The sequence below is a fragment of the Cricetulus griseus genome, chromosome 2 (assembly GCF_003668045.3).
Source record: "Cricetulus griseus strain 17A/GY chromosome 2, alternate assembly CriGri-PICRH-1.0, whole genome shotgun sequence".
Lineage (NCBI taxonomy): Eukaryota > Metazoa > Chordata > Mammalia > Rodentia > Cricetidae > Cricetulus > Cricetulus griseus.
In genome coordinates this window covers 265,022,627-265,164,957 of record NC_048595.1, presented here as the reverse complement: position 1 = coordinate 265,164,957, position 142,331 = coordinate 265,022,627, and the positions used below count along the sequence as shown (strand labels likewise).

The window sequence follows — 142,331 nt, the reverse complement described above, 5'->3', positions numbered from 1 at the left end:
CTCCAGGCTCCAGGCTCCAGGCTCCAGGCTCCAGGCTCCAGGCTCAGGCTCCAGACTCCAGGCTATATCCAAGCTCCAGGCTCCAGGCTCTATTCAGGCTCCAGGCTCTCTTCAGGCTCCAGGCTCCAAGCTCAGGCTCTGGGGACGGGATTCACAGGCAGAAATGCAACCACCTGACAAAGAGCCTGGACTCCCAAGCTTGGCATACTGGCAACTGGCCTGCACCTTTCATAGACAGAAATGTCCTAAGGAAGGAAGTTTGTCTTGCCGGGTGCCGCGTAGGGCAATTATTCTTGCAAAGAACGTTGTGTGCTCCTGAGATTGCTGGGCATGGAAGTGCCCAAGGATCTCTTGGCTCCCTGTGTGACGCTGGGGACCTAACTTGGAAGTCTTTGAAAATGACTTCCAGCAGCTGAAGGAGCTAGTGAGCAGGCTCGCTCCAGCCTGGGGACTCTGTGGTTGGTGAATAAGCAGCCTGATTTGGGGCAGGACACATCAGTATCTGCTCATGGGCCTTCTGAGTGACCCAGTGACCCCAAGTAGCAGGAATAAGCGCAGAGACTGGAATATAGATCCCCAGTGCCCACCAAAAAGCTAGTTCCAGGGCCCAGGTCTGCGAAGGCAGAGGCGGCAGGTTGCTAGAGCTCACTGAACAGCCAACCTAGGAAAATGATGAGTTTCAGGCTCAGTGGGAGACCCTATGTAAGGTGGAGAGTGTGCAGGAAGACATCCAACACTGTCCTCTGGCCTCCACATGGACACACACTCACACATGCAGGCACAGGTACACATACCCAGAGGAGCATATACACAGATGTGTGCACATACATATAAGTGTGTATATGCTAAATAGTGCTGAGTCCTCGGGAAGAGTAGAAACATGGTGGTGAGAATGCTCTGGGCTAAGAGAGCCCTGATTACAATCAGAGTATTCGAGAAAGGTTCCTGAAGTGTGAAGGTGGTTGTGGCCCAAAGGCCACAGGGGAGGGAGTGCCCTGAGCCCCAGTGGCAGCTGGCTGTAATGCAAAGCAGAAATGGCCGACCCCATACCACATCCTGGCAGAAGGTGCTTGGGCAAGTCCCACCCAGCCTCTCTCTGGGCCCATCAGAATGAAGGTAGTCAAATGAACGTGGAGATTTGAGGAATGAAATTCTTTGGTCCCCTCTGTGATTCTTGTGAGGCCATCAGAGAAGCATCACCCACTTCTCTCTGCTTTATCCTCAGTCACCATATCCCTGCAGTCACCCACTGTGTCACACAACACAAGACAAGGAGAAGGGTCACCTTCCCGACCCACCACAGTCATTGACAGCGTTACAAGCTTCTAAGAGGACAAGCCTCTGTCCCTTTTCCCTTTTAAACTGGTCTCCTATAAATCAGTCACCTTTCTCACTGGAGACCCCACAGCTGTGGGGAGCAGCAAGAGAAATCCTTTTCACCTCTGCTCAGAGGCCATGCTGCCTGGGTTCAAGTCCTGACTTTGATATATACTTGGTCAGTGACAGCAACCTGGGTCTTTGGTCCCCATTTGTGAAGGTGTGGGCATGTGTGTGCTCTGGATTATATGCACAAGCAGATTCGTTGTGTGGGTTATATGCAGAAATGTGTGCTGAGTGTGCTGAGACAAATCATGGCACAATAAGTCTGAGTTTGAAACTCATCAATAAATATTTTGAGACGTTTATGGTATCTAGTTTTCACAGAGGTTCTGAGTAGAGAGAATTCTCACTCACAGCTCTGACGGTTCCTCTGTACATATCCATATGCGCTTGCCCATTTACAAAGAGACAAAGAGCCTCCTGATGGCAGACAGAATTCGACTTTCCAGTGTCTCTTGAGAGATCAGCCATCCAAAATTCAAAAGTGAATCTGGAATCGGCTTTGCTGAACTTAGAACAATCTACTTGGCAGCAGGCTTCAAACTCTAAGCGTGTGCCTCGGGCCACCAGTTAGTCCACAGTATAGGGAATGTCTAGTTCAGGAGCATGATGGTGCATGCTTACAATGTTAGCACTCAGGAGGCTGGAGCAGGAGGAGGAGAAGAAAAAGAAGGAGTAGGAAAAGGAGGGGGAGAAGGAGAAGAGGGAGGAGAAGCCAAGAAACCAGGCTTGCATACACAAGAGCTCTTCTGTCACTAACTAATCTTTTTAACAAGGGTTTTAATGTGTATTTGTGTGCCTGGATGAGCTTACATGCATCTTAGTTAGGGTCTCTATTGCTATGATGAAACACCCTGAGCAAAAAAGCAAGTTGAAGAGGAAAAGGTTTATTTGGTTTACATTTCCATATTAAAGTCCATCATGAAGAAAGTTAAGACAGGATCTCAAGGCTGATTCTTGGAGGCTGGAACGGATACAGAGGCCATGGAGGAGTGCTGCTTACTGGCTTGCTCTTCAGTGCTTGCTCAGCCTGCTTTTTTATTTACCCCCAGGACCATTTACCAAGAGGGTGGCACCATCTGTGATGGGCTGGGCCCTCATATGTCAATCACTAAGAGAAAATTCAATACATCTTATTGAAAGCATTTTCTCAATTGAGGGATCTCTTCCCAAATAACCCTAGTTTGTGTCAAGTTGGCCTAAAACTAGCTGGGGCATGTACCATAGGCATTCTGGAGCCTTCAGGTCAGAATGGGGGGAGAGGGGTCAAATCACCAGGAGTTGGAGTTATGACAGCGAGTTGTGAACCACCTGATGTAACTGCTAGAAGCTGAACCCCAAGTCCGCACAAGAGCAGTAAGTGTCCATAACTGCTGAGCTTTCTCTCTAGTTCTCTACTCTGTGCCCACGTACTGCCAGTGAGTTCTGTGCTGTGCTGACTACAGACCCTAGGGAAAGGTTGTCGAGGGGCTGTACACTCAGTATACTCAGCGTTGGGAGGAGAATGAACAAGTTTCCAAATGGGTATCAAATGAAAATAATCCAGTAATAACATCAATGTCCAATAACATCCCGAACAGGATGGTGGGGGCAAACACCAGGACTCACAGAGTTAGTATGTCCCCAGTAGGGAGTACCAGGTTCAAAGCCACAGCTGCTGGAAAGGCCGTCTGGTCTAGCCTCGGTCACCACACACTCCTAGAGAGAAGATAAAACCATGGAGACAGGGCTTTAAAAGACAGAAAAAACAAAACAAAACAAAACAAGATGGCACACCAAGTAGGGAAATTGTCCATAATTCCATAAAAGATGAAGACAGTATATGTTTGTTAAAGAAATCTCCATGTGAAATGGTTGAGTGAAACAGAATCTCAGAAGAAAATGTCAACAGGCCTGAGGTGATTAGATCCTGGGGTGCAGAGTTGAAAGGGTGGAGATGGTGAGGCGAAGGGAAGAAAGCTCAGTGGAGACGCAGAAGGAGGGTGTTGAGGAAGGAAGGGAGAGTGTGTTGGTGCCATTTTTAGCACCAATGCTCTCCTGTGCCAGTAACCCAGTTGGCAGAGTGCTTGCCAAGCATGTAAGATGCCTTGGGTTTGATCTCGGCACAGTATAAACGGCCTCGTAGCTCCAGTCTTTGATTCCAGCACTACAGAGGTAGAGGCAGGAGGATCAGAATTCAAGGCCATCCTTGGCTACATAGTAAGTTCAAGGCTAGCCTGGAATAAATAAGACCCTGTCTAAAACATTAAATTTAAATTATCTTCCATCCCTCTCTTTATCTACCTTCTCCTTCCTTGAGAAAGAGTCTCACTATGTAGGCCAGGTGAGCCTAGAGCCCTCCATGCTCCTGCCTACACTTCTCAAATAATGGGTTGTACCAAGCTTTTGGCCAGGGTTACAAACCACCTCACAAATCAAGAAATGGCCTAGTCAGGCTCGTTTCTGGCTAGCTCTTTTTACTTAAATTAACCTGCTTCTCGTTATCTACCTTTTGCTTCAGGCTTTTTATCTTTTTTTTTTTTTTTTTTTTCCTGTATGTCTTACTTTCCTGCTGTCTCTGTGTCTGGCTGGCTGGTGGCTGCCTGGCTTCTGGTCCTGGGCATGCCCCTCTCTTTCTTCATTCTCTTCATTTTTGTTTCTCACTCCTTGAGCCTAGATTTCTCCTCCTATTTATTCTTTCTGCCCACCAGCCTCACCTATCCCTTTTCTGTCCCTTCAGGCTTCTGGCCTCAGATCAAGTGCTGGCACTGTGGTGGTTGAATAAGAATGAGCCCCATAGGCTCATATATTTGAATGTTTGGTCACTAGGGAGTAGAACTCTTTGAAAAGACTAGAAGGATTAGGAGGTGTGGCTTTGTTGAAGGAAGTGTGTCACTAGGGATGGGCTTTGAGGTTTTAAGTCCATAGTTTTGAAACCCAGTCTCTCTCTCTCTCTCTCTCTCTCTCTCTCTGTGTGTGTGTGTGTGTGTGTGTGTGTGTGTGTGTGTGTGTGTCTGTCTGTCTGTCTGTCTGTCTGTCTGTCTTTGTCTCTCTGTCTCTTTCTCCGTCTCCCCCCTCCCCTCTCCCTTTCTCCCTCTCTTATCCTTGTGGATCAGGACGTAGCTCTCCATGACTGTTCCAGCACTGTGTGCACCACCATGTTCCCTGCCATGATGATATTGGACTAAGCCTCTGAAATGGAAAGCAAGTCACAATTAAATTCTTTCCTTTATAAGAGTTGCCTTGGTCATGATGTCTCTTCAGAGCAATACAACAGTGACTAAGATAGGCACTGTCTTAGTTATAGTTTCTATTGCTGTGATAAAAGACCATAACTAAAAGCACCTTGGGGAGGAAAGGGTTTCTTTGCCTTACATATCCAGGGCCAAAGCCTACTGAAGGAAGTCAGGCAGAAATTCAGTGTAGAAACTGGAGGTGGAAACTGAAGTAGAGGCCATGGAGGAGGAACACTGCTTACTGGCTTGCTCAGTCTGCTTTCTTAAACAACTCAGGACCACCTGTCGGGGTGGCACCATTTCCTGTTGGCCAGGTCCACTCACATCCATCATTCATCAGGAAAATGCCCCACAGGCTTGCCTGCAGGCAATCTGATGGAGGTATCTCTCAACCGAGATTCCTCTTCCCAGATAACTCTAGCTTGTGTCAAGTTAACCAAACTAAGCAGGACAGTTGGGCCCCTTGTCAACCTGACTCACAGACACATTACTATTAAACCATAATCTTTCTTTCTTCTTGTCCCCAAGATTCCATGTTAACATTACCATGACAATATAAAACTTCCCAGTTTTTAAAAGTCACAATCTGGTGACAGATTCTCAGAGGATGCCTGGAGAGCTGCTGACCTTCAGTGTATGCGGGGATCCCAGAGAAGTTAGCGGTAATCCAGGCAAAGGCATGCCTCTGCACAGTGAAAGCCAGGACAAGCAGTCAAAAATCAAGAGCTTCCCTTTTCCATGTTCACCAGAAGATATGGCTTAGGGTGTGGCTCTGTTTCCAAGTAATCTGAGAAAGAAAATTCCTCACAGACATGCCCATCAGCTTGGGTTTTACTTGATTCTAGATGTAGTCAAGTTGATTTCGGAGATGAACCATTAGAGGCACCCAACAGTGACACTACTTCTCTTTATAGGCCATTGCATTTGCAGTTCTAGGCATGTCCTGACCACACACACACACACACACACACATACACACACACACACACACACACACACACACACACACACACACACACACACAGCGTGGGCGCGTGCACTGACATTGCTTGGACTCCACAGAATCAGCTCTGAGCACTGTCAACTAGCTGGTCACTCGTGAGGGTTTCCCTGGTGTCACCGGCCTTCGACAAGATATGTTAGGATCCTAAACCCTAGTATTTAACGATGCACCCTGTGAAGACCTAGGTGAGTTGGAGTGAGGTCTTCAGGGTGGGCCCTAAGCCCATAGGACAGGTACCCCGTGAAAGGAAGAGATTTGGATATGGGATGTGAAGGGCAGAAGATGGTAAGATGAGACAGGGCAAGATGGCTGTCTAAAGTCCAAGGAGGGCCACCTGACCCAGATCCTTCCCTCAAAGCCAGGGAGGCAGCCAGTCTCCCCGTGCTTTGCTCTAAGACACACCTTCCAGAGACACTGAGTGTCTGCTGTTTACGATTCGCTCTTTGAGAGACTGTTACAGCAGCCCAGTGTACTAGTGTGCCCAGCTTCTCCTGCCCATGTCCAGGTAAGGTGTCACAGTTAGGGTTTCTGTTGTGAGAAAACATCATGGCTACAAACAACTTGAGGGAAGGGTTTATTTCAGTTTATAGTTCCACATCACAGTCCATCACTGAGGGAGGTCAGGGCAGGAACTCACACAGGGCAGGAACCTGGAGGCAGGAGCTGATGCAGAGGCCATGGAGGGGTGCTGTTTACTGGCTTGCTCCTCATGGTTTGCTCAACCTGCTATTTAATAGCACTCAGGACAACCAGCCTAGGGAAGGTGCCATCCATAGTGAGCTGGACTCTCCCACACAAACCATCAAGAAAAGGAGCCACAGGCTTGCCCACAAGCCAATCGGGGGAACTTTCTCAGCTGAAAGTCCCTCTTGCAGAATTCCAATCTATTTATTTATTTATTTATTTATTTATTTATTTATTTATTTATTTATTTATTTGGTTTTTCGAGACAGGGTTTCTCTGTGGCTTTGGAGCCTATCCTGGAACTAGCTCTTGCAGACCAGGCTGGTCTCCAACTCACAGAGATCCATCTGCCTCTGCCTCCCGAGTGCTGGGATTAAAGGTGTGCACCACCAACACCCGGCTCAGAATTCCAATCTTTGTTAATGTGAAGTTGATATGAAACTAGCCAGCACAGAGGTCAGGACCAAGGAAGCATCTAGAACAGACCCAGGCACATCTCAGATGGAATCCTATAGCAGGGTGAGAGAAATGAGCTCCACTCAGGACAAGCGGTATTACTGGGAACATTTGAAGGGACTGACCCATTACACTGGGTTGAGTCTGTTCCAAACGCTAAATGTAATGGAAACATATTTTTGTATGCCACCCACTGGGTGGGAACTAAGTATCCAGATGTGAAGTCCCCAGAAGGCTCTTGGCTCGGAGTTGGTAGAGGTGAAATGAGGATGTCCATATTTTTACCCAATCAGACAGTTCTTGTTTGGCTTGGGACCTAGTCCAGAAGCAAATGTTCTTCTAAAATAGCAAAATACAGACTTATATATAAAAAGTTATTATAAAATCACTAAGGTCCTCAGAAGGAAACAGACATCAAGAACCACAATTTTTGCTGAATGAAATGATTAATACAGGGTCTTAGCCCAACCACAGAAGACTGAGCTGGGTCCCAGGAAGGGTAAGAGCACTATTCCCCAGCCTCCTACAATCAGATGACAATCAGATGCAGCAGGGAGTCTAGTCAAGCAGGAACTCATTTATTGCCCCACAGTAAGCATCTTTTAAAACAACAACAACAACAACAAACCCGCAGGGGTGGGGCAGCCAGTCAATGGTTTTAAAAGCCTAAGCACCCTATGAACCTAGTGAATGAGAGCCGTTCATACAGTGTCCTCATCTGGCTCCATCTTGACAACCAATCACAATTTTTTGTAAGCATCTCAGGACTTGCCCTCCTGACTTCCCCTCAGCGACATCTTTAACTGGCTCATGTTCTCTTCAAGTAAAATGGTTAGTTTCTTCTGTTTTAAAAATCTGTGAGAAACTGATGATTTGAGAGAAGAAAGTGCCACAGTCAAGGCTGTACTCCAGCTTCCTGTAACCCAGAAGGGTTTTAAGTGAACATAAGAGGTTTCATGCCTACTTTTATTTGCCCCAGCCGAAACCATTCCCTGCCTGCCTCCACCTAAACTTACTCTTGGCTAGGAAAAAAAAAAAGATTCCAAGAGTCTCAGTCAAATTTGCTTATCAGAAAAATAAGGAACTTTTTTTAAAAAAGATTTTTTAAATTTATTTATTATGTGTGTAACATTCTGCTTTCACATATGCCTGCATGCCAGAAGGGGGCACCAGATCTCGTTATGGATGGTTGTGAGCCACCATGTGGTTGCTGGGAATTAAACTCAGGACCTCTGGAAGAGCAGTCAGTGCTCTTAACCTCTGAGCCATCTCTCCAGTCCGGGAACTTTTAACGTATATGTCTCAAATACTTCTTGGGACACATTTATATGGCCAAAAAGTAGTTTGTTGTTTGTCTGAAATTCACATTTAATAGAGTATGCTTTCATGAACCTTTATTTGGTTCCAAAACTGCAGGCAGATATATTGTGGAACATCTGTAAGAATGGAATTTCCACCACTAGCAGGTGGCCTTTGATCCCTGCTCCAGGGCCCCGGAGGCCTTGCTCCTCTGAAGTCATGAAAGTTGCTGTCCACTGCCTCCTTAGCTATCCACCTAAGACAAAAAGAGAAGGAGCCGCTAGCGATGGCCGCCTGCACCCAGGGGGCTTTGGAGAAGCAGCTGGGTGATCTAGAATGCGAAATCGTCAGGATCCACCCTGTAAAACAGATGACCCAGGTCACCCTGAACTTGGGAGGGGCTGTGGCGGGTACATGGTTGAGATCTCGGAAATACATGAGGGATAGCAAGTTCTCACTGTGGGACTCAGGGTAGGGGCTTGGTACCCTCCATTCAGAGCACGGAGCAGCCATCCTCCGCCGCCTCCCGCCCACGGGTGGCCACAGCTAGTCAAGACACTTACTCATTCCTGGCTCTGCTGCTACCTGGATACCAAAATCGAGGGAAAGGGGTCCCTTGGGGTGCAGTGCTTCCTCAGTGACCACTGACCTTGTCCCGCGCACGCTCTGTATTTCTCGCCAGCAAGAAATCATACGCAGGACACTCGGATCCTTCTGCAGACAAGCTTTAATGCATCTTGAGAGTGAAAGAGCATAAGCTTCCCAGAGCGGAGACTGAGCGGAGACACTAAACCAAGAAAACCATCCCTTATAAAGGCTGGCCAGCCGCCTGGGACGTGTTACCCTATGAATGGCTTTAGCTCCTCAGGCCAAAATGAGCCACGGGATAAATTACCCAGCGCCTGTGAAGTAATTTACATCTTGGTGTCTTCAGGCACCTATTATTGTAATGGATAATGCAGGAACCGGCTTCCTACATGACCTGAAGCATCACTTTCAGTGTCTCTATGGATACAGTGATTAACACTGCAAATTGCTCACAGCATCTACCCTGTTGTCAGTCTACCTACAGAACGGAGGAGCTTCATGTTGTATGTCCCAGGAGAGAGCACGACCTCGTCTTAGGGCATCTTTTCCCACTGAAGTCTGTGCTAGTGAGCTCAAGAAGCAGCTGGGTGTCTTACAGACCCACCACGTGACCCCTAGAAGGACGAGGTGGATTCCATCTTTTCAAATAGAAGGCTTCAGTGTGGGGATGTAGCTCATGGTAGATCAAGTCCATATTCAGCATGCCTGAGCTCTCTGTGCCCAACATCTGAAATATAATGTTTGTAAAAGGTGAAAACAGGCCAGGCGGTGGTGGCGCACGCCTTTAGTCCCAGCACTCGGGAGGCAGAGGCAGGAGGATCTCTGTGAGTTGGAGACCAGCCTGGTCTACAAGAGCTAATTCCAGGACAGCCTCCAAAGTCACAGAGAAACCCTAGAAAAAACTAGAGAGAGAGAGAGAGAGAGAGACAGACAGACAGACAGAGAGAGACAGAGAGAGACAGAGACAGAGAGAGAGAGACAGAGACAGAGAGAGAGAGAGAGAGAGAGAGACAGAGAGAGAGAGAGAGAGAGAGAGAGAGAGAGAGAGAGAGCTAGTTCCAGGATATGCTCCAAAGCTACACAGAGAAAACCTGTCTCGAAAAACAAAAACAAAACAAAACAAATAAACAACAAAAACAAAACGGTGCAAACAGGAGTGGAGAGATAGCTCAGCAGTTAAGAATACTTACTGCTCTCGCAGAGGAGCGGGGTTTACTTCCCAGCACCCACACCAGGCCCCTCGCCACTGTCCTTAACTCCAATTCCAGGGGATCCAGCGCCTCCTTCTGGTCCCCGTGGGCACTGCACCCACATGGTTCACTGACTCGCTGGCAAAACAAACACATAAAATGGAAAAAAAGAATTAAGGTGCAAGTAGAAGACTGTACAGTGCAGACGGCTTCCTCGTGCCTCTGAGCACAGTATTTCCAGCCTCTACTTGCTGACTCAAAACAAAAGACTGAAGTCTCTGCTCTCAGTTTGCATCTTTTCCATGGCGATTTCCGCCTCCCTGCCTTTCCACGAACCCTGGGATGTTCTCCAGACCAAGCAGCCCTCCAGTAGGTGTTCTGAGTGGAAGCCAGAGTTGCCCTCTTCCACCTCTTCCCAAGGCTGTTAAAGGGCGGAGACAGTCAACACTGCATTTAGGACAGCCTGGTCTCCAGATCAAATTCCAGGACAGCCAGGGCTACACAGAAACCCTATTCGGGGAAGAAAGCACACCTCAATCCCATTTCTCTTCTTCCCCTTGACTTTTCAATGAATTGGGGGTTTTTTGGTAATAAAACTCCTATGTAGAGCTGTTTACAACCAATAGCTTTTATCCCCCTGTGTGTGCATGTGTGTAATAGAAAGGGGGTTAAAAGGAATGTAGAGCATGAAATTTCTTCAAAGTACTCCAGCAATTCCGTCAGTGTCCTCTCTAAATCCCCACTGTCCTCTCTGAAAGGCCGCCTGCTGACTCATGGTGGTCACTCTCTCCATTTATTTTGGTTTGCCCTCTAGCCAAGCAATCCCTTGGATTACAACTTTAGTAATGGAGTGATAAACGCAAGTCTACAGCTTCTTTCACTCGGTGTTGTGTTGGCAAAATTTACTCCTGTTGACAGTTGTAACTGCATTTCATTCGCACCCACCACTTTATAGAATCCCATTGCATGGGTAATCTATTGCTACATAAGGAATCACCCAGCAGGGAGCTGCTAAGACCAGCATTTATTTTGTCACATCTGTTCTGAGTCAGGACTCTGAGAATGACTTAGCCAGGCTACAGCTGCAGTCCCTCTGTTGTTGCCATCAAGCTATCCCCTAGGCTGTGCTCGCCAAGGATTTAGCTGGGCCTGGAGAAGCCCCTTTAGAACTGGAGCCCATGGCTGTTCAGAGGGAACTTTGCTTAATGTGTGCCTCGGCATAGGACATAGGAATCTGCCCGTGACAGATTCCTCAGTGCTGATAAACCAAGTCACCTGTGAGACGGTAGGCTCCCAAGATGGAAGCTGTGGTGTCACCTATAACCAACCCAATCCTTAGAGTGGCACCCCATCACTGATGTCCATATACTACTGACCACAGAGCCTAGACCACATAATGATATGAGTGCCAGGAGGCAGGGGGATACTGGGGACTGTCTTGGAGGCTGTTCACCACAACCTTCTTCCATAGAACAACACAATTATCTAGTGTTATTGCTAGCTATTTGAGTTGCTTCTAGTTTGGGGCTGTCGCTCAAAGCACTTCTGCAAACATTCTTTCGAGTGTCTATGGGACCTATGTGCATGTATTTCCATCAGATAAAGACTTAGCAGTGTAACTGCAACTTAGTGGCCGACGGCAATCTGTTTACAGCAGGATTTACAGGTTTAGCTTCTATCAGGATAGCAAGTTCCAGCTGTTACAGCCCTCAAACCCCTGCATCCAATTAGCTTCGTCAATTCCAGCCATTCTAATAAGTTCAGAGTGGTATTTTGTTGTTTTTAATTTGCCTTTCCCCGATAGACAAAGAGCCTCAGTTGCTTTGCAGGGTGCAATGGCCATGAAGATGTTGGTTTTTCTGAAGTGTGGTAGACATGAAAAGGGGATCGGATCAAGGAAGGCCTTGCTCTCCGTCTGCAGAGCACATGGTCAGCTGCACAGCTGCAGCCATCGAGCAGCTCTTTGGAATCTGCCTTCACCACACAGAACTACTTTTAAAGGGTTTTGATTTTAATAATGTGTACATATATAAGGAGGGTATGTACACGTGAGTGCAATGCTTGTGGAGACCAGAAGAGGACATCAGATCCCCCAAAACGGAAGTTGCATAGAGTTGTGGGCTACCTAATATGAGTACTGGGAAGCAAACCCTGGTCCTCTGTAAGATAAGAGCAGAAAAGTGTTTTTAACTGCTCAGCCATCTCTCCAGCCATGCAGAACCTTTTGCCCAAGGTCACCTCTGGGTCTCACAGCTTTGACCTGTTGAGAGGGGTACAGACACAGCCCTATGGCAGTACAGGGCAGTGTCCACACATGAGCTTCCTGCCAGGTAGGCCCAGGCTTGGCCAGGTCCACATTGGGTCCAACTTCTTTCCCCCTGCCCAGATGCTCCCCCGTCCCCCAATTTTGTTCAGTCTTGATTCCTTAGAAGCATCTTAGGGAAAAAAGAGAGAAAAAGAGATGTCCTGTACCTCAAACCCCTTGGGGTCTGCCCCTGAAAACTGGGGAGACCCTTTTCAATTCAGTAGCCTATTTTCCTTGAGTCCTGCTCCCCAAATTTGTCATGGTTTTTGTCTGTCACTTATATGTGTGGCAAATACCTTCCCCTCTCTGTGGCTCACTTTAATGCTCCTCCATTGTCCTTTGAAAAGCAAGGGGACCCTCGTTCAAATACAATTCAGTTTCTCAATTTGGTATTTCCTTAGGGGAATGTTCATAACATCCTGTTTAAAAATTCTTTCCCTTAAATGTATCCTATATTATATTCTAAAAGACCCCATTGCTGTGCCTTTCAAAGTTAGAATTAGATGTCACCTGAGTTTAGTTGTTATGTAAGGCATGAGAGGAGGTCATTCTTTTCCCCTAAATGGATACACTGTCTCAATACTGTACTCTGAAAATGCCTTTCATCTCTCTCTCTCTCTCTCTCTCTCTCTCACACACACACACACACACACACACACACACACACACACTGTCCTACAGTACCAGCTCAGCATCTACATCACACGTGCCAGCCACAGGTGTGGATCTGCTTGGGGATCCCCTTCTCTATTGTTGGCCTACTTGTAGGCTCCTGTCCCAGTACCAAACTAGATCTCTTCTCCCCCTCTCCCTTTTGCTTTATTGTGGTAAAGTACACAGCAGTTACCAAACTAGCCATCTGTATGGATCCTCCCGTGGTACTTAATACACTCAGCTTGAGCAACCATCATTGCCAGGCATCTCCAGAGAACTTTCCATCTGCACTGGAGTGCTGTGCCTCCTGAACACTAACTCCCCCTCTTCCCTCCCTCCAGTCCCAGAAACTACTGTTTTACTTTCCACCCCTCAGAGCTGGACAACACAAGAGTGCCTCAAATATGCAGAGTCACATAGCACTTACCTTTTGTGATTTTTATTTCTCATAGCACAATTCTACAAGTGATGACAAGGTTCATATGGCAGAATCTAGTTCCTTCTTAAGGCAGAATAGTGAGTTTATTTTGTCTGTTCATTCAACAGTAGGTATTTGAGTTGTTTCCACTTTTTAGCTATTTGCAGCAGTGAACTTAGTGTACCAACATCTATTGTCATTTCTTTCAGGCACACAACAGAGGCAGCACTCCCAGGTCAACTGACAAGTCTATTGCCTTTTTGAGGAGTTGCTGTGGAGGTAACATTTGAGGATCCCTCCAACAGTGCACAAGAGTACAAGCTTCTTTGTCTCCTTGCCAACACTTGTTACTTTCTTCTCTTTATAGTAGTCAGTTTACTGACATCCACACTTCTGTAGTTGTCAGTGTAGTTGAGCAATCTCTCATACGTTTACTTGCTTTTTGAAACCTCTTTAAGAAGTGCTATCAGAAAACAAAACAAAACAAAATAAAATTTCCGGGTATTGGTGGAGCACGCCTTTAATCCCAGCACTGGGGGGAGGGGGGGCAGAGGCAGATGGATCTCTGTGAGTTTGAGGTCAGCCTGGTCTACAGAGCAAGTTCCAGGACAGCCTCCAAAGCCACAGAGAAACCCTGTCTCGAAAAATAAAAAAAAAAAAAAAGGAAGTGCTATTTGAGCACTTATTATTGCCTCTTTGAGAAGTATCTGCCCAGTCTTTTGGTGCATTTATAACTTTCTATATACTTAAGATACCAATTTCTTATCAGATATGATTTAAAAATAGTTTCCTATTTTGTACCTTTTCTCTATGTCAGCCTCTCCCATCTTTTTAAAAAAGATTTTTTCCGTATAGCCCAGGCTGCCAGGAAATTTTGATCCTCCCAACAGGTATTTAATTTTTCATTAAATCTACTTTTTAAAAAAAATTTTGTTGTGCATGCCTTTGGTGTCTTATCCAAGTGATAATTGCTGAATCTAAGAGCAAGACGATTTCCTCTTTTTAAAGAGTTTTTATAGCTTTAGGTCTTTGGTTCTTTGTGAGTTAATTTTTTGTATATGATATAAATAAGTAAAGTTTCAAGTTCATTTCTTTTTCTTTTTTTTTCTTTTTTGGTTTTTCGAGACAGGGTTTCTCTGTGGCTTTGGAGGCTGTCCTGGAACTAGCTCTTGTAGACCAGGCTGACCTCAAACTCACAGAGATCCACCTGCCTCTGCCTCCCAAGTGCTGGGATTAAAGGCGTGTGCCACCAACGCCCGGCCTTTTTTTTCTTTTTCTTTTTTGTTTTTCAAGTTCATTTCTTTACATATGCATATCCAGTTTTTTTTCCAGTACCATTTTTTGAAAACACTATCTTTCACCAAAGACTGAACTTGACCTTTGTTAAAAATTACTTGACCACAATGGATATGGTAATGCATAACTTTAATCCTAGCACTCCTTAGGCAGAGGCAGGCAGATCTCTTCTGAGTTCAAGGCCAGCCTGGTCTTCAGGGAGAGTTCCAGAATAGCCAGGACTATAGAGAGAGACCTTGTCTCAAAAACAAACAAAAAACAACAAAAATCTATTTGACCAAAATGCAAGGGCTTATTTCTGGGTTCTCTATTCCACTTCATTAGTCTGTGTGTAAGTTTTTATGTCAGTAGCATGCTGTTCTGATTACTGTAGTGTAGCAAGTGTTAAAAAGGAGGGTAAGTGGCTTCTTTAGCTTTGTTCTTTTTTCAAGAACTCCCTTGAATTCCATATGGAGTTTAAGACAGTTTTTCTATGCCTTTAAAACAAAAAAAAAAATAAAAAATCTAAATAGAAACTCTAGGGCTCGTATGGACTCTGTAGATGACTTGGAGCAGTGCTGGTGTCTCACCAGCCATCTTTCCAATCATGAACCTGGGATCTATTTATTTATGTCTTCTTTCATTTCCTTCAGCAATATTTTATAGTTTTCATCACCTTGGTTGAGTTCCAAGACTTTTCATTCCTTTTGATGCTACTGTGAATGGTATTTTTTCTGAACCCCTTCTCAGACTGTTCATTGATACAGAAATGCAACTGACTTTTATGTGATTTGGTATTCTTGGACTTTGGAAGAATTCATTTGTGAGTTCTAACAGGTTTCTCTACATACACAATCATAGCATGTGAACAGACATAATCTCACTTTTTTTTCTTTCCAATTTTGACGTCTTTTCTCTTCCTTGCCTAATGGCTCAGGCTTGAAATTCCAGCTCATATTGAAAAGATGTGTTGAAAATGGGCACCCTTGCCTTGTTCCTGATCTTCGAGGGGACATCATGCATTATATGTCCACTGTGGGTTGTTCATGTGGCTTTAATTCTTCTGCTCTTTTATTCTCACATGCGCTGTGCAAGTGAGAAGTGCGAGTTGGAACTGCTCATGTGAACACCGATACCACATCCTCTGTCCAACAAGTCAATTCCCACCCTCATTTGCTCATCTACATTCTGGTAAGTAGGTAAGTAGCCCAATAAAACTCAGTTCACCAAGTTGGATTTTTGGTGGTATCCGTACTTTGATCTGTCATTGCCAGTTCCCTATCTAGGGTCCACATCTCCCCAAGAACTGTGTCTTCTAACAAGCAGCAGTTCAAGACCATACTTAGCTGTGTAACAAGTTTGAAGCCAGCCTTGGGCACATGAAACCCTTGTCTCAAAAACAACCAACATTACTTGTCTCTTACATGTACTAGACACCCATAACACACCTTTTAGAACATGACAAACATCTTTGCTTTTTCATGTTTTGTTCTTTGTATCCATGCAGCTATTTGTAACTGCTATTGTTGGCTTTATCTTCTGGCCCTGAAGCCCGTGAAGAGTCCTGGTGACTAAGCTTGTTGTAGGCCTGCTGCAGGAACCAGGTACACAAAGTAAATTTGGGGTTAAGCATTGGGGGGGGGGATGGGGGGCTGGAGGGTGTGTGTGTGTGTGTGTTCCATTCCAGCCCAGTAGCAAAGAGCACAATCCCCTGCCTGTGTCACTTACCTTCTGCATCTGTGTTTCCTGATTGACAGGATAATGGTCACATCTGATCTAATCTACTTCTGGGCAGACTGAACAATGTGTTTGAAATGCTTTGCCAAGTAGTTAGGCATTAACAAGCTGTCTTCAGGCGGGGTGTTGGTGGAGCATGCCTTTAATCCTAGCACTCGGGAGGCAGAGGCAGGCGGAGCTCTGTGAGTTCGAGGCCAGCCTGGTCTCCAGAACGAGTGCCAGGATAGGCTCCAAAGCTACACAAAGTAACCTTGTCTCGAAAAACAAAAACAAAAACAAAAACAAAAACAAAAACAAAAAAAAGTGGCATTTTCTTTTGTTGTTCCCTTTGCCTATGAGATCAGTAATTTTGGGGCTCTGTTCAGTCAATATTCAGAAATTACCTCATTCCTGAAGATTGGTTTTGTTTTTTGTTGTTTTGGCTTTGTTTTGTTTTTTCCAGACAGGGTTTTTCTGTAGATTTTGAGACTGTCCTGGAACTTGCTCTGTAGACCAGGCTGGCCTCGAACCCACAGAGATCTGCCTGTCTCTGCCTCCCAAGTATTGGAATTAAAGGTGTGCACCACCACCTGGCCCTTAAGAATCGTTTTAAAAGGACATCTAGAGAAAACTGGAATGCTCTGTTATTGGTGAGCAAGGGTCTAACTAATGAGTGTTAATGTCAGGCTGACCTTTCTGCAATAAGTGGTATCAAAGTCCAGCTAGGGTGTGTCTATGGCCTCACACCGATTGTATCTGAGAAAGCAGAGCACAGCTGTTCTTTCTCTGACAACTGTGGAATCTGCTGAACAGTCTGGAGGCTGTCCTCCACTGTCTCTCAGGCTCTTCCTAGTCCCTATTCCTCCCTCTACATCTTCCTGGGTGACTTATAAAAGCAGGTTAGAGACCTCCCTGAAGTCAGAAGCTCATGGGGCAGTCTTGTCCATACAATCTGGCATACTGCCTCAAGGTGGCTAGGCAGCCATGCTGTTGCTTTCAAGCAGAAAAGTCCCTTGCTCCTCAGTAAGCATTCCTCTTCAGGAGTGACATCTGAGAAGCGACTGTGATGAGTTCCCTGCCCGACTCTTCCACAGTGGCTGCCCATGTAAACAAACGGAAGATGCTCAGTCTGCATGGCAAACAGGAGTCTTACTCTCAAATATTTAAGGACAACACTCACATTACAGTTCAATAGTGTGCCGTGCAGTTACTTTCTAAGTCTCAGCCTATGAAGGGAACTCAAGCATGTTATAACCCACCTGGGGGAACCTTTGTGTCTCTTATTTTATTGTGAACATATTGCTAGGGTGAATTTTTGTAACTAGGTGCCAACAAAAAGAATTGACAGGAGACTTTAGGGGCTTGAATTTAACCCTGGAACAGCACTCTTCAAGAGATCAGCATGCTCAGTTTTGCTTTCATCTTTAGTCTTCTGCCTTCATATCAATGTCAAGGAAATTCTCCAAGTCAGGCCTGTACTCCCAGCAGGAGGATCGAAACTGCATGGCCAGCCTTGACAATTTACTAAAACAGTTGACTGAATTCATAAAAAAGTTTATGGTGTGTGTGGGGGTTTGCTGGGAGTGTAGCTCAGTGGAAGAGCACTTATTACTTAGGATGCCCAAGGTCCTAGAATCTATCTGGTGAGGGGGTCCTCTAAGAAATGAAAACAATTTGACCAGGTAAGAGGGATGTCTTGAGCAGATCCTTATAATGCTTTGGGTTGAGGCAAAAGTGAAGGCTATTAGGCCAGCTCTGGAGAAAAAAGAATGAGTCGGGGGCCATTCTGAGCCTTTGTGCCCCTCTCTTGGGCTCCTAAAACTATATTCAAGACTGGGGGAGAGAGAACATACCATTTCTCTCTAGACAGATATGCAACATTAACACTTGAGTCTTTGCCTTGAGAGGGATTTTAAAAATATAGTTTCATGCTTTCAGCTAACACGGTTCAACCAACCTGGAATTTCACAAAGCTGAGTCTCGAATCTTGTGTAACTCCAGGCCCACTGTCTGCAACACTCGTGGCTGAGGCAGGTTAGCGAGGCTTACACCCTAGATGAGATTCCTACAGTTTTCACTTCCATGCATGCATTGGAAAGACAGATGAGAATTTGGGGATGTACACAGGGATGCCTGGGTTCTGTAGTTCTCCAAATGTGACAAATCCCTTCTCTTCCCTGGCTTGTTCTCATGTTCCTCCTTCACATCATGTATGACCCTCAGAGGGGCAAGAGAGATGCCTGTAGCTTCTGAGCAAAGCTGAAGAGATGCTCTGAGCACTTCACTCCTGCAGAGGGGAGGGAGTGTCAAGCCTAACCCCCAAGGGCTGTTTCCCTGTGAAGCTTTGCTTTGGAGGGGTTTAGGCCAACTGGTTGCTAAGCACCAAATGCAACGACAGCGCTAGGAAGCAGGAGGTAAACCAAGGGCTTTTTGAAGATTTCATACTCTGAAAACCTGTTCCTTGTAACACACCAAAATATTAAAATTCTTCTCAAACTTTAGTAGTATTGTCAAACTTAAATTCCATGTGAAACATGCCTCTCCTTAGGTGTCACTCCTGACATTTGGTGAGATACCATGTCATTAAGTCAGCAGACTTGAAAGACACAGGGGCTTGCCAGAGTGCCAAGAAATGCTGCAGTGATCATAACACTATAGTCTCACCCCCTTCTCAAAAGCTTCTTAGATAACCACATTAATCCTTGTAATTTCCATCATAATAGACTCAGACTTTCGGGCAGGGGTGGGTAGGTGGGGCTAGAGCTCCTAGGGTTGGTGGGAAAACAACCAATTTCTGAAGCTCAGCCACAGAGGCTGCCTTGCAGCTGGTCACATGGACACCTCTCCTGCCCCCCCACACTCCGGCTTCTCCTTGCCACTGCCCTGTGTTTAATGTGTTGTCTAGAGGAGCTGTAAGTTTTCAAGGAAGTGACTGGAGACCCAAGAACGTGGTAGAGACCAAGAAATTAAGAAGCTGGAGAAACTGTGGACTTGATTATGAAGTAGGATGGCTTAACAAGACAGGGCCAAAGGGTAGTAGCGCACATAAATGAAGGAACCCTCTTTCACAGTCACAGCCCCCTGGGAATTTTCCAACCTGCTTCAAAGTCCAGAAATTTTCATCCTTCATTCAATTTGTCACATGCATTTTTTTCCTAATCTAAATGCTCATTGGCAAATTGGTCCCCCTCCCTCTTCCTCTGTGTTATCTCCAGGGTCTCTAATCTGCCCTCACTGGACAACGAGAACTAGTGATGCTGATCAGAACAGGGTTTCAACCGAACAGCAACCTGGCAGGGTGCTATGGAAGGGTAAAGACAGCAATGATCAAAAGCATCTACAGCTCCGATTTACAACAGATACAGAGCTCACTTTTCAGACACCCCTTTCCAACTGTAATAGACTGAATTCAATTTAGAAAGTTCTGGATATTTTTATCAGTTGCGTGTAAGTGAACTATCTTCAAATTGAAACAAAACCATCTTTGGTAGTTAAGAAAAAACATTTGCAAGAGGCTTAAATGTACATTATTCTCAAGTGAGAGGTCTTATTTTTTTGGTTGTGAGCCTAGCCTTTAACAGCTGAGCCATCTCTCCAGCCAGAGAGGTCTAATTTTTTGTTTTGTTTTTGGAGACAGGTTTCTCTGTGTAGCTTTGGAGCCTGTCCTAGAACTCACTCTGTAAAACAGGCTGGCCTTGAACTCACATAGATCCACCTGTCTCTGCCTCCTGAGTGCTGATATTAAAGGCGTGCACACCAATGCCTGGCTCTATTTTTTTTTTTTTTAAGAACTTATTCCCCTGAAAGTGTAATATTTTCTGTGCATACAAAATTCCAAGTGCTGGAAAGCCACTGCCCATGTTTCTTACCTTTCCATACACACATGCTTCAGTTCCATACTGCCTTCTCAGATATGTGTCCAGACAACAGCCATGTAAGACAGGCATCCTTTCCCTCATGCAGAGGGCATGTTTGTTGTTACAACAGTGAGGAGTGAACAGGTATGTCACACACTCTTTTAAAGGTCTAGATTCCCAAGCTGAAAGTTCCTCTGTTGACATGCACATGTACCTGAGCCACTTGGCATCGCCCATGTGAAATTTGGAGGACAGGAGCAGTGTGGGTGACACAAAACTCACGCTGTACATGACAGGGGACTTGGAGCTAACAGCCCAGACGTGCCAGATTAGCTTGTACAAACAGAAAAACTTCATAGCTGAAACCATGAACTTTATAAAGAACACCATGTTACCAGACTGCCCCACTTCTCTCAAGAAGTGTATTGTAGTTCTAGCACAATGCAGTCACAGCATACTGTCTCTCAGTTTGCTACAAATGGGTTTACCTTGCAAACAGATGCACAATTAATTTAAGGTACACAGGTAAGGAGTCAAGGGTTGGTGTGAGTAGGTACAGAGTTCAAAGGGAAAGGACGTTATTCTAGGCGGTGCAGATAGTCCAGGAAACATTTCTTAGCTGGGCATGGTGGCACCGGCCTATAGTTGAAGCTGTTCAAGAAATTTAAAGAGGATTATGAGTCCAGGAATTTCAGGGATGGTTCAGAACATGTAATAGCTCATCTCAAATAAAAATTTCTTTATTCATTTTTGAGGTTTTGGTTTAGTCCCACCAAACATTGTTTAAAGAAAATTAATTATGGTCCTGTCGCCCTCTACTGGAACCAGGCTGGAAAATACCGGGAAGCTGTGTCCTTTAAAATCTGCTTACATGGAAGTGGTGGCCACAGTTACCATTATGCATGGTTTTGCCCTGGAGGGATGGTCCTTCCCACACCAGCCTTTATTATGTAGCAGCCACTGACAGCCCAGCTCTTAGCAGCATCAGCGTCCCCGCCTTTCATGGTTCCACTGCAAGAAGCATCCACCAGCTTCGCTCTTGGGGGCAGCAGTGGATCTGGACACAGCAAAGGCAACCTTGCCTCCTGGTATCAGAGTATGCCACTGTCATGTCAAAGGGCAGAGTGCCAAAAGCCCCAACCTTCAGGGAGATGAAATGTCACCCTATCTGTATCACAGAACAGTAGTATCCAGATGTTTTCATCATGCACCCAAAATCAGAAAAAGATATATAATGCACCAATAAATGTATTATTTATTTATAAATTATATAAGTGTACAACTGTACAATATATTATGTACATTATAAAACACACAAAAATAGAAATTTAAAAGATGAGATTAAATACAAAGAATCATTATTTTAACATTTTCTCAATGGACTTATTATCTGCATACCCCTGGGATGTACACACCTGCCTGAAACCAGTCCTAAAGCATGCCCATGAACGCTATTTGGATTTTTAGCTCAGTTACAGGAAAACGTACAAGATCATGTTTGTTTTGTTTCTGAAGGTCTGTAAATAGCCCTAGTGTCAAGTTTAAGAGTATGATGATGCTAACATCTTGGGACACATTTGAACTAATCACTGCACTGATAAAATGTCATGCTCCAGTTCACAGATAGCTGTTTCACTTTAAGGCAGACTAAATAGGGGAATCATAGAGTTGAGAAAATGCTTCAAAAAAGAAGCATTTAAAAACAAAGGACGAGTCTTGCTTTATCCAAAGAGGATAAGGGGGTGGACAAAGGCCAACTAACTCAATAGCTAGTTCCTAAAATAATAATAATTCCTCTGCCTAGTGAAAAGATAAGGGAGGCGTTCTAAATATTAGCCACCGTGCCAAAGGAAAAATATTAAAATGAATGCCCACCCATGTGCTGACCCAAGCCAAGTTAAGTTCTTAAACAAAGAGGATCCACATAGCTACAGTGCCTAAGTCACAGAGCCTGGACATGGGAACTTAGTAAATACATGATAAACAATCCCTCAAAAATATGTAGGGTACCGAAGTGCATTTGAAATACAAATTATTACTAAACAACACTCCAGTGTATGGTAGGAGCTAGCTGGAGCAGATACCTGAATAAATGTAGTAAATGTGTTCAACACCAGGTGTGGTGGCTCTTGCCTGTAATCCTATCACTCACTCAAGAGGCTGAGACTGGAGGATCACAAGGTCCACGACCTGGGCTACACTGTTGAGTTCAAGGCCAGCCTAGGCTATATAGTGAGGCTCTGTCTCAAAAACACAAAAATAAAACCAGAACATGCTAAGAAAGTCTCAATACATTCATAACATGCAACTCCCTAGTTCCACATGGGGGTTGGCATCCTACTCCTACACCTCCTATAGGGCCCGAGATTCCCAGCAAACAGTAGAGTGGTACTATGCCACAGCCTGTCCTTCTCCACCCTTCAGTGTATGCTGGGAAAGGCAGAGTAGAGAACAAGAGATTGCTCCAAGTGCAGAATCTCATCCAACGTGCTGGATTCTCTTCAAAATACCACAAAATTCTGGAGAACATAAACATCTGAATAATTTTGAGTCTGAAGCCTCAGTCGGGTCTTAACAATGCTAACTTTGGCACCTGCCACACTTTCAACTGGTGGAAAGTCTCCTTGTGGAAGGCTGTATTTTGATGGGTACTTTGCAAATTTAGATAAAAAATATTACACAATGTAAATAACTTAATTTCATATGTAATCAATTTCACTCTGTATGTGCATACTATGTTTTCACCTATATATTCATTTATTCTATTGACAGAATGTCAGAGTTTTGAATAGGAGTAAAAACAAAACAACACTCAAAACGTTCCTTTCAACTAAAATGCAAACCAGGACAAGTCATTAATCCCATTGTGGAGAAAAAAGGGATGTGGAGTTTGGTGACTGAGTAGAGATGAAACCCCAGCTGAGGTTGTTCACCTTAAGTCCCTGGTTCAAGGAAAATGTTCTTTAGGTTGGGATTTCCAACGATGGAAGACATGCTGTTTTTGTAAGCATGGTGCTTTTACCAGGCTGTAAAATGCTCACCAGAGAATAAGCCAGTTGTTTGAATGAGCCCTGTATACCCTTTTAGAGGGAAAACAGCCACCAGAGGAGAGTTTTCTTGAGCTATCAGAAAAGCTATGAAATGCAAATACTACAATTCTACTTCTTCAGTTTCCTCTGGCCTCTCTCCTTCACCTGACACAAGCTGGTTCACTCCGTCACACTTAAATGTCTAGCAGCTGCAACCAACACTGAAGCTTCCCAGTAATATCTGATTTGAAAGGCAAAGTCACACACTTACATTTAAACAAAACAAATGAATCAGACCCTCAGTAGCATAGGAAGGGAGGGTCTCATTCAACCAATGAGCAAGGGTCTAGTAAATCTTCAATTGTTAAGTATTACACCTTAAATTTAAAACAACAACAAAAAATTCATATTTTTGGTAATCTTCAAATTTTATTTCCAACTACTATAGTAACAAAATACCAGTGATAATTCTGCACGGAAGAGTAGCAACCTTTTAAATAAACAAGGTTGTAAGTTAGTATTGCAACAGTACTTTGGCCTATGGAGAGTTTGATAGGATTATTGCAATCAGTCTTATAGAATTGTAGACTTGTGTGTCCTCCATATCTAGTAATAAAAATACTCTCACCTCAGTGACTCATCACATACACATTTACTCTATGTTGAGCACTACCCTTGAGGTTGTACTAAATGAGAGAAAAATAGCTCTTCCTCCTGGGTTGTCCAAGAGTACACAGAGATAGCAGTCACTTCCACAGTGAGGTACAATATTAAACTTTTAGTTGAAAAATAAAAGATTACCCTATTTATGCCCTTTCTCTAGGAGTAAAAAGACAAACACAATTACATAAAATGAATCAAACTTCTATTTTATTAACAGGAGTCAAAAATGAATACAAAAAATGCCTCCTTTGTATGCTGTATTTATTTCTTTAGAAGGCTTCTGATAGTCAGGTAGATTAAAAGCTAAGAATGTTGTCCAGCTTCTATAGTGACCCTTTTCAAAAGACTGAATAACATGACTCAGGCATCAGAGAACACATGGTCCCACAATCACTTTCCGCCCTGAGCTTATCAGAAGAATGAGATCTGGCGATGAGACACCAACAGAGGCTTTAAGAGGCCTTAGGCCATTGAAAGCCACTTTTGTAATGTTTGCTGACTCTGGGCAATTAAGAACGGAAAATTCCAAAATGTAGCCCTCTGTATTGTGTGGAATGTGTGAGAATGCTAAGTTATGGCCAAGATAGATGAAGGTTTGAACTTATGTGTGGAACTGTTACAACTTTACCATTTGTAAAATATTGATAAATGAACAACAGAGCTTATTAACAGATTAAAAACTTGAGCAGATGTTACTTAAAACATATTTGTGATGTTTATCATATTTTAATGTTTACTAAAACTAAAGCTGAACAAAGAAGATTGTTTTTCATGTACCTTGACTCTGACTGAGACCATAAACTGATCAGGTAATGCACAGCCCACACTTCTGGACAGTTGTTAACAACAAAGGATTTATTATCATTTGCAGATGATATAAACGCACCACCCCATACCTGAAAGGCTTTAAATAACCCCTTTTCAGACTGTACCATGGCACCACCAACTGCCTATTTTATGTATCCATTTCTAGTAAAGATGCCAACATTTCCTTCCCTCCACATCAGTTCTCCACTGCTTCTGTTTTGTTACAATTTACAAAGCAGCAGATGTTTGCAGATATGTGCAAACGCTGTGGTCCACACATACACTGGTTAGTCATCACCTTCCTCTTCCTCCTCTTCTTCCTCAAAGCTATCTTCAAACCCCTCACTGTCTTCCTGGTCTTCATCACCTTCTATTGCTGTATCCCACTGTGGGTGGTTTTCTGGCACAGGCTTGGCCTCATGAACTTCCAACTATAAAGAAGAATTAAATGCACATCAGAAATTTGGAAAGGAATGATGGAAGAAATACCTGGTAAGTCACAAAGAAATGGATTCTGTGGCTGACTCTAAATTCAGCACATTCATTAAAAAGATACTCCATTCTACAAATGAAAATACTAAACCTACTTACACAGAAATGGAGACGAATCTCTACTGTAATTTGGTATTTTGACCCTGTAGAAGTTGAACCATTTAAGAATATACTTCTATAGCACAAAGTACTAACAGCCCTGTTTCCTGTCCAAGTGGTATCTTATTAGAAGTCTTTGGCTGAGGAAGAAAAATTCAAGCATGTTTTCCAAAGATTAGCTGGGAGGTGAATTCCATGGCTGGTGCAGCTCTTTCCTCTAACAGTGGAACAATGATTTTGCTCAATCTCACTAATGTAATAGAATGCCTTGTACGAAAAGCTCAAGGGAAATGAAGACTAACTGTGCTTCAAGCCATACATAAAGTTTATGCTCTAAGATGATTAAAACCAAAACAAAAAAATCCTTCATTTCAGAAATCAATAAATACTCCAATAAAGCCAGTGGTAAAAATCTGAGTCCTGCTCCTCCCCACCCCCTCCAACCTTTTAAAGAAAACAGAACATATCTGGGAAAGCCCTGCAATGTGCCACATAACACATTAAAACATCCACGAAAGTAACTCAGAGTTGAGGTCCAAAGCTTCTTAAAGAACTATTACTAAGAAAGCAGGAGATGACCGCTTTTTCCTCCCATCATTCTACATCCTAAAACTGTACTGCTTCCCACACCTCCTCGGGCATTTGTTCAAGGGGTACCAGACTCACATCTCCAGTAACTAGTCATTTGTTTTACATCACTATTCTTACCTTCAGTGGTTTAATCTGATCCAAACCCATATAGGAATCTGATCTCAGGAACACTGTATACTGATAATTTCCAGGTTTGCCTGGCGCAGGAAACTTCAGTTCTACCTAAGAAGATAAAATCAATCCTTAAAAGTCTGTATTATGCAAAAGCAGCAGCAGAATGTCATTAAACTTCCTACGTTAGAGTACTTAGGAGCCTGGTGGTCCATCAGATGACTTACAGAAACTCTCCCAATTAACAAACAAAATGAGTGAGCTCTACTGTATCTACTATAAACACTAAACAAAAAGGAAGCCAAGTTAAGCAGAACTACTGGGGTTCATTTCTATGTTCACAATTCAAGAAGGCCTCGAAACTCAAAAAAAAAAAGGAAAAGGAGCAAAGAATGACACTATGACTAAATGAAATGTTGAATTAAACAATAGACTTGGCTAGATTAAAAAATAATTCTTGACAAATTCTCTTATTTCCAGGATAAATTATCTATGCCTTTAAAAATCAAAAAGACCCTCCAAGGCTCTGAGAAGATGGGGCAGAAAGAATAAAAGAGCCAGAGTGGGGAGATATGCTGCAAAAATAACTCTTGAGGATATGACTAGAGCCACTGGACTCTCAGCTCTTCACAAGAGTAGACTTCAACAAGGCCCCACAACCCAAGGGACTGTTAATAGTTCCTGGGGGACAAGGGTGTCATTTTTTCAGTGGTTAAAGTTGCTTACACTCCAGTAAATAGCCTTCCACCCATGCTCATATAAGCATCCTAATTAAACTTGGTGGGAACACGAACACATGAGAACACACACACACACACACACACACACACACACACACACACACACACACACACACACACACACACACACACACACACACACACGTATGTACATACATTGGGAAAGGGGTTTCAGAGGGCAAGGGAAAGAATCAGAGGGGACAATGCAGAGATAAAAACAAGTAAAATTCATTATATTTACATATGAAAACCCAAACTATAAAAACAAATTTTAAAAGAATTACATATTTCCACTCAATTATATTTCAGAAAATAATTTATTAGTTTTAATGAGGCCCTTTACCACCTAATACCTAACCACTGCAGAAAAATAAAATATAAATTATAGGAAACTACACAAAAGTCCAAAACAGTATTTTTATTTCTCATTAAATCATAAACATACATACAAATAAGTATCATAACATAGACTTAGAGACTTCAATTCTTTATGAGCATAAGAATACATTATTTAAAATGACATTTTCATGTGTACTAGCACATGAAATCTGCCTCTTATCTCCAAATTTCAGATTTTTGTAGCCAATGTTATATATTAATAAAGGCCATTAAAAAAAAAGCTGGCCATTGTAATGCAAATCTATAATACCAGAACTTGGAAAACTGAGACAAGAAACAAACTAGAAAGAAGTATTTGTTGTTGTCTTTTCTCCCCTAAGACAGGGTTTTTCTGTGTTAACCGCCCTAGTTGTCCTGGAATTCACTCTGTAGAGCAGGCTGGCCCCAAACTCACAGAGATCCGCCTGCCTCTGCCTACCCAGTGCTGGGATTAAAGGCGTTCACCACTACTGCCCAGCTTTTTTTAAAGACTGATTTCTTCATAGTAAGAGGGAAAAAATCCAAACTAATTTAAACAATCAAATAAAAATGAATAATGGTAACAACCATACATACAAAAATAAGTCCTGACCACACTGGTGGTGTCCAGTTTCACTCTTAAACTGAAACTATACTGAACAAACAACATACTAAAAATTGATTTAAATAAAAACCATTGCTGTGTACTAAACATTTGGTAAAAATCTTTGGAGAAAAGTATAATGCTGAAAATAACACACCACAGAGAAGATTCCCCAACCACCCTAGAAATATGAAAACCTTACTGCTACAAATAGGAAGCAAACAAATACAATGGGTAAAACATGACACATATGACTAGTAAGAAATATAATGAGTAAGCAATGAAACAAATTACACTGTGTTCTAACAAAACGCCTTGCTAGGATTTTGAAAAAGAAAACAGAGTGGCTGGAAGTATAACTCTAGTCAAGCCCATGTTTGGCTGACATCCAGAGTAAAAAGGATCTAAAAACAAAAAACAAGTGTAATCCTCCATTAGATTTTGAACTGGAAGTATTATGGCAGACCTGTGTGGAAAATGAGCATGAACTATGACACTGCACTACATCAGTATTGATTCCTGGCTAACAACTGCATCGTGCTTATGGAGGAAAAGATTATGTGTAACTCTGGAGATCCATATCCAAATTTTATTGTTAGAAGAAAAAAGAAAGGAAAGGTTGTGAAGAATGGTATTTGCTGATTTTTGTGTAAAATCTGGGGAGGGAGAATAACCCTTATTATTATTTGCATGAAATGCCACGAGGAAAATACATTAAAAATTGGTTGTTGGCTGTTAGGCAGTGGCGGTGATGTACCCCTTTTATACTAGGGCTCAGGAGACACAGACAGACAGATCTCTGAGAGTTCAAGGCCAGCCTGATCTACAGAGCTAGTTCCAGGACAGCCAGGGTCACACAAAGAAGCCCTGTCTTGAGAAAACAAAAAATAAAATTGGTACCATGAACTGTCTACAGGTAGAGGACAAGGCAAGCAGGGTACCTGAAGGGCTGCAGACTGGTTGTGGAACCAGGCCAAAAGAGATAAACACACTGAAAGGAGTTAGAGACTTGAAGAGCGTTTCACAACAGACATGGAGATGCAGAATTTAGAGTTTGCCCTTCTGGTTTTCAGTCTTGAGGTGGTCCAATATTTCTTTACTATGTTCCCCTTCTTTTCTTTTGAAATGGCAATGCACATTCTGTGCCATTGTATATTGGAAGTATGTGATTTACTTTTTGATTTTTATTTTACAGGGGATTACAGTTAAGGAGACTGCCATGAGTCTCAGAAGAGGCTTTGAATTCTTAAACAATACTGAGACTATGACAAAGTACAGGCATTTTTGAAGTTGTACTGAATGAATTTTTCTATTGTGATATGGCTATAAACCTACAGGGGACAGGGAGTCAAGTGTGGTGGTTTGGTAAAGAATAAACCCCATGGACTCACATATTTATTTGAATGCTTAGGCACCAGGGAATGGCATTATTTTGAGGAAGATTAGGAAGTGTGGGCTTGTTAGAGAAAGTGTGTCACTGGGTGTGGGCACTGAGGTTTCAAAATCCCAGTGGGATTTTGGACTTACAGATCAGGATGTAGCTTTTAGCTACCGCTCCAGCACCATGTGTGCTGCCATGCTCCCTGCCATTATGATAATGTACTAAGCCTCTGAAATCGCAACTCAATTAAATGCTTTTCTATGGTCATGGTGTCTCTTTACAACAACAGAACAGTAACTAAAACACTCACTTTAAATCTGGATCATTGAAGGCCAGAAGACCCACCCTAAATCTGGATCACACCTTCTGGTAATAGCCTATAGAAAGGACATGGAAGAAAGCATCTTTTGCTTTTTATCTGCTTGTCCTCATTCTCATTGGCAAGTTTACATATTTTGTTGCTGAGGAATGCCTTCACTGGCATTAGAGCCTATTTCTTCTTCTTTTTTTTTGGTGGTGGGGGGGGTTTCGAGACAGGGTTTCTCTGGCTTTGGAGGCTGCCCTGGAACTAACTCTTGTAAACCAGGCTGGTCTTGAACTCGAAGAGATCCGCCTGCCTCTGCCTCTGCCTCCCAAGTGCTGGGATTAAAGGCATGTACCATCACCACCACCCCGCCCTACAGCCTACTTCTTTGGGATTCCAATATATACTGAAGACCATCTTGAGACATACAGCTTTGTGGACTGAACAACTACTGGATTCTTGGACTTTCTGTCAGGTCACAGGCACTGTTGGACCAGCTGGACTACAGCCTGTAAGCTCCCCCCATTCATCCTACCGGTTCTCTCCTCTAGACCTCTAGAGAACCTCGACTAACACACTAAGTCCAGGCTGACAGAGAGAGCTTTCTCCCTTAAAAAGGATCACACACAGCAAGATAGAGTACAACAGAATACAGTTCCTGAGAGTAAACATAAAACATAGTGAATGAGCAACTCTGCATCCAATAATGATGCAATTATTGGAAGGTGATGGGCTACAGGAGGTGGGCCTTAGCTAGAGGAAGTAGGTCACAGGAAGGGTGTGCCTATGAAGACAACATCTGGCCCTGGGCCCTTCCCTATCCTCTCTACTTCTTGGCTACCCTTAGATGAACAAGTTTATTTCCATGTCTTTACCTTGTCATGGAACTAAAAGTAACTGACTATTTGCCAAACATGGATGAACCTTCTAAAATTAATCCTCCCTCCCTTAAAAAGAATTATTTTCATTCTGAATTGATGTGTGTGTATTGTACATACACAAGTGCAGGTACTTGGAGAGGCCACCAGATACCCTGGAACTAAAGTTACAGGCTAGCAGGAGCCATCTTAAGTGAGTGCTGGGAATCAAACCAGGATTCTCTGAGAGCAGTATTTACTCTTAACCACTGACATCTTCTCTAGTCCTCCCTTCTTTAATTCTTTCTCTCAGGTACTGGTCACAGAGACAGACAAACAAAAAATAAAAACAGGGAGAGCAGAATAACTAAATAAAAAAAAAAAATTCCAACCTAAAACAGTAAATTACCAGTTCTTTGGTTTTTCAAGGCAAAGTATAGTCTACTTAGCAGTAATCCAACAAGAACAAAATTTTAACCCTGTGTGAGGGTGTCAGGTCCCCTGGAACTGGAGTTACAGACAACTGTGAGTTGTCATATGGGTTCTGGGAATTGAACTTGGGTCTCTGGAAGAGTAGTCAGTGCTCTTAACTGCTGAGCCATCTCTCCAGGCCATGATTTTTAACTTTTTAAGTAAAATATCATTAGAGTCTAGAGAGTAGACATAAAGGCTTGCAGACAGTGTTTGCAGACAGTGATGGGGAAAATTGCCTCAAAACAAGTTTTGTTTTCAGCACACTGACCAAGTTGCCCACCTTCTACAATTCTTTAGGAATTTCCAATGAGTCAGCCTAAAATATGAGATAACAATTTTAAAATTTCTTACATCAAACAATATGTAAGTTGCTGTGGAATAATCCTTCTGTATACTGTGAACAAAATTACTCTCATTGGTTAATGAGAGTACTGACTGGCCAGTAGCCAGGCACTAAGTATAGGTTGGACAGTTAAACTGAGAATGCTGTGAGAAAGAAAGGAGAAGTCAGTGAGCTCACCAGGAGACACAGAGGGGCAAGGCATGCTGGAGGACAGGTAACCCCCTGAGCCATATGTCAACATATAGTTTAACAGAAATGGGTTAATTTAAGTTCTAAGAGCTAGTTGGTAATAGGCCTGAGTTATCAACTGAGCATTTATAATTAATATTGAGTCTCCATGTCAGTTATTTGGGAGTTGATGGCTGGGACAGAAACCTACTGCTACAATAAGTTGCCTGGTATGGTAATGCAAGTCTGTAATCCCAAAACTTGGGAAATAGAGGCAGAAGGATCAGGAGTTCAAAGCCAGTAGGGAGCCTGAAGCTAACCCCAACAAAAACGAACAAATAAATGCAATGAGAAAATCACAATAAATTGAATTAATAAAAACGTAATGAAGCCGGGTGGTAGTGGCACATGCCTTTGATCTCAGCACTTGGGAGGCAGAGGCAGGTGGATCTCTGTGAGTTTAAGGCCAGCTTGATCTACAAAGAGAGTTCCAGGACAACCAGGACTATTACACAGAGAGAAACCCTGTCTCCAAAAACCAAAACAACAACAAAAAATTTTAATGAAGCATAATGAAGTTTAAGATATTAAAACAGAAATATTGTTGGCTAATTACCTCTTCTGTATCCTTCAGTGTACATACATGATATGGCATGGATATTAATGTTTGTTCTTTCCTATCTGCAATATAAAGCCACCACCACTCTTGTTTTTCCTGCAAAGAAAAAAAAAAAAGAGCAAGAATTGTCAGAAAGGACTAGAGAAACAGCTTTAACTGTTTTATTTTAAGGGTGCTATCCTTGTCCTTTTAAGTGCTACATCTTCAGCACGGATACAGTGCCTAGCAGATAAACAAACTGTACTAAACCACTGCAAAATACATGCACTATGCCCCAAATAATTCTATGCGTAACTTTCGGAGTTTCAACAAATCCATTAAACCTGCTAATGGATCTCAATATTAAAAATCCATGATTCAAATGTTAAAAGATAGAAAGATAGTCTAAAAAGGAAAACTATTATATCATACAAAAATCAGTTATTTGACCTAGTGATAAGCAAAAACCAATGTATGAGTAGAAGAGACTTGGGCAGCCCAATAAAAATACCAATGCATTAAACGCTTTACACTTAAAGCTTGTATCTATCTTTCATTGCACACTACTAATTTAATAAGCTCAGCATTTCTAGGTGAACTTCCAAAAGATCAGAACAACAAAATGCTCATTAGGAAACCACCACTAGAATGCACAATGAGAGCTAGGAATTAGAAATGATAGAACAAAAGGCAAAAAAAAAAAAAAAAAAAAAAAAAAAAAAAAAAAAAAAAAAAAAAAACCGAAACAAAAAAAAAAACCGAAACAAAAAAAAAAACCAGATTTTACTCATGAACCCAAGGCCAAGCAGTCTGCATGCACCACGCCTCAGTGCCTCAGTGTACCCATCGCCATCACTGGGCTACATTTCCTATTAGTAAATCACTGCTAGACCTGTGCTTGGTATTACTTGTTTTAAGCACTGAGTAGGGAAGATACCGGTTTTAAAGAAAAATGCTGGGTGCTAAAAATAAACTCTAAGATGTACCAAAATATGACACTATCATATCCTAAACACTCAATTTTCTAACACTTAAAAAAAATTCTATTGATAGGAACAAAGATATCCTGTTTTAAAAAGGAAAAAAAAAACTGAAATAATTTCTCTGGGAAATATTTCTATTTTTAAACCCCAATCTTTTCCATTTTTTTTTTTTTTACCCTTTAAGGTGACTTACTAACATTTTTTGCTTACTTGGTTATCTTTTTCTTTTTTAAATGCTTACTTTTTTTTTATGTTTGTATGTATGTTGGTGTATGTATGTTATGATGCATATGTGGCAATCAGAGGGAAACCAGTGGAAGCAATCCTCTCTGTTAGTTACATGTGGATCCCAGGTCAGTGGGGCTAGCAACAGGTACATGTACTTGCTGATCCACCTCACTGGCCCTTCTGTCTTTCCATTATTACTTGTATATATTTTTTAACAATGTTATTTTATTTTTTAACAGTTTCTTTTTTAATATTTTATTTATTATGTATACAACATTCTGCTTCCATGTATATCTGCACACTAGAAAAGGGTACCAGATCTCATAACGGATGTTTGTGAGCCACCATGTGGTTGCTGGGAATTGAACTCAGGACCTCTGGAAGAGCAGTCAGTGCTCTTAACTTCTGAGCCATCTCTCCAGCCCCAACAATGTTACTTTAAATGCAACTAAAAGCTCTTCTGTTAAGTGCCATGGGCCACAAAACATCATGATTAAGGCTAGTAAGTAAATCACAAATGTGCAATGATGAGAGCAGCTCCTAATAAAAAAAGTTAAGTTCCGCTTGAGGATTGATGAGGCTGCAGGAGGATTACTGGGTGTGTGTGTGTGTGTGTGTGTGTGTGTGTGTGTGTGTGTGTGTGTGTGTGTGTGTGTGTGTGTGTGTGTGTGTGTGTGTGTGTGTGTGTGGTGTGTGTGTGTGTGTGTGTGTGTGTGTGTTCATACATATATAAAGTTTATACAAACCTAACAATCCCAACATGCAGTATTGGAGAATTTTATACTGTTTTATGCTGTTGCAGTATGAAAAGAATGAATAAAGTTGTGCTCAGGTAATTTTGTTCATAATGTAATATCAAGTGCAAAAGCAAGCAGACTGCAGGCACAGGCCTTTATTCTCAGCACTAGGGAGGCAGATGCAGGTGAACCTCTGTAAGTTCAAAACTAGCCAGGGCCACATGGTTTAGGCGATAAGAGGGGAGGCCATCAAACTTGGCTTGCACATTCAAACTTTAGACATTGTGAAACAACATTATCCTCTACAAAGCTCACACTACAAAAAATAAATAAATTACAATAACCCTTCAATGTTTTAAATTTACAATTCTGTGTTAAGCTACATTCAGTGGTATTCACTATAGGCCACATATAACTCACTGGTCATGAGTTTCCAAATGTTGACTGAGAGGTAAAGACTATACTAGGATAAAGCATTTTTGAGGATAAAATACTTCAAGGGAGTCAATGCTTATTAACAAAGCACAATCTGAATGATACTGTAGGTTCCATGGGAAACCATCATGTAGGGTGAGTGCTTACCTCATCCCACACTTTTTTTTTTCCCGATTTTTAAAACCAATTAACAAGCAGAATTTATTTGCTTGATTCCACAATGCCTGGTGTTGGCAGGTTATCTCTACAATGGGCAAAATGCCCCTAACAGATGGGTTAAAACCCAAGACATGTCAGAAGATCAGCACATATATTAAGATGAAACCCCAGGCTGACTTTGCTCCAAGTCCAAACAAGAGTCTGTGCAAAGCCACTTACTTATTAGCTTGGAAAGCCAGGTCATTTAGGACTTCTATTTAGAAGGCCCCAGAATCTTTGTACTGATAGTCTCAAAAAGAAAGCAGACTGTATACATTAACCCACTGGCCAAGCATGAGGAGAGAGGATGCTGTGTGGCAAAGTTGTGGATCAATTTCCATGAACTGGAGGAACCAGCACTTGATCTCAGCTCCACAGACAGAATCATCTTCAAAAGCAAATGTCAAAGGAATTCCAAAGTCATTTCCATACCAACAAAAGAGAGAGCAAGGACATTAAAGGTGAGCAGGCGTAATGACAAAGTAAACAAGAACAATGGCACTGTGATACTTGGTCCTCAGTGTGGGACTCCGGTATTGCTCAGTTTAGCTGAACATTGTTCAGAGCCCAAAGACGCTGGTCCCGTGTAACTACCACCCATGGGCTCATGTATTCCTACAAACAAGGACAGTTACTGGGGTCAAATGCAAGTTTGGTGGTGCCAAGGAGGTGGTAAAGAATTCTCAGAGAGAAGAATTTCTTTCATCCTACTTAAAACTGCAAAGGGGTGAACTACCTGAACAGCCAAGTCACCAAAGACAAAATATTACATTCATCTTAATAAAGCATCCTTTCACTACTGAATGCAAATAGCCATTGGGCACAGTACTCAGTAATTGGAGCAGAGATGACAGAAGCACAGGAAATCATAAAAAGTTAGAAAGTTAATACCCCTGTAAACAACATATTCACATAAAGCTTTTCAATTATAGTATTTATTATGAGGGTGATTGTGGCACTTTGAACAGATATGATCCCTACAGACTAATGTGTTTGGATACTTGGCCTACAGGGAGCGCCACTGTTCGAAGGTATAGTCTTGTTGGAATAGATGTGGCCTTGTTGGAGGAAGTGTGTCACTGTGGGGGCAGGCTTTAAAGTCTCAGGAGCTCAAGCCTATTTACTTCCTACTGCCTGCTGGTCCAGATGTAGAACTCTGAGCTCCTTCTCTAGCACCATGTCTGTCTGTATGCTGCCATGCTTCCTGCCATGAGGATAATGGACTAAAGCTCCAAACTGTAAGCCAGCCCCAATTAAATGTTTTCCTTTATAAGAGTTGCTGTGGTCATGGTGTGTCTTCATAGCAATAAAACCCCAAGACAGTGACCTATCAAAAATAAACCAGTTATTACACTTAGGAGCAATAAACATACCACAGAGCAGTACAAATCCAATGGGAAATATAAGGAAAGAAGAAATCGAATAATGGAAATACTAGGCTGAGTGCAACTCACCTCAGGAAAGTAAAGACTATACACAGGGTGTGTTATCTTTGACTTGGTTTCCAAAAGAGCTCTCTCTTTTCTCTGTATGCTTTGTTGTAATTCTTGCCACTCCTAGGAGGGAAAAAAAAAAATAAGAGTACTTGAAATCTGGTATCTTGCAGAGACCATTTAGCAGGATTATAAATTCATTTCCACAAATCTTATCATCTGTCAGGCACAACTGTACCTATGCCCACAGCATGCTGACGTTCCAGACCTGACCCTGAGCCCACACCCTAGCTTTCTTCCCTGTCCTTTTTACTCGTCATCAGAACTATCTGCACTTCTCTGAAGTTACTAAATCATTGTACTCGCCCAGAACCATGGGTGGGTTTCTGGTCACATTGTCAGTCTTGTAAGCTCCTACTCTTAATTCTTTCAATAGAGTGAAATACTACTGCTATCAACTCCCAAGAAAAGCCTACCAACAAGAATGTTCCACTGCCTTACAACTTAGCTATCACACTGTTATGCCATTACTACAGTTTGTATAACATGTATTAATTCTTGTACATACCATAACATTTATTTTAAGTCTGCTGGTCCTGACAGCCAGAATGCTCAAAGGCAAAAGCTATTTTGTATTTCTCTTGGACTCTATGGACTAAATCATGCTTAGGATGAAATAGATTATGAATCTGTTGGTTAACTGCTTATCTTTGGTCATCTAAAGAAACTCATCTGTAGCTGGACATAGTGGTGGATGCCTTTAATCCCAGCACCAAGGCAGAGGCAGGCAAATCTCTGTGAGTTCTAGGCCAGCCTGGTCTACACAATGAGTTCTAGGACAGCCAGAAACACATAGTGAGAATCTGTCTCAAAAAAAAAAAAAAAAAAAAAAAGGAAAAAGGAAAAAAGGTAAAAGGCTATCTATAGAACCTTGATACTAGCTACATGACAAGTCTTTCTTAAGAGTGGAGCTGAGGAATTCTCCAAGTCTAAAAGCACTCAAGACCCAGCAACTAATGAAAAGTCATCTTTATCTGCTTTTACTCCCAAGGACAGGTAGGTCCATTAGCTCTCTGTACCTTTGTATTCCACTCCCCACCTATTCCAAGACTCTCAGAGACTATTCAGGGGACCACATTTTCTCTCAAATCACAAGATCACTTTTAGAGCAAGTGAACAGAGATCAGTATATACTTCATTTGCAATGAGCCTCCAGATATTCTTTTCTGTATCATTTCCAAAAATCAAGTGAAATTTGATGCACATACAGTGGACCTCACCATCTTAATAAACTCTTAATTACATTACGAAAACAAGGTGACATTCTAAAAGCTTTCCTTTCAACTGACTCTCCACCATCAGGTTCACAGTGATGTTTCTTCTCAGCAGGATCTGGAACCCATGGAAGAACCTTCCAAGGACTGCTCCTGTCTCACTCCCATCTCCCCTTACTCCTATTTCCACAGACATCTTCCATCACTGAAAATTTCCTTAAGAGATCAAACTAGTCTCACTCAAACACAGAACCTGCTCCACTTCATAATTTCAACAAATTTGAGAAAACTGGGATTTCCAATCCTTGTTTGAAATGATTTTCCTTTATAATCACTGACAGAAATTTCTTAAAAACGAATGAAATCGTCAAGTAATAAAATTCTGAAATGGATGAGTTTTTAAAGCAAGTAAACAAACAAAGGAATTTAAACTATCGAGTCTGGAGCTTGATGTACGCACTGGGCTCTATCTTCAGCAAAACGGGGGCGGGGGGGGGGGGCACGGGACCAAGGGCCATCAGGTCTTACTGCTTCATCGTCTTTGTTTTGTTTTTCATCTTGTTCTCTATCAGATTCTCTGTCACTACCATCATCTTTTTCACTCTGCGAATCTCTATTGGTTTCTTCCTCTTCAGAATCACTGCCTTTGTCAGAAATGTCATCTTCTTCCTCCTTTACTGCAGTTTCCTACAAGACAAAAGCAAAAACAAAAATTCTGAACAGTTCAGTCAGTATATATAGTTCCGAGCCTCTGAAGCTAATTCAACTGTCAACATAACTGAACTGGCTCAAGATTAGAATTTCACTATTCACAACCAAAGTTCTCACTAAGCAAAGAAAGGAAAAGGAAGAAATGGAAATGGAGGGCATAAAAAGCTTAAAAGAAAAAAAAAAAAAACTTGTAAATAAAACTGTCTTTACTCACAAAGGCCACAATTGCTTATGTGGAAGATCTTTATTGAAACACCTACAAATGTTGAAATCAAGTCAAGTCACTAAGACTTCTTGATACAAGGTTAATTCTTTATGATATAGCTACTATGTTCCTACAAAGCAGTAATAGCCACTGAAAATGAAAATAAAAATAAATGTCATTTTAAATAATACCAATAAAAGTTGTCAAGTACATAAGCAGTACAAATGTACCATACCTGTCATTTACTGCTTGGAAAATTTAAAGAAGCTCTAAATTTATAAAGACAGGCAATAAATGTAAACAAAGACTACGCAAAAATGCTATATTAATTCCCCCTATCAAACCATAGATTCAATTAATGCTAATCTAAATCCAGCAATGATTTTTTTAGTGAAAATTATCACTCAATCTAAATGTTTAGTTGGATGAAAAATAGTTAATAAGTAAAATTACAAGCTCGGGAATTTACACTATAAGTGTGTAAAAACTGAGATCTACAGTTAAGCTAGTATGACTGCCAAAATAAGCAGATGCAATGGACCATAGCATCTGGACTGACACATTACAAGCAATATGGGCACTTGTTTAAAACAAAACGGCTCTGCAACTCCTAAGGAAAGAATTGTATTTTCAATAAATACTGAAATAAACATTCCATATTTACATTATCAATGAAAAGTCATTCAAAATAGATCACACAGCTGAAGGTAATATTAAAATAAATTCACAGCAGCTGTGATTGCCTATATAAGATCAAACTATTTAGCATTACAGAATGATGGTTTGAGTGGAAGGAAAGTCAGTTAAGGGTATGACCCCTGGCAGGTTGACCATACTCTGTTGATGGTCCCACACACAGCACAGTTTTTAAACAGATTAGTGTTTAAAATTTCGAGATAAAGTCTGGGTATGTAGCTGTGGCTGGCCTGGATCTTAGTATGTAGCCAGCGGGAACTCGGTATGTAGCCATTAAACTGAGAGATACACCTGCCTCTGCTATCAAGTGCTGTGAAATTAAATAAAGGTGTGCATCACCACACCCAGCTATAAAAAGGTATTTATAAAAATAAAACTAAAATAGATTTCATTAAAATAATAACCACCAAAAGCTACCTTCTGTGAGGAGGAAAGAAACTCATATTCACAATACATAGAGTTCTATCAAATCCATAAAACAAACCTATGAGCAAGATTAACAAAATGGCCAGTAAACAACAACAACAAAAACACTCAAATCATTAGGTAAATATAATTGAAAACCAAAGTATTATCACCACAGATCACCCAAATGGTTAAAGCAAAAGAAGGGAAACCAAGTAGAGGCTAGAGCACAGAAACTGGACTCTCACCCTCAGTTGGGATGATTTTAAATGGCAGAATTTGGAAACTGGTTCTACTGATGAGTTTAACACAACTAACTACCTATGACTTGGCCCCATTGCTGTATAGAAAATGACCATAACAACCATGCACAGAGAGTATATTATATAAGAACCTTAGTTAGATTAGATTAAAATGGCAAACCCAAATAGAACATAGTGTATTTATATAATGAAATAGCATTGGAATACATGCATACACAGTCTCTCTCCAACTGGACTATCCCTACAACTAATATAAAAGTAAATCTTGAGTCAGGGTCAGAAAGAGAGTTCAGTGGGTAAAGGTGTTTGCCACCAAGCCTAATGACCTGAGTTTAATCCCTGGGACCCACATGATAGAAAGAACCTATAAGTTGTCCTCTGATCTCTATCCATGTCACAAACATGCAGGCACAATCAATCAATCAATCAATCAATCAATCAATCAATCAATCAATAATTTAAAACACCCACAAAGTGGCTCACAAATGTCTGTAACTCCAGTTCCAGGGAATCCAACACCTTCTGGTTTCACAAGCACCAGGCACACATGTACGGCACATACATACACATATGCAAAAGGTCCTTACACATAATATGACAACTAGGGGCTGGAGAGATGGTGTGAGGGTTAAGAGCAAGTACTGATCTTCTTGAGGACCTGAGTTCAGTTCTATATCAGCAGGCTCATGACAACCTGTTAATGGCAGCTCAAGGAGATATGGTGCCCTTTTCTAGCCTCCAGGCACTCGACACAAATGCCATACATTCACACAGACTAATAGATAATTCTTTTTTGTTTTCTGAAGGTTTTCCTCTGTGTAGCCCTGGCTGTCCTAGAACTTGCTCTGTAAACCAGGGTAGTCTCCAAATGAAAAGAGATCCGTCCACCCGCCCCTACCTCACTGTGCCTGTCATTAAAAAAGAAGGAAAAAAATAGTCGGCAGCATTATAACACACATCTTTAATCCCAGCACCCAGGAAGCAGAGGCAGGTATATCTCTGTACATTTGAGGCCATTCTGGTTTACATAGTAAGTTCCAGGCCAGCCAGGGCTACATAGTGAGATCCTGTCTCAAAAACTGAAAGAAGGGAGGGAGGTGGACAGGATAGGAGAGTGGGGGGAAAGAATGTCAGGGCTAGAGAGAAGGCAGAGTAGTTAAGAGAGCCGGCTGGTTTTCTAAAGAACCCATGCTGCAGCTAACAACATCTGCAATTCCAGTTCCGGCTGCATCTAGCTCTCCAGGGAACTGCACATACATGATGCAAAGACATTTATACAGACCTTCAAGCACATAAAATAAATCTTAGTTTATTAATAAGTAAAATTATAGTGACTACAGTCACAATCGTGAGTAGAGATGAAGTACTCAATGGAAAAAATCATTGACTATGAAGGACATACAGGAGCTCTCCTGACTGCTAGTAAGGCTTAAAATATGTATTTATTTTTATGTATAAGCCTGTATCTATATGTGGTATGTGATTAAGTATAGCTGCCTGCAGAGATGAATGGTGACTGATCCCCTGGAAATGAACTTATAGGGAGTTGTGAGCCACCTGACACAGGTGCTAGGAATGGAATTCAGGTAGACACTCTTAACTGCTGAACCCTCTCTTAAGCACAGAGCTTTTAAATCTTGATTTGAGCTGGGCACATAGCTCAGTGGTAGTGTACTTTCCTAGTGTGCATGAAGTCCTGGGTTCAATTTCCAGCATTTGGAAGGGAGGAGTAAGGAAGGGAGGGCAAATCTTGACTTGGGTTTAATGTACACATTCACACGTGAACTTTAGAAGCTGTATACATATCTGAACAGTTTAATATATACAGTTTACACCTCAGTAATAACAGAAACAATGACAACAGACTTACACTCCCAACAACTCCGTTTGCCTGCTTCTGCTTCTGTTGTTTTGCCTGAGGTAAGGGCACAGCAGTGGGCTTTTTTTTTAAAGGCTTCTTTTTCTTGGACTTGGGCATTTTCTTGGGACCTTTGCTCTTCTGTTGCCATCCTCCTTTTGTCTTGTTCTTGTTGGCATCACTCTGCTGCAAACCATATGCAACTATTAAGTCTTAACAGTCATTTTTAGAAGGAACTGATGAAAATGTGTGTTTTCATAAACTGTACTATATGCCCCGCAGTAATATAAGTCAACCAAAGAAGTACATAGAACATCTCTTCATTAAGAAGGTAAGAAAACTCGAGTTGTTACCCCATCTTCCACAGGCTGTTCCTCAGCAGCGCAGATGGACTGTTCCTTTTCAAATACTTCCTAGAGGCAATAAGAACAAACAGTATCAGTCCATGTTTGTCTTTCAGATAAAACACAGACTCTTTCAAAATGTCTATCCATAAAGGTTTTGTTAATTAGTTGTAATTGAGAGGGTGAATAGGCTTGGCAGTTGTAGGTCTGTACATATGCAGGGAGCAACAGTCTGAAGTACCTAATACTGTCAAAAATAGACTTTGAAAAGTACAGTCTACTAAATTAACAAATTCAATGACTTAATATAGGCAAATTCATTATAAAGTCAAAAATATTTAATTTAAAAGTTCATTTTATTCTAATAGCAATCAAGCAAGAATATTTTAATGAGAATTTGAATACATCATATTATTCTAATTTTCACCTTCAAGGGACCACTGTAAGTTTATTATTATCAGTGGATTACCAAGAAAATCCATACATATATCTTAAAAACATATCTACTAACCATACAATTTAATCAGAACCAACACAAAGACTATGAATTTACAATTTAAAGTTCAATTAGAACCTAGTAAGATGCATACTGGAAACTGACAAGTGGTACAGGTTGTGCTTAAGAAATGTCTTGGAATTACTACATCCAATAAATGAAAACCAGCCAGCTCTACGAGAGACAGGCTGGCCTAGGAGGTCAATAAGCTGGCATCATCACTGTATTTGGTTTCATGGTTTTGACAGGGTCTCATCATGTAATCCAGTTGCCTTGTATTCACAATCCCCCTGCCTCAGCTTACTTAAATGTCTGCTGCTTTAAATACTTCGTCCAAAATAATTGAAAAAGCAGCCAGGCGTTGGTGGCACATGCCTTTGATTCCCAGCACTCAGGAGGCAGAGGCAGAGGCAGAGGCAGAGGCAGGCGGATATCTGTGAGTTCAAGGCCAGCCTGGTCTACAGAGTGAGTGCCAGGATAGGCTCCAAAGCTACAGAGAAACCCCGTCTCTAACACCCCCCCCCCCCAAAAAGCATATTTTGTAGTTCTACGTCTTAAACCAATTATGGCACTGGTCTAGAGTGCCTAAGAGGCACCTTTTTTTTTTATCTTGAGTCAAAAATTACACAAATACTTCCTTACCACTTAATATCAGGAAGCTGAGCCAAAAGCAACAGACAGTGTAGACTACATAACAAGACCCTGTCTCAAACATAAAACAAAGCAAAAATTGAGCCAGGAGGGTGGTCCAGTCAGGGAAGTACTAGCCACACAAGCATAAGGACCTGAGTGTGATCCCCTGGAACCCATGTTTAAAAGGTAGGGGTGGGGGCCTAGGAAGGTATCTCAGTAGTTTAGAGTACTTGTTGCTCTCGAAAGAACCTGGGTTCAATAACAAGCACCCATACTGTAGCTCGCAACCATCCATAAGTACAGTTCCAGGGCATCCAATGCCCTCTTCTCACTCACATGGTGGATATGTATACCGACAGGCAAAACATTCGTATATACAAAATGACTGAATTTAAAAAAAAAATAAAAAATAAAGGTAGGCATCCTGGACAGCATGTGCTTATAATTCCAGTACTATGGAGATAGAGACAAGTGGATTTCTGGAACTAGCTGGCCAGGAAGCCTCACTAAATTGGCAAACACAAGGCTAATGGGAGACACCATCTCAAAAAAACAGCACCGCACCATCAGATTTTGACTTAAAGCCTCTACACACATGAATATGCACTCAAATATGCAAACACAAGTGCATTCACACAAACCAACAAATAGACAAATAAACCTCCAAAATAATAAATATATGTAACTAAATAATACAAATAAGCTACTTACAGCCATTGTCTGCCTCGTCAATTTAACCAAGACCGTAACTAGGGATCCTACTGTGATGTTGTTGCTGTCCTCATCATCCAATACTGTAAGACAGGAGGAACAGAGCAAAATATAAAAAAACAAGTCTCAAGTCAATGCAAACAGCAATATGTAACGTGCCCAAAACAATTTGGTACTGTAGTATTTGGAAAGTATTATGTTTTAAGCTTATTAAAAGTTACTTATTGATTATCCTGTAAAACCCTCTACATGCCTTCAACAACTGCTTCATTTAAGCCTTAAAATACTTTTATGATGTATTTTCCACTTTAAGAAACCAAGGTTCATTCACACCTGTAGCGGCCCTGCCAAATTTCAAAACCAACTCTGCAGACACTAATTTTACTTCTCTGACCAATGTCTGACTGTGAGACTAAAATAATGAAAACTAATGTCCCAAATGACCTTAAACATCTAAAAAGACAATGTTCAAAGCAGTAACTTCAACATATTTTCTTTGCAGTAAAAAGCTTTTTTTTAAGTGTTAGCTTTGGAAAGACATATTAAACTGGAACAACAGACAGAAGATTAGTGTTGCCTGTGTGCAAGGATGACATGCAAACTCATGTAGAGTTCCATATTTTTAAGAGAGACTACTTACTGCTCAGCATGTGCTGTGGTTTGAAAGAAGATGGTCCCCACAGGTTCATATTTGAATGTTTGGTCCCCAGTTGGTAGAACTGTTTTAAGAAGGAATAGGAGGTGTGGCATTGTTGGAAGAGGTGTGTCACTGGAAGTGTGCTTTGAGGTTTCAAAAGCCCACATGAGGTCCAGTCTTGCATGCTCTCTCTGTACCTCCAACTCACAGATCAGGATGTAATCTTTCAACTACTGCTCTACTGCCATGCCCGCCTGCCTGCCTGCCTGCTGTCAGGCTCCTTGCCATGATGGCCACGGACTCACCATCTGTAACTAAGTCCCAATTAAATGCTTTCTTTTCTAAGTTGTCCTGGTCCTGGTCTCTTCACAGCAATAGAAAAGTAACTAAGAAAGCAGAAAAGTCGGTAAAGTGCTTGCTCTGAACTTGAACTGTCAGCACCCATAGGAAAAGCCAGGCATGTAAAGTAGGGGTAATACCAGCATTGCAGGGTGGAGACCAGTGGAATATGAGAGCTAGCTGGCTGCCCAGTCTAGCTCAGTGAGAGAGCCTACTTCAATGCAACAGGGAAAAGAGCAATAGAGAAAGCCACTGAACACCCCGCTGTAGTCTCTGCATGCTTACACATCCATATTATATGCATGCAACACACACACATACACCTTCCTCTACACACAAAAATACTGCTGCCAATAACACTAAAGCTTTATAATAGGTATTAAATTAATAAATACCAATTGTTCGTGGCTATACATATTTATTATGTACAAAATATATAGTATGCAGTAAGACTATTGTGGAAACACTTATTTTTATAATGTACCTCTAAATTTGAAATTATTTCAAAACAGAAAGTTGTGGGAATTTTCTTTGGTAGGCCAGGTATGGTGATCAATCCTGTAAACCCAGCATAAAAGAGAAAGAGGCAGAACGATTGCTGAGGGTTTAGGGCTATCATGAACTACAAAATAAGATCCGATCTCAAAACCAACCACCAAATAAAAAACAAGAACAGAAAAAAGAGTATTTCTTTTGTAATAGATATTACTAAACAGAGTTGCACGTGCAGTCATTTAATTTTGCCATAGAGCCCCATACACTACAATATAATAAAAACTAAAACTTCTCAAGAACACTGTAGTGGTAACTTGACAGGGGAAGAGTTAACTAAGGTGGGAAGGTTGGTGCTCAGTGTGGATAGCTCACTCCTCTCTGGGCCAGGGTAATGGTCTGCACTGACTAAGGAGAAAGATAGCTGGGCAGTAGCATTCATTTCTCTGCTCCCTGACTGCAGATGCAATGTGTCCTGCTGCCTTGTGTTCCTGCCACCAAGACTTCCAGCAAGATGGACTGTACCTCTCAAACCCTTAAACCACTTGCAAGGTATTTTGTCAAAGCAATAAAAAAGATAATTACTGTTCATACCTTCTACTCCAATGATATTAATTCATTTTTCTACAAATTTTATCTGTAAGTAATTTCTTCAATGAGAATTTTTGTTTTCACTATTTTCTAAGTTTGTGCCTAGCTTACAGATTTAGTTCAGAAATACTGTACTGGCCTTTATTATATATACACCAACATATGGAAAACAGAAGTCTCTAACAACTTATAACTGCTAACTCTATTACTAGTTATGAGGTACAACAGTATGGCTCAAGAAAGGGTAGACTGTCCTTTCTTCACCTTGAAATTAAAAGCCCCTGCTATCATGAGCTCATTTCTCATTCTGCAGTACCTGTGACATCTACTGCATCAGTGTGTACACATATTTAGTGTTTTAAAGTGGGGCAGGGGCTGCCATGAGATGCTACGTGGCCTCTAGTGATAAAGGGAAAACAACTATGTTAATGAACTCTTGTTGTGGAATATTAGCTTAAGATGCATTACATTCTTTTATCCTGTGGAATATTTGTTTAGTGATGCAAAGATGTTTTGCATTCTTTTATTCTGTAAAACTGAGTGACTGTGCCTGTCTAAAACACCTTATTGGTCTAATAAAAAGCTGAATAGCCAGAAGCTAGGCAGGAGAGAGATAGGCAGGGCTGCCAGGCAAAGGGGGTGGGGGGAGGAGAAGAAAGAGGAGGAGGAGGAGGAAGAGGAGGAGAGAAGGGTGCCAGGGGCCAGTCACCCAACTAGATACAGAGTAAGAAGGAAAGAAGGAGATATAGAATAAAGAAAGGTAAAAGCCCTGTGGGGGACTGAATATCCCTGTTATGGAATATTCTGGGTTCCAGGCCCTGGCCACATAAACAGCGTTGGCTCGAGTCGCCATTGTATTGTTAATTAACACCAGGCTGTAACTGTTTACCTGGCCTGAGGGTAATATGCCTCTTATTTGCATCTGTATGTGCGAATAGGCCCTCACCAGGGCGGAGGGGCTGGTGGTATGGGAGAGAGAGAACAAAGGAGAAATGGTTACCTCGTGGTACTAGAAAGATGGCTAATAAAAAAATAGCTCTAGTTCCAAAACATGGAACTGAGAGCTCTCTAAAGATGACAAGATGCCTGTGTTTGGTCTTTATCGTCGTTGCGTTCCAAGAAGCTTCCAGGTTCACACATCCCCACTCAGGTAGAACCTCATGGCTGTCGTGGGTTAAAGCTGAGACAAGCCGGGTCTCGACAAAGCCCAGAGGCAAAAGCAAAGCTGGCTAAAAACAAGCCAAGCTAAGGCCGGGCATTTATAAATAAGAATTAAGTCTCTGTGTATTTACTTGGGAGCTGGGTGGTGGGTCCCCAAAGAGCAAAGAGTAAAACAAACAAACAAAAACAAAAATAAAAAAACAAACACAAAAGAAAAAACCCAACTACACTTACTTTCTTGAAAATAAACCTCTTCAAACATTTTTGTCTAAGCATGTATGTTTTACAATGATTGATTATAACAAAGATTATCTCTTAAGTCCCAAATCAGATTCGATTAAAAAACTAAACCCTAAATGTAGTTTGTAAAGACATTTTTATTTTACATGTATGTGTGAGTAACTGCAGGTATGCATGTGTACAACATGTGAGGCTGGTGACCAAGGAGTTATAAGTGGACATGAGCGGTGGCGCACGCCTGTAGTCCCAGCTACTCGGGAGGCTGAGACAGAAGGATCGCTTGAGTCCAGGAGTTCTGGGCTGTAGTGCGCTATGCCGATCGGGTGTCCGCATCAATATGGTGACCTCCTGGGAGCGGGGAGCCACCAGGTTGCCTAAGGAGGGGTGAAAGACCCGAGCTAACATGGGGTTAACTCGTTAAATTACAATAAAGCCTCGTGCAGTTTGCAGCAAGCTCTCGAATCCGCCTGGTGATTGGGGTGACGTGGCCTGGGACCCCGGATACTTGAGTTTTCGGGGGTCTAACACTACCAGGTAGGATAGGAGCTGTGAATCGAATCTGGTCCTCTGCAAAAGCAGCAAGTGGTTTTTGGGTTTCTGGTTTTGTTTTTGTTGTTTTGAGACAGGGTTTCTCTGTGTAGTTCTGGCTATCATCCTGGAAATTGCTCTGTAGACCAGCCTGGCCTCAAACTCAGAGAGATCTGCCTACCTCTATCTCCAGAGTGCTGGTGTTAAAGGTATGCACCACCACTACCTAGCACAGCAGGTGCTTTTAACCTCTGAGGCATCTCTCCAGCCCCTAAATGCAGCATTTAGATTAGTGATCTTAATGTCTAAAAACTCAACAATCTAAAAGGAAACTCCCAAATCCCAGAAAAAGTTGTCTATATGCAAATGTCCTATAGGCTAGGCAAACTGAAACCAGAGGACACTGTTTGCTTCCCTGTCCCTAGCATCCCAATTTTAGGAAATCATTTACTTCTCATTTACATCAGAATTCCAATTCAGTAAGGCAAAGTGCCTTCACCACAAATCTCCAGATGCCAGTAAAAGTACACAGCATTCAATGTTTCTTACATGAATATAAGGCAAAATTTCTGTCATCACATAACACTAAGCATCTATTATGTCGTTTTTAATACTATACCTCAACTAGATGATGAACTCCTTAAAACACAGAAACCATTCCTAACATGTTCCTGCATTCTTGGTACCTAGAAAAAGTGTTCTCTCAACAATGAACTGGTGAGTGTTACAATTCAGAACTACATCACAGACATAATAACAAACAATCTGTAACTCTGGTTCAAAACACTACGCTACTAAAATGGTGACAGGCAATTATGTAGGTAGAAAGTGTTTTCACTTAAAATAGATATAAAGACAGAGATGGAAAAACACATGAAACACAGGCAGGGTGATTTTCTTTCTTTCTTGGAGACAGGGTTTCTCTGTGTGACAGTCCCAGTTGTCCTAGAACTCAATCTGTAGACCAGGCTGGCCTCGAACTAAGAGATTGGACTGACTCTGTCACCCAAGTGCTGGGAATAAAGGCCCCCACCACCTGGCTTTATTTCTTTTTTTCTTTTTTTTTTTTTTGGTAATTTTCCAAGCTTACTATAGATAAATGTTAATTTCATCACTAAATAACTATTTCTTTTAACAATATATTCAAAATACCTCCTCCTGTCATCATACTTAAACACGTTTCCCATTCTTCGGAAAGTTAAGCAATTCCAAGAGTGTACCAGATCTCTAAGGAAAAAGCACTGAAGGAGAAGCTCATGATGTTAAAGTGGGAGAGCTGCAAATGGATCCTGATGCAGGATTTCAGCCCCAATACTAGGTTACAACTAGTATTTTAAATCAATTTAAGAAAAGACCACATAGCATAGCCAGGATTAAGAGAAGAATGGCAGCCCATGACATGAACAATAAAGCAAGAACCATAGGAAGAGGGTGCATTCTATACTCTAAGCATGACTGCCTGCCCAGCTCCATGTGTGAAGAATTCAACTAAGGTTAAATCTTTCATATCCTCATTGAGAACTAATTTCTAATTATAGGTGATTGATACACAAAAAGAAAATCCAGAATGTTCAATTATAAAACAGTATCCTTGTACTTACCATAACTGTAACAAACATAAAAGCTGGATTTTAACCAGAAAATTACAGTTCTGCAAAGTTCAACTACAAATGACATTATTAAATTGTTTTAAAAGCAGACACAGTGGTCCATGGCTGTGTTGTAGAATATTATCTTAAGATGTTGTGTATTTATTTATGCTGTGGAACATTTGTTTAATGATGCAAAGATCTGTTGCATTCTTTTATGTTGCATTTGTTTAACTCTGTGAAGCTGTGTTACTCTGCCTAAAACACCTGATTGGTCTAATAAAGAGCTGAAGGGCCAACAGAGAGGCAGAATAAAGGATAGGCAGGGCTGGCAGGCAGAGAGAATAACTAGGAGAAATCTCGGAAGAGAAGATCAAGGAGGAAGGAAGAGGACTCCAGGGGCCAGTCACCCAGCTACACAGCAAGCCACAGAGTAAAAGGTAAAGAAAGGTATACAGGATAAAGATAAAAGCCCAGAGGCAAAAGATAGATGGATAATTTAAATTAAGAAAAACTGGCAAAGGGAACAGAAAGGTTGAGTTGGGGAAAGAATAGAGGAGAGCAAGATAAGAGATACCATAATAGAGGGAGACATTATAGGTTTAAAGAGAAATCAGGCACTAGGGTAATGTCCGGAGATCTACAAGGATGACACCAACTAACAATCTAACCAAGAGAGGAGAGGCTACCTTAAATGCCCTCCCCTGATAATGAGATTGAAGACTACTTATATGCCATCCTATAGCCTTCATCCAGAAGCTGGTGGAAGTAGAAGCAGACACCCACAGCTAAACATTGAACTGAACTGGAATCTAGTTGCAGAGGAGAAGTGATGAGCAAATGGGTCCAGACCAGACTGGTGAAACCCACAGAAGCAGCTGACCTGACAAGGGAGAGTTCTTGGTCCCCAGACTGATAGCTGGGAAACTAGCACTGGACTGATCCAGACCCCATGAACGTGGGTGTCAGTGAGGAGGCCTGGGCAATCTATGGGGCCCTTGTAGTAGATCAGTACTTATCCCTAGCATAGGAATAACTTTAGGAGCCCATTCCACATAGAGGGATACTCCTTGAGCCTAGACACACGGGGGTGGGCCCAGGCCCTATCACAAAGAATATGACAGACTCTGAAGACCCCCCTATGGAAGGCCTCACCCTCCCTGGGGAGCAGAAAGGGTATGGGATAGGTAGGGCGTTAGTGGGGGCGGGGGGCAGAGGGGGCAGAGAGGAGGAGGGGAGGGAGAGAGAACTGAAATTGGCATGTAAAACAATCTTATTTCTAATTCAAATTTTAAAAAATGGAGGAAAAAGAAAAACCGGCAAAAAAAAAAAAAAAAAAAAAAAAAAAACCAAAACGCAAGTTAAGGTAAGAGAAAGTCTCTGTGGGTGTATTCATTTGGGAGCTGGATGGCAGGCCCCTCAAAGAGCAAAAAGTGAAGAGTAAGAAGAACAACTAACAATGACTGTAAAATCAACACCTGTAAAGCAGAGGCAAGATTCCTCCAAGTTTGAAGAAGCCTGGACTACATAGTAAAGGCCCGCTAGACAGGACAATGTAGTGAGATGGAGGGAGGAAGGAAAGAATGAATTTGAGTCAAATAAATGAGACCAAATCACCGAATGTGCAACAAGGGAAGCTCCCACTTACCCTGTGACTTAATGTCCATGGTCACATATGGAAAACTCCCAAGGACCGCCATGACCTCTTCATATTTATCATCTTCAAGGAAGTGCAACAGACTATGACGATCTGATTCTTTTAAACTGACCAAATCCTGGATAGTTTTAATTTTGTACTAAAAAAAAAAGCAACCAATAAAATTTTTCATAAAATGAAAACTAATGGCATGCTGACCAAAACAAAATCTAGCAACTTCAGAAAAAAGTTAACATTATGGACATTTCAGAGCAAAACAACTAAAACTAAGGTTGTTTGGGTATAAATTCATTACAGGCTTTTTTTTTTTTAAATCAGAAAAAAAAACAGAGTACAAAATTTTTTTTAAAAAAGTTTTTTTTTTTTTTTTTTTTTTTTTTTTTTGGTTTTTTGAGACAGGGTTTCTCTGTGTAATTTTGGAGCTTATCCTGGCACTCGATCTATATAGACCAGGCTGGCCTTAATCTCACAGAGATTCACCTGCCTCTGCCTCCCAAGTGCTGGGATTAAAAGTGTGCGCCATCAACGCCGGCACAAAAAAAAGTTCATATAGAATACTGACTCAAGCAACAACTACTGTCCTAAATTTATCTATTTTCAGATTTAGGAATAAGAACCTACCAAGTACAGGTGGCCTCTAAAGGCTCCACTATACAGTAAGTTAAATTAATTTAAATTAATTGAAATTTAATCTGAGCACTAGATATTTAATTTTATTTTTGCAGAGATTAAATCATGAAGCAGATAGAATTTCAACTTCAGGATTCTGTTGTTTCAAATTATTACTTAACATTGATAAAATTTATAATGGCAATATGATTAAAAGACAGAGGGCTTGGATACAGATTTCTTATACAGTTATTACCTTCAATACCACCAAATCCAAAGCCTATCTTCTACTATATACAAAGTAACTTTTTTCTTTTTGTTTTCTTGAAACCAGGTCTCACTGTGTGGCCCAGGCTAGCCTCATGTTCACTACTTACCCTAGGCTTCAAATTTACCACAGCCTTCCTGCCTCAGCCTCCCAGAGTGCTGAGTAAGGCTCATACTACCACACCCAAAAAGTCATGTTTAAAATTTACCAGGATTATAATTTCAGTTTCCAAACTTTTCATTTCAACATACTCAAGTCTTTACAATATTTTCTAAAAAAGAAATGATCTTGACTTAATCAAAGTATCCCCCCACCCTCCACAACTCCCTACTCCGCCCCCCTCAGAACCCAGGGTCTTGTGCATACCAAGCAAGCACGCTAACCCCTGAGCTTCATCACCAGTCCACCAACATTATTTTTGTGAATGCTTCATTTATTTTTGTTCATATTCAACTACAACAATTGCCCAACCTTTAAGTCAAAAACAAAATAAAAAGTGGATGATACATTCTTACTTGGTACATACATTTTTGCAATGTAAAAATAAAATATTAATCGCTAAAATTCACTCAATATAAAACAGTAATTTTATAATAGTAAAATATTATAAAACTACCTAATTAAGAAATACTAATAAAAATGATATTGTTAAGTCTAAGAAATCCACAGTAATCAGTCTGGAAAACTTTATTCACATTGCCTTATGATACAACAAGTTGCTACACTCTGACCAGAAAACAGTCAACAAACCTTTTTATGGTTCGAAACTCTCCTAAGATTGTCCTCCTCTATGTGAGGGAGCTGCAGAAGGGGAGACTTAAACTGCTGGAGGCCTTGGACAGCCATCTGGGAAAGCTTCATACAGTTTTCTAAGGATGCCAAAGTTGGAGCACGAAACTCCCTTTCTTAGAAAGAATAGGAAAAAAAGAAACAAAAAGGCTGTACTTTTTACACTTTCATTACAAGGAATAAAATCACAGTAAAAATTCAAGATCAGGATATTGATTTTTCATTTAGAAACTACTGAAAAATATGTTAAAAATGTTAAACTTGGTCAAATGTTTATTACTCAGCAACAGCCACTAATTTAACAAAGTCTCTGTATCAACTCCAATAATGGTAAAATATCAGGCACTATCAGTAGCAAGTACCATGACGTGATGGAAAACACCTGTAACCCCAGCACTCAAGTGGCAATCCTAACACTCACAAGGCTGTGGCAAGGGGACAATGCTTCCAGGACCAGCCTCGGCAGTGCAGTCAGATGCTGCCACAAACACAAATCCCCAAGCGTCCAAACTGGACACACTGGAGCATAGCAGAAACCTTGTCGAGTAAGAAGCTAAGGCAGGTCTGGCTACAAAGCAAGACCCTATCTCAAAAATAAAAGAATACTATTTTGTGTTTTTTAAATCTATTTTTATTTTTACTTTTTGAAGGCAGCAATGTCAAACTAGACCCATGCCTCAGCCTAACAAGTGCTGAGATTACAGGTATAATCCATGCCTTGCTGAAATCCTTTTTATTTACAAACTCCAACAACGTAAATAAGTAAGGAGATATTATCAATATTCCAAATGTACTGTAACATGTACTGTAACATTGTAAAGAACTAAAATCACCCACAACTATAGGCAGTCTCCTTTTCCACTAACAAGCCCAAAATTCCTTTTCTTCTCTTCTCTCTCTCACACACACACACTACACATTATGCCAATTAAGGAATTATTTCAAACTCACTGTTAAAATACAAAATAACTCAAAAGTACTCAGAGGAAAGAAAAAATTTTAGTCACTAAAAATAAAACAATGAAAAGAATGAGAAAATTATGAGCAAATCTGAGAAACCTGACTGACCCTTATACTTAAATACTCACAAAGCTTTAAACTGTAAGTATACCAAGCAAATGGTTACAGGAAAAAGTCCAAATTAATTACATTTTCTCCTCACCTTCACGGCTCCTGGCCATGATTATTAGCTGGCAGATTACATTAACCATTTCTTGAAGCAGAGCAGGACATTTTTTCAGCATGAACTGTTGATCTGGGGGAAGGGGGGGGGGGAAAGAATCCTGAAATAAGCCATTGTGACCTTACACTGAAAACACTTTTCCCATTTGAAGGCCAAGGCTAACATAAATGTCCTGGCCCTTAAATATTTCAGATAGTTTCAGAATTTTAATGTTTGAAAGAATGTTCCTCCTCAAAATCATTGATTTGAGATGCCATTATTAATACAAGATGTAGCAAAATGAAAAATTTAACATAATTGTGTAATTATGTTAATTAATTGTATAATTATTATAACCATTCCTTATTTTCTTTAAAAACAGTCCTAATCATAAATTCAGTTCTAATCTTTCTGTCTTTGAGAACGTTCTGCTTGTGCTGTTAAGTTCCTATAAATGTAGGTCAATACAAAGGCAATGAACGAGAATAAATTCAACTAAACACAGAAAAAGAGGAAATTAATTAAGGGGGGTGACTAAGCTTGTAAAAGTGCTTGTGGTGCAAGCCTGACCACCTCAGTCCAATCTCCAGAAACAAACAAGCAAAAACAATGGGTTGGCAAAATGGCTCTTCCAGAGGACCTAGGTTCAAATCCTAGCACTCACATGGTGACTGACTAACAGCAGTCTGTAACCATAGGCCCAGGGGGTCAAATACCCTATTCTGGCCTTCTCAGCACTGAACACATGTGATACACGACACTACTGCAGGTAAAATGCCCATATACATCACAATAAAAATAAATTAAAAAATTCTAACCGGCTAGGAATGTAGTTAGATGACAGAGTATATGCACAGCACATGTCAGGTCCTGGGTTCAAATACCAGCAATACAGAAAAATAAATGCTATTGGATCATCATCATCATCACTATCACCCACTTGAAGGGCTGGAAGGACACCTCAGAAGTTAAGAGCACTAGCTGCTCTTCCAGATGACTTGAATTCAACTTCCAATACCCACACAGTGGCTCACACCACTTGTAATTGCAGTTACAAGGAACCCAAGACCCTCATCAGGCCTATGTGGTAGCACTAAGTACCAAATGTCTTGATTTCATTTAGAAAGAACATTTATTTTTTAGGATGCCAAGTTACAGCTAAAAGATGACATTCATATCAATGATCTCTCTGGGAACACTTGCATCTCAACCACGGCCTTTGTTTTAAAGAATAGAGATTTCAAACACTTATGAACCTTTAAGTAAAAAAAAAAATCAAACGTACTTTTCTGTAACTACTACTGAGAAAAGTGGGGAGGATATTGTCCCTCTAAAAAGCTTTCAAGTTCTTTAGTCAAGTATCCCTAGGAACCAGACATGGTGATGCACATCTATAATCTCAGTCCACAGGAGGCTGAAGAAGGGTTTCCAGCTTGAGTCCAGCCTGAGCAACAGAGCAAGTTCAAGGACAGCTTAAGAGACATAACTGAAACTCTGTCTCAAAAGGTAAGCAAAGCCATTTAAGAAATTCTTTTGTTATTAAACATTTTCATACAGAATATTCTGACTTTGAAATAATAATTTTAACATTTGCCAAAGCAGCTGATGTAGACTTTCAAATTATTTGTAATTATACACATAGATATTTTTTAATGAAATATAAAGCAACTATTTGAACAACAACAACAACAAAAAAAACAAAACATCTTCTAAACCCTGAATCACCAACACTACTTACACCTGTTGCTTTGGTCCCATTAAAACTCTTTAAAATAGAGTCACAAATACCTTCTTCCAGGGTCTCAGGAATTTTCATTCTAGCAAGATGAGACAGTAAAAGAACTCTGGCCTTCAGGCTATATGGACAGGTAAGTGGAGGCTCATTCTTCTTTAAATTTATGCTGCCAATTTCTCTGATTAGCTAAGGTAAACAAAGTAATTATTCAGAAACATATCATGAATTATTCACTCTTGTACTTTATTGCTCATCCAGAAATTTATAAGATCAGCCTAACCTGTGGTATTAAAATATTATCTGTTGGCCTGCTTGTAGCATCTTTATTATATTGAGGATCAAATTCAGAAGCTCCAGCTAAAACCATGATGAGACCTATGGAAATAAAAATATAATGGTAAATAAATATTTGCTTATCTATTAAATTTCTCTTTTTGGGAAATCTCCCTTAACACTAAAGCACCTTTCTAATGCACAACGAAATGCTGAAAGTCATCTGGCCTCCACTGATGACAAGTAAATTAGTATCTCCCTCTAACACGAAAGAAACTATACTTTTTAAAATTATTGCCTATCCCAAGTAAGTGTAAGTGTTCATCAAATTAAGAGTACAAAAGGACTGGAAAAATTAAGGTCAGTTATAACAGCATGTTTCTATACTAAGCTTGTGTTCCATGGAAGCCTACTAGAGAGCACTAATATTTCATGTGATGTTAGAATGTTGCATGTAAAAGAGTGCCCTTCAGTTAAGTAAGGCTGGAAACAGTGAATTACCAAGAGTGAGAGATTCTCCTTATTCCATGACTTCTCAGAATATCAAGTAAACAAAAATTCTGGAATCTTGGAGAGTTTTATGGAAATGCACATGATGTCCTGCCACATGTATTATTATTCTAAAAGATCTATAAGGTCAGACACTACAACCATCAATTTCAGCCTAACCATGAATCTTACCTTACCTTACCTTTAATACAGAGGAAAAAACATATGTGATAATAAGCAAAAGGTGGGACTACAGATGCTCAAGAGTAGGGACCACAGTTCTGTAGCTTCCTGGCTAAATGACCTGGGCAACAGTCTTCACATTTCTCCTTGTACGTTAGTTTCTTTAGATGTGCTCAACACACAGCAGGTGCAATAAATGTGTGACCTACTACTACGCCCTCCCCCCAAAATAATAATAATAATAATAATAATAATAATAATTATTATTATTATTGAGACAAGGTCTCACTATATAACTTTGGCTAGAACTCAGTATGTAGACCAGTCTGGCCTGGAAGTCATAAAGATCTGCCTGCCCTGGCCTCTCAAGTGCTGGGGTTAAAAGCATGCACCACCATACCAGGCTCAAATAATTTCATGTGGGGGAAAAAAGTAACTGTCCAAAGACAACTGAAGAAAATATAAATTAGTCCACCAGCTAAAAAATGCTTTATGACAAAATTACATGAGACTAAGTAACACTCCCAGAAATCAGTATCCCATGGGCAAAACAAAACACACAAACCATTATTATAAGGAAGTTTCTATACAAACACTTCAATCAAACATAAGAGTAGTATGTATGCACAACAGAAAGTAATACTCATTCTTTTCTATAGCCTATATTCACTATACATAGTGAAGGGGTTCACAGACATTTCTGTTCAATTATATCATTATTTTGACCATATCTGCCCCTCCTCTTCCAGCCAGTATTCTTCCTTTTTCCAGACAGTCTTGCGTCAACTTCCATGACATAAATGTATGTATGGGTGTATACATACATATATTTATTATTTTATAGGTATACATAAAAACCTAGGACCTACTTGAAAGAAATGCAATATTTGTTTTGACTCTTATTAATTCACATGATATAGTTATCTCCTGTTTAATCAATTTTCCTGAAACTTCCCTAAGTGCACTCTTCCTATGGCTGAATTAAAAAAATAAAAAAATGATGGTTGCTATATATATTATGTCTTCCTTAACCATTTATTGACAGACATTTGGGCATATTCTACAGGTTGGCAATTGTGTGCAATGCCACAGTAAGCACAGATGTGGAGGTATCTGACTTAGCTTCCTTTTGGTATATTCCCAGAGGTGGTATAGCTTATCACACAGTAATTTTATTTAAGGATTTTTGAGTAATCTTCATGTATAGTGGATGAACTAACTTACATTTTCACCAGCAACTGCATTCTTACCAGCTTTTGTTAATTGTTTTCTTATTAACAGCAAATCTGACTAGAGTAAGATAGAATTCCTCTTCCTTTTAAAACACTGAATCGCTGGCTGGCCTGGAACTCACTATATAGACCAAGCTGGCATCAAACTTGTAGCAATTCTCCTACCTCACACCAGGTTTTTTAATTCTTTATTCATTGTAGAAATTCATCCTCTCTTAGTTGTTTAGCTACCAAACATTTTCTCCATCTTGTAGGCCATCTCCTTACTCATTTAATTGTTGCCTTTGCTATGCAGAAACTTGGTAATTTTATACAATTTCATTAATGACATAAACTAGTCATCTGGGAAGAGGAAACATTAACTGAGGAAATGCCTAGAACAGACTGGCTTGTGGGCATGTCTGTGGGACATTTTCTTGATGCTGATGGAGGAGGTACCACTCCTGGGCAGGTGGGCCTAGGATGCATAAAAAAGTCACTGAATGTGAGGCTTTAGCAATGGTCATCTTGGCTTCTGATTCAATATGATGAACTACAAGAGTTAAGAAATATATAGCAATATATAAATGATTCAGAAAGCAATGCAACAAACAGCAGCTACTTCGGTTTACTTACGTTTCATATCCATATTTCGAGTTTTATAAACAAAGTATGTATAAATCTGCGTTGTACGTATTAGAATCTGGTCTCCACTATATCGTATTGACCGATACCACCAAGAGCCCTAAACACAATAAAATTGAACAAGATATAAAGCATGAAAAATGATAAATATTAAGCTTGAGGCAACACAATGATTTCTGTGAATTTTTCAAAGATTTACTAAGAGCAATGACATGTTTGAGCTTGTTCCATATTTCTAATAATTTATTTAACAAAGACTTACATTGTCAGACACATAAACACCAACACAAATCATTAGGCATGATTAAAATGCGTTAGGTTTTAGGCAGAAACTGTTTAAAATATAAAACAAGAATAAAACCACCCATTTCTATAAGCAATTAAAGTGATTTCTAACACAAAATTTTCTAATCAACATTTGTAAGTATAGGAGCCACTTATTGATGACATATTTTCATTCATGTTTTCACAAGATTGAATCGTACACAACAATCCTAAGAAGCGGTCAAGACAGATATATAACAGGACTCATGGAACCACACAAACTCCAGGATCAAAAAGAACACGAGGCACAAAGAAATGAACACTATGAAAACTATGAACTTTCTGGTAGTTCTGCATTATAGTACATTATTTTTTAAAATGAGGCAGCTGGGATATACCTTAGTGGCTAAGACCATGTACTGTTCTTAGGAAGAACACATGGTCTGTTCCCATCACCCACATCAACTAGCTCATACGCACTCCAGCTCCAGGGGATCCAATACGCTCTTCTGAACTCCTTGTACACCTACTCTCAAGTACATATACCCTACATACACATACATAAAAACAAAAAGTGAAAACAGGCTGGGCATGGTGGTGCCTTTAATCCCAGCAATCAGGAAGCAGAGGTAGACGAGTCTGAGGACAACCTGGACTGCCTATCAAGTTCCAGGCCAACTAGAGTTAGATAATAAGACCCTGTTTCAAACAACAACAAAAACAGTATCTTTAAAAACATGAGGTTGAATCAATTAAATTCTAATAATCAAAATCTTAAGAAGCAACTACCTCCCCGAAAATTAATAAAAAGTGGTAGAACTTACCACAACAACAGGAAGTATAACCATAAACGCCAATCCATACACAAGTAAAACCTAGAATTAAAGAGAGAGAACAGTTATGCCTTGGTCTGGTAAGTTAAAACAATGTTCAGAATTACAAAGAGGACTCACTATTAAAAACACTCTGTTATTGAAGGTACTTGGTTTTTTGCGGACAGCATAGCTGAAGTACAAACATTACAGAGCTTGTCCTAGGTCATACAGGTTAACAGTGTTACATGGAAACTCTAGAGCTTTAGTCTACTATACAAATCACCTTTTAATTTTCTATTTACTGATCTAATATAGATAACTGCAAAAATTCTATAAATTATGCCTTCCTTCCTGTCAAGCATTTTTTATATTTTGCAAGTAGTGCTGTGAAATAAATTATAAGCCCTTTCAAACTAACTCTGGTGCCTAACTACACATGTGCCATTTTATTATTTTTTATCTGATAGTAACTATTGAATTTTCACCTACAGCTTCGTCTGAAATCTGTCAGCTATCTTTCCTTTTTCTATTATTCCTACAGTAACCCTAAGTATGACAGATGACAAGCAGCAAGTATAGATTACCAATTTTAATGTCACAAAATAACTATTTTCAAAACAAAACTATAGCTAAACTGTGTGTATTTGGCTTTTAAGGTTTAAAAAAAGAAGGCTCCTAAGATGAGCAAGATGGCTCAGTAGGCAAAGGCGCCTGCCACCAAGCCGTAACTACCTGAGTTCAGTCCCAGGACCCACACGACAGGAGATAACCAACTCCAGCAAGTTATCCTCTGACCTCCACATACATGCTGTGGTCTGAGCCCCGAGCCCCCCTCCCCCCATAGAAAGGGAGAGAGAGAGGGAGGAGGAGAGACAGAGACAGAGACAGAGACAGACAGACAGACAGACAGACATCTAAAAATAACAAGGAAAAATTAAATTAAAACAGCTCCTAGATCATTACTTTCAGGAAACCTCAAGTAGAAAATCATCAATTTTTAAACTATATGAAGACAATTCCTCATGTTTTAGGGCTGCAGCAGAACAGTGATGGAAGTCTGTCTCATGTCCCTCTGCTTCCTAGTATGGAATAGGTATGTTTCAATTTAACATAAAGTAGCTTAGCTTGAGTAAAGGTGAAAGGTAAATTATAAATTCATCTTAGATAAATATGGCTATCATAAAATCTAATAGTTCTCAAACCAAAAGTAGTACAATACCCAAAAATACTTTCAAAATAAATTAGTAAAACTTGAAGGTTTCAAACTTACATTTAGATGCATTGTTGCTGGATGGTGATGGCACACGCCTCCAGCACTCAGGAGGCAGAGGTAGGCAGATATCTGTGAGTTCAAGGCTAGTCTGATCTACACAGTGAGTTTCAGGACAGACTGGGTTACATAGAGAAACCCTGTCTTGAAAAAAAAAAAATTAAACAACAACAAAACCTAAAATACATTGTCCTAAACCAGCAGTGTAATAATGAGTCCCAATTCTTTTCTCTTGCCATGTAGTGTTCAAAACACAGCAAAAACTTAAATAGCTTGTGTTTCTTTGTAGACACTTCATTACACCTTAATACCTTAATACAGTATATGAAAAAAAAGTATATCAAGAACATCAGAATAGGCCTTATTTAAATGCACTCACCAGAATTGAGTTTTTCTGGTCAACTATCCAAGCTGGCAAGGCAATTCCAAAGCTCGTAGCTGAAATAAAATAAGTAATTTTTCAAAAAACCCTGCCTTCCATTTTATTTATCTATATCTCAAAATTAAGTTCCTTCCCCATTTCCCAAAAAACTTGAAGATGACATTATATTTATTTCCATTATACAAACCTAAAACAAATCATCCAGGCATGTACAACTTTTGAGAGACTGAGGCAGGAGGATCACTGGAAGTTCAAGGTCACCATGGATGACACACTGAGACCCTGTCTCAAAATAAATAAATGTATGCATATATGCTACAAAATAGTATGCATATGAAACTTCATAGTTTTCAATAGGGAAACTTTTCACACATTTTTTTTTCTAGAAAACCCAAACTCTTTCATGCCTTTAATTCAATATAAACAATATGAAAATGCAAGAAATTAGTTTTGCTCATGGTGTGCACACATGTATGCATGTTCATATGTACAGAAATATGTGTACATACATGCAGGTGCCATGCATATGGAGAATGGTTTTTTATTATTTTTCAATTGTAAGTATTGTATGTATGTGTTTGTATCTGTGAATAGGTATGTACACATTGAGTACAAGCACCCTCAGAGACCAAGACCACATCTCCCTGGAACTAGAATTACAGGCAGTTTGGAGCTGCTCAACACAGTGCTGGGAACTGGTCTTTCTTTTTGATTTCAACATATTTTTATTGATTATTTGGGAATTTCACATAATGTACCCCAATCACACACACACTTCCCAATCCTTCCAGGCCTAACCCCCTCATCCTGACCATCCCCCCCCAAAAAGGAGGAGAGGGAGGAGGAGGAGGAGAAGTAGTAATAGCAGTACCAAGTCCAATTTTTGTTGGGAACTGAAGTCTTTTAAAAAGAAAAATCAAGCAAAAAGTAAATGGAGAGGCTGGGAAGACTGATCAGTAGATCAGTAGTTAAGAGCACTTGCTGTCTTTTAGGTTGTGAGCCTAGCCTTTGAGCCATCTCTCCTACCCCAGCTAGCTCATCACTTAAGAACATTTGTTGATCTTGCAGGGAGCCTGGGTTCAGTTCCTAGGAACCACAAAGTGGCTCACAACCATCCATAACTCCAGTTTCAGGGGATCCAACATCCTCTTATCTTACACACACATAAGCAAAACACATAAAATAAATTTGAAATAAAAAAGAGTGCTTGTTGCTCTGTCAGGACTCAGGTTCGGTTCCCGGCCTCACAGGATGGCTAACAATGGCCCCGTAACTCCAGCTCTAGGAAACCTGATGCCCCCCCCTTCTGATCTCTGTTGACACAAACATAAGTTTTATATATATATATATGTATGTATGTATGTATGTATGTATATATATATATATACACACACACACACAAAATGTTTTTGAAAAGTAAAAAGTTCAATTTTACATACACATAAACAGAAAAATCAGTATCCCTCTTATTCTAGTTATTATTTTCATAATATATAATACTACCAACATTTTTATAGTCACCGCACCTTGAGGCCCATCTGGATTTCCAAATTCTTCCCAGTTTTTCCGAGACTCTTCATCTGTTAAACTATATGAAGAAAACAAGGTATCAAAATTAGAAAGCCATAACACAAAAAAGTATTCAAATGTAAAAACTTTATTAGACAGTCAATACCTTTGTTTTTAGATTTCTTTATTTACTTATTTGCTTGTGTGTGTGTGTGTGTGTGTGTGTGTGTCTGTGTATCAAGGTCTAGGAATTAGACCTTGATACAAATTCCTGGTTAGTTCAAGTTTAGCCAATTAAATCAGGGCTATATCCTCTAAGAATGTAAGATTTTAAGTAACTTATTTCCTAAGTCAATTTTCTAAAATTTCTCCAGTGAGCACACATTAATAATTTAAAATACAGGAGTTAATTCCAAAACACTGGCACTCTGCTCTCAAGAAGTAAACATCACTGTAAAACTTCACTGTTGTGGAAAAAAAAGGCTCTTCTAAGCCAAGTGCCAGAAGAACTAGGAAAATAACTTCCACACAAGAACTTTCAGGTCAGGCAATATAAAAGTGATGGAATGATTTAACACCTAAATAAAATGTAAGTCCAGACCTGGCCAATAGCGCAAAGCAGAGAATTTAAATGACTCTATTTCAGATTCCAGTATACATCATAAAAAACACTAGATGAAAATCTCAACTCTTCAACAAACCTGATAATGCTTTGGAAACAAAAAAGATAATAGCCAAACCAATTCCAGGCAGAAAGAACACAGCCAGAAGCATCGTATTACCTAACTTAAAACTACACTACAGAGCCGCAGTGATAATGACAGCATTGTACTGGTACAAAATCAGACATGGAGATCAATGGAACAGAACAGAAAATCAGAAATAAATCCATAGTTGTGAACACCTAAGCTTTGATAAAGGTGTCAAAAACATACACTAAAGGTAAAAAGTCTTTTCATCAAATGGTGCTGGCAAAAAAGGATATAAACCTCAAGAATGAAATTAGACCCCTATCTCTCACCCTGCATGCATGCATATACACAACACACACACACACACACACACACACACACACACACACACACACACAACAAACCAACAAAATCCCCTGAGGAACTTTTGAGTTTGAAGACATACTGATCCAGGGCTACATAGTGAGACCCTACTTTTTGTTTGTTTGTTTTTGTTTTTTTGGGGGGGAGGGGTGGTTAATAAATGTATACATTTCTGGGTATATATATGTGAACAAAACAGCTTTTTTTTTTTCTGAGTTGTGGGAAATCAAACCCTAGGGCTTGTGTATACTTGGCAGGTATTCTACTGAACTCTACTTCAGCCCATAAGGTTCTTAACAATAACAATATATCTTACCTATGTCTACATCTAGGTCAACAAGATAATAATCCAAAAGTTCTCAAAAGATTTTTAGGAAGGTTTGGGAGGCAGAGCAGATGGACAGATACCTTAAGAATCTCTTAACTCAAGCTGGTGAGATGGCTCAGCAGGTAAAGACACTTGCTCCCAAGCCCAGCTCCACACATTTGCAGTGACACACATACATACAAATAAATAAGTAAATAAACAAAAATCTACATCTCAGCAAATAGAGTATCTTAACAATAAAGTAACTAGAAATAATCTATTATAATGAAATTCTGTAAGAATACCAAAATAAAGCACTTAAACAGTTCAAATAGAAAAACACATTGTCAAAACAGGAGAAATGAAGCTGGTTTAACAAAAGCCTCAAAGAGAAAATAAAACTAAAACATATAGCTTCTATTCAGGATGGTCACAAAACTTCTCAGTAAAACTCAGAAATAGTTACTACATTGTGGTGGTTTGAATGAGAACGATCCCTATAAGCTCAAGTATCTACATACTTGTTCTACATACAAAAGACCCAGTGGTCTTTTGGAGAAGGTGTGTCACTGGGGGTGGGCTCTGAGGGTTCAAAAGGTCATTCCAGGCCCCATCTTGTTCTCTCTATCTCAACCCTTCAAATGGGATATAAGCTCCCAGAACCATGCCTGCCTGCCTGCTTGCCTCCATGCTCCTGCCATGATGATCATGGACAAGCCCCCTCAAACTGTGGCCCTGATTAAATACTTTCTTTTATAATCTTGGTCACAGATCTCTTCACACCAAAAACACTTACTAAGATTTAATTAAACTTGGCAAAATCACTTCTCCAAGTGCTAACTCACAACTTGTGGTTTAATTAAACTGCCACTTTAGAGCTGCTGAGTAGGTCCATAAAAGTCAGGTTCAAATATACATGGTTAATATTCAAGAAAACTGTATGACATTCATTTTACTTACTACTTTCTTTAAAAAGTATAACAGGCCCTATGATACTTACGCTGCATAAGCTTTTGCTATCCTCATGAACATAACTTCATCACCTCCTTTATCTGGATGATATTTAAGTGACAACAAGCGATACTGTTTCTTAATTTCTGCTACTGTTGCTCCCTAAAAGGAAAAGCTTTGTTAATATATAAGAACACAATGCAAGAAGAAATAACACTATTTTTGTCTTAACCATGAACTACTCAATATTCTGACAAAAGAAAATAACATTTTCTCCTATACATTTTGTCTCCCAAATTTCATCTGCTATATCTTTTGTTCAATACAGTTATTTTTATCAAGCATTTAACTAATGGCATGCAATATACTACTAGTCACTGACGGTAATGGTGGTGAAACCATATAACTCCACATTTAAATACAAGTGCACTAGCTTTAAATATCAAAAAATAATCAGGAGTAAACTAATGCAGTTAAGTCAAAGATCTGCTGTCTTTATATTCTGAGCAGTATCTCATTGCATCTGTTTGCCAGTGTCCTAATATTAATATTTTAAAAAAGAACTGGCATTGATTCTCAATCTCACTTTTTACCAGTAATTTTGTATCATTTTTATTTCCCTACATCTTTTTATTATACTCTTAGTAGCCATGATGATTACAAAGAAAAAACACACTGGGCTGGAGAGAGAACTTGAGGGGGTGGGGTTGTTAAAGTTCATAAAGCTCTTAGAAATGGTACACAAGTCTAGTTCCCAGCAAGAACAAACTATGGGCAGCTTCAGAGGATCTAGAAACCCTCTGATGGCTTCTGAATTCTCACAAATCCACACTCAGACACACACTTAAAAATAAAACCTTGAAAAATTGTTTAAAAGAAAAAAATCAAATCCAAGAGCTATTATATGCAAATTTTTCTTCTACAAAGCAGAAAACTAGATGAACATTCTCCTCTAATTTGTATTATAGCAACTTCAAAACCAAGCCATCCACTGAAGAAGACTGAAGTTTAAAATCACAACCACTAGATTCAGTCTGCCTACTAAGCTGTTACAGGACATAGTTCTCCCAGCCTCATTCTCTCTTCACTCCAGTTCTAATGTTCTGTAGTTTATCAACCAAAACCTCCCCCAAAGAACATACTCAAGGATTACCTAAAGCAATGATAATGACAAGTTTTTATGAGTACCCCAACTCAAACGTAAGATATTACATGTGTCAATCAACATGAATATATTTTTAAAATACAGTAACTTCTCATCAAGTAATCTTAAATTCTTATGTGATAAACTAATACTAGTAGCAATCAACAATAGAACAAATATATTGAAATTATAATGAATAAGATCTTATTTTTTTAAAAAAAGTTAACTGACAGGACTGAAGAGAAGGCTTGGTGAATAAAATCTTGTACTAGCCTCCCTGAGGTCCTGAGTTCAGATCCAAGCACCCACATCAAGCAGCCTAAAACCGCCTGCAAACTCCAAGGGATCTGACAGTCTCTTCTGCCCTGAGCATACACACAACACAGATACACATAAATGAAAAATACAAAAGTTAAAAAAAAAAAGTTAACAGTTCAAATTCTGATTTCTTTTGGAAATGTCTAATTTGTTTTAGAGTGCAGACCTTTAGTATTTAGGTTATTGTTAAATTAATTATATCACATAAGAATGTTACTTACAGGATCCAAGTTTAATACTTCATAAGGATTGTACTCCTGATATTCTCGGTCTGTTTTGGAAACTTTGTATGCAAGGAATAAGAACAATGCCCATCCTGCAAGCAGAACTATTTTCCTGTTTAGGAAAAAGACAAATGACATAAATAAATTCAACTGTATGGCTTTCTGCAAGATCAAGGAATAAAACAATTTAAGGTAGCACCTTACCACTATGCTACACAACTGACTTAAATTTGTAAATTCCTGTTATAGCAAGGATAGTGTCTTTTTCACTTCTGAATTCTCTAGAATCTAGTAGAGTGCCTTTCATATAATAGATGTTTCCAGTTTGCAGACGTAAATACAGAAATTAATACTAGACTCATTAAAGTAGATAAAAAATACATAAAGGTTAAGCAACCAAGAAACCACTTAATGTAAAAAGGTTACTCTTGACCTTGAAATTATATAGTTAGTAAGATGAATTTTAAAAAATTGACCAGGTACACAAAGATGAATAAATAGCCTTCTTTAAATTGTAAACTTTGGAAATATTCTAATGTCCATCAGCAATAACTAATTTAGGGAGAATAGTCAAACCATGATGCAGCCTCACAAAAGAACATTCTATATCTAACATGTAAAAAAATATGCACTAGTAAAAGATATAAAACAATTAGAAAAAAAATGAATTTTCTTCTCTCAACTGTATTCTATATAGTAAAAAAACAAATACAAGCATCTTTAAATGTCCATCAATGAATTACTAGGCAAAATAATAATAATTTTAATCATTTAACCAGAGTAAAACACTTTATAGTAAACTAAAGTAGAATCTGTCATGAAAGATTTTTTTAATGTTAAATTTGAAAGGAAAAACAGCTTTCAAGCTTTGTAAAACACAATCTAATTTCTATAAACAGAAACATGATTAGAAATAATATGAAGTAATCACTACCTTTAGGTGAAACTATTATTTAGATCCTTTGTACGACAATTTGTTGCAATGAATATGATTTGTTAGACAAAAATATAAAATAATCAAGCAAAACTGGAATGACTGGTTTTAAGGACAAAGGCACTTATCATTTGGAAATGATCCTCTCTCTCTCTCTGGAATCACCTAAAATGATTCCTGAATTTTCTGCTTACCCAATTTTCAATATTTTATTCTTTAATGTTTCATAAGCTTTCCCACAATCATGCATTTGCTGTCTTGTATCTGTCAAAATCTCAGTCCCCGTGTGTGTGTGTGTGTGTGTGTGTGTGTGTGTGTGTGTGTGTGTGTGTGTGTGTGTGTGTGTGTGTGTGTGTGTGTGTGTGTGTGTGTGTGTGTGTGTGTGTGCGCGCGCGCGCACAGGCCTATCTACACAAACTCTATATTCATCCTTCAAAAGCAATCCTTTGAAGAGAACACAGTTACAGCTACAAAGCAAAACCAGTAATAACTTTTTTCTCATTGACTTGATGCAAATTCCTTGGACACCTGAACAAGATCTTATTCAGTGTTTACTAACCCCTGAGTAGTTTTAAATAACAATGGGAACTGAGAGACACAAGTCTCCTTCCATTTGTCCAAAACAATATTCTAACCCAACCTACCTCCTCCATCTCCCTCTCTCAGGAAGGATCTCATATATCCTAGGCTGCCCATAAACTCTCTATGTAAAGGAAGATGGCTTTGAACTTCTGATCCTCCACAGAACACACAGTGTGCTAACTGTACAGACATGCACCACCATACCTGATTTACAGGGTGCTAGGGATCAAACAAAGGCTTCCTGCATGGTTGGCCAGCACTGTACAAAAATCCCAGGCATATTTTAAATCTTTTAAGGGTATATAATTTCAAGCTGTTTTCCAGCCCACCTAAATGCCCACATATATGCCCAAAGAGGAGAGAGAACCCTATGTAGAACATCCTACTCTATAAAACTCACTAGCTCAACCCCCACCATTATTACATATCAATTATGAAAAGTCTGGGAACTTCCATGAAGGGTTATACAATTAAATGAGATTTAGAATGTTATGTACTTTCAAAGTGACTCATATAGTAAGCATAATCAATTCATGGGCTATTACTAGTAACTCTTCCCCAAGTCTCAGGTGCTAGGAATATAGATCAACAATAGAACATTTAACTAGCATTTGCAAGGTTCAGCCCCACTACCACACACACACACACACACACACACACACACACACACAGACAAAAAAAAAACAAAACCTTACCCACACTTACAGCCCACTCAAAAAGCCTTCCCTGTCTTGGGCCACATGAGCCCTTCTGCTGCTCTTCCATAGCAAGCCCTCTCCCAGTCCTTACTGCTATGGTTTAGCAGTAAAAGTACAAAAAAGTGGTAGAACCAGGGTTGAGGAGACAGTTCAAAGGACAAGTCTGAGAATCAGAATTCATATCTCTAGCACCCACATAAAAGCCTGGCAGGTGTGATTGCCCATTAAACCCCAGTGCTTGAGAGGCAGAGATGTGATCCCTGGGGCAAACTGGCTAGATACACTAGCCAGGTTTAGGGAGAACCCCTGTACAATTTTAAATGTCAGCTTGTCACAGTCTAGATCACCTGAATAAAAGAACCTCAAAAAAGAGATTGCCCAGATCAGACTGGCCTATGGGCATGTCTAGGAATCGTCTTGATTGTTAACTGATGTAGGAAGACCGAGCCAGCCCACGTGGGCAGCCTCATTCCCTAGGCAGAAAGTAAAGTCCTAAACTACATAAAGATAGAAAAATCAAGATTAAAGATAACTGGCAACAGCTAAGTACTGAGTCAAATTGCTGGAATCCAGCTGTGGAGAGGGAGGAGTGATAAGCAAAGAGGTCAAGACCACACTGGGGAAACCCACAAAAACAGCTGACCTGAGCAAGTGGGAGCTCAAGGACCCAAGACTGATAGCTGGAAACCTTCGTAAGACCGAAGGAGGCCTCCTGAACGTGGGTGTCAGTTGGATGGCTTAAGCAGTCTATGGGGCCTCTGGAAGTGGAACCAGTATTTATCCCTAGTGCACTAATGGGTTTTGGGAGCCCATTCCCTATGGAGGGATACTCTCTTGGCCTAGATACATATGGGAGGACCTAGGTCCTACCCCAAATGATGGGACAGACTGTGATTATCTCCCGTGGGAGACCTCACCCTCTCTGAGGAGTGGATGGGGGATGGTAGAAGGATGGAATAGAGAGGGAACTGGGATTGGTATGTAAAATAAATTGTTTTTAATTTAAATAAAAATTAATTAAAAAAAAAAACTGGCAGGAAGAAGGTAGAATAGTTGTCTGCCCAGAATACAATCTCTGCCTTTGACTGTGACTAGCAACAGAAATAAAACTAGAACACCCTTCACCTCAGTAAAGTAGAAAGTAATCAAGGAAGACACCAGAAGTCAACCTCTGGCTTCCACATAAATGCATGCATGCTTACCTGAAGACATGCACCCACTCAATTTGGATGCACATGTACATGCACACTGTACGCAGAAAGATGTAGTGGATCTTTCTTTAAAAGATGAGGTTTGGGGGGCTAGAGAGATGGCTCAGTGGTTTGTTCTTTCAGAGGACCAAGTTTGGTTCCCAGCACCCATATCAGATGGCTCACAACTACCTATAACTCCGGTTACAGGAGATGTGACACCTCTTCTGGACTCTCCTATCTATGTTTATCTGTAACTGTGTATGTATCTACATATGTATTTCCATATAAATATATATATCCTTCCACCATGATGCCATCTACCAAGTTGTAATGTTATTTCAAAGGTCATAAACAAATGGGGCTGCCATGCCTTGAACTTTGAGCCTCTAAAACAAAAATAAGCCAAATAAGCCTTGTTTCTTTATAAAGTACCCATACTCAGGTATTTTATTACAGTAACAAAGAATGAAATAAATAACATTATTTACTACATGTATTTTAATTGTTTATGTGGCAATCACGAAGGTCCACATCACGAACCAGATCTATTTTGTTAATCACTATGTATCTAGCTCCTTCTATACCTGACTCACGATAGACACACAACAATTATATGTGAAATTAAAAGAAAATTCTAAACATAAAACTAATGTTTGCTAATACTTTTAGGAATCTAAAGAACACTTGAAAATGCTATTCATACACAGTAACTCTTCACTTTGATGAAATCTAAAAGTCTAACAAACCTCATAAAACAGAGATAAAAAAGAAAAATCACAAAGGCAAAGCAAACATAAGGAAAAGAACAAAACATCCCAGATATGCTCAACTCTTATTAGATGCTTCACATTTGGCATCTGTTCTCTGAGCCATGAACAGAAGAGAAGGCTCGTGACAGGATCCCCATCCACTCAACTGATGTAAACTATTCCAATCATAAAACCATTCTCCAGTTTTCACAAAGCCAAAGGGGGTGAGGGGGTACACATGATTGATTACGTTCTGTGTCCAATTTTCTTTTTCTTTTTTTCTTTTAACCATATTTTAAATGTAATTTGGAAGTTACTTCAGAAATGACATAGCTTAGTTTTAAAGATACTGTCAGGAGGGAAGCAGTAGGTAGTGTGAAGTAGAAAGTTTTCATAATTTCTAACTTTATCTAAACTGCTACCAGAATCTACTTAGTCATTCTCTGACCTTCATTCTGAATTAAAGAAATCATTTATGTATTAAGGAAAAGGACTTGAACGTTTTTCCTTGGAAACTGAGGTTCAAGGCTGACAGGATGCTTGGCTTATGGGAAAAGAAGTCTGATGACCTGAGTTCAATCCCCAGAGTCCTCATACAGTGTGGAAGAAAAGAACCAGGGCTATCCTCTGTCCTCCACACTGATGCCCACATACACACACAATAGATAAATTAAGAAAAAAAAAAAAAATGAAAATGGAGACAGGTGGTGGAGTCTCACACCTTTAATCCCGGCACTCGGGAGGCAGAGGCAGGTGGATCTCCTTGAGTTTGAGGCCAGCCTGGTCTACTGAGCAAGTTCCAGGACAGCCTCCAAAGCTATAGAGAAACCCTGCCTTGAACACCCCCCCCCAAAAAAAAAAGAAAATGGAGGTTCAGGTGCCTGAAGTATTGAACAAAAATGAGGTAGGGTAGGGGCTTGAGACTGAGAAATAAAAATTATTGGCCTAAAGTTGGGAGTGGCAGTCCCAAACTTTTAATCCACAGAAGCTCAGAAGACAGAGGCAGATGGATGCCTGAGAGTTCAAGGACAGCCTGATCTACACAGCTAGTTTCAGGCCAGCGAGGGCTACACAGTGAGAACCTGTCTCAAAACAAAAAACAAAACAAAACAAAAGGTGGTGTATGTGTATGCTTATAAAATTTTAATTTAAAATGAGAAAAAACAGCAAATAAAAGTGAACAGAAAACTATACTGGTCTCAGTGCTAACTCTCCATTTAGATTCACACCACTGAGTAATAAATATCACCAAAGCTAAGATTCCCTCTCTGTGCAAAAACAAAAACAAAACAAACAAACAAACAAAACTATTTCAACCCTCTGAAGTAATACAACTATGTTTAAAACTATCCTCCACTGGGCTGGAGAGATGGCTCAGAGGTTAACAGCACTGACTACTCTTCCAGAGGTCCTGAGTTCAATTCCCAGCAACCACATGGTGGCTCACAACCATCCGTTATGAGATCTGGTACCCTTTTCTAGTGTGCAGATATACATGGAAGCAGAATGTTGTATAATAAATAAATAAAATCTTAAAAAAAATAACTATCCTCCGCATTTAAACCCAGATTTAAATTAACTGTTTCAACTAACTCTTAATCCTTTACTAGATTTACTCTTTCTAGAATAGGTAGATGTGGGTAATTCACTAGACACTCTTCTACAGTAGCAACCTCCTGTTCCCATCATAGATAATCTAATGACTGAGCTAAATAAAGATTTGACATAAATAAGGCCAGCGTGAAGCACTCACAGAATCAAACTCTTGCTAGTGGCAACAGATGAGCCTGCCAAAATTAAGGTGGTAAAGTCCTGCTCCACAGTATTCATTACATGACTGGCCAAATCAACTCAGTTCTTAGCTTCAGCTTAAGGAAAGTCATAAACACCTTGAAGTTAACACAGAATCAAATAAGCACATTAAGCATATGGCAACCCATGTGTTAAACTTTAGTTATCATCTTGAAATTCATGCCTGATCATGCCAATCTTTGAAATCTTTATGATTTCCATCTAGGCTTCAACATAAAACTCTAATCCTAGGACATAATATATACAGTCTTCAAACAAGGGCTGACTCACATACCCTTCTCGTTTTGACTTTTAATCTGTCCACAGCTCTCAAGTTTACTGATCAAACCTCACCTCTCTCATAGGCTACAATTTCTTAACAGCCATACATGGAAGCCATTCTGGGATTCCCTAATTCATAATACCTAACAAAGAGTAAGCTCTCAGTATGTTTTGTTATTGAAATCCATTACTTACTTTACTGTAGGAATAATATTTGGCTGTGGTTTTAATAACCGTAAACGATACCACATACATCTTCCATATACTTTTCTGATATTCTTTAATCGAATTTGCTCTGTCAAGAAAGAAAAGTAAGACGAGTTAAATTATTTTTCACAATGAAATCTGAACCAGAATTAATATCATACTAACCTTTATTATGCTAACATTTTGTTGAAACATAAAATCTTGCCTATTTATATAACCCTTATAAAAATTCATAAACTATACTAAGTTGTCTGTCACTTATACCAAATATTATCTGGAAAAGTTTAACTAGTAAGAAGTAAATATTTTCATGTGAAACGTCTCTAAAAATTTAGAAACTAATTTGAACTTGTAATATCTTGGTCATATAATCAACTGTCTGAACATTTCTCTATTCTCTTCTTTTCTAGAACAAAATGTATAAAATAATTAAAATATCATTTATTTAGTAACCAAGGAGAAACAATATTCAAGTATAGAAATAATTACTTAACAAGATATATTTTAACCAACTAGGTTCAGAATTTTATCCACTGAAAATATGTAACTAACAGAATTTATAGTTCTAACATGGAAATCAACTAATAGATAAAAAGAAGACAGTAAAATTCAGTATCACAAGTTTTAATTATTTTATGTTAAATTTGGTAAAGTGGGCCAATCAGTAAGAAATTAAGACAGGTTTGTATAAAAGTTGTGACAAAAGTTATGTTGGTCACTATGAAGAATTGCAATTCACTTGGCACAATCATTTAGTTTCAATAACTCCTCCCCAAATTTTAAAACCATGATTAAGGGGCTGGAGAGATGACTTAGCAGTTAAGGGCATGGCTGTCTAGTTCAAATGGGCTGTGAAGCAGCTCTATGATAGCAGTGAAGTTACAGTCAGCATACTAAACCATCCTTATGCTCAACAATTCCATAGCTCCTGGCTATGATGCCTGTAATGTTCCCAAAACAGTTGGGATCATGTAACCTGAGTCCATCTGGGCTAATTCTGTTGTTTTGTTTTTACTTCCTAGGAAAACCCATTTGTACTTTTATCATCCAAAACTGTTATGAAAATAAATCTGTGCTGTTTTACGTCACTATATGTGATGATCTGTTACAACAGCAACAAAAAATTAATACATAAAACCTGACAGACAACACTTTAAGTGAAGTGACCAGTGAATAGTGTCAGTAAAAGAGCAAACTGAAATTATACACCACCTGACAAAACGCAATGAAAAGAACAGACTCATCGGATATAAAATCTGAATCTCATCATGAAAATGCACCAGACAACCCAAATTAAAGTTCATTCTATTAAATAATTAGTCTATAATATTTAAAGTCAGGGAAGACAAAGAACTATTCAGGACTTAAAGGAAGACTAAAGAAACATGTCAACTAAATGTGATGTATAGTTCTGAACTTGAATCTCTGCTACAAAGGACATCACTGAGACAATGACAAAACCCAAATGGGGTCTGACAGTAAGACAGTAATGTCAAATCTTCTGATTTTGTGGTTATATTATGAACTTAAAAAAATACCACTGAAAAATTTTAATCTGCTTTTCATTAAATTAAGCTTCAACAGACTCCCATTTCAAGTATAAAACTGTAAACCCCTTTATAAGATTTTGTAATAATAATTCTTAAGTCTATGAACCAGATAGCTTGATTTAATCAAAGGAAAAAAATTCTCCTAATGTCCCAACTAAAAGAGCATACACATGGTCTGCAGCCTTGCAAAATATGTATCTACACCTTACAAGCCATGCTCTCCAACCCTAAAAACAATGTCTTAGCCCTTTGGAAGAGTTATTTAAGTCAATCAATACGTATTATAGATGACAGCTGCATATTATCATAATACTTAAATTTGCAGCACAATTAAATACTCATAGTACGCATTCCAAACTGGTATGTAACAAGTCAAAGAAACCTATCTTTTTGTACTTTTAGCTTTCATATGTGTCTATGTACTATGTGTGTGCCTTGTGCCCATAGAGGTCAGAAGAGGGCATCAGATTCCCTAGAACTGGAGTTATGGATGGTTGTAAGCTGTCATGTGGGGGCTGGGAATCAAACCTGGGTTCTCTGCAAGAAGTGTACTGCTGAGTCCCTTCTCCAAATCGTTGTACATTTACCAACTTCTACGTAGAATTACTAGTTTCAGAGACTAATTAGTAATACCATTAACTTAACTTACAGCATAATATTGTTTTTGTTTTAATGTGAGCATGCCTCCCTCCTGTTTGTCTATATGTGCGTCACATGTATACTGGAGTTGACAGAGACCAGAAGAGGGCGCTGGAACCCCTGGAACTAGAGTTAGAGATGGTTCTAAGTCATCATGTAGATGCTGAGTCCTCTGCAAGAGAAGTGCTCTTAACCTCTGAGCCATCCCTCCAGTCCCTAAGACATGGTCTTTAAAGAAAGGATCCATTTATAGATACAAGTTATGTAAGAAGTTATAAAGCTAATTGTTTTTCAAATTCTAATTCTGTCCCGGATTTTCTGGTTTTGGTGGCAGAAAAGTACATAAAATGTATTTTGATACTGAAGGTGTAAAATTTAATGTAAAGCTCCACATTCCAAATGCCTATTCCAACTATGTAAGCCCACTATGTTGTATAAACTATTGACCTGGTTCATTTTGGTGTGTGATGTTTTTATTTGTTTAAAATTTTTTATAACAAAGTTTCTAAAATTAAGAAAAATATAGGAAAAATAAATACTGTTCTAACCTAACTGGCCTAAATAAAACTATCAAAAAGATCTGATTTCATTTTTCAGCTGAAGTAAGTCTATCAGTACATTCTTTGATAGGTTAAAGAATACAAACACAACCAAGAAATAAATTTTAGAATACACCTCATCTGTAAGTTACTAACCTTGAAAAATGACATATGCAATTTATTGTGAAATCTACTTAAAAGAAAAAAAGATGGGCTACTTTTTTCTAAAATTCCTGAAGCCATTTCCTGAATCTTAAGGTGTCCAGAAAATAGTAAGAAGAATTAAAGATTATATTCAACATCCCAAGAAATTTGAGAATATCAGTTTTCTACTTACCTGAGATCTTTCTGCATTTATTGACACTGTATCACCTAACTTAGGCAATACCTGTCCACTGTCTACAGTTTTTAAAAATCAGTTAAAGAGGACTGGTAGTTTGAATAAGAATGTCCCACAGGCTCAGATGTTTTGATACTTGGTCCTCAAGTGGAGGACACTGTTTGGGGAGGCTTGGGAGATGTGGCCTTGTTTGGAGATATGTCACTGGAGATAGGCTTTGAGAATTTAAATGTAAATAATGCTATTTTAAGTTCACTCTCTGCCTCCTGCTCCAGCTTGCTGCTTGTTGCCATGTTTCCCCACCAAACAGACTGATTCGCCTGGATCCATAAGCCAAATAAAACCTTCCTTCTATAAACTATCTTGGTCATGGTGTTTTATCACAACAGAAAAGTAACCAATACAACAGACAAGCAAGTTTTTCTACAATAGTGTTTTGTGGGGTTTTTGTTTTGTTTTAGGATGTTTGAAAGGATGAAAAGAATGAAGTCATATAGAAGTGGAAAACTGAGAATCATAACTCTAAACTACAAATAAAAATGATCTAGTCATCCTAACAGATAAAGAGAATAACAGAAACTAAAGGTTCTTTGACATATTTTTTAATTTTGATTTTTTTCCCCCATTACATTCTTAACTTGGAGGGTTGTCTTTTGTTCTGGCTGGTTTAGAACCATTTGTACTTGGAAGAGACAGAAATGTCACTAATACTTGCTTACCATCCCCACCACCCAGTACACAATAAGGGAATCCACCTATGCAAATGCTGACAATGGAGAAGGAACACAGGAGATAACTGATCAACAGAGCACAACTCATAAGGCAAGTGTGAGACTTTCCCATCACCAGAAAAGTTCCCAATCCCCAGGAAGCTATGACAAAAAGAGTACGAACAGATCAAGAGCTAGCCTGTCTTCCTGAAACTAGCAACTGAATGGACATCAGCAAGTGTTTATGCAATATACACATCTACTTTAATTTTCTTTTCCTTTTATGGTACTAAAAACAAGTACTTCAAAGTAGGTTTTCTTTTTTTAAACCTTAGCATTACTGGTATCTTGAAGTCAATTCTTTGTTTTCGATTGCTAACCTGTATACTACAGTTTATCATTATAATAGTATTAACAGGTAGGTGCCAAAAGCACCCACTTGGTGGAAAACAATTAGACATTCACAATGGGGTTGGAAAGATCACTCCCAATAGGACTGGAGAGATAGCTGGTGGCTAGGAGCACTTACAGCTATTGTAGACAACCTCTGTCCAGTTCCCAGAAAGCACACGATAGCTTACAACCATCAGTAACTCCAGTTCCAGGAGATTGGACATCCCTTTTGGCCTCCTTAGGTATTGCATGCAAATGGTACATCGAACCAAGCTAAGCACCCATACACATAAAATAAAAAGGAGGCAATAGATAGATAGATAGATAGATAGATAGATAGATAGATAGATAGATAGATAAAAGAAAAGGAGGAAGAGGAGGAGGAAGAAGACAACAACGATGACCAACCACTCCAGACATTGTTAAATGCTACCCATGAGACAAAATTGCCTCCAATTTCATCCCCTCCTTCTCATAAAGTGTTTATCAAATTAAAGATAAATGATATGGCTTAAAAATTGAAGACAGGGAAGATTGGGTTTAAAACCAACAATGGTTTAAGAAATATTAATCATCTCCTTCCAATCCTCTAAAAGTATCCTTCCGGTAAAAAGAGAATCTTATTTTAAAACATTTAAAAAGCAAACAGTAACAACAAAAGGCCTGAAGAAAGTCCAGAATAATAATAGTTAATGTTTATCTGCCATTTTTTGCATGTCATCTAAAGGCAAATCAATAACAGACTGTTAACTCTAGGGGTATAGTTCTAAGTATTGGTTGGCACTGTAAGCAAATTCTGTAAAAAACACTTTTAAAATACCATGACTGAGGCTGGAGAGATGACTCATCAGTTAAGAGCACTTGTGAGCTCTAACAGAGGACCTAAGACCAGTTCCCAGCACCCACATCAGTTCATCATTCCAGCTTCTGGAGACCTAATACCTTTTCCTCTGGGCACATACACACAACACACAAATAAATAAAAATAAATTTTCTTATAAATAAAAATGTATGGTTACAGTATAAGGATCAAAAGCATATACTTAACATACTATAATGTTACATTTACCATTTCAAGGAAATTTTACAGTATCACATTAAATCCAAAAGTATCATATCCCTAATACAAATGAAATAGTTTTCTCTTTTTGAGAGAGGGTCTCAGGTAGCCAAACTGGCCTCAAACTCCTGATTGTCCTGTCTTTACCTTCCAAATGCTGGGATAACAGTAATGTGCCAACATAATATATATTCTAAAAAACTGTTAGGTGACTCAAAATAGCTCTGATGAATCAGACACTAGGGCATTTGCCTAGAACCCCATCTAACCCGGAGATTGAGACACAATGATCACTTAAACCTAGGAGTTTGAGGTCAACCTAGGCAATATAGAAAAACCATGACTTAAAAAAAAAAAAAAGAAAGAAAGAAAAACACAAAAAAGACTGGGGCTGGAAAGATGGCTCATCGATTGAAACCAGCACTGACTGCTCTTCTAGAAGACCCAGTTCAATTCCTAACACCCATATATCAGCTAGCAACCATCTGTAACACCAGTTCCAAAGTATACGATGGCCTCCTCTGGTCTCTGCCAACACCAGGCATACATGTAGAGAGCAAAGACATACATGCCAGCAAAGCACCCATACACATAATACAAATGAAAAACAAAACAAACAAAAAACAATATTTGCTGACAGTTAACATTGACTACACAGGGAACTTAAAAATTATTAAGAGTACTTGCTGCTCTTGCAGAGAACCTAGATTCAGTTCCCAGAACCCACACAGGATCCAACACCCTCTTCTGATCTCAATTAGCACCAGACATGCACGATGTGCATATGCATACATGCAAGCAAAATACAAAATCAAAAAATTGCTCCTTAAAATGTATGGGAATAAAGCTGTATTTTTGTTTGTTTTTGTATTTGAGACAAGGTTTCTCTGTGTAGCTTTGGAGCCTGTCCTGGCACTCACTCTGTAGACCAGGCTGACCTTAAACTCACAGAGATCCGCCTGCCCCTGCCTCTCAAGTGCTGGGATTAAAGGCATGCGCTACCAACGCCTATCCTTAAAGATGTATTTTAATGTAATAAACTTTATTGTATGTGGTTTTAAATAGACAAGTAAATTTATAAAGTACACATTTTAAGAAAATTGTTACTATCCATGAAAGGACAATTAAGCCGATCAAAACTCCCCCCCCCCATCTTATTAAGAAATATAAACTGGGCAGTGCTGTTGCACACCTTTAATCCCAGCACTCAGGAAGCAGAAGCAAGAGTATCAATCTCTGAGTTCAGGGCCAGAGCAAGTTTAAGTACAGTCAGCCAAGGCTACTCATCTCGAAAGAGAGAGAGAGAGGAGGGACGGGGGGGGGGGGGGGGGGGGGGGGGGGGTACAGGGAAAGGAAGAGAGGGAGGAGGGAGGGAGGGAGGGAGGGGTCAGTTTAATCTCCTTTGTCTTAGAACATGTCAAACACTTTTCCCTCCGCCTAAAATAGACCTTTCTCCAGCCAACATAGAACATTAAATGACTAGGCTCCTTTTGTAATTCAGCTCTCAACTACTGGGAATGTTCTCAGGAAGGCCTTCTGTGAACTAACACAGCACTTATTATTATGTGGCATTTTGATGGCTTACATGTAGTATGCCAATTACTCATGCCCCAAACTCCCAGGAAGTAACCATCATTACAAGGATGATTGATGGGGGATGCCCTTCTGTATATATGCTTCTCTTATTGGTTGATGAATCAAACACTGATTGGCCAGTAGCCAGGCAGAAAGTATAGGCGGGGCTACCAGGTGAGGAGAATTATGGGGAGAGGAGGCAGAGAGAAGCCTCCAGAGGGAGACGCCATGTCGCTACCGGGAAGATGGAAGAGCCGGGCATTCTCTGGTAAGATAAGGTCACATAGAAATACATAGAGTAATAGTTACGGGTTAATAATTAAGAGAGAGCTTGCCAGTAAGAAGCTTGAGCCATTGTCCAAACAATTTATAATTAATATAAGTCGCTGTGTGTTTTATTGGGGCTAAATGGCAGCAGGATCAGGCAGGAAGGAAACTCAGTCTACAGATGATGTCTATATTGTTCACCCCTATATTCTGTTACCAGTGTTGTAGATGATAGGTCCTTAGTATTTGTTAAGTATATAAATTATTTCATTGAGTTCTTTCAATGAAGTACATAACATTAAGTATGTAGATCTATACTGCTGTAACTATTATTAAAAAAAAAATACTGAGTCTCAGAGAAACTAAATAACTTGCCCCAAGTTACAGCTCTTTCCTAAAGAACATCAAATAACAATTATAAAATAGAGATGGAACTTTTACAAAAGTTTAGATTCACAATCCTGGAAATGTAACCCTTGTATTACATTGCTTCCCTCTAATAAAGGAATATCTAGATTGCTCTAAAACATATACCCCTCTTCTCATGAACTCTCCTATACCTACCCTGACTGTATCTCCAAAGTGGAAAATTAGTATATTTAAGAATAAAAACATCCTTTCTGCTTCCTCTGCCATCATGGCACCTATGAAAAGTTTGTGGTGAAGGGAGGCAAAAATAAATAAAAGATTTTGAAGTTCACCCTTGACTGAACACACCCTTTAGAAGACAGAATCATGGGTGCTGCCAATTTTAAACAACTCCTCCCAGAGAATATGGAGATGAACAGGAAAGCTGGGAATCTTGGGGGGTTTGAAACATCCAACAGAGCAAGGGCAAGTTCACTGTCACATCTGAGGTGCCTTTCTCCAAAAATAAATGAAATACTGCACCAAATATATCTGAAGGCCAAGCAGTGGTGGTGCATGCCTTTAATCCCAATACTCAGGAGGCAGAGGCAGGAGGATCTTTGAGTTCCCAGCCAGCCTGGTCTACAAAGCCAGTTCCAGGACAGCCAGGACTGTTACACAGAGAAACTGTCTGTAAAAAAACAAAAACAAACAAACAAACAAAAAAAACTTTTTGAAGAGCAGTCTCTGAGACTGTTTACTGTTGCCAGTAACAAAGACAACTATTAGCTGTGTTACTTCCAGATTAACCAAGACTAAGAGGAGATTAATACACATTGGTCTAGAATATTTTGTGAGTTAGGAACCCAACTTGAGCAAAAGCATCCAGCACACTTAACTGCAGCACACTTAACTGCAGAACCATCTCTCCAGCCCTAGAACAACCATTATTTTCATTCTATTTCATTAATTAATTTAGAAATAGGGTCTCACCATGTAGCTCTGGCTGCCCTGGAACTTGTATTTTGGCTAGGCTAGCCTCACTGAGATCTACCTGTCACTGCCTCCTCAGTGCTGGGATTAAGGTATGCCCCACTGTCAGGACCACCAATATTAAATCCAATTTTGACTCCTCTACACTCAAGGCTGTTGAGGACTGAAAATCTATCTTACCCATTAACAAATACCTGTCCTCTTTACATCTGTCTGGACTATTTATTATATGAATATGTGAAGAAAACTATAAACTCTTTTATACAATAATGCTTAGAAAGAACATCTACTATGTACCAAGACAATGGGGATACAACAAAGACAACAACAGAAACACTCTTGGTCCAGATGCGTAGCTCAGTTGGTAGAATGCTTGTACGCATGTAGGAAGCCCTAAGTTCCAAACAGTATAAACTAAGCACAATGGTACATATCTGTAATATCATTTCTGAGATGTAAACAAGATCAATGCGAGGTATAGAAGTAGGATAAGAAGTTCAAAGACATCCTCCACTACTTAGAAGAGTTGGGGGGTCCATTTGGGATACATAAGACCCCAAACCCTCCTGTTCTTACACATTAGTCTAGTGGAGTAAAGAAATAACATTAGCTAGGTGGTGATGGTGCACACCTTTAATCCCAGCATTCAGGAAGTAGAGGCAGGTGGATCTCTGAGTTCAAGGCCAGCCTAGTCTACAGAGCAATTTGGGGACAGCAAGATCTACAGAGAAACCCTGTCTCAAAAAAAAAAGGGGGGGGGGAGAAGAATAAATGGAGGGAAGAAGGGAGGGAGGGAGGGAGGGAGACAATAAACGAGCAAATATAGCAGAGAAAAATGGGGAGGGGAGGGCACCTGACAAAGGAAGCTCACTGTGAAGATGACATCTGAGCAAAGAGAATGTGGGCAAAGGAGGAAAAGTACTGCAGGCAAAGCAAACGTAACATGGAAGGTGAAGTAAAGGAAAGAGTGCCCAGAAGAGATTAGTGCAGCTCCAACCGGGAAAAGAAAGAGACCCACAAGGCACCGAGGCAAGGCTTCATTAACCCTGACCCCTTCTCAGAGAACACAACACTGGATATATGTGTATAAAATGGGGACATCAATCAGTCAAACGTTTATTGATAATTCATAAAATTGAAAATAATTCTTGGTATACATATTATTTTTTACCATTTCTTTAAAAAGAAAGCAATCTGCATACTAATGAGGTGGATTTGTTGTTTATTTTTAGTCTTGGCTGAATATTTAGTACTATAGGACTTTCAGTATTCTTAATGTTACTTGAAATCCTGAATTGTTATAATGATCAAGACTGATCACTATACTTTGCATAAATAAATATTACAAAATATGTAAGTATATTTAAGGACATTTCAGAAATTATTGGAAATTCTGTTCTAGTTCCAAATCAAAATTTAATAATTTTTTCAAATGAAACTCAAGTCAACTCACCAAACAGCAATTTTAAAATTCAAACATCCCAAGAGCAGAAAAGATGGCTCAGTGCTTAAGAGCCCTGCCTGCTCTTCCAGCAGACCTGAGTTCCCCACACTCACATCAAGCTGCTCACTCACAACTACATCTAACTCCAGCTCCAGGGATCAGACACCCTCTTCTGGCTTCTCTAGAGGTATACAACCGTATATAAACAAATAAAAATGAAACAAAATGAATTTTAAATCAAACATTCTGAGCTGGAAAGATGGCTTAGCAGGAAAGAGCACTTTCTACTCTTCCAGAAAAACCCAGATTCGGTTTCCAACACACACATGGTAGCTCACAAACATCCAAAACTCCAGATCCCCAGTTCCAGGGAATCTGATGCTCTTCTGGCCTGCACAGGCACCAAACACACATGCATATACACATATGCAGATAAGCACTCGTGTGGTGTGTGTGTGTGTGTGTGTGTGTGTGTGTGTGTTTAAAAAATTCTAACAATACAATCCAAAGATACACTAATACTGTATTTAACATTCTGAGGAATGACAGTAAGAAATAGTAAGTCTTTCTATAATTTAATTATAGAAAACACCTATAAAAGCACAAAACTCCTATGTACAGTTAAAAAGCACAAAACTTGTATGGACAATTAAGAACACAATTTACAAGAGTGAATATGAACTGAAATGTTTCAGGCAGTCTGCACACTGCACAGGGTCATGTTCAAAACCAGGGCTACAGGGAAGTCCAGACACAATGTAGGTAAGTGATAACAGAAAAACCTGGAATTCCTTTTTCATCTGATTTTGAATAAAAAACTAATTCCAAACATCCAAAAGTTTAAAGAGTTAAAAATTTCTTAGGAAAAAATTATTTGTATAACCTTGAAATTGGCAATAGAATATTAGGTATGGTCCCAATAATATAAACAAACAAAAGGAAATGAATTGGACTTCAACAAAATTAAAACTTTTTGGTTTTGGGTTCATTAAAGGGTATTATCAAGAAAGAAAGGAGATAAGGGGACAAAATACTTGCAAATTATTCATCTAACAAGAGAGTGACCTCCAGAATACATAATTCTTACAAATAAACAAGGGAGAAAAAAGATGGACACAGGATCTGAATAGACATTTCTTCAAAGACATAAAAATGACCAGAGTATATAACAACAATACAAATTCTCACTATAGTAAGAATAAGGGAGCCCGGCAGTGGTGATGCACACCATGAATCCCAGCACTCAGCAGACAGAGGCAGGTGGATCTCTGTGAGTTTGAGGAACCTGGTCTACAGAGTATGTTCCCAGGACAATCAAGACTGTTTCACAGAGAAATCCTGCCTCAAAAAACAACAAAAAGGGGAGAATTAGGGAAACACCAATCAAAACACAGAAGTCCATTAAGATAGTTTCAATTACAAAAGGGGGTGGGAAGCAAGCATTAGAACTGTTAGAAAGAAATTGTAAAAAACAATGAAGACAGTGTAGAAAATCTGGCAGTTCCTCCAAAAGGTGAATAAGGGATTAGGATATGACCCAGAAATTCTACTCCTAAAAAAAATTCTCAGAAGAGCTGGTAAGAATGCAAACACCCGGACACACGCATGTCACTACTCACTGCAGCACTATTCGAAGTAAGTAACCTAGGAGTGGACAGGTTTAGGTGCTCTTCAACAGATGAGAAAATGTGGAGTATTCTGATGGAATATTACTCTGGCATACAACTGAGTTTTGATAATGTTAGAACATACAGGAAACTTGAAAGCTTAAAGTCTGACACAAAAATGCCTAGGATTATGTGATCCTACTATCTGAAGGGGAAGGCACAAACAGGGTTAACAAGAGAACAAAAAAAGATTAAAAGGAAGGGGAAGGCACAAACAGGGTTAACAAGAGAACAAAAAAAGATTAAAAGGGGGGGCATTAAAAGTAGAGTGATAATCTGAATTATACACCTAAAAATTGCAAGCTTGCATTATATTTTACACCAAGAATTTCAAATTAAGAAAGACTGTTACTTCAGGCAGCATGTCCTTTACATTCCTACTGGCACCATTGTTTAGGTCACATTATTCCCTGTCTGCTTAAATTCTGTTTGCTTTCATTCTGTAAGATTCACAGTGCAACTGCAAAAGTGACTTATAAACTCTTCAGCTGGACATACAAGGGGCTTCATGACTTCAGTTGTATTTTCTCACATTTCTTCACTTTCTGAACCCTGGTTCACACTGATCTGATTCCTCTTCTGAACACGTCCCATGTGCCCCACTTCTGTACTTTTGCTCATACTACATTTTTTTAAATTATTTATGAAGCCTGTGTGTATGTCTGTGTACCATGTGCATCCTGATGCCTGCAGAAGCTAGAAGAGAGTGTCACATCCCCTGGAACTGGAGTTACAGATGGTTGTAAGCTGCCATATAGGTGCCGGGAATCAAACCTGAATCCTGAATCCCAATGCTTTTAACCACTGGGTCATCTCTCTAGCCCCCTTTCCAGCATTCTTAATGCTGAAGCAGAAAGATTGCCCAAGTTCCAGACCAGCCTGGGATGCATAGTGGAACCCCGCCCCTCAAAATCCACCTACTTTCCAAAACCTTCTCTGGGGGCTGGAGAGATGCTTCAGCAGTTAGCACACTGGCTGTTTTTCCAGTGGACCATATAGCAGCTCACCTGCCTCTAACTCCAGTTCCAAGTGGAATGCTCTCTTCTGACCTCCCTGGGTACCAGGCACACACATAGTACATAGATATACATGCAAGCAATACACATATACATAAATCTGAAAAGCAAATTTAAATATTGAAAATTTTCCTACCCTTGCCACTATTATCCCAACTAGATGCCAATACTTTATCCACAGCACTTGTTTTCACTCCTCTTACACACAGTGCTCTGGATATAACAACTCAAGCATCTAATTCTAATCCTCCCACACCCCATGCAAGTTACCTAAACAAGATGATTTATATTGCACTCATTTTATTGTTCTCAGTAAACAGCCAATGAATACTCAATGTTAGCCAATGAATGAACCACATTTGAGAAAGAAAAATTAAAAGTTGAAAAGATTTGGAATCTGTATGAGAAAATTTCTTCATCCATGGCAAAAACACAATCCCAAACAGTAAGGAGTAATTTTTTCCAAGAGTATGAACAAGAACTTACAAATAAACAATGTGGCCTTAGCATGAATAGTGTAACATTTCTCATTGATAAAGAGTCTGGTAACGATGGGAAATTTTTTTTGTTTCCTTTACATTTTTATTTATGGAAGGGAGGGTACATGAACATGCCTGTGAAGTTCACTTCACACGTACAGAGTTCACTTCTCACCTTCAAGCATATGGGTTCAGAAATCAAATTCAGATCATAAGGCTTAGTGATCCATCTCACTAGACAAGAAATTGTGGTGTTGTTTTGTTTTTTATTGAGACAGGGTTTCTGTGTGTAGCCCTGCCTGTCTGAGAACTCACTCAGTACACCAGGCTGGCCTCAAAGCTCAGAGATCCCACCTGCTTCTGCCTACTGGGATTAAAGGCTAGCACCACCACCAAGTTTCAAGCCATGTGTTTCTGTTCTGAACCAATGAGATCTCCTCCTCCTCCTCCACCACCACCACCCAGCTCCCAGCTAACTAAAGCCACGAAATTTTTAAAGTGACACCTGAAGGCTGGGCATGGAAATGAGAACTTAAGAGCCTCTCTCTTCCCTCCTCCGCCGCCCTCCCCCTCCCACTCTCCCTCTCTTCTGTGAAAAACTTTGTGAGTGAATAAAAGGTATGACAAGTATCCGAGAGAGAACAGTCTTGCTTGGTGGTACATGGTTTTAATCCAGCACTCGGGTGGCAGAGGCTGGTGGGTCTCTTGAGTTCCAGGCAAGCCAGGGAGACATAATAAAACTCTCTCAAAAATAAAGAGAAAGGGGAATTGTGTTCTCAGCCGTGGTGGCACTGGCTCTCTAACGCTGGAGCCGCCTCTTGCTTGCCGAGCTCTAGCTCCGGGTTTATAAGGAGGTGCTCATAGCAGCTCTCACAAAGCAGACTGCTCGAAAATCCACTGGTGGTAAAGCATCAAGGAAACAACTAGCTACAAAAGCCGCTCCCAAGAGTGCGCTTCTAGAGTGCAGCTATTGGTGCTTTACAGGAGGCAAGTGAGGCCTATCTGGTTGGCCTTTTTGAAGATACCAACCTGTGTGCTATCCATGCCAAACGTGTAACAATTATGCCAAAAGATATCCAGCTAGCATGCCACATACGTGGAGAACGTGCTTAAGAGTCACGATGAGGTGAAACATTTCATTCTCAAAATTTTTCCCCCTTCCTGTTATCAGTATATGATTGCAAGTGGAAAAATAGGGGACAGAAATCGGGTATTGGCAGTTTTTCCATTTTCATTTGTGTGTGAATTTTCAATATAAATGCAAGATGTAAAGCATTAATACAAGCTAAATGTTTTAGTGAACACATTTCAACAGTTCAACTTTATAACAATTATAAATAAACCTGTTAAAATTTTCTGGACAATGCCAGCATTTAGATTTTTTTTTAAAAGATTTTATTTATTTATTATGTATACAACATTCTGCTTCTGTATATATCTGCACACCAGAAAGGGGACACCAGATCTCATAACAGATGGTTATAAGCCACCATGTGGTTGCTGGGAATTGAACTCAGGACCTCTGGAAGAGCAGTCGGTGCTCTTAACCTCTGAGCCATCTCTCCAGCCCCCTGGATTTCTTTTAAATAAGTAAATTTCTTATGGACGGAAAAAAATAATAATAAAGAGAAAGGGAAAAGGGAGCGCCCCTGAGGGATGGCTCAGTAGTTAAGAGCACATATGTTGGGCAGTGCAAAACAACCTGTAACTCAAGCTCCAAGGAAACACCTTCATCTGGCTTCCCTTTACCCCTTCGTATATACACATAAACCCACACATACACACCTAATCTTAATTTTTGACTGGAGAAAATTAACCGAATTTTTAACTTTACAGATTCTCCCAAAATCACCATGTATACAACCTAACCTTTAAATAAAAGCAATTTTACATTATATTAATCCAAATGTTGTTTGTCACATCTATAAAGCCTGAATATACCCTCCCTAATTCCTTCTGCCATGTTCCCATGTGGTTTCCTCTGTGCCTATAGAATACATGACTGGTACCAAACCCCTTCTGTCAAAATAAAATACACAAGATTTTTTTTCCCCTAAGCAATCACATTTCTTCAAGACCTAAAATCTTAAGAAAGATTATATGCCCTGATTAAATATACACATTCATAAAATATATTGTTTTGAGGGGCTGGAAAGATGGCTCTGCAGTTAGAACACCTACTCCTCTTACCAAGGACCTTGATTCCAGTCCCAGTACTTACACATGGCAGCTCACAATTCCTTTGAACATCAGTTTTTTTTTCCTAATTAAACAAACAAGCAAACAGAGTCACAAAACAAAGCCTGATAACCAAACTTGTTGTTTTAAAAAGGGTACTGGGAGGCTGGAGAGATGGCTCAGCAGTTCAGAGCATTTGCTGCTATCAGAGGACCTTGTTATGATCTCCAGCACCCACAGGGTGGCTCACGACAATTTGTAGTTCTAGTTCCAGGGATTCCAACACCTCTGTAAGCATCAGACATAAAACCATTAGGTACACAGACATACACAAGTAAAATGCCCATAGACATTGTTTTAAATGTTCATCCCAATTCTTTTTACTACACTTACTTCCCAGACTGTAACTGGGCTAATCACCAAATAACTTCCAAGGGACCAGAAATCAAAGAAAAGGGAAATAAATATGTAAGAAATAAACAAGGCTGGAGAGATGACTCAGAGGTTAAGAGAACTAGCTCAAATCAGTTTCTCTGCATGAAACACTTGCCCAAGCCCCCTAACAGAACTACTCCTGTTCTCCTTCAAATGTGCAATATTTACTTAAAGAAAGGGGTACAATGTAGCAGCTAAAAGAGAAGCTTTGGCTAATTTGGGTCCAACATCCAATCTTCTTTCTACCTAATGACTATGGCATGAGGCAGGCTGAATACCTACTTGAGGTCTCAGTTTTCTCATACAGATATTTAAATTCCTCCAAGTACTAGTCAAAGAACATTTAGCACACTATCACCTTAACGCTAATAAACAACTGAGATAAAAAGGGCTGTAATTCTGTAACTCTGCCTGGAGGGGCAAGTGAGGACTGCCCCAACTAAGACAATATATAATGATCCTCACGGGGAATTCAGGAAGAAAGGAGAAGCACCAGGAATATGTCTTCCACACCTAGACAATCACACTGACAGAATCTGTCTTATGTAACTGTTTCAAAGGCTTACATATTTTGAAGGACGTCTTCAAATTAAATTGTGATTAACTTGTCAGTTTTGACCTTAGGCACTACTCCAAGTCCCTGAAGCAAGTCACTCTTCGGGTGTTTCTGGTGCAGCCTACTACTAAATACAAATAGAGACCCAATGTAAAAACCAACTCCTAACCAGTTCTCCCAGTCATACACAAAACACTATCCCAACAGCAGAAACATCCAGTCTCCCAGTTCAGAGTATTTTATGGAATGGCCATAGATTAGGCCATAAATTATCTGATTATCTTTCCTCTGACTACACGTAAAAATCAGTGACAAGTAAAATTACAACAGAAGTAAAATTTATAGAACTGTGTACATGAACTCAACAGATCAGAGAACTCAGAAAAAAACATGATAAACCAAAACTTATGGGGCAAAGCAAGAATAATGTTCAGTGGGAGGGTTCATAGTTTAAATAAAATAAAATCATCACCTATGAAAGAAAAAAATTCAACTGTTCATTCCTTCGTTCTTTTTAGTTTTAAAGGTATATTTTATTATTAGGGGGACATGCAGTGCTAGGTCTCAAACTCAATCAAATGGCTGAGGTGCCCATTTAACATAGCAAATCGGATGATGTCTGCCAGCCTCTGTCAGCATCACCAGTACCTGTTGAAGAGCCATCCTGGCTGGCATACCCTCTAGCCCAGGGCTGGGCTGCCCTTCCCCCACCTTCTCTGATTCCTATATAATCCAGCTATTTTGGCTATGGCAGTCTCTTAACTTGGTCCAAGGCTCCTCTCTTAACTCCCCTCTCCTCTCTTCTCTTCCTTTCTCGATCCCCCACCCCTGGCCTGGTTCAGTCTGGACCCTTCCAGATGCCCCTGGCTATGATCTCCCCATAGCTACAATGGAACTTCTCAACATTTATTTTTTTCATTCATGCAGGTGCACACTCCGGCGAGAAGAGGGTGTTGGATCCTCTGGAGCCAGTTATGTATGGTTTGTGGGTGCTGGGCTCCTCTGCAAGAACTGTCCCTTTAAAAATTTTTATTGCATGACCCTCGTACACCATGGTGCATCTGGTACTAGCAGAGCCATCTCTCTGCCCCCTTTGTGCTTTTCTGCACTGGGTATTTGTAGCTGAAGAAAAAACACAGACTAGAAAAAAAATCTGACCTACCATCTAGAGACATTGGAAACATTACTCACCAAATGAAGGAATTCTATTGTAGTTTTATAGGCATATTCACATGTACATTTTTTCCTTCTAAAAACCATTCTCGACAGGCAGTGGTGGCGCACACCTTTAATCCCGGCACTCCGAAGGCAAAGGCAGGCAGATCTCTGTGAGTTCAAGGCCAGCCTGGTCTACTGAGTGAGTTCCAGGACAGCTAAGGCTGTTACACAGAGAAACATTGGGGAGGGAGGGGGACCATTCTCAGGAGGCCTGGGTGGTTCTTCGAAGTTTTCTGTTTTTGAGATAAGGTCTCACTAAATAGCCCAGACCTGCAATTTGCAGTCCTCTTGCCTCAGTCTCCCAAAGGCAGGTGTTCACCACACACCAGCCTCATACCACTTCTTAATTCCTTATGGCAAGTTATTTCCACCCCTAGGAAATAGAGCTTGGAGTTCAGAGTTAACTCAAATAGAGACTAGGCTAGACCTTCCTTAAAACTTTTTAAAGTAGGGCTTTCCTATTAGAGTGCTAAAAGACAAAAATGAACTCCTACTCATTTCCTCAAATAAGTGATTGACTTATATACTATTTGAGAGAATACAAGCAAATAAAATTAGTTTTTAAGACTTCACTAATCTCTTCAAACAATAAAAAAAGAACCCTGAGGACTTAAGTAACAAATCAAAACAGTGTGTGCTAATAGTGCATGTCAGACACTGTCTGGACACTTGACATAAAGACCAGTCTAATTTCCACTCTGATTCTATAGAAACTTCTCTGTCTCTATTTCACAGATGACCACCTGCCTATTAAAAGCACGGGAATCTGCCAAGCGAGATTTCAAAATCGGGCAGTTTTGAAAAAGGTCAAGGAATCAAAAACTCAGCAAACACTGGGGCTGAAAAGACGGCACAGTTAAGAGTACATGCACTCTTCCAGAGGACCTGTGTTTGGCTCCCAGCACTCAGATGGGCCATCTCACCACTGACTGGTAACTCCTGCTCTAGGGGAATCTGAAACCTTTTGAACTCCACAAGAACTACTACCCTCCCCCCACAACACACACACACACACACACACACACACACACACACACACACACACACACTCTTAAAAATATAAACAAACAGGCTGGACATGGAAGGTGGCACATGCCTTTGATTCACAGCAATTGGGAGAACAAAATTTTTTAATAAAAACAAAAAACAAAAAACAAAACCTAAAGCAGAAAGAACAAAGAGGGCTGTGCACACAAAGTTACAGTGCAGTTTTTATGGAAAAACAAAGATAGGAAGTGGCTGAGGTAACTGCAACTATTTCAGAATCTTAAGAATGCCTAAAACACTAAGGATTCCTCTCACAGCATAATGATAACTACTCTGGAATCTGTTAATGGATAACTATGATAAGGTTTTATAAACTTCATTTAAAGTTGTCCTTGGGGACGGAAGGATGGCTCACAAGTCAAAGGAGGGAGCACTTGCTGCTCTCACAGAGGACTTGAGTTCTGTTCCCAGCATCCATAGAATGGCTCATAACCATAAACTCTTGATCTTGACTTCCAAGGAATCTAAGGCCATCTTTTGACCTCCTTAAGCTCCAGGCTCTCACATGGTAAACCTACAGACACATAGGCAAAACACTCATACACATACTTAAAAAACAAAATTTATGTTGTCTTGACAAAAATTTTTACTTTTGACTCCCAGATCTTTATTAAGCCCTATTTCAGGAATGATTCTAAATCAAAAACACTAGGACACTTTTTTTTTTTTTAATGGTGGTGGTGGTGGTATGTACGAATGCCAGTGTCTGTGCTTAAGAACAAGTTGCTAGTCTTTTCTCACAGTGGGGTGCAGGACCAATCTCAGAGGGTCAAGTTTATAGGGAAAATGCATATACCCACTGTGCCACCTCTCTGGTTCTAAGTTCTGGTTCTCTGTTCTGGCTTTTGTTATTGTTGTTGTTTGGTTTGTTTGGTTGTTTTTGGTTTGTTTGGTGTTTGGAAGGGGTTCTTTTTAGCAAAAAGCACAAACCAAAACAAATATACTACCACCCAAAAATAACTCCAACAAAAACCATTCCTAGAAGGTTCTCTAAGCAGCCCTCTCAAACTTATCTACAATTTAGACCTTTTGTTAGAAGATATCAGTAAGTAGCCTCACCCCAGACTGATCAGATGAGAGTCTCTAGGGACATCTGGTTGTATAAGTACTTTTACTTGTAGCCTCTGCTGAGAACCATCCATGTCATTACTTTTTCATATAGATCCATTTTATTCAGCCAATTTTCAAAGAGCCAAGAAGACCTTTCCCTACTAAAAGGGGTATGAATTAAGTATACTTAGCCCAACACAAAAGATTAAAATCAGGGCAAAAAGATTCCATTAATACTGTAAGTCAACTAACATATCAAATATGTCAAAGTCTAAGCTATTTCTAATTTTCCCCAAACCCTAAATTTCACAATCTCTGAAATGGCACTACATTTTATAATGTACTCAAGAGCTCATTAATTCCAAGAAAGCCAAGTAGAAACAACTATGAACTTTGAAACTAAAAGCCCCACATGTATACTTTAAATTTTTAAAAAATTAACATAGATCCAGGCAATGATGGCACACACCTTTAATCTCAGCAGAGACAGAGGCAGGTGGATCTCTGAGAGTTCAAGGACAGCCTGGTCTAAAGAGTGAGTTCCCAGACAGCCAAGACTACACAGAGAAACCATCTGGAAGGACAAACGACAACAAAATTATCATGGAGAGAAGATGAGATGGCTTTAAGAGGTAAAGGTGCTTCCACAGCATCCCTGACAATCTTAGTTCAATCCTCAGAACACACAGGGTAGGAGAAAACTGACTCCCAGAAGTTCTCCTCTACCTACAAACATACACGCAAAATAAATGAAAATGTAATTTAAACAACACATACATACATTACTATTAGCCAAGAAAATTAATATTCCAAAAGGAAAACAAGACTATTTTCTAAATGAGATGATCATGCAAAAGCTATAAAAGCAGCCAAGAAACAACAAATGAACAACTTATTTTGCTATGAAAATGTTTGAAAAACTTCCTTTTTCAGGGGCTTTGGATGATATTCAAAGACCTTGCAACTGGACTGGAAGGAGGGGGACATAATAATGAAAGGTTCATTTACTAACATTATAGTTCTAAAGAAGCAACATAAGTATCGGTAAATCCAGAAACAACAAGCCTCTTACTGACTAGAATAGCACTAAAGCATGCTTCTTCATTTCCACAGTGAATTTGGGAAGACCAAACAAACACATCAACAGGTGTATATTTACTGAAGCAAACCTGAAGCAAAGAGCCAGTAAGGAAGAAACAAAGGACAACAGAGTTCATGAACCTTTTTAATCTAACAATAGGAAACAAAGGGCTTTGAAGCTAACAGTGTTCTAATACAGTCTCCGCCATATAGGAAACTTACCCAACCTCCAGGGTCTCATCAGTAAACTGAGGCCAATGACAACAGTTCTTACCTCACTGTACTGTTTTGGTTATGCTTGAGACAAGGTCCTTCACTATGTAACTCTAGCTGGCCTCTAACTCTTAGAGTTATGCCTGCCTGTGCTTCCTGAGTACTGAGATTAAAGGCATCCACCGCCATACCTAGTTCCTCGATATATTTTAAAGAAGATTTTTAACACTAACGTTGCAAGGTCAAGATTTATCCAGTCAAAATTAATTCCTTCCACTTATACTAATAGCACTTTTCCAAAGAACCTCCCCTAAATAAAGGGGCACAGGTACATTCTGTATGTTATCAAATCTGTAGCCCAAAATTACCATAAAAAATCACTTTCAAATTTCAAAAACAGTCTTAATTTCCATAAAGAGGAGTTTTTGAATCAGAGCAGCTCCTGACAACATTCAGCCAAGCTACCTACTGTCCCAATACCCTTTGTCTTCTACACAACCAACCACAGTCGAGGAGGTAACACAAACTCCAATACTGAAAAGTATACCTCCTCTTTGTTTTTTTTCTTTTTGTTGTTTTGTTGTGTTACGTCATACAGTGTGGGGGTGGGTGCCTACAAACCCTCCTGTGGAAGTCAGAGAACTAGTCTCTAGAGTTAGTTTTCCCTTCCATCCTTTGGTTCCAGGGCCCAGAATCAAGCTGTCAGGCTTCAGGGCAAGGGCCTTTACCTGCTGGGCCATCCTGTGGGCCTATTTTTGAGGCAAGGTCTCTCATATTGCCAGGCTAGCTTTAAACTCACTATGAAGCCAGTGGCAGTGGCCTTGAACTCTGAGTCATCTTGCCTCCTCCTCTCAAAGGCCTTGGACAGTATTTGTGAACCACCACACTGGGCGTGGATCCCTTTACTTGAAATACTGAAAGAATGGCTTAGGTGTAGAAGAAAAAAAAAAAAAAAAGAAAAGAAACACTGTATAAGAACACCAAAAGTATGTATACTACTGTTCAAAAACCCACACTATCTCAATGCATTTAGAAACACAGAACACAAATGACAGTCGGAAATGCAATTTCATGCACCAGCCCTGAATAAGAAACCGGGGTAACTTTGGGTGAATTGTTGCATGTAATGGATACTCAAACTTATTGTCAAATGTACAAAAGAGATACAATCCTTGCTTGCTCTTTATCCTCAATTTACTTTAGTTCTATTGCATAACTAAATAATTTTATAGGACACCGAATTCTCTCATCAAAGTGTAACAAGTTCTGAGATTCACTGGTAACAATTTTCCAAGGTACACTAGACAACCTAGATCATCACCACACCCAACCTAAAAGCAACTTAGCAGACACAGAAAGCTTTCCCTCTACGCTGCTGTTATACCCAAAACCTACTAATTATGGTTAACACCACCAGAAATAATAACCCATTAGGCGCTTGCAGTTAGTGCCATCAGCTTTAAGACGATCTAGTGCCATATGTCTCAGCAAAGTGCAACACAGATCCAACATCACAATGCACCTAACACTCCGTGCAACTATTTTAGGCTGCGTTTTGACGCGGTGTTTAATGTGAAGACTCGAGAACTAAAAGCAAATAAATGGGCGAGCGACCCCACAACTACCTCCTCGGATCCACGAACCGCGCTTAATCCTTCATCCTTGCACTTTCCCGTTGTAAACAGGAAACTCGGCCGAGAAAAGGTTAAGGAAACGGAGAGAAACCCATTTTCGCTTTTATAAAAGGAATAACGGCAGCGCTTCCAACCCCCACGACGTTGAGTGAACAAATGAAAACGCAAAAGGGAGGAAGTGACAGGGGTGGGCGGCTGGTGAGCTCACTTGCAAGTCCCAAGCGTGCCACCCGGCTCAGGGGTGCCCCCCAACATCTGCAACCGCAGCTGCAGCAGGGACAGCGGGATGAGGGGAAGCAGGGCGGCGGGAGCGCCCCGTTTCCTCCTCGGCCAACTCTCCTCCCGCCCCCACCCGATCCCCATCCCCATCCCCATCCTCCCCAGCCCATCCCGCCTGCTCCAGAGAGAACACCCAGCACCGGCACAGGCGGGGAAGACAAAGAGGCAGCGGGCAGGGGACTTGCAGAAGCATGCCGAGCGGGTCCAAGTCCAACTCCGGGGGACCACGCAGGCGGCCCCGGAAAGCGCCGCCGAGCGCGGGCCCCGCGGACGGCGGGCCCTCAGGCCGGGCCGCGCGGGCGGCGTCTCCGGGACGCGGGGCAGCGCCTGCGGGCGGCGCGGCCGGCGGCCGGCCAGGAGCGGAGCGGAGCGGCAGCCTGAGCGTGCCCGGGCGGGCCGCCGACGGGACTCACCCGCATTCTGGTCTCGCGGCCAGAGGTAGTAGGTGGCGGGGATCACGATGAGCCCCACGAAGGAGGTGAGGAAGTAGAAGAAGGTGTTCCCGCTGTCATCGTACTGGAACTGCTGGCCCGCCATGGCTCCGCCTCCTCCGCCGCGCTCCCCTCACCGCCGCCGCCACGACCCCGCGCTGCGCTCCGGCTCCCGGCACCCCGGCCCTGTGTGGCGTAGCTCGGACGCCGCCGCCGCTGCCGCCCGCCGCCGCCGCCGCGCCGCTCCTCCCCGCCCCCACGCCGCTCTCACGGACACGCCGCCGCCGCCGCCGCGGCCGTCGTCAACTCTCGCGAGAGGAGATAGTTCCCGCCCCACGCGGCTGGTCCCTCCCCGGCCGGTTCTTCCACATGCTCGCTGAGGGAGACGTGGCGCGCGCAGCGGAGAAACTCTGCGGGACCCCGCCCACGGCCCCGCCCCCCGAGCCACGGGCCACGCCCCCGATTCACAGAGGCCCGCCCGGGGCCCCGCCCCCTACTTCCCGGCACCCTTTCCCAGCAAGCTTCGCCAGATTCCCGGAGCGTGCCCCCCCCCCCCCCCCCCCCGTGACGAGGCGAGCGAGCGGTGGGCGCGGGCGAGCATCCTGGGTGCGACTGGAACCTGAGCTATTATAAGCGGAGCGAGGTCGCCCTGCCTCACACTCTCTTACCCCTCTCGCTTTTCCCTGTTTCTGATCCTCTCCTCCCAGTCAACCTTGTGGAAACAAGTGCCGTAAAGAGTAGGGAAGGAGGACTGATTCTAGTTTTGTTGCAAAGTAATGGTTGCTACTTGAAAACTGCGGGCTACGCTGCACCCATTTTGCAGATGAAGATTCCCTAACCCTGCACAAGTAGTTTCCTGAGTGTTCCAAAGTTGAGGTATTTGCCCGGTCATTGTTTTTCAATTGTCAGTAAAGCCCCCTTGGAATAAAGGAAAGTGTATACCAGTGGTTCTCAACCTTCCGACTGCTGCAACCCGTTAAATACAGTTCCTCATGTTGTGGTGACCCCAACCATAAAATTATTTTTGTTGCTACATCATAACTGTAATTTTGCTATTGTTACAAGTCGTCATATAAATATCTGATATGCAGAATATCAGAGAAGGTTTACGGATCTGCTCTGACGCCCCTTTAACAGGTGGTGCCTTTGACTACCTTGCTGCATTTCCTACCCAAAGAGCCTGGCACCCCTTGCAACCTGTGAGCAAGCTGACCAACAGTCACACTCTGCTCTTGGCCACAGGTCCCAGAAGCCGGAATCAGCTGAGCTGCAAGACAACTCTGAACTCGCAGCAACAATCCCACCGAGGTCCCCAGAAGGCCTGAGCTGGATGGGTCCCTGCGTCCGTCCGCATTTCCCTCTGCAGAGCAAGAGGACACAGCTGTGAATAGTAAAGGAAAATGATGTGTAATGCCTTTCAAAAGAGAAAGTACTGTGCAAGTGCAAGCATTCTGCTGTGTTTTAAGGCTTGCTTTAGACTACATCCTATTAACTAAATGGCTTTTCAATATGCCTCCCATTGTCTGAGGAGAAATCTGTTTCTACAACCTCTCTTATTTAATGTTTCAAAACCAGTTATGAGTGATGAGTTATATGAGTTACGCTCTCCCTTACAGTAGATTACGTTTACAAGTATTCTGTCTTTCTATATGAGTTACGCTCTCCCTTACAATAGATTATGTTTACAAGTATTCTGTCTTCCCTTTCAAGTCCCATTTTGACAGGAAATTTCTCTGTATTTTCTCCCTTGGTTTTTTTGGTTTTTTGTGTTTTTTTTTTTTTCTGGTATAAAGTTTCCAAGGTCTTTATTATAGGAGGGAAACTTAGAAGTAGAAAAGAAGTTTGTGCTATGAAGTCAAAACACAATTGTGGCCATCCTGAGAGACAGACAGGAAATTTGGAGGATGCAAGAAAAAAAAAAAAAACTCATTCCAGAGCATTAGCATCAGTCCTTAGGCAGCAGAGGCAGGCAGATCTCTGTGAGTTTGAGGCCAACCTGGCTGCATAGGGCTACACAATGGAACTGTTTAAAAAAAAAAAAAAAGAGAGAGAGAAAGAAAGATAGAAAGAAAGAAAAAGAAAAAAAGCCTGTCAACACATACATATTTTATGTTAAAGTAGCGACAACCCAAACTTAAGGCCTGAGTATATACATCCTTGGACAGGCTGTCATTCCTTTTTCCAGACATTGCCAGAGAATCTCAAGCAAAACTGCTCACAGTAAAGATATCTAGCATCCCTGGGGGCGGAACTTTTCCTCATAGACTGTAACACCACCAAGTACCCCCAGGATCACCCAGTGATAAGATACTAACTTCAAATTCCTATATGACTGTTGTCTAAAACAGCATGCTGGGGCTGCCTCTGAGCAGCCCACACACTAGCTCTCAGCATGCTGCAGTTCTGAACACTCTCTCCTGACCCTCATGCTTAAGTTTACATTACAATATCATTGATAAAACCACCACTCTCTTCATAGCTGTTCAGTCCTGGAATTCTTTTAACTGTCAAAGCCATGAATCCTGGGTCAGCCTGAGCCAAGGTCCCTAGAACTCTGGGAAATTCTCAAGTTGCTGGGGTGTGGGGACAGGTCAATAGGGAGCCATATCTCCTCTGTTCCTGTCCCCAGATGCTGACAACACAACATTGATATGCCAAGAGCAACTTGCTTGCTGAATAAATGCACCACTCACAAACTTGGTTCTGCTGGGGCACACAAGATTTCTCTCCTTAGGTTTGCAAAATGTTGGACCAGATTTTTTATGACTCAAATTATTTAACTCGGCGGGTATGCAAAGATTAATACATCAGTTTTATAACCTTATGACAAAATAAATTATTGATCATAAATAACTCCTGCCAGTTGTGGTGGCATATGCCTTTAATCCTAGCATTCTGGAGGCAGGGGCAGGCAGATCTCTCTAAGTTTTGGCCAACCTTTCTACATAGCAATTTCCAGGACAGCCAGGGCTCCACAGACCAACCCTGTCTCAAAAAAGAAATAAAATAATAACAACTAAAGCTCCCTTTGAACTGTTTTTCTGGACTTTAACCTCTTCAGTTGCAGCTCTGAGCTCATTTATATCCGTGGATTTAATGATTTAAACATGAGATAGCAATATGAACAAATGTCATTTACTAAGCTTCTAACCAATAAAAAATGTGAAATTTGTCAAATAGCCTATAAATACTCAGTTTGTGGTAACAGGGTCTCATGTAACCCTATTTTGCTTCTAACTCAACATGGATGCAATAACTCTGAAGCCAGGTGTTGTGGAGCGCACCCTTGACCCTGCCCAGCACTCTAGGAGCAGAGACAGGTAGATCTCTGTGAGTTCCAGGGCAGCCTTGTCTACAGATCAATTTCCAGGGCAGCCTAATATACATAGTAAGGCCCTGTCTCAAAATAAGAGCATGACCCTGCTCCTCCTTCCTCTACTTTCTAAGTTCTGGGATTGCAGGTATGGGCCACTACACCAGGCCCTACCACTGATGATACCAACTTGCAAAACTATTTCTTTTAAGAGATCTTTTTAGTGAAATTTTAATAATAGCAGCTGAATATGGAAAAAACTGAGCCACAAACACATCTGGTCCTTAATTTTGGCATGTTAAAATGTATTTTAATATCATATCTGAATATGTCTGTAAGAGAATATTTTAATTGCTTGGTAGTTTATTTCCTCTATGGTATGAAAAGCTTATTTTTAGGCTCCTTTTAATAAATTATTCTTTCCTCAGAATGAATCTTTAATTTATCGGCAAATCATCCTAAGTTACTGGCATTGACTTTCATTTATGCATACCAAAGTATTTGTGTATTCAAAGTAAATGATATTATTCAGTTTTCTGTGTAATGGAGTTAACTACAGAGACCAGAAGGAACCAAATTATTAAGTAGGTACATGTAATTGATTCTAACTTCCTTCCTCTTTCCCTACATCTCAGTACAGTCATCCTTTTCATCTGTGATATGTCTCAAGCCTTCCAGCGGATGCCTGAGACCACAAATAGTACAAACCCTACAGATACTGTTTTTTTTTTCTACACATGCACAAATGGAATGCCATTTCTATCTCAGCCATATATTATGATTATACATGGTGGTCAGGAATTTTAAAGTTTGAGGTAGAAGAGCAAACCTAGAGCAGTTTTCTTTTTCTTCCTTCAAAACTATGCAGATAGGGCTGGAGAGAGCTCAGTGGGTAAGGTGTGGTGATATTTTGTTTATGACCTAACAAATAAGGCTTGCAGGAAAATCAGAGAGCAAAGCTAGTCATGCTAGTCAGCCAGGCAGTGGTGGCACACACCTTTAATCGCAGCAACCGGGAGACAGAGGCAGATGGATCTCTGTGAGGTCAAGGCCACTCTGGGCTACTGGAGAGTGAATCAGTCTAAAAGAGAAATAGAGCTCACTCCTTTGATCCCCGCACTTGGAATTCCACACCTTTAATCTCAGCACTAGAAGAATATAAGTTGGGAGGAGACAGGAGCTCAGTGCAGTCTGAGCTTTGGTGGAGAGCAGTGCAGTCTGGAGATGCAATCTGAAGACAGGATCGCCCCTTTCATGTGAGCATTGGTAGAGCTGAGAACTCTCTAGTGGCTGTCGCTTTGCTTCTCTGATCTTCAGCTTTAACCTCAATATCTGTCTCTGAGATTTTATAATTAATACCAGTTAGAATTCATGCTACAGTAAGGGTATGAATTCTTCTCCCAAAGGACCTAAATATCCACACTGGGCAGCTTACAACTGCTTTAACTCCAGCTTCAGGGGAACTGACAGCGTCCTTGGTTTGTGCTCAAGCACCCCCCCCACACACACACACACACTCACACACATAACACATACACATAGTTTTAAGAATAACAAAAATTTTAAAAACCAAATAGAGAATTTTCCCATTAATCTTTTTATATATTAATCTTTTTTATAATAAGTCAATACCTTTTGGGGTTGCTGGCCATTTTCTTGTCCTCCAGATCCCACCACCCTTCACAACCCCAAATAAACACACGGACGCTATATTAATTATAAAACTGTTGGCCAAAGGTTAGGGCTTCTTACTGGCTACCTCTGTCTTAATTATTAACCCATAACTACTAATCTATGCATTTATACATGGTCTTATATTACCAGAGAACACCTGGCAAGCCTATCCTTCCAGTCCCTCCATGGCATCTCCTTCTGGTCTCTCTCTGCCTACTTTTCCAGAATTCTCCTCGTCTCCTAGCCCTGCCTATCTTCCTGCCTCCTATCAGCCAAACGGTGTTTTATTCATCAACCAGTAAGAGAAATATATGTACAGAAGGACATCCCCCCATCATTTGCCATTTAACTTAAGGAAGTACTTGACAGCTTCTTTTTGGCTTGTCTAAATAATCGACATTATCACCCTTCTCTTAAGAGCCATCATTAATTATAATATACATCTTTTAAACTCCAACCCTGCCATACCACAGCTCATCTGAAGACTGAGATGGCTAAGTGACTAAAGGATGAATAATGTATATACCATGGACACCCTGAACAAAGAAATGACTCAGAATCTGGACAGAACACAGCAGAACCGAGAGGGATTTCATCAGAGCACATACTTGCAAATTATTTATTCATTTCTGGAACTTTTCATTTAATATTTTTGATGGTGGATATACTAGATGACAGGGAAATAAAACCATGAAAAACAAAATCCAAGAAAAGGAGGAATTACATACACCATGACTTTTATTTCCAAAGCCTAGGAAATCCCTTTTTATTTCCTTTTTCTTTTGTGACGGGGTCTCATGGAATCTCTCCAAACTTGATATGTAACCGAGGGTGACTTTGAACTTCTGATCCACCTGTCCCTCTATCCTAAGTGCTGGTGTTGTTACAGGCTTACACCATCAAGCACACTTTCAAATCATTTTTAAAAAAGAAAAAAAAGAGTATTTTTAATCCAGACATGCTAGCACATGCCATTAATTTCAACACTTGGGAGGTAGAGACAATAAAATGTCTGTGAGTTCCAAGCCAACAGCCAGGGCTGTATACTGAGACCCTGTCTCAAAACTAAAACAAAAGGTTTAGTTGTTACTGGGGGCTAGGGAAAGATGGCTCAGTGATTAAGAGTACTTGCTGCTCTTTTCTTTCTTCAAAAGTGCGTGCGTGTGTGCGTGCGTGCGTGTGTGTGTGTGTGTGTGTGTGTGTGTGTGTGTGTGTGTGTGTGTGTGTGTGTACATGAGTTTTTCCAGAAGCCAGAGGTATTGGATCTGCCTGGAGCTCGGTTACAGTGGCTGTAAGCTACCTGTTGTGGGAGCTGGGAATCAAGCTTGGGTTCTCTAGAAGAGCAGCACATGATCTAAACCCCAGAGCCATCTCTCCAGCTCTGCATCTGGTGCTTTTACAGAGGACTGGGGTTCAGTTCCTGGCACCCAGAAGGTGCCTCTAACTATCTGCATCCACTTTCAGGAAATCTGAGTCTCTTGTGGCCTCCTTGGGCACCAGGCACACTTGTGGTGTCCATACAAACATGCAAGCAAAATAGTTATACACATAAAATTAAAATAAGTAGACAGTGGTGGTGCACACATTTAATCCCAGCACTTGGGAAGTAGAAGCAGGCCAATCTCTGTGAGTTCAAGGCCAGCCTGGTCTACAGAGCAAGGGCCAGGAAAACCTCAAAAGCTACACAGAGAAACCCTGTTTCGAAAAACACAAAAATAAATAAATAGATAGGTAGATAGATAGATAGATAGATAGATAGATAGATAGATAGATAATTTTTAAACTTGTGTATATGCGTGTACATGCACATACATCCATGGGTGTAAACACAGATGCACACCTGCCGTGAAACACGTGTGGAAGTCAGAGGACTGCCTCAAACACCAATCATTTGCCTTCCACCTTGTTTGAGAGAGGATCTCCTGATTTGTTTCCACTATATATGCCAGGTTAGATGGCCAGCAAGCTTCCAGAGTTTCTCCAGACTCAGTCTCCTCCCTTCAAGGGTGCTGAGATTATAGATGCATTACTATTTGATTTTCATTGGGCAGTGCTGGCACACACCTTTAATCCCAGCACTGGAAAGGCAGAGGCAAGTGGATCTCTGAGTTCCAGGTCAGCCTGGTCTGCAGGGCAAGTTCCAGGACAGTCAGGCCTACACAAAGAAACCCTATCTTGAAAGATTCACACACCCCCAGACACACACACACAAAAAAAATCATTTAACTTTCACAAAAATCTTCCATGTTACTCCAGAAAAAAATAATAATTATTATACAGCAGTTACATATTATAATTGCTATAAATTTATGTACTATAAACAGAAGAGTTCTAGTAATTTTTCAATGTTGGTAATCAAATCTAGGGCCTCCAGGCAAGGGTTCTGCCACCGAACTAGATCCCAGCCCTAGTTCTGATAAATTCTATTTTGCATGGTTTTCATCCACAATTGGAGTTGGGGGATTGAACCTAGAGCCTAGTGCATACGAGACTCTACCAATGAAACACACTTCAGCATAAAAAGAAAATTCCAGAGACTTATTATTGTGTATACAGCATATTGAGTACTTCTTTTTTCAAAGCTAGCCCCAGGGTATCTCTCACACTTGGTGCTTACAATTCTTAAATCTGACTCCACCCATTTCAAACAATGCTATGCTGCTCTTCTTCTGCTACACACCCCTTGGGATATTTCCCAATGTGAACCAAGACCTATCTCCCCTTCATGTCCCTTTGGTGAGAGGAGATGTAGAAGCTTGTACCATTTAGGCATCTATGCTGGATTATAAATATGTATGTAGATGAGAGTTAACTACTGAAAGTAATTTAGCATCTATCTCCCATCAATAAATGATCACGACCCAGAGAGGAACAAACCAGTGAGAGGCACTTGTGTTTGACAGGTGCTCAACAGTATGTGAGTGGTAACAACACTAGACAGTGGATAAGAATATCCCCCAACTCATCTCTGTGAGTTTGAGGCCAGCCTGGTCTTCAGAGTGAGTTCCAGAACAGCCAGTGCTACACAGTGAAACCCTGTCTCAATGCCTCCCCCCAAAAGACTATCGCCTGACCCAAGAGGAGTGGGTGTCTATAGCTATGATAGTCATGGCTAACATTAGTTTAATGGGGACTTCAAAAGCCCACCCTGCACTCCAAGCAGTATCAGCGATCTTCCCTGTCTACCAGGACATATTAGTGTGAGCCATCACTGACAGCCTAACTCAATAGTGAGAAAGAACTATGACCCACAGATGGACCAAACCCAGCCCTGGTTTTAATTTCTGATTCACTGGACAAGCTGGCAAGAGATCACAAGTCTTACACAAATGAGCAAACTTGCCCTGCTGGTTAGGTCATGGCTTTGCTTTGCTGAGTAGAGAGACAGTGGTCAGACTACATGAAAACAGAACTCTTAACGGACAACCCTCCCAGCAACCAGTCCAGGAAGGCAAGTTTAACCTCTGCCAACTATTGGCCTCAAACTTTAAGACTTGATGAATGACTATCAGCTTCACATAGCTTTCTGAACCAGGATCAATTAGCCAAATACATTCCCTAAAGCAAACACAGACACTCCACTTCTAGTTTGCCTGCCTCCAGTTTCTCCATACCAACAAGCTGCCTTCAGAGGGTACCCAAGGCCTTCCCTTTCTGCTCTCTCAAGTCTCTCGCACCTTCCAGCCTTGCTACCACAAATGCCTCTCCTGCCGTAGTAAGCCCTGAATTGATAGCATGGTTCCTGTCTGGCTAGTGATCATTTACTGGTGGGAGGTAGATGCTAGATTACTTTCAGTAGTTAACTCTCTCGTATACATATTTATAATCCAGCCTAGATGCCTAATGGCACAAGTACCCACATCTTCTCTCACCAAAATCTGAACAAACAAGATAAGCACTGGCCTGTACTGGACCATAGAAATAAAAAGCTGTTTCAGATTGTGAAGAATGCTCGTTCTTAGGAACTATTATTGATTTGACCCTCAAAGTTACCCTTCTGCCTACCTGCTTGTGGGGCATTCCCTGTTCACATGAATAAGAAACAATTAACAAACCTCTTTTTTCTTTTTTTCTTTTTTTTTTTTTTTTTTTTTTTTGGTTTTTCGAGGCAGGGTTTCTCCGTGGCTTTGGAGACTATCCTGGAACTAGATCTTGTAGACCAGGCTGGCCTCGAACTCACAGAGATCCTCCTGCCTCTGCCTCCCGAGTGCTGGGATTAAAGGCGTGTGCCACCAACGCCCAGCTCTTTTTTAAACATTTTTAAAAATTATTTATTTATTTGCTATGTGTAGTGTTCTGTCTGCATGTATCCCTGCAGGCCAGAAGAGGGCACCAACCATATCTCATTACAGATGGTTGTGAGCCACCATGTGGTTGCTGGGAATTGAGCTCAGGATTTTAAACACTGAGCCCTCTCTCCAGACAGGTGCACTTTTCAAAAGTTTTGTTGACCATGATTCATATCAAGGAAAAAAAAAAGAATGTATTTTGTGCCAGAGAGATGGCTTGGTGGTTAAGAGTCCTGGCTGCTCTTCTGGGGTTCTCTTAGGTTCTGAGACGTTTCCCAGCCCCCTCATCTCCATTCTCTATTCAACAGAGGATACACACAGGTAAACACTCATGCACATGAACTAAAAGTAGTAAAATCTTGGGCAGAGAGAGACGACTCAGGAGTGAAGAGAACTGGCTGCTCGTGCAGACAACCCAGGTTTTATTCTCAGAATCCGTGTGCCTCACAACCATTTGTAACTTCACTACCAAGAGACTTGACACCCCCCACCACGGATATCAGACAGCATGTGGTACACAGATATACATATAGAGAAAACGCTTATATACAATAAAATATTTTTATTTGTCTGTTTGTTTTGAGATGGTCTCTCTACATAGCCCTGGTTGTCCTAGAACTCATTATATAGACCAGGATACTCACAGAGGGCGGCCTGCCTCTGCCTCTCAAGTACTTTTTTTTAATTAAAAAAAAAAGTGTATTTTAGATTGTGAAATGAAAATCCCTCATCATGTGTAATGCAATGTGATACTTTTCTATCTCAATCTTTTTTTATTTCCAAGACAGGGTTTCTCTGTGTAGCTTTGGAGCCTATCCTGGCACTTGCTCTGTAGACCAGGCTGGCCTGGAACTCACAGCGATCCGCCTGCCTCTGCCTCCTGAGTGCTGGGATTAAAGGCGTGCACCACCAACACCTGCAGTCAATCTATTTTTAAATTTCAGATTTTGTTTTGTTTTGTTTTTTAAGACAGGGTTTCTCTGTATAGTTTTGGAGCCTGTCCTGGTCCTTGCTCTATAGACCAGGCTGGCTTTGAACTCACAGAGATCGGCCTGCCTCTGCCTCCTGAGTGCCACCACTGTCCAGTTTAAATTTTGGATTTTTTGAGATGAGATCTCACTATGTAGCCCCAACTTGGCCTTGAATTGTGACCCCAGGTTCTTCTCACAGTGATCTTCCTGAGTGCTGGGATTGCAAGCGTACACTACAATCTGTGGCTTTACATATTTGCTTATACCAAATTTAAACAAATCATACTTATTAATATATAAAATATACCATTCATAATCTAAAAAGCTTTCTAACAATGTATAGGGATGCACTACTATAAAACATAGATGATATATTCTAAGATATATATATATATATATATATATATATATATAATATTGTTTTTTCGAGACAGGGTTTCTCTTTGGAGCCTATCCTGGCACTCGCTCTGTAGACCAGGCTGGCTTCGAACTCACAGAGATCCACCTGCCTCTGCCTTTGGAGTACTGGGATTAAAGGCGTGTGCCACCAACTCCTGGCCTAAGTGTATTCTTAAAATTCATTTTATTATTGCATGGTAGCTTTCACTTAAACAGCTTTGTTGCAGTTTTCAGCCATAATAGCATGAAAGTCACCTAGGAGACATGTTGAAACAGATTGCCACTGGGCATGGTGACCCACACTAGTAACCTTAACTCTTGGAACGCTGAGGCAGATCTGAAGTTTGGGGCCAGCCTGGGCTATACAGCAACACACACAGAATATTTATAGGTCCTGCCCCCGGGGCTCTGATTCATCTCCAACAATTCAGTTTGGGGACATATTCCTGGGTTCTGGTGCTGTTCCTGGTCTAGGACCTATGCTGCTCTAATCAGTCACTTTCATAGATCAAACTCTCATTTTATACAGTGGATAATCATATCCTAATTTATCTGATTGTCACATGTTAAGTGTACTGAAGCAAAGGCTGTCTTATTAACTACTTGTAAGTCTAGGTCAAAAGTAAGGACCTCAGGGTGTCCGAGATGCTCAGTGGGTAAAAGCACCAATGCTAGCAAACTGAGTTCCATGCTGGAACTCCCATGGTAGAAGGAGAGAACCACTCCCACGTGACGTCCTCTGACTCCACGTGCCTGCCACACGTATGCATACACATGTGTCAGGAAGAGAGCAAAAAGTAAGGACTTGAGGGAGACAGCCAGCTTCCAGGTTCCACCTCTCAGAACTATTTAACCATTCTCCATTTACTAAACACTGAAGCCATGTGCCAGGGGCCATTCTAGGCTGTGGACTACAGCATTCTGAGCATTTGCTAAGGGAAGATTTCTCTTCGCAGCAATTCAGAACAGCCCCGGGGGCTGTTTATGAGGTCCTTGGACAGTTTAGCTCCCGCTAGATAAGGGCAGGTGCCCTTCTGGCAGAGATGACAAAGTAGGCCACCTGCAACCGGTTTTACAGCCCCTCAGCTCTCTGAAAGCAGTGCCAGTCCTGTGGCTGGAACACAGCAGAGCATCTGGGCGCTTGTTACAACACGGTTTCCCATGCCCGAGTCTGAAAAGGCCTGGTAGCTGTGCTTAACTGGTGTCCCAGGTGAGTCCTCAGGTCAGCAGAGCATGGAAAACACGGTGTAAAATGTCTGAGCACAACATAGTCCTCCAAATCATATTAACCCAAACTAGAAAGTTCTCCCAATCTTTGAGTGGCATCAAGTGCTGCATATAAGAACTCTTGAGGAAACCTGAAAACTTCCCAGTGGTGAGGCCGCCCTCTATACCGATTGGGCAGGAATCTCTCTCAGGCTGTTCCAATTGCCAAGCAAACTTTTGAAGCAGATTTCTCGGACTTCCTCTCATGGCTGTCTCCTGTTACCAAGGCAACCAATATCCTGCTTAGTGCTTAAGTACATGGGAAAGCAAAGGAGATGCCAGCAGGTGATCTTTAGGGTCCCCAATCCCCTGGGCCAGTAGTCCTGGAAAGCTCTGTTAAGAAAGGGGGAGGGGCCAGGCGTTGGTGGTGCATGCTTTTAATCCCAGCACTCAGGAGGCAGAGGCAGGAGGATCTCTGACTTCGAGGCCAGCCTGGTCTCCAGAGCGAGTGCCAGGATAGGCTCCAAAGCTACACAGAGAAACCCTATCTCGAAAAACAAAACAAAACCAACCAAACAAACAAAAAACAGAAAGAAAGAAAGAAAGAAAGAAAGAAAGAAAGAAAGAAAGAAAGAAAGAAAGAAAGAAAGGAGGAAAAAAAGAAAAGGGGAAGGGACTTCCACAAAGTTTGGTGGCTTCGAGGATTCCATTGAAAGGTGTAGACTAGTAACTCCCCAGTTCTAATGCAAACCCCAATCTCTCAGGGAGCTTTTGTTTGTTTGGGTTTTTTGGTTTGTTTGTTTGGTTCTTGTTTTGTGTTTTTTTCTTTCTTTCTTTGGTTTTCAAGATGATTTCTCTGTGGCTTTGGAGGCTTTCCTGGAACTAGTTCTTGTAGATCAGAGATCCACACATGAGCCACCACCACTCGGCTTAACTTTTTAAGATATGGATTTAAGAAAATTGAGCCTGCAACCTTTCTGCCTCAGTTTCAGCTTCCTCAGTAGCTGGAATCAGAGGCCTGTGTCACCAGGCCAGGTCAAGATCTAGGACCTTTTTATTATTATTATTATTATTATTATTATTATTATTATTATTATTATTTACAGTCAGCTCCAAGTGGTCTCCATTCTACCAACACAGAAAATTGAGGGGCCAAGCTGTAGAGCCTCCCCTAAATTTAATATCCATAGACAAAAGCAGCAAGTGTATACTGTTATGAAAATATGTTAAGGTAAAAGGGAGATGCTGACTGTCAGACTGACAGAATTCTCTAAATTTTATTGATTTTAAATTTTAAATTTTAAAGGTTTACTTTTTTAAATAAACAGAGGTATGTATCAAATTGATGGCATAGATTTGAGACAGAGTTCAGCTATGGAGTGTGCACAACAATACTGAAAGATATGGTGAGAGGTGTAGGAGAACAAAAGCAGAGTTAAAGAGAGTGAGGGCTTCCAAAATTCAAAATGTGGTTCTTCTATTTACCACTTGCATGGCCTTGGGCTAATGACTTAATTTATTCACTTTACTCTGCGATGTTTTGTGCCCTGGCAAATCAGTTCACATATGGCAGGTGTCAGGGCAAGGGCTGGCATCAGTAAGTCCTCCATAGCTCATTGTCACTACTTTATAAACGTAGCCCGGATGTTCAGGGCTTCACCAAATGTAGGTTCACGCACCTGGTCTTGGTGCTTCCATTCTGGCTTGGTAAGCTACAGAACATCCAACCCCATGGAGAAGATGGGCAGCAGAGACCCACAACTGGACAATGTGCAGAGAGCGAGAGACTTTGAACACCCAGTCCTAAACAACGGGAGGTTTTCATTAACCCCCCCCCCACACACACACACATACACTCAGAGCTCAAGGATATACATAGAAGAGGACAGAAAGATTGTAAGAGCCAGAGGTAACGGGAGGCTTCGAGGAAACAGTGTCTCCAAGACACAACAGGACTGGTGCACACATGAACTCACAGAGACTGGATCAACACAGGTGAGACCTGCACGGGTTCAAACCAGACAGGATCCCAGCACTGAGAGAGGGAAATGGACACAGGGTCCCCTGCTACCCAAGAAGCTGTCTGCAGCTGGTACCCACTGGCAAAGGGAAAACCAGCTCAGTTTTCTCCAATGGAGTCTCACTGGGTATATCAACTGCACTTCAGGGCAGGCTACATGTAGATGGACTTTTCACTCGCAAAAAATGACATGGAGACTTATTATTAATTACAAAAGCTCAGCTGATAGCTTAGGCTTGTTTCTAACTAGAGCTCTTATAACTTAAATTAACCCATTTAAATTCATTTACTTCCTGCCCATCCTGCTTGCTTTGCAACTCTGGCATCTCCTCCTTTCCAGCATCCTCTCTGTCCTGAAGATCCTGCCTGGCTATCGGCCATTTAGTTTTTTATTAAACCAATCACAGTAACACATCTTCACACAGTGTAAAGGGATATTTCACAACAGCCACATGCCCAGGAGTAGTTGGCCAACACAAAATGGAGAATAGTACTTTGATTCATTTTGCTTTGTTTTAGCTTTTTTATTTTAATTTTTGTCCTGTTGAACTTTTGCTTGTTTGTTTCGATTTTTTATTTTTGTGGGTTTTTTTGTTTCTTGTTATTTCTTGATTTTTATGTTTTCATTTTGCTTTTGTTTTTGAAAGAGAAAAGGGACATAAGGTTGAGTGGGTAGGACCTAGGAAGAACTGGAGGAGGGGAAAATTATGATCAAAATAGTATGTGAAAATTTTTTTCAATAAAAAAAATCTTTAAAAACTAGTGTGCTTAGGGAGAGCAGTCTCCAGGGTGTCCATTCTCAGTGCTGTCTGCCATGCCTGTGTTTTAGTTTAGGTCCAGAATGGTCCCCAGAGGCTCATATGTTGAAGGCTTAGTCCCCAGTGCAACAATAAACTAAAGGCAGGCTTGGGGGAAGTGAATAAGGGCTCTGATCTCATCAATGGCTTAACCCATTGATAATTTCATAATTGCACGGATTATTGAGAGGTGGAGGAAACTGTAGGAGAGACGTCCTCACTGAAGGAGCTAGTCACGAGGGGTAGGCAGGTGATCCTGCCCCAGCTGACCATTCCTATCTCTGCTTCCTTTCACCGTGAGATGAGCCTCTTTTCTTAATCGTAAGTTCCCCACCATTGGATTCTGATTCACCACACCACTCAGCAGTCACAAAGCCTCCAAGATGTTGGCTGAAAACAAATCTTTACCCCTTGGCACCATTTTCCTCATATATTTTGCCACAGTAAAGAAAATTGACTAACCCAGGCTGGTTAGGTCAACATCAGACCATAAAAGAACCTAGAGTGTACCGAGAGATTGTAGGTTAAGATATCTTTATTCAAATAATACTGGCCAAGCACAAGCCAGAGCGTGCCCAGAGGCAGCAAGCTAGGGAGGCCCAGAGAGAGAGAGCTCCCACGTCTCTGCAGCACCATAGTAACTCCCCACTGACCCTCTCCTCTGAACCTCCCCTGACCATGCCCTGACAGGCGTAGTTAAGCACACCTGTAGCCAGCTCTTAGGAAGCATGGTTACAGTGTCTCCCTACACTAGAGAGGTATTGCTCCTGTGTTTATTGCTGGTATTTTCACAACCTAGAGAACTACAACACCCGGAGGACCACTTCTGTTGCTGGCCTAGAGTTTGCTGATTACATGGTCAAAGCCAGCTATCTTTTTTAAAGATTTATTTGTTTTTACATATATTGGTGTTTTGCCTGCATGTATATCTGTGTGAAGGTGTCAGATCATCTGGGACTGGAGTTACAGACAGTTCTGACTGCCTTGTGGGTGCTGGGAACTGAACCCAGGTCTTCTAGAAGAGCAGCCAGTGATCTTAATTGCTGAGCCATCTCTCCAGCCCCCTGGCAGTCATCTTCTATCTGAGGCATTGGTTGATTCCTAGTAATTTAATTGTCCCCAGCACTGGCTTTGTTTTATTTGTTTATTATTTTTATGCGTATGTGTTTGTGTAAATGTATGCCACATGTGTGCACATGCTGTGCATGGTGACCAGAAAACCCTGTCAGACTCCGGGGAACTGGAGTTACAGGCTGCTATGAGAGCCTGATGTGGGTGCTGGAGGCAGATCTCGGGTCCTCTAGAAGAGCATCAAGTGCTCTTACCCACCGAGCCTTCTCCCTCCAGCCCCAGCAATGGTGTTTTAATAACAAAAACTTCATAATGCTGATCCACCTTTAAGTCTTGAAAAATGGTGACCTTCCATTCCCTGAGCAAATGGGAAGAGGAGGGAGGGAGCTACGAGAATGAGAAGGGAAGAAGAGGAAGGATGCAGAGGTCATGAGGGAGCAGAAAGGTTGAGTCAGGTGTAGACTAGAAGAAAGGATATGTGATAGGTAGAATTTTAGTGGGGGGATGGTAGGGGAGGAAGGGAGGGAGAAGGGAACTGGGATTGTCATGTAAATCAATCTTGTTTGTAATTCAAATAAAAAATGATTTTAAAAAAATAAAAGAAAAATGGTGACCTTGACATGATGTTATGCATGGCATGGCTAGCTGCTGTGCCCCTCACGGCTTTGCTATTGACCTGACTGGGGCAGTGGGGGAATGAAGAAATGACAGACACACGTACAGACCATCTGGGGTCAGGGGCGCTCTGCTGAAGATGCGCCAGCATCCTGGAAGCTCATCGAGTGTGCTAGATCCAGTTGAATGAGGAAGCAGGTTAGGTAATCTGGGGAGAGGTCTGTCAGGGAGCAGCATGAGGCTGTAGTCACCCTGAAGGAGGCTGTGATAGTATCTCCGCACACACTGTCTACATTCTTACCCAGACCAGAGGAAGGCCTTCCCATTCCGATGGGTCTGAGGCATTGGCATGTTTGACACATCCCTGCTCATGTCAACAATACACGTTCGCTCATTAGTTAGCGTCAGCTATAACCCTGCTAAACCTCATGCAGGCAACTTGAACATAAACCTTCCATATAGTCCCCAAGGAGGCTTGCTCGGCAGTCATGATAGGAGTAGATCTCTGTCCAAACCTTTCTTGTCAACCTTTTCACTAGTGGAGATTCCAAAAGCAAGGTACACAATGGAAAAAGAAAATGATTCCTTATTTTAAATCCATTTTAAAAATTAGTTTATACTAATTATGTAAAGACAATGGGTTTCATTATGATATTTTCACATGTACATACGTGTTTCAATTACACTTACCACCCATTCATTCTTTTGTTGTTGTTGTTGTTGTTTGTTTGTTTTTCGAGACAGGGTTTCTCTGTGTAGCTTTGGAGCCTATCCTGGCACTCGCTCTGGAAACCAGGCTGGCCTCAAACTCACAGAGATCCGTCTGCCTCTGCCTCCCGAGTGCTGGGGATTAAAGGCGTGCGCCACCAATGCCTGGCTCATTCTTTCTTTTTACTCCTCTCCACACATCTACTTGGGCTTCTCAAATGTTTCCTGCTTTAGAAAAACAAACAAACAAAACCAAGCATTTGTCTATTGCTATCAAAGTATTTTCAGAACTTGAGTTGAGCATAGAGAAGCCAGTAAAGAAGCTCAAAGAAAGAATTCTTGTCTGTGTATGTAGCCCTGACAGAGTGCTACCTCTGTGAAGAAAGCCTGGGGTTAGAGCCCTCGTACCATAAAATAAAATAAGGAATCCAGCAGCAGCCAGTACCCAGACACATGTTCTCCCAGAGCACAAAAATGAAATGCAAGGCCCATAGTCTTTATCCACTGCTCGCCACTCACTCCACAGGCTAAAGCCAAGATGTGGTGACAGACACAGACACTGGCTCCATTCTCAATCAGACCTGTGCAAGCTCACAATTCTACCCAGAGGGCTCCTTGGTACCTTGCAGACCCATGAATGTGAACAGCTACAAGGTGAAAAGAGTACCAGGCCCAGCTCCAGGAGCTCCTGTGATTCAGCTCCAGCCAGGCCACATTATCACTTTAGAGGATTAAGACAGTAGTGAGGAGCCAGTTTGGAAAGGGCCTTGAAGGTCAGACTAACTTGCCTGAACTTTATAGGCAATTTTTATGATTATGTCATTAATATAATCAGCAGAGATAAAGAGAAGAAAAAAGGACAAAATTGTGATTGCAAGTCCATTCAGGCTGCCTGTTGCTTGCAGAATTTGAATTCCAGCATGAGCAGTGCAGGCAGTCCTGGATTGTTGGCCCTAAGGAGTCACCTCCAATAGTGAGTGGAGCAAGTCAGAGAGCCTGAGACCATTGCTACTGTGCTCAGGGCTGGAGTCACAACAATCAGCCTCCCTTTTACATGTGGCCTGAAGGTGTCCTAAATTGGAATCAGATAGAGAGAGAAAATAAGAAAAAGAGAGAGGATCAAAATATATCCCATGGGACTAGAGAGATGGCTAGTGATTAAGAGCACTGTTTGCTCTTGCAGAAGAGCCAAGTTCAATTCTCAGCGCCCATATGGTGGCTTAAAAACATTTGCAACTCCAGTTCCAGGGGATCCAACACCCTCTTCTGACCTCTGTAGATACCAGGCATGCATGCAGGCAAAACAATCGAACGTGTAACATATATACAGTGATGGCATGCCTTTAATCCCACCACTCAGGAGGCAGAGGAAAGCAGATCTCTCTGAGTTCAAGGCCAACCTGGTCTACAGAGTGAGTTCCAGGATAACCAAGGCTTCCAGTGAAACCCCATCTTGAAAAACCAAACCAAAACAAAAAGCTAAATCATGTAAACTTATCATTATTCAATAAATTCTGACATCATGGAAATACATTTTGTCTGTTTCTGGCATAGAGTACTCATGACCCTAAGGAGAATCTCCATGAGTTTGGGGATGGCCTCGGTTTCACAGTGGGCTCCAGGACAGCCTGGGCTACAGAACGACACTCTGTCTCACAAAGAAACAGTCAATTCCCACTGTGACCCCATCCTTAATTTCTTCAAATTCTGTTTTATTTTATTGACTTTTTTGAGATGGGAGATTCACATAGTCCACAAAATTTTAAAGCCTGGCAATTTTTCAGAGAATTGCAAAATAAAGGATTTCTAAGTTTTAAAATACTATAATTCAAGATCATATTTGTCATATATTTTAATTTCCCACATTTTGTTTGTTTGTGTGGTTGCCTTGGGTGCCATGGCTTGAGTGTGGAGGTCAGAGTTCTCTACTTACAGGAGGATAGAGGCTGATCTCATCCTCTCAAGTGCTGGGATTATAGGCATCACAAATGGCCTACTGGGCTTTTCGTTGTAAATGTGGATGGTTTTGTTATGTTGCTATAACATACTCTTGGCCTCTCTGCTTTCTGTCCCTCATAGGATGCTCTGGCTTCTCTCCTGGATAGAAAATTACAAAAAGTCACCCTCAAGGTCTAGGGCCCTTGTGGTCGGTCTTGAGGTACCCATGACTTTTGCTAAGGCACTGGGGTCTTTTTTAATTTTAGTTAACTCTAACTCCAAGCCTTAAAGAAAATTTGAGGAGCAGTTTATGGAAATGTGTAGGAAGAGTTCTTGAGCCAGGCTTTACTGTCAGTGTGAGTTGTTGGAAGGGGAGGCAGGGATAGGAGGAGAGTTAGGGTAGTTTCAAGTCACTAGCCAGCCACTTTGCCACCAGAGTGCCTTTCTCCCTGAATCTTCTTCTCTGGGGCTTTCTAAAGTCTGAACATCCCCTCAGCCTCTGGCGTGAGCCCTCGATGGCCAGGAGATGGCCAGGAGGGGCTCTGGACCTAGGAATGGAAGGAAAACAATGCTGACATTTGTTTGTAGTAAGTCTTGCATTTGGGACTGTTGCTAATTCCTCCTGACCTCGAGCATCTGAAATCAAGCCCTTGAAGGCTTATTGTTGAGCATTAAACCATTTTTAACTCTGATGATTAATGTAGTTATAAATAAGCTTGGCAAGAAATACATTGAGTATAATTTATCATCTCAAGTACGAAAGTCCCAAACTTTAAAATAGTATTCCTTAAAAACTGGTTTTGAATATGCCCTTGACTGCCTTTGTGACCCTGGCTAAGTCACTTCGGAGTGGGGTGCATGTGTAGCTTTGGCCTATAGAAGAATATAATACTATACACCTCAGTTCCTTCAAAGGATGCCATGAAGGTCAAATCAGACTGCATTAAAATAGTTACAATTTTAATTACTTGCATTTGCATAGTACTTTATCACCCACAAAGCATTTCTGCATATATTATTGCATTTGCATGAAAGAGCTTTGAAAAGTTATAAAGTGGTGTGAAAGGACAGTACGTAGGTTTAAGTTCTGGCTCCTTGTCTCTCTTCTCCGTGGTTCTTTGGTAAAATGGGGTGGTGGCAGGACCTAGCTCTCAGGTGTGGAGAGAGAGTATGCCATGTGCAGCATAGGGAACTGTTGGCTCGGGGTCTACATAAGCAAATACTCAACAAATACTCAACAAAATTCACCTTGTTCAGGCTTCTATGCAAAGCCACCTCCTAAAGGCCTGCCCAGACTTCTGTCTGAGCAGTGTCCTCCCTCCACATTACTTCCTCATCTGCCCTGGTTTATTTTTCTGGGAATCACACTTATTTGCTTAATGTCTCATGCCCAAGAACCAAATCTCTTCAAGGATGTGATTTTGTCTACCTTGCTTATCTGTCCTTAGTAGAGGCTCAATAAACATCTTTTGAGGGAATAAAGCCATCTGTTATCATTGCTGCCATCACCCCTGCTCACATCACCCTTGACTCCCTTCCCTCATTATGAGTGTTCCAAGTATTGTTCTCAACCGGGTTTGGTGCCAAGAGTCTGTAGTAACAGCCACTTGAGAAGCAAGAAGATCCCTCCAGGTTGAGCCAGTCTTCCAGAGAATTTCTGTTTGCAAGTATGGAGACCCACCAGCAGATGGCAATCAAGGAATACAAAACTGGACCCTGCCCGTTCAACAAGATTTTTCATAAATAAGTGAAGGCGATGATAACTTTTAAGGCAAACAGACCACGAACTCCTGACTCTTTATAAAGTCATGATTTCGTGTGCTCCAAACAAACATGGTGTCTTCCACCAGAGATACTGGGGGTGGAGTGGAGAAGAGGGCACGACCAGAGACAAGTTCCTAAACTCTTGAGATAGACAAATGGGTGCTTCACTTAGGCTTTAATCTGGATATGGTGGCCCATACCTACCGCTCCAGCACTTGCAAGGCTGAAGCAGGAAGAAGTTTGATGTCAGCTACATGGAAAGTTCAAGGCTCTCCTACTCTGCATAGCGGAACCTATTAAAATAAATATATTAAATAAGTAAGTAAATAAAATTTAAAAATAATGTCCACTGCCATAACCCTGGAGATTCTCATTCATAAGACCTGGGTGGGGGCAGAAGAATGGGTTTTGGAGCTCTCCTAGTGACTGCATCAGAAAATACTTAGAGAAATACAGATCCAACTTAGTAGTAGATGACTAATCTTTCATGAGGACCTTATAAAGCTTATCAATTTCTTCTGGAAAAATCACAGTTAAAAAATTTTAAATATTCATTAAAATTTTTTTATTACATCAAGTTTGTGGAGGGGGGTGGGCCAGAGGACATGCAAGAATTGGTTTTCTCCTTCCACCATATGGTTTCTGAGGATTAAACTTGGGCCATCAGGCTCTACAGCAAGTACCCTTACCCACTGAGCCATCTCACTAGCCCACAAGCACTAATTTTGCATGCAGCCTTTATCGGCTCACAGACCCTCTGAAGCCATCCGAGAGTACTAGGTTTCCTAGGTTAAAATAACCTCTTCTGTCTCCCTACCAAAAGAGGTCACTCTTCAGCTTCAAAAGCTCTCCCTCAAAGAGTCCAAAGTTTTTCCTTTTCCATTCTCATCATCTGCAAAAGGAAGTGTTTCCTAGAAAATGAGTTATAGTGTGTGAAAGGGCATTTTACCTTTGAAACTGCAGTCTGGCCCAGTGCCTCAGAAAATTAAGCCTCTGCAGAACAATAGCATTGTCTGTGGCCACCATGATAACAAATTTGGGGACTGTAGGTGGAATTTTCTTTTGGCCACCAAACAGCTCCCAAATAAAGACATGGAGACTTATTATTAATTATGAATGTTTGACCTTAGCTTAGGCTTGTCCCACCAGCTGTTTTAACTTTATTTAATCGGTTTCTATTCATCTACATTTTGCCTTGGGGCTTTTTACCTTTCTTTCATTCTGTATGTTCTGCTTTCCTGATTCTTCCATGTCTGTCTGGCTAGCCCCTGGCATCTCCCTGTCATCTTCTTTTCTTTCTTCTTTTCCAAGCCTAAATTCCTCCTACTACTTATTCTCCCGGCCCAGAAGTCCTACCTATAACTCCTCCCTCACTATTGGCCATTCAGCTTCTTATTAGACCAATCAGGCACCTTACACAGGCAAGGTAAAAACAACAATATATCTTTATGTAATTAAACAAATGCAACACATCTTTACATAGTTGAACAAATATTCTGCAACAGGGGACAAAAGTGTCATGATGAAAACCAACAGTGGGGACCAAAGGACAATGGGGACACAGAGAGAACAGTCTTTACATGGCTTGTCTCAGGAGTCCTTTCCCCAGCCCCTTCAGTCCCTCATCTAGCTCCATTTCAGTCCATAGTTTGAAAGATGAACACAAACAGAACTGATGCAGAGTCCTCCCAACCTTGCTTGTAAGAAGTTCTAGAGGCTGAGAGAACAGGAAAGGCTAAAGGAGAGCAAGTTCTCTGTAAACCAGGTTTCTCCACCTGCCATTCAGAGCCTATGTAGAAGTCTGCACACAACTGACATTGTGTGTAAATCCAGACAATATTAAAGAAATCTTCAACTGAAATTTTAAGTTCTTTTTAAAATTAATTTTTAAATTCTCATGCAAAGCAATGGATTTCATTATGATATCTTTATACATATGTGTATGGTGATATATAGTTTATGATTTAATAAAGCTTGCCTGAAGGATCAGAATGCAAAGCCAGCCACACTAGCTAGTAGAAGCTGGGCCGTGGTGGCACATACCCTTAATCCCAGGATTCAGGAGACAGAAGCAGACGGATCTCTGTGAGTTCAAGGCTACCCAGGGCTACATCAGAGTGAATCAGTCTAATAGAGAAACAGAGCTCATGCCTTTAATCCCAGCACTAGAGAGTATATAAGGAGCTCAGTGCAGTGTCAGAGAGTCTAGGATTCTGAGGTGGGGAGCAGTACAGTCTGGAGATTGTTGGAACCCGGCATTATGCTGACCCTGCCCCCCGGCACACATACCAGCATCCAGGCAGATACTTAGGCAGCTCATAGGGCCCTGTGTTGTGTGGCCATGTCATGGCTGAATCACGTGTTATGGGGTTGCGTAAGAACTCAGTACACACGTGCAAGGTCCCCCTTTTAAGCGAGCACCTCCACATGTTCTCTTCTCTCTCTCTCTCTCTCTCTCTCTCTCTCTCTCTCTCTCTCTCTCTCTCCTCTTTCTTCTCTCTCTCTCTCCTCCACTTCTGATCCCCTCCCCTTTCTCCCCTCACCCCTTACTCCAATAAACTCCACATGGGTTTGTTGAGTCTCCTGGTTCGTGTTTCCATCTACTACTAACTGGTTTCCTGTCCCATCTGCCTGCACGTATAACTGCAGCAACAGAACAGCAGAGATGTAATCTGAAGATCAGTGGATCACCCCTTTCTGTGTGAGCATTGGTAGAGGTGAGAACTCTCTAGTGGCTGGCAGCTTTGCTTCTCTGATCTTCAGCTTGAACCCCAATATCTGTCTCTGGGTTTTATTATTCGTGCTACATATATGTCCTATGTTCTAATTCAGCCCCTCTCTCACTTCCTCCCCTGTGCCCCTGCCCTGACTTTCCCTTCCTTTGTTGCCAGGTTTGTAGAATCCCAGAGACTAACCCTAAGGAGCCAACACTTCTGATGCAAAAGCAAAAGGTTTCTTTTTATCGTTCAAGCTGGCCAACTTGGATCCCATTCCATGGTGGGGAAATGAGATGCCAACCAGCCAAAAAGAAGCTTTCAAAGGGAAAAGGGGGAGGGGGAGCCCTGAGACCACAAGTCTCAGTTCGAAAGGTTCCCATGGTTACCGAGATTACTTGGCACACAAAGTTTCCATCCAAGGTTATCAGGAAATAAAGGGCCTTGAAGAAGGCAGTAACTGTCACCTGGTTAGGTAAAATTAATTGGCACATCTGTGGGCTAGGGGCTTATATACCACAGCACATCCTGCGATCTATAAGTTTTAGTAGGGCAAGAGGCTATCTGGTTCCCAGTCTTCTCAAGGCAAGTGGGTAGGGGCAGATGTTGATGCAGTTGCTCTCGGGTTCGAGCTTCTGGTCACATACTCTGTGGTCAGAGGGCTCTCTCTTTGTTACAGCCTAAATGTTTATATCTTTTAGTTATAAATTTTTCCACCACACCCTCTCCCAGACACTTTTAAATCTATGGTCTGCATATGAGAAAAACATAAAGTCTTTCTGAGTTGGACATATTTCATTCACCTTAAAAGCAATCTTTTTAAAGATTTATTTATTTATTTATTTATTTATTTATTTATTTATTATGTATACATGTGTCCCTGCAGACCAGAAGAGGGCACCAGGTCTCGTTACATCTGGTTGTGAGCCACCATGGGTTGCTGGGAATTGAACTCAGAACCTCTTGGAGAGCAGCCAGTGCTCTTAACATGCCCAGCCTTCTCTCCAGCCCCTAAAAGTAATCCTTTATAAGAAGTAGCTCAGTGGTGATGGCCACCTTTAATCCCAGCACTCAGGAGGCAGAGGCAGGCAGATCTCTGTGAGTTTGAGGCCAACCTGGTCTATAAAGCTACACAGAGAAACCCTGTCTCAAACAAACAAACAAACAAAAGCAATCCTTTACAGGAAGTAAACACAGTAAACAGAGCCACAAGGCAGGGACAAGGTGACCATGGACTTCAGTGGTAGCTGCACTACTGCCAGGGTGTGAAGACCAGGTTGGGTTTAGATCCCAGGCACTCTGTCTTAAGGCTGGCTTTTAGTTGCATCCTCCCTGATAGTGTGAGTTTTAGAATCATGAAGATTTGCCTCGGTGACAGGACAGGTTATACAAATTCTTCTGTATCCTTAATGTACTTGTAAGTCAGAACTAAGTCCCAATTAATCAGATGCACCAGTGAAGTCACCTGTGTGGTGCTCCTGGCATGTGTCATAGAGCTGCTGCTGCTGCTGCTGCTGAACACATCCTTTTATTTTATTTTGGTACTATGGACGGAACCCGGGCCTCATGCAGGCTAAGTACATGTTCTACCTGGGCCAGGGAAGGTTTGTTTCTGTTATTTCTTTCTAACAACCACCAGAACATTCTCCCACAGCAAGGAGGCTGAGAAGAAACCGCTGTTTGACTGAGACTGCATGTGGTCAGACTGACCCAGAAGCTAGGTTAGAAAACCAATTTTCTTTAGGACACCCCATTTTCTGGGTCAGCTTCCATGTCCATTTCGAAAGCAAGCAAGGCACTGAAGCCCAGAGCATGCCTGTGAGCCCATCACAGGGAGTCACGGATGAGGAAAAGACATCCCCTTTGTCCTTAGAGTGAGAGGACACACACTGGGCAGACAGTATTAGAAAGAAGTTAGCAGAAGAAACCAAGCATGGCATGCACCAACAAGCACAAATAACTCACATTCTTGAAAATGGGTTCTTATACAGGAACAAAGTCCCTGGAATTGATTTTGAAAATATTCGTAAGAGGAAATGATTATTGAGCAATATTATTGAAGAGGAGAGGGATATAATTTCAGGAAAGGAAAGAAGTCGGGGAGGCAGACAAAGGAGAGTGGGGTGAGGCAGGATGAGGAGGGGATGTGCAGGGCAGCGGGGAAGCTGCCCTAGAGAGCCCGGGGAAGGGAAAAAAGACACTATCAGTTAGGTGTGGGGGTGGGGAAGCAGTTAATTGGTAAAGGCCCTTGAAGCCCATGATTAGGACTTTTAATTTAATTCAAGAGGCAAGTGGAGCTCTTGGAGACAGCTCGAAGGGGAGCTACCCGTGTGATGAGAACTGTGCTTAAGGGCAGTGGTTCTGCAGCTGGAAGCTGCAAAGAGGAAAATGGAGAAAGCTGAGCTGAAGCTATTTCCAGAACCCAGTGTGAGAGAGGCTAACCCAGGGCAGGGTTCTGGGGGGGGGGGCGATAGAAGGAATAGCACTGGAATACAGAGCAGAAAGTAAGCATTCATCCTTTTTAGACTCAGGCACTGGGTCAGGCACCAGGATGCCATGGGTAACTGGCAACTACTCTATTTGAAACAGGTGTGGTGACTGTTGAATTAGACACTTTTGAGCAGCACTGGAGTCATGGGAAGGAACACAGGGTTCAAGTTTTATCTATCTACTCATTTATTTATTTTTGAGGCAAGCTCTTGCTAAGTACGATGGCTGTCCCATGTAGCCCAGGCTGGCCTCGAGTTTACAATAAGTACAGTAATCCTCCTGTGCTGCCTCTTCAGCACTGGGACCACAGGTGTGTGCAGTTGAGCTGCTTTTCAGTCTGGGAAATAAATGAAGGGTCAGACATTAAGAGTAAAGAATGTGGCTGGAGAGAGAGCTCATCAACTGTACTGGCTGCTCTTGCAAGCACTTGAGTTCAATTCTGAGCACCCACACAAGGGCTCACAACCATCTGCAACTCCAGTTCCTGGGATCTGATACCCACATGGCCTCCACAACCCTCAGGCAAGCACATGATACATAGACATACATGTAGGCAAAAGTCTAATACACCTGACAGGGAAAAAAAAAGGAGTGAAGAGCCATTGAGAAAAATGTTCCTCCAGGAAGCTTCACAACGGAAAGACAGACAGGCTCCAGGAGAGGCTCCTGAAGGGTGGAATAGATCAAGAAGAAGGGTCTCCACAGTCTCCAGGGTGGAGCATGGGCTTTATTAGGATGTGAAAGACTGCAAGAGAGAGGTGACTGAAACAGTTGTGCCAGCATGTGCAAAACCTGTGCAAGCTCAAGCCACATGAAAGTCCCAGCAAGGAGGGGAAAGTGGGCATGAAGTCCCCCTACCCCCAGCATAGGAGCTATTAACAATGCAGAGCTACTGGGAAAGAGAGCTTTTTAAAGGGTGTGGTTGGTCCCTGGCAGGTCAGCCATGCTCCAGTGGATGGAGTATGTATACAACACAAACTGGACTCCATGAATTTGAAAAGAAAACAAAGACACAAAGTTTCGAAGTTATGAAAGTGAGGATGTGGGTTTGGGAAGGGGAGTGAATGCAATCTGTATATTTATATGAAATTCTCAGGGCCGGAGAGATGACTCAGTAATTAAGAGCACTGACTGCTCTTCCAAAGGCCCGAGGTTCAATTCCCAGCACCCACATGGCAGCTCACAACTGTCTGTCACTCCATTTCCAGGGGATCTGATACCCTCACACAGACATAGATGCAGGCAAAACACCAATGCACATAAAATAAGAATAAATCATTAAAAAGTGTTTAAAAAAAGAAGGAATTCTCAAAGGATTAATCCTTTAAAAAATAAAAGGAAAAGGAGGGATGGTTTGCTTTAGAAAAATCCTCTAGCTAAGTTGGAGAGAAATGGATTAGAGGTGGTGGTTGTGTTTACATTGGGAATCTGAGTGACACTGCTACAGTCTAAGGAAGCCATGATTGAGAGGAAAGTTGGAGGCCAGCAAGGTGGCACACACCTGTAATCCCAGCACTCAGGAGACAGCAAACCATTGTCATAAGTTGAAGACTAGCTTGCTCTGCTTAGAGAGCTCCAGGACAGCCAGGGGTGTGCTGTAAGACCCCATCTCAAAGACAAACAAAAAGAGTGTAGAGTGTAGGGGGAGATGGGGGAAGGATGAAAAGGGAGAGTAGAGAGTATGGGGGAAATATTCAGAGTACATTATATACTTGAATAAAAGTTGCCTTAGGTAACCCAGTATAATATAATTTTTCAAAAAGAGAGATAGAAACATGCAGATGGTTCAAGAGATATTTGGGCCATAGAAATTGCAGGGTAAGAAGGCTGAGAAGAGAAGGTAAGACAGGATGAGACACTCATCAGCCCAGGGCCGACAGAGGTATTGCCGGTAGAATACAGCCAAACCCATAGAAGCATCAGTGGTACAGTCAAGTCTCTAGGTATGCATGCATGTATGTATGTATATCCTGGGCTGCACAGATGGCTCAGTGGGTAAAGTACTTGCCATGCCACAGACACATACACACATGTATGTATCATACATAATGTATGATGGGGAATGCCCTTCTGTATATATGTTTCTCTTATTGGTTGATAAATAAAACACTGATTGGCCAGTAGCCAGGCAGGAAGTGGGGCTACGAGATGAGGAGAATTCTGGGGAGAGGATATAGACAGAAGCAGATATGGGGAGATGCCATGTAGCTACGGGGAAGATAGGATGTGCGGGGCATTCTCTGGTAAGATAAGGTCATGTAGAAATGCATATATTAGTAGTTATGGGTTAATAATCAAGAGAGAGCTAGAAAATAAGAAGCCTGAGCCATCGGCCAAACAGTTTTTAATTAATATAGCATCTCTGTGTGTTTATTTGGGGCTGAAGGGTGGCAGGACTAGGTGGGGAAGAAACCCCATTTACACAAAAAGACTTTACATTTTACCATTTCATGTCTCCCTTTATATGTGCAATTTGATCTGGAATGCCACCCAAAAGTTTTTAAAGACTTGGTCACCAGCCTTTGCTGCTGTTGGAACTTTTAACAAGTAAGATCTACTTAAAGAAAGTTAAGTCATTGTGGGGGATGTCCCCCTAGAAGAGCTATTGGGGCTACAGTTCTTTTCTCCTCCTTTCTCTGTTTCCCCACCTGCAACTGTGAAGTAAACAGGCTTCATTTGACATGTGCAAGGATTAAGGAACATATGACTGTCTATGAGGAGAAATTCAATAAACTGAAATCAATCCAGAGTGGGTACATTGCTAAACTGAACAACAGTACTATGAATCAGAACATGAAAAGGAACACCTTCCCCAAGCCGTCCTGGAAACTAGCCTTACTGTGGCACTTCTCTTGTCTTCCCATCGCGCTTGTATGCACTCCCAGCAGTATGTTCTCAGAGATGATTTTCCACTACACAGAATTGGGATGTCTTAAGGGGCTGACAGTTTATCAGAGAACTCCTCATCTGTCTGGCATATCCTATTATTTGCAAAAAAGCAAAGATATCAAATGCAATATTGGAAAGAAAACAACCCTGATAAAAAGAAGTTCCTACTGGGCAGCCTGTGTGTGACAAGGTGAAAATGTGACCTTCAGAAAATAGCAATACCATCTATCTGGGTGTGATGGCACACGCCTGTAAACACAGCACTAGAGAGGTAGAGGCAGGCAGATCTATGTGTGTTTCAGGCCAGCCTGGTTTACTTATTGGCTTCCAGGCCAGCCAAGGCTACATATTAATACACTGTCCCAAACAGACAAACAAAACAACAACACCAGTTTTAGGTATTGTTAGTTGAAATAGAAGTTAGCTGTAAGAAAACAGTAGTTATTTTGAACTAGTTGATCATGTATAGCCATGGCTCTATAAATATAACCAGAGGAAAAACATTTAAAATGGGAAAAGTCAGCTGGGATAAGAAGGAAAGTTAATATAGTAGTATATGATTAATTTTTTACTGATTTTTATTAGAATTTATCATACAGGAGTATTATTTCACAGACCACAGATGTTTGCTTTGCACTGGGTAAGTAGAAAAGAGTGAGCAGGGTAGTGGCGACCCATGCCTCTAATCCCAGCATTCAGGAGGCAGAGGCAAGTGGTTCTCTGAAAGGCCAGCCTGGTCTACAAAGTGAGTTCCAGGGTAACCAGGGCTACTCAGAGAAACCCTGTCTCAAAAAACCAACCAAACAACAACAAAAACAACAACAAAAAAAGGGAGACAGAGAGAGAGAGACAGATGGAGGGAGGGAAAGAGGAAGGAAGGAAGGAAAGAAAAAAAAAGAAAGAAAGGAAGGGAGGGAGGAAGGAAGGAAGGAAGGAGGGAGGGAGAGAGGGAGGAAGGAAGGAAGGAAAGAAGGAAGGAAGGAAGGAAGGAAGGAAGGAAGGAAGGAAGGAGAAAGTGGACCTTGAGAAAGACACAAACTAAATTATCCTGAAGCACAGGTGTTCCACTGGAAAACAAGGCCAGATCAAACTTAGAAGAACTGGAAGGGGGACAGAGACTCTCTCTGGAGCCAGTCAGGGCCTGAGTCACCTGTAGTGACTAGAGAAAAGGAGCCTCCTAGCCATAACTGTTCATTCCAGAACCACCCAACTGGACACTTTTAGTAGCTTTCAGAGCCTCTGAGGGGATGAATACCTTGGCCCAGCAGAAGGACATTGGCAGCTGCCACTTACTGTACTCACCAAAAACATATCTCCAGGGAGATTTCAGAATGAAATTAAGAGGGAGAGAAAACGGGCAGGGAAGATGGCTCAGTTGGTAAAGTGCCTACTGTATGAGCCAGGTACCACAGTGTGGGTGCATCTGTAACCCCAGGACTGATGGGGGCGGCAGGTCGATCCCTCGAGCTAGTCAGTCTAATCCACAGATGAACTTCGGCTTCACTGAGAGAACCTGTCTCAAAAAAATAGGAGGAGAGGCATGGTGGAAGACACCTGACACTCAGCGTCAACTTGTAGCCTCCATACGCACACACATGTACACACATTCACACATGTGCATGCTCAAATGAACACATACACCTCTCTCTCTCTCTCTCTCTCTCTCTCTCTCTCTCTCTCTCTCTCTCTCTCACACACACACACACACACACACACACACACACACACACTGAGGGGCAAAGCCAAATGAGCTCCCTGGATTCTCTCCTCGGCTTCCACCACCACCTGAGGAATGTGTGTGCACACTGAGGCCTGTCCTCACCAACCTTCTTCAGCAAAGTTTTACTTTCTCACTGATAACTCTATTTCACCACCTGCCACTTCCTGGTGTCAGGCCTACATCAAGTAGTCCTTCAATAGACTCTGGGATTGGTTCCAGGCTCACACTCCATCCCCAAGGGTCCCAAGTTCCTTCTGTGAGATGACATTTTTTCATATAACCTTCCATAATACCATGTATACTGTAAAAAAAAAAAATCACCTCTTTTACTGATTTCTCTCACTTTTTAGTTAGTTGTTTTTAGTGTGTTTTTGTTTGTTTATGTTTATTCTATTTTATGTGGATGAGTGTTTGGTCACATGTTTGTCTGTGTATCGTGTACATCCTGCAATTAGAATTCTGAATGGTAGTGAACTACCCTGTGGGTGCTAGGAGTCGAACTAAGATCCTTTGCAAGAATATGGGCTCATACCAGCACTGACCCATCTCTCCACACCTTTGGTTACTTATGATACGATGCAAGCACTATGTAAATAGCAGTTATACTGTACTACGTAGGAACAAACAATGACCATCTTCTAAAACTTCTGTACAGATATGATGCAGACAGCCATCCTAGACCTACCTATGTAGTTGCAGAGGGAGAGGCACACAAAACAAATCTCAAGCCACACATGCTGAGCCTGGGGGTCTGGAAAAGGTGGGCCCCCATTGTAGCAGGTGTGCCTCCATACCACTGTTCTCCGGATGCACAACAGTGCTTGATGTATTCCTTTTTAGAACTTTCTGGAAAACAATTTTCCAATTTTGGAGGTGTGAGATTGTTTTGTGGTTTTTGTTTTTGTTTGTTTTACAAGAGCATTTCACTTTGTAACCAAGGCTGACCTCAAACCTTTGTACAGCCCAGGCTAGCTTCAAATGCATGGCTTTCTATGTTTGAGCCTTCAGAGTGTCAGAATTACAGGTGTGCCTCCCTAGACCTACTAAGTTTCTGGAATTTTCTTTTACAAATTCACTCCACATTGTTTGAATCTAAGGATGGAGAACCACAGATACAAGATAGGAAGGGCTCACTCCCCTGTGTACTCACTTATCTATGTATTCGTCAGCTAGACCAGAGTGAGAATGTCCCAGCTCCCACCCAACGCAGCACACAAAACACTGGGGGAAGGAAGGATGGATGGATGAATGAACAAGTAATTACAGAAGGATTTTAGTCATGGGACACTTGTAATCATATTTACATTTTGGTAAGGTCTCTGCCAAGAAAACTGAGACTGAAGCTAGCAGTCAGACCCCAGGTAATTTGAAAAAGAGCTAGATTCCAGAAATACTTATAGTCAGGGCAAATCAAGAGTATTAACTGACTGACTGGGATTAGAATTCGAAATAGAGAGTAAATTCAAATTAACCCAGCAAGTATTTAGTGAGTATTTTCAGTAGGCAGGACATCATGGGACAAAGGGAGGAAAGCATGCACCATATCATACTCCAAGACATCATGGGAGAAAGGGAGGAAAGTATAGACCAGGTCATACTCCAAGACATGATGGAACAAAAGAATGAAACCATATTCCAGGTTGTACCCCAAGACACCATGGGACAAAAGGATGAAATCATAAACCAGGTCATACCCAAGGTGGTTATGGTGAGATGAGTAGAGGCTGAAAGAGAAGTTTGGTTTCTGGAAGAGCAGGGGAGAAAAACATTTGACTGTGCCAGTGTGTGAATTGGAGAAAGCATCATAGAGAGTAGAGTATTTCAGCTGGGTTTTGAAAAAAATGGTTGCAATTTCAAAGGCAGAGTAGTGTGAGGTATGATAGGTTTTTTGTTTTTTTTGTTTTTTTTTTTTTTTTGGTTGGTTGTTTTTAATTGGGGAGGTGCTTTTTGGTTTTTGTTTTGTTTTGTTGAGACAGTGTAGGCCTGGCTGGCCCTGAACTCACAAAGATCAGCTTGCCTCTGCCTACTGAGTGCTGATATCAAAGGCATGCACCACCACTCCTGGCATGATAGATATTTGCTTCCTCTCCAATCACTTTACGTGAGTCTAAAAAGAACAGATTTTTATTAGTTCTAATTATGTGTACTCTGTGTGGGTGTGGGTGTGGATGCAGGTGGAGGCCAGAGGCATTGAAGAGCTCCTCAAGCAGGGATTAAAGGCAATCATGAGTCTCCCAGTATGATGCTGGGACCAAACTCAGGTCCTCCGCAAGGGCCGTGAGGGCTCTTATCCACTGAGCCATCTCTCCCAACCACCTTGCACATTAAAACCTTTTAATTTTATTATTTATTTGTGTACATTTTGTGGGCCTGAGTGGATGTATGTACATTACATGCATGCAAGTGCCTGTAGAGTCAAGAGGAGGATGTCAGAGCCCCTGGAACTAGAGTTACAGGCAGTTGTGAGCCTTCTGATATAGGTTCTGGGAAACAAACCTGGATCCTTTGCAAAAGCCGTGAGTGTTGAGCCATCTCTTTACATAGCTGTTGATGTAATTGCTGATGGTTTGAAAAATAGGTTGGTATTTACTTACTTACTTACTTACTTATTTGTTTATTTTTGAGCCAGAACCTTTGGTACAGCAGGCTGACCTTGAACTTGCTACGTAACCAGGCAACCAGAGGCTGGCCTTGAACTCCTGAGCTTCATGCCTCCACTTCCCAAGTGCTGGGTTTGCAGGTGTGTGCCACCACACCAGGCAGAAATAATTCTTTTTATACCCCATGAAATAAAATAAAAGTTCCATATGAGGGAGAGAGAAAGAGTAAGATCATCCATCCCTTAGCTGAATACTTTGATCCTGAGAGAATGAGCCACACCAACAAGATTTTAAGAAAAAAAATACAATCAAAAATCAGTTCCTCATTCAGAAGTGTTGTAAGTAGAACTGAAGTCCTCTAAGCTAAGTGACACTGACTCCTGGGGGAGCAAAGTTGTTCAACAGGCAGTTAAGAGCCTTGATAAGCAGGGTTCCAACATGAGGGCTGATCCTCATGTCGTCTTGGGGAGCTTGCCTCCATTTTAAAGAAAACTGTCATACTAAGCCATGCTTGGCTGCATTATGTTATTAATACAAATTCTTACCTGTCAATTAGTTAACAGGCTAGTAAAAAGAACCCAGCTTAAAAGATTGTTGCTAATGAATATAATACTTTGTGCCCTGGCAAAACATATGCTTGGGTTATATAATTAGAAGACGGCCCCCTTCCTTTTTCCCCACTGGCAGAACATGTGTAGCCAAATAAAGGAGCTATTTTATACCTGTGGAGGGTCAAAGTCTGTGGGACTGAGGCTTATGGTGTTATGACAGATTACAAAATCATTCCATTGTGTTAGTCGATCTGTTTCCAAGCACCTAGCAGAGAGCTCTCTGGGCAGTAGAAACTCTGAAACCGGAGCCCCATTGGCAGGTCAGCTGCTGTTGGCATCAGGCAGCTCACATCCTGCAGGGCTTTTCTGCCTGACTTCTGTCTCTCTTGCTGCTGTCCTCCCCCCCCCATCACAGCCTCCCCCCCTTCCCTACCCAGCAAGATCCCAGGAGGACTTCAAGTGAAGTGGGAGTGGTGGCTCCCACCTGTAATTCCAGTTTCTGAGAGGTAGAAACAGGAAGATTGCTGTAGTCTGGGCTACATAGTCAGACCCTGCTCAAACAAACAAACAAACAATTAAATAAATATGAAATCTTTGTGTTCCCATCACTGTTCTACTGAAATGGAAGAGAAATAAAACATTGCAGTTCTATGTGACTTGCCCTCTCTCCTTGACCTTTCTTTTCTCCCTTGAATCCTCATCTGTCTCTTTTTTTCCCTGTGTGGACAGATTTCTTATAAAACACATTTAGGAAGACAGGAAATGCCCATCCCCCCAAAACCCTTTATGCTGAAGTCATCATCTCAAAGCAGGCAGGTGGGAGGTTGTATGACTGAACAGGAGAGTTAGCTTCATTTCCTCAATACTCTTTGGAGTCGTCCTCTCTTGTCCTCTCTTCCGGTCCACTTTCCCAGCAACAACTGCCATTGGTAGAGGCTCCATGTGGAAGGAGGGGTGGCTGTTCACATGCCTGCAGCCCCTCTATCTCATTTCTTTATCTTCCCCAAACAGCATGAGTTTATGAAGAGGAAATCCACTGGGGAATGGAACGAGTAAAATCATGCTCATAAAATGTAACGAGTAAGAATAGAACCACATTTTCCAAGAACTGCAGAAATATCTAGGAGAAAATGGGAAAAACCTATATCCACAGGGACTTGGAGAGAGGCCAGGCTGCTTCTCTGAGGGGAGGGAGAGGCTGTCCCCAGGAGGAAGCCCTTTCCCGTCAATGACTTTGTAAGGACCCTTTAGGGACCTAAAATACCTATGATAAGGCAAGAAATGAAAGGATCCTGGGAAGACCTAGGAGACATAGATGTCACCCATAAGGGCTCTGTAGTCACAGATGAGAAACCAGTCCCTGAGCCCATTGGGCAGTCATCTCTCTGATCTGACATTATCTTTTCCTATGTCTTCTCTGTATTCTCACAGCTCTTGCAACTTTTTAACAGCGCCATCAGACAATTTGCCTTTGAACTCCACTCTTCTGATTAAGAAGTGTTGACATGCCTGCAGATGCTGTCTATATGATGGTCTCTGACGGGAACAGAGAAGGGCCGAGACTAACTGTGGGCAGAAAACAAAGGAGCTGGAAGGTGTGAGCTCTGTTATCCCACATACCTGGACTTCATTTGTGGTTTTCACCAACTAGCTGTGTGGTTTCAGACAAAATACTGAACTGTCCTGAGTCTTGGTTTCTTCAGTGCAAAACTGAGTAATATAATTAGAATGGAAAAACCCAAGCCATTGTAAAGAATGTTCACTGGAAGAAGGGGAGGTAGCTGTCAGGGAAATGCTCGCCTCACAAACATGAGGACCTGATCTGATCCCTAGGACCCACATACAAAGCCAGGTGTGGGGGTGTGCACTTGGAATTCTGGGAGGCTCCTGGCACACACCAGGAGAACCGTAAGAGGTAGCTTTTATCATGAGACTCAGGGCACTTCAATAGAGCCCAAAGATCCTAGCTTCCAAAGGTGAAAGACTCAAGACATCTTACACTACAGTGCAACCTGAGAGACAGCTTCATGTGTTAACAAAAGGCCTACATCCGGGTCATTTACAACAATAAAGCACTCCACAAGAGTGGCAGCTTCCTTATTTTAACACCCTGGCACACACCAGTAATGGTCTTTAAAGCTCAGGGCTGCTTGGACATTCTCTCATTGAGAGACCTAGGGTGGCATAGGACAAAGCCCTAAGGTTGTCACCTAACAGGGTTAGATCTTAAGGTTCTGGAGGAATTCATTCCTGGTAGACAATTCTGAATGCAGTCGAAATTGTAATGACACAGCTCATTGTTATTTGAACAACAGTCCACAAGCATACGGTTTTATTTGTTAATTCAGCAAATAGTTATCAAGCATCTATCACATGCCAGGTATTATCTAAGCTGCCAAGAATATACATGGTGAATAAAACAAATGTTACTTTCTCACATTTTTTAAAATTAAAATATAATTATATAATTTCTTCCTTTCCTTTCTTCTCTCCAACTCCTTCCACATCCTCCTCCCTTCCTCTCAAATTCATGGCCTGTTTTGCTTTTTTTTTTTCTTCTTCTTTTTTTTTGGTTTTTCGAGACAGGGTTTCTCTGTGTAGCTTTGGAGCCTATCCTGGCACTCGCTCTGGAGACCAGGCTGGCCTCGAACTCACAGAGATCTGCCTGCCTCTGCCTCCCAAGTGCTGGATTAAAGGCTTGCGCCACCAACGCCTGGCCAAATGACCTGTTTTTCTTTAATCATTGTTGTCACACACACACACACACACACACCTTGCTTGTATAACACCTTCCAATATTATGATAGCTAGTCCTAAGGAAGGAGGCTTTCAGGTTAATGCTAGCCTGGATTTTCCAAGTCCCGTGTACAAAGTTCATGGTGTCTTCAGCAATAGAGATCTACCTTCAACCTCTGGGAGGCAACTAAGGGTGAAGGCAATAGCTTAAATTATTTAAGGAGTTTTTTTTGGACTCCTCCACCACCCCATTAACAACACAGAAGGAGACTTTCTCATGCCAGGTAGTAGAGCATATTTTATTAGAAAGTCTATGACTCTTGAGGGGAGCACTGTCAGCCCAAGTGGTGTGACTTCATTTAAACTATATGTGTTTATGTATAACACATATATGTGTTATAAGTAATTTTAGGTAAATAAAAAATAATAATTCCTTATGGCTTTTTCAAACACCCTTAGCATTGTTTGCCCTCCTCCTCACTCTACTTCTGTATTGGCCTCCTTAGCCCTCCTCATTTAAAGCCCCCCCCCCCGATTTTCCCATTTCCCCTACATATCACTTGATATTCCTCTCTCTACACCCACCCCGTGGTCCCTTTTTACTTTCTTGCAGGAAGAAACAGGCAGAGAGAGACACAAGCAGTTAAATAAGTAAATTGTTAGTTATTTCATGCCGGGTGCTGTAAGGGAACAAAAATAACAATGCCTCCCTCCTTCAGGTAGAACCTCGGAAAGAGTTCCCTCAGGTAAGGAGCCATTCCAACAACGGGAGAGCATTGCAGCTGAAGAGAAGAGGTAAAGACAGGAAAGGGCCTTGAATCAGGGAGCAGAAGGTGAGACTGTTTTGTTTTAAGATTGTAATTTATTTACTATTGCTGTGTGTGTGGAATGTGTGTTGTGAGAGCATAGTGTTCCCTCCCTCCATGGTGGGCTCTGGAGACTAAACTCAGATTGTCAAGATTGAGAGGCAAGAGAGTTGACATGCTGAGCCATAGCATCTGGTGTTTTGTTTTATCTCAAAAAATTGAAATAGGGCTGAGGAAATGGCATAGGTGGTAAGGGCACTTGCCACCAAGACTGATGGATGATCCAAGTTCCATAGTCAGAATGGACATGGCTAAAAGAGAGAACTGGCTCCCGAGAGTTGTCCTGGGATTTCCACATGACTACACACACACAATAAATACATATATGTAAAACAACAACTACAAAAACACATGATGTCTAGAGTTTTCCTTCTGACTCTTACCCTAATACTTGGAACTGAACTCAGAATGCATACCTGCCAGGCAAGTGCTCTAAGTACTTACGGCTTAGTATATATATGACGGCGGATAAGCAATCCTCTTCTCTCTCCTAATATCTTAGAGAAGCAGGCAACTGTTGCATACCCAAAGTGTTAGAGGTCAGGAACCCTAAGACTGGGTCCCCACAATTAGGTATGAGTCATTCATACCTCTGAGCCTCAGTTTCCCTTTTGGGCAGTAGTAGTTCAAGAATCTGCATTTCTCAGAGCCCATCTCATTCTAAAAGTGAGTTTAGAAAATAGGCAGCTGTTTCTAAGAAAGAAAAGAAAAAGAAAGAAAGAGAAAAGGAAAGAAATTTCAACAACAGATGGTTGCCTTGGAGACACTTTAGGAAATAAAACTTAGAAAAGTTGCTTGGCTCTGAACCAAGTCTGTTGTCCACACAGGCTTGGATTTACTTAAGGACAGGTTATCTTTTTTTGGGGGGGGGATTGAGGCAGGGTTTCTCGGTGGCTTTGGAGCCTGTCTTAGAACTAGCTCTTGTAGACCAGGTTGGCTTTGAACTCACAGAGATCCGCCTGCCTCTGTCTCCCAAGTGCTAGGACTAAAGGTGTGTGCCACTACCGCCCAGCAGGACAAGTTATCTTTAAACATACATCTGGAGTTATCCTCGGCATCTAGAGGCTAGACCTAGGGAAAGAATTCACACCATCCTGTTCCAGCAGAGACCTAGTAAAGTCTTACAATTTTATTCATCTTTTCAAGTAATCAGGTCCTAAGTTTGTGTTGGGCAGGCATATGAGCAGCAATTCCGGAAACTGGAGATAGGGGGCGGCACAGGGGCTGAGCAAGCTCAAGGGAAGACTGCTAATGAGCCATAGAGTAGCTTGAAGGATGCTGGAGGTAGAAAAGGGAAAAATAGATATACTGGTAGAGACATGCTAGAATAGTAGACAGAGAAGCCCATACATGTTAGAGGTAAGCCCGACAGGCATAGCATCGAGAGCAGCCTCATGGCCATTGGTGTCTGTTTACTGAGGGGAACCCTGGGAATTTAGTTTGGGACATGCTGGAAGTTTTATCTCCTCCTGGGGAATATGCACTTTAAAAAGAGAAACTGTCAAGGATCAACAAGGGTAACACGGCAGACCTTCGGCTATCCTTAGGGAATGAGGGAGCTTTCTGATGCCTCTGGATGAGGCTAACTGGGGCTTAATTACAACATGTCTAAGGAACTACTTGGGGAGAAGATCTCTGCCGCAGTGCCTCCTCCTCCCCCGCTTCTTCCTCCTTCAGTTTAGATCCTTTCTTACCGTCCGATGGTTGCTGCTCTGGAGTCGAGGACTGTCAGTTATTTTATTTACACTTTTGGCTTTTGGGGGGGGGGCGCCACCCATCTCCCAAATAAATACACACAGAGACTTACTGTTATTTATGAATGCCTGGCCTTAGCTTAGCTTATTTCTAGCCAGCTTTTTAAAAATTATTCTGTCTGTCTTCTGCCACTGGGCTTTTGTCTTTCTCTAGTCTATATACCTTTCTTCTTACTCCATGGCTTGCTGTGTAGCTGGGTGGCTGGCCCCTGATGTCCTCCTTTTCTCTCTCCTCAATCTTCCTCCCAGATTTCTCCTTCTATTTATTCTCTCTGCCTGCCAGCCCCGCCTATCCTTTATCCTGCCTCACTATTGGTCATTCAGCTCTTTATTAGACCATTCAGGTGTTTTAGACAGGCAAAGTAACACAGCTTCACAGAGTTAAACAAATCCAGCATAAAAGAATGCAACACATCTTTGCATCATTAAACAAATGTTCCATAGCATAAATAAATGTAACACATCTTCAACTAATATTCTACAACAGAGAACCTGCAGTTTGTGCAGGATTTCCCCCTCAGCGGTTTCTGACTACATCTTGACTCAAAAGGCTGAGTCAACCCTGCTAGCCCAAGCCCTGAGCACTGGGCATGGCTAACGTCTCATATAAGCTGTCAGACTTCTTGAGAGAGAGCTCAGTTCACAGCAATATCAGTGAGGGAGGGGGGAAGAAGGAAACTGGAATGAACAGAATTGGATAGTCACAAGGACAGAGGGAGAGAGACTTTGTCGGCGTAACATGTCTTCGAGCTCTCAGTCTTGGAAACACTATCTTCTAAGTTGTTCAAGCCCAGAAACAACTCTCAAAGTCACACTGAGGAACAGAGTGAAAATCCATCACCCTCAGTTCAAAAGAGGCTGTGACCAACTGTTCATAACAAACTCTAGTTCCTCTCCAGAGGAACACTTCCATTCACTTGGGCCCTGGAAAGCTATGAGCTCTACCAGCCTATGGAGATTTCTTAGTTGCCACCTTTTTATGGCAGTTTACTATGCAGCCACCAAGGAAACTAGGGTATACTATCTGCAAGATTGGCTAACCTGGAGTGAAACTTTTATACTTTTGTAGTCAACCTAGCTTTTCATGGAATATTAGAACCCTTTATATACATATGTACACACACACACACACACACACACACACACACACACACACACACAGCCAAAGAAAAATAACCACTCTATTGAAAGGAATATGTATTTAAATTCTAAATACAATGTAATTGTCTACATGTTATTAAGTTCCATGCTGATCAGTTATAATTGGTAATCGATTTTTAGCCTGGGTCCTACCTGGGTGCTTATCTGGGCCCCCTTACCGTCATTATCACTAGAACAAAGATTTGTAAGGTCAGGGCCACATCTGTCAGGGTCACTGCTGCAGCCCCAAAGCCTGGCACACTGCCTGTCTTGCCTTAGGGACAAATGATATTTCTTCAAAAAGAAAATGAGAGGACATTATCTGGCACTGGGGCTTTGGCATGAACTGAATTGGGTAGGATTATTTCTGGAGTAGCTGAAAGAGATGGATTTTAAGGGATAAATTCAAATCAAAGAGTGAGAGGGAGCAAACACCACAGGAGTATCAAGTGTATTGTTTTAGTTTTCTCTCCTGGGGGGATTGCTATAAAGCCAGATTCAGAAAAAAGGAGAAAGTTCAAGAGGGGGAGGTCGTGAACTTCTTGGGAACTTGTGGTGAGTGCATGAGAGACAAGGGGAAGGGCTCAAAAGCTGAGTGCAGCTAGGGTCTTGCCGTCATCTAGCCACATGATGTATAGGCAGGTTGCCCAGCTTAAAGATTTGACTGTGGTCCTTGACCTCTCTGAAGCCAGATTCCTTCCTGGGTTAACTTAAAAATGTCAAAGCAATGCAAAAACTACAAGTCCTTACAGTGAAGTTCACAACAATTCAGAGAATTCAGATCGAAGCCACATTCCCTGAATTGTGCTTTTAATTTTTTTGTTTATGATTTACATCGGAAATTAACAGGGTTTTGTGGAAGAAAAAAAGGAAGTGTTTGCAGGCTCCTTTTCTCTCTCAAGGGTTATATTTATTTTTATTATATGTGTGTGAGTGTTTTGCCTGCATGAATGTGTGCATGCTGAAGCCCACGGATGCCAGAAGAGGGCCTGGGCCTGGAAGTGGGTGCAGTATTTGTTCTTAAACACCCAGGAATTTCTCAAATCCTGGAGGTCTTTCTTTTTTTTTTAATCAAAGTCTCACTTTGTAGCCTGGGATGACCTGATACTAGCAGAGATCTGCCTGCCTTTGCCTGCTCAGTTGCTGGAACTAAAGGTAAGCTCTGTCTCCTAGAGAATCTTGAAATTTTTAAAATTAGATTTATTTATTTGTGTGTGTGTGCATGCCTGTCTGTGAGTGTGTGTGTCTGTGAATGTGTGTATGTATGTGTGTGCTTGTGTATGTATGTATATGCACATGTCTGTATGTATGCGTGCATGTCTGTGTGTGCATGTCTGTGTATGTATGTGCACCACTGTGTGTGTATGCCTGTGTGTGAATGTGTGTCCATGTGTTTGCATGTGTGTGTATATGTATGCATGTGTGTGCATGTGTGTGCATGTCTCTGTGTGTGCATGTCTGTGTTTGTGTGTGCATGTCTGTGAGTGTGTGTGCATGTCTGTGAGTGTATGCCTGTGTGTGTATGTGTGCATGTGTGCAAAAGGAGGCCAGAGGATGGCTTTCAGGAGTCAGTTTTCTCCATCCACCACATGAGTTCCAGGTGTCAGGATCCTCTGCCAGTTGAATCATCTCACTGACCCTTTTATTTACTTTTTGTATAGCATAACAAAGCCCAAAACGAACATTTGAAGACCCAAAGTACACTTTAAAAAGTAAACAATACATTTTTTTCCTTTTGGTTGTCTATTGAAGAGCCAGAATTTTTCTATTATTTTTGTTTGGTTGAGTGGGTTTTGGTTGTTTGTTCGAGACAAGGGCTCATTATGTAGCACAAGCTGACCTTGAATCATTATGTAGCTGAGACTGGCTTTTTGATCCTCCTGCCTCAGCTTCCTAAGTGGTGAGATTGCAATTTATCCATCATACCCAGTATTTTAAAATTAATTGCAAGCACAGGCACAGACACACACACCACACACATACAAACACACCATACATACACACTCACACACACACATACACACACCACACACACGCCACACAAACATACAAACATGCACCACACATTCCACGTATATGCCTATACTGACCATTAGAAAAACATACCAAACTGCTTTCTTAAAGAGTATGTAGTTAAGAAAATACTCTTACTAAACTATAACCTATACATACATACATATATGTTTAGCCACATCGGCCTGAGAGATAGCTGTGGTTAAGAACCCTTGTTGCAGTTGCAGAGGACCTGGGCTCAGTTCCTAGCACCTACATCAGACAGTTTACAACAGCCTGTCATGGGGCTATAATGTTACTTTACCACTACAGTTTTTTTTTCTTTTGTTCTTTCTTTTTTATTTTTATTTTTTATTTTATTAGTTCTAGTTAGGGAACAAGCTTATTTCAAGTCCTTCTCCCTCTCCCTCTCCCTCCCCTCACCCCCAACCCTCCTCCCCCACCCCCAGTCTACCCCCCACCCCATCCACCCACCACTCCCCAGGCAGGGTAGGGCCCTCAACTGGGGCTCTGCAAAGTCCACCAAGTCTTCCTATGCTGGTCCTGGGCCCTTCCCCATGTGTCCAGGGTGGAGTATAACCCTTCACATGGGATGGGCTCTCAAAGTCCCTTCTTGCACCAGGGAAAAATACTAATCCACCACCAGAGGCTCCCTGGAGTGCTGAGGCCTCCTTATTGACATCCATGTTCAGGGGTCTGGATCAGTCTTGTACTGGCACCACTATAGTTTTAAAGATTTATTTATATGTATGTATATTATGCCAATCCTACTGGCTGAGGAGAAAGACCAGTGACCACAAATTAGGGTCAAATCAAAGCAAGCTTTATTCTGTGCAGAGCAGAGCTAGTCCAGCCTGGTCTCCCCCTAAGGCAGGGTTTAGAGATCAGCCCTGAATCAATTTCTCAAGCCTCTTTTAAAGGACAAAACCTTAAGGTAGGGGATTTTGCAAGCAAGCATGGTTACAGAAGCACGGCCAGGCAGTTAAATCTTCCTGAAATATTTGTTACAGAATATTCTATGGTTACAGGAGTGGGGCTCAGCCCAATTCCAAAAAAAAAAAAATTAAATTTAACAGCATACAGAAACCTAACTGAACTAGATTTTCAATGACTCTTGATTACAAAATGAAGTTGGGCTTGTTTGTCACTCCTCCTTGTCTGATGTGTCCCTATCAAATCCTTGATGGGGAACTTCCATTTCTAGTTGCTGAAGGGGCTGATAGTGCTGACTGAGAGCAAGTATTTTAGTATTTTTCATCTGATGGGAAACAAAATTTGTAATGCAGCAGAAGAGGCATGACCTGGTCACGGGGAACATTAGGAGGAGGCTCATTAGGAGTGAGCCTCCTAATTAGGAACATTAGGAACACCAGCAGAGGCTGAGTCAAGGGTAGTTAGCCAGGGGCAGGAGCAGTTGAACAGGAACTGATACCAATTGCTTTCCTCCTGTTGGTTTTAACAGGTACCTTTTGGGTAATGAGGGAGCCTGGAAGCCAGTATGTGTCCTGGTGTGCCAATAGCATTATATGTAGCCATTTTGTCTCCTTTTCCAGGAGTTTCCTTCAGGCCTAACAGTCCAGCCTTTTGCTAAGGGTACAGGGTGATACATTCTCTTCTGCAACTGCTTCTCAGCTGAGATTAGGACACCATTGCCAGGGCCCAAGAGGCCTGAGGGGACTCAGGCAAGGGTCAGTCATCAGAAGTCTCTTGTTTGCTGACCCAGCAAGAGACAGGAAGCAATTGTATTGACTGGACTGGTTCACATCAGCTTCCAGCAAGTCCAGGGCCCACAGTTTTACCTGGGGCTAGCATGGTGTGGATTGCTTCAGGAGTCCTCAGCTGACTCCTGGATGGCATCTGTCAGCCAAGTAGAAATGTGCCAGGACAGATAAAGACTAGGGACAGGTTAAAAGTTAAGGAACTTAAAGAATCCAAAGCTTACATGAATTTTAAGTTACAAAAGAGATCAGTGAACTGCTGGAGTAGACTAAACCTTTGAATCATAGTAAACACATGGGAGCCCCAAAATGATTTTGAAGTGAGAAACATTAATACTTTTTCTTTGTTCAGAAGGCTGGATACTGTAGCGTGAACAGTAAAAACCCAGAGACAGATACTGGGGGTTCAAGCTGAAGATTAGACAAGCAAAGCAGCCAGCCACTAGAGAGTTCTCACCTCTACCAATGCTCACACTGAAGGGGTGATCCTGTCCTCAGACTGCATCTCCAGACTGCATCATCTCCAACAAACCTCAGAATACTAGACTCCCTGACACTGCACAGGGCTGCACACTCTCTAGTGCTGGGATTAAAGGTGTGAGCTCTTTCTCTTTTAGACTGGCTCACTCTGGTGTATCGCTGGGTGGCCTTGGACTCACAGAAATCCATCTGCCTTTGTCTCCTGAAATTAAAGGTGTGTGCTACCAGTGTCCAGTTTCTATGGCTTGTGGCTGGTTTGCATTCTGATCCTTCTGGCAAGTTTTGTTAAATCATTAACAGGATATATATATGTATGTAATATGTATATATATATATATGTGTGTGTGTGTATTATGTGTGTATAACAATATTACATTATATTATTATATTGTGTTAACATATTAACATGTTACAATACATTACATGCAAGATATATATATATATGTGTGTGTGTGTGTGTGTGTGTGTATACACAGACACATACACACACACACACACACACACACACACATAGGATGGAGATGTTTTCATGATGAGAAGCATTTTTAAGTATAAGAACTCCACTGATTAATATGTGAAAACTTTGAATTTTGAAGTCTTGACATCATGTATTCTTTTTAAGTTCTATTTGTTAATTCAATAATTTATAATGAAATACAAGTGGCTGATTACTAAGAGCAGTCATAAATGGTTGATTACTGAGGACAGTCATTGCAAAGCAAGTTCCTCTAAGTAAAGGAATAGTAAAAAGTTCCACTGAAACCTGTTGTTGTGAGTTTATCTTTCTTTCCTGGAGACCTATTAACTCTAGAAAAAGCAAGACCTGGTTTTCTTAAATGAAATGCATTGACCAGGTGGCTACTGCTAAACTGGTGAGGCTATGGTTAGCTGTCAGCATCACCAGGGATCTGAGAAGGATAAATCATAGCAGGATGTATAAGCCAAACGGCCTCTGTATCGATGACTATGACAGAGATTGCCAGCTGCCTGACCGATGCCGCTAGGCTCCTGTGGTGGTCTCCGTGACTTCCCTGGGGAGGGGTCAGAGGTTGTAGGTCTTCGGCGTCATACCGGACAGCATTGCATCTTTAGTTGATGTACAGGGCAGCATAGCTTTCAGCTGTCACACCCAGAAGTTCTGAGATTTTTTTCCTGTGGATGAAGAACTTAGGAAAATAGACCTATTTTGACAAAGCAGAATATAGCAGTCAACTCAACAGTATCCGTGGAGTGGGTGGGGTGTAGATGGAGGTTTCTGTCCCACCTGGTCCCACAGCTGCTTTGCCCCAAATAAACACACCAAGACTTATATTAATTTATAGACTGTTGGCAGATGGTTAGGGCTTCTTACTGGCTAGCTCTGTCTTAATTATTAACCCATTTCTATTAATCTATGTATTGCCACGTGGCTGTGGCTTACCTGTAATCCATAGTGTTACTCCTTGGGCAGCATGGCGTCTCTTTCCACCTTTTCCACCTTCCTCTCCCCAGCCTTCTCCTGGTCTGACGGTTATGCCTATGCTTCCTGCGTGGCTATTGCCCAATCAGTGTTTTATTCATCAACCAATAAGAGAAACATATATACAGAAGGACATCCCCCATCATTGGAGCCTGTGATGGGCAAGCATTGGGCAGTTCTTTGCCCAGTGGTTAGCATTTCCACAATCCAAATGGAGTCGCCTGTGCCCTATGTCTCCTTTGGAGACCTTAGGGTTGCTTCTAGGATCTAGCATTTCTGTCTACCATGGGAAGCTTTTTCAGTAAATATTTTAAATGCCATAATCAGCAGATCTCTGAAGAGTCTGAGGGCCATTATCTATTAAGTATACTTGATTTTAAATAAATTTTATTTATTTATAGTTGTACTTGCTTTAGGTTGACCTTGAAAACACACATATAGAAGGCTAAATAAATTATTCCTATAAATAAATTACATTTGTTTTCTTCATTTACAAGTATAGTTTTGAACATATTAAAAATTTGATCCCTTATAAGCTGACTATTAACCTGCATGAGTGTGTGTTCACCACATGTATGTAGTATCTGTGCAGGCCAGGGAGGGTCAGATCCTCTGGAACTGAGTTACAGATGATTATGAACTACCAGCTGGGTGCTAGGAGCTGAACCTGGACCTCTGACTGAGGAGCAAATGGTCTTAACTGTTGATCCATCTATCCAGTCATGACCACCATATTTTTGGGTATTTTTGTTTT

The 142,331-nt window shown here is 41.2% G+C and overlaps 1 protein-coding gene, 1 long non-coding RNA gene and 1 other non-coding gene across 4 annotated transcripts; 2 read left to right on the top strand and 1 right to left on the bottom strand.

Annotated features, from left to right (window-relative positions):
* Window positions 1-23,476: 23,476 nt before the first annotated feature.
* On the bottom strand, window positions 23,477-95,890 carry Sec63 (SEC63 homolog, protein translocation regulator). 2 transcript variants are annotated; one of them, XM_027402239.2, is made up of 21 exons: window positions 95,665-95,890; window positions 72,530-72,629; window positions 66,103-66,217; window positions 64,469-64,581; window positions 62,124-62,185; window positions 60,595-60,653; window positions 58,955-59,005; window positions 57,858-57,966; window positions 55,346-55,440; window positions 55,119-55,251; window positions 53,331-53,423; window positions 52,130-52,284; window positions 50,494-50,641; window positions 43,269-43,351; window positions 41,438-41,497; window positions 41,097-41,267; window positions 37,475-37,633; window positions 35,694-35,795; window positions 31,677-31,775; window positions 25,839-25,943; window positions 23,477-24,970 (listed from the first exon to the last, which is right to left on the bottom strand). In XM_027402239.2, exons 1-21 carry the CDS (start codon window positions 95,786-95,788, stop codon window positions 24,827-24,829), a joined length of 2,280 nt encoding a protein of 759 aa, XP_027258040.1. In that variant the 5' UTR covers window positions 95,789-95,890; the 3' UTR covers window positions 23,477-24,826. The 2 variants fall into 2 exon arrangements, with proteins under 2 accessions (XP_027258040.1, XP_027258039.1); XM_027402238.2 differs by having other exon boundaries at window positions 41,097-41,270; window positions 95,665-95,888.
* On the top strand, window positions 43,789-43,892 carry LOC113831931. The gene has a single exon (XR_003482735.1). It is a non-coding gene; the product is annotated as a U6 spliceosomal RNA (small nuclear RNA).
* A 365-nt stretch (window positions 95,891-96,255) lies between the features above and the next one.
* LOC103160145 lies at window positions 96,256-97,735 on the top strand. The gene is made up of 2 exons (XR_003482728.2): window positions 96,256-96,558; window positions 96,925-97,735. It is a non-coding gene; the product is annotated as an uncharacterized LOC103160145 (long non-coding RNA).
* Window positions 97,736-142,331: the final 44,596 nt, after the last annotated feature.

Excerpts from the sequence above, each read along its gene's own strand:
- Sec63 (XM_027402238.2), bottom strand. The coding sequence starts at position 95,788 with ATGGCGGGCCAGCAGTTCCAGTACGATGACAGCGGGAACACCTTCTTC. Across the intron at positions 72,630-95,664 it reads GCCGCGAGACCAGAATGCGG|AGCAAATTCGATTAAAGAAT; the intron begins GTGAGTCCCGTC and ends CTTTCTTGACAG. Across the intron at positions 37,634-41,096 it reads CAAACGGAGTTGTTGGGAGT|GAAACTGCAGTAAAGGAGGA; the intron begins GTAAGTCTGTTG and ends TTTGTCTTGTAG.